The 123,845-nt window shown below is 44.1% G+C and overlaps 3 protein-coding genes across 5 annotated transcripts; all 3 read left to right on the top strand.

The window, feature by feature from the left end:
• Window positions 1-10,656: 10,656 nt before the first annotated feature.
• LOC139000298 (zinc finger protein 30 homolog) lies at window positions 10,657-27,765 on the top strand. Its single transcript, XM_070402538.1, has 7 exons — window positions 10,657-10,666; window positions 11,745-11,812; window positions 16,125-16,211; window positions 16,326-16,452; window positions 23,804-23,877; window positions 25,329-26,337; window positions 27,428-27,765. Exons 1-7 carry the CDS (start codon window positions 10,657-10,659, stop codon window positions 27,763-27,765), a joined length of 1,713 nt encoding a protein of 570 aa, XP_070258639.1.
• A 19,526-nt stretch (window positions 27,766-47,291) lies between these two features.
• On the top strand, window positions 47,292-62,024 carry LOC138999851 (zinc finger protein 420-like). Of its 2 annotated transcripts, none has more exons than XM_070402063.1 (5): window positions 47,292-47,383; window positions 50,050-50,197; window positions 54,315-54,441; window positions 59,095-59,168; window positions 60,172-62,024. In XM_070402063.1, the coding sequence occupies exons 2-5, from the start codon at window positions 50,183-50,185 to the stop codon at window positions 61,936-61,938; spliced, it is 1,983 nt and encodes a 660-aa protein (XP_070258164.1). In that variant the 5' UTR covers window positions 47,292-47,383; window positions 50,050-50,182; the 3' UTR covers window positions 61,939-62,024. The 2 variants fall into 2 exon arrangements, with proteins under 2 accessions (XP_070258164.1, XP_070258165.1); XM_070402064.1 differs by having other exon boundaries at window positions 54,315-54,483; window positions 60,172-60,185.
• Window positions 62,025-74,625: 12,601 nt separating this feature from the next.
• On the top strand, window positions 74,626-104,556 carry LOC138999855 (zinc finger protein 665-like). Of its 2 annotated transcripts, none has more exons than XM_070402070.1 (4): window positions 74,626-74,857; window positions 75,465-75,591; window positions 96,858-96,931; window positions 104,219-104,556. In XM_070402070.1, exons 1-4 carry the CDS (start codon window positions 74,843-74,845, stop codon window positions 104,309-104,311), a joined length of 309 nt encoding a protein of 102 aa, XP_070258171.1. In that variant the 5' UTR covers window positions 74,626-74,842; the 3' UTR covers window positions 104,312-104,556. The 2 variants fall into 2 exon arrangements, with proteins under 2 accessions (XP_070258171.1, XP_070258170.1); XM_070402069.1 differs by lacking the exon at window positions 104,219-104,556 and adding an exon at window positions 98,222-99,860.
• The last annotated feature ends 19,289 nt before the right edge of the window (window positions 104,557-123,845 follow it).

Below are 123,845 nucleotides of genomic sequence, written 5' to 3'. Positions count from 1 at the left end.
CTGGAGAAGCCTTATAAATGTAATGAATGTGCCAAAGCACTTACCACGTCCTCATCTCTTAATTATCATCAGAGTGTTCACACTGGAGAGAGGCCTTATACATGTAGACAATGTGGCAAAGTCTTCACTGGGTGGAACCTTACCAGCCACCAGAGAATTCATACTGGAGGGAAGCCATGTAAATGTAATGAATGTGGCAAAGCCATTAGCCAGTCCTCATCCCTTTCTTGTCATCAGAGAGTTCACACTGGAGAGAAGCATTATGAATGTAGAGAATGCAGCAAATCCTTTGGCAGCTCCTCAGATCTTACAGAGCATCAGAGAGTTCATTCTGGAGAGAAGCCTTATAAATGTAGAAAATGTCTCAAAGCCATTTATCAGTGTTCCTGTGTTACTGTACTGCAGAGTGTTCATAATTGAGAGATGTTTTACAGATGTGAGGTGTGTGGTAAGTCCTTCACCAGCTGTGTGAGCTTATTTAACATCTCAGAATTCATACTGGAAAGAAGCCTTAGGAATGTGAAAAATGTGAAAAGCCTTTAAAAGCCAATGTACTTGATCAACATCAGAACAAAAAGAGACCTTACAGATGTATAGAATGGGCTAGAGCATTAACCCATAGCTTAAAATTTACGTCAGAGATTTTATAGTGGAGGGAAGCCTTATATTGTAAAAAATGTGAGAAAGCTATTAGCCTTTGGTCAAATTTACTGAACATTTTAGGAATCATTCTGAAGTGAAACAGCAGTAATACAAAGTTTTAATCCAAAGAATTAACCATGGTTGAATCGTCATTGAAAATGATAAAATTGAGCCTTAAAAATTATGAGGCATACGTCAAAGTGTATATCCTTATTTGTATCTCATACAACATCTGGTAATTGCTACAGGATCGAAGTCCAGCAGATATAAAGAATGTGACAAAGCCTACTTAGTATGCAAACCTTACAGGACATCAGAATTCATACTGGCGAGAAACAATACAAATTTAAAAAGTGTCCTACAGACTTTAATCAGCATCTGTAGCTTATTCCTCACATTGGAATTCATTCTAGAGGGAAACCTTAAATGTGAAAAACGTGGGAGATCATATAGTGGGACCTACAGCCCCAGTCAATACCAGGGATTGTAATTGGATAGAAGTTCAATATTTATGATATAGGAGGAATAACTTTTATTTATTTATTTTTTAAAATATATTTTATTGATTTTTTTACAGAGTGGAAGGGTGAGGGATAGAGAGCTAGAAACATCAATGAGAGAGAAACATCGATCAGCTGCCTCCTGCACGCCACCCACTGGGGATATGCCCGCAACCCATGTACATGCCCTTGACCGGAATCGAACCTGGGACCCTTCAGTCCACAGGCTGACGCTCTATCCACTGAGCCAAACCAGTCAGGGGAGGAAGAACTATTAAAATATACATATAGTTTACAAAAATCCAAGGAATTTATGCCTTAAAATGACTTTACGATGTTAAAACTTTATCCAACTATGTAATTGCTTATGAATTTTAATGTATCACTGAATTCACACTAGATAGGTAGCCAAAATGCCTTTCGGTATTGCTCTACATTAGAATGTTTACTACAGTATACTCCAAACTTCAAATGTAGTTAGGTAATGTTTTCTATACTTGAATATATCAAAAGAATTAATGTTTCCATATGTACAGTTACTTAGAGTGTTATCTCATTTAAATTGAAAACGTATGAAGTATTTTCAAGAGAAATTTGATCCTACTCCCATCTCACTTGATGTTGCTCTATTTTATTCCTGGTGTGTTTGTGAAATCATGGAGTTGGTTGTTTCTGCCTTAAAGATCTGTGAGCTGGCTCTCGCTGGTTTGGCACAGTGGATAGAGCATTGGCCTGCAGACTGTAGGGTTTGATTCCAGTCAGGGGCACATGCCTGGGTTGTGAGCTTGATCTCCGGTAGGGGGCGTGCAGGAGGCAGCCAATCAGTGGTTTATCTCCTTTCCTCTTTGAAATCAATAAAAATATTTTTTTAAAAAGATCTGTGTGCCGTTGTATATTATATGGACTTTACTTATGTACACTTTCTTATATATTGGGTACATTGTAAGGCACACATTTTTTGATGTATTAGAGAATTATATTATTGATTGAATCTTTTAAAATAGTTCTGATGTTTTTAAATGATATTAAAGTTAATTCCCTCTCTGTGCCATCCTGTTGGGATGAAAATTTTATGAGGGCATTTCAATTTGTGGTTGTAACTTTTAGGTGAAGGAAAGTACACTTAGAGCTGTGCTGTTTGTCTAATAGGTTTTCCATAACTAACAGATATATTACAGTACCAGTAATGTGGTTGTACCAGTGATGTAGTACCAATAATGTAGCCAGGATGCAGAATTGGCATGAACTCTGCATGTGGAGAGAGGACACCTTTCCCAGGCTGCACTGCTAACTGATCTCAAAAAAATTAATTCTATTTCTTTCATGTCACATTTCATGTTCATTTATGTCTTTTTCACTTTATCTTCTTGGCTGCCGTTTATTTTGCAGTGCTAAAATCACAGCATGTAAAGCTCTTCCTGTCCCACTTCAGCCCCTCATTCCCATGTTGTTGGGAGCCATTATAAATCACATATACATCTCCAGCTTACAACAATAGGTTTCTGGCTCCTCCAAGCCAACTCCCAGTTTGGCCTGGAGTTAAAAGTTAACCTTGCGATTTAGCCTGGAGTTAAATAACATACCCTCACCCTAAGCACAAAGCAAGCTACATCTCCGCTGATAAGCTGCGACATTCCAAAGCCTGTTTCATCCTTAACGACTTCCTTTGCCCGCCCCCTCCTCTAGAAACAACATAAATACCAACCGCTGTAAAAATAAAACTGAGGCTTGATCAGAACTTTGTCTTGCCTCCATTTCTTCGCGTCTCCTATCCTCTCATTCCTTTGCAGGATTTGGTACGGTGTACCCACGAAGCATGCCCTGCAGGTCGGGGCATAACTGGCGCCCAAACGTGATCTCCGCTCTCCAATCCTCCTCAGGAACGTTCACTTTTTATGTCCGGCCGGACCCCCTTTGGCGCCACTGGGATCGCCCTGTGAGTCAGCCTGCTTTTTTCCTGGTCGCCGCTCTGCTTACCCACTCTGCGAGTCAGACCTGTTGCTTTGGTAAGTGAACGCATTCATTTTGGATAGGCATTCTCTTCCCTCATTGTCTCCCCCCTTGTCTCCTGCCTCTGGTCCACTTTGAGCACTCTCTTGTTGTTTCGGGGAAGAGTGAAAGGTACCCGATTTCGGCAGAGAGAACTCCGAATCACTTAGGCTTGTCCCTTGGTTTCGTTCCACGTGGTTGACTCCTTCCAAAAACCCTGCGTTCACCTTGTCTTAGTGGTCTTTCTGAGAAAATGGGGACTCCAGCTGAGACTCTGAAGTAAGTGTTTTTGCCTACTTTAAAGCTTAAACCGTCCACCCAAAATTAGAAGTAAACCAGTAAGAACTTGTGTCACTGTTACTCCGGGAAAACTCCTTGCCTACTTAAAAACGCAAGCCGTCCACCTTGTGAGCACTCATGGGGTGCCTGACTCCCGACTGGTGAATGCCTGAGGGTCCTAGCAGGTTACCTGCCTCACAAGGGTCCGAGTTGGCGGGTTATACCAACCGGCTGTTTACGTAGGAGGAGTGAGCTGCAAAAGCAGCTCCGAGGAAGGCACTTGACAACAAGTTTTGATCTGGGGAGCTCTGATCTAGGGGTCCGAGTTGGCGGATTATACCAACCGGTTGCTTACGTAGGAAAACACACCTGTGGCATAAACAGGACTGAAGTAGTCTCAGCAGAGAATTTCAACATCCAGACCTATGACACATGAACAGGGGCCTCTCCTTTGAGGTGACGGTTGGCATCTTCCTCGCTGGTTCGTCTCCTTGTCGACTCCTGGGCTGACCTGGTACGGGGTTTATACGTCCCGGAGGCTTACGTGGAAGAGGCTGAGACATGGGTCAGGCTTTGAGTTCTCATGACCTGTTTCTTAAAGGACTCAGGGAGTCCCTCAAGGCGCGAACATTTAGGGTTAAAAAGAAAGATTTAAAAGGCTTCTTACAGGACTCAGGGAGTCCCTCAAGGTACGAGGATTTAGGGTTAAAAAGATTCAAAAGGCTTCTTACAGGACTCAGGGAGTCCCTCAAGGTGCGAGGATTTAGGGCTAAAAGATTCAAAAGGCTTCTTGAAGGACTCGGAGTCCCTCAGAGCACGAAGATTTAGGGTTAAAAAGAAAGATTTAAAAGGCTTCTTTACTTTAGAACATCTTATGACAACCAAACTTTGGCTAAGATAACCTTGGGTGCTAGCCATGACTTTAGAAAGCGAAATAGGAAAAAATTTAAAAAGTCTTTTTCTATTAAGCATCACTTTGGGGAAAAATACGCCATCTGAGTCATTTGCTAAAACTTCCCCCAAAATAGGATATGTAGGGGAAAGGAAAAAGGAACACATGGCGATCCTATATGGACGCCTCCTCCCCAGTATTCAAATTTAAAATCTCCTTCTCGTAATTAAAAAAGTTTTACAAAATTTAGAAAATGCGTCTGGGATTTCTGTTCACGTGTAAAGAGAAAAACTGGCTTGGAACTAAAAGCGCGCATCATCCGATTTTGGACATTTAGATAGAGTTTTGAGCTAAAAATCTCTTTACAAATGTACAGAATAAAACCCAAGACTGATTATTTCCTAAGAAAAATGGCATATTTGAGCCAGGGAAGAAATGCAGGCTGGTTCTAACAATAAGATTGGTATATTTCCATAATAAAGAGTGATTTTTGAAATGTTAATAAAGCCTGTTCCAAAGTTAATCTAAAAAGCCTCAAAGAAATTTAGTAAAATTGTCTGTTATAGAAAAGTTACCAAAATAACTGCCTTAAAATAATAATTTAGATTTGAATCGCAAGAATTATTGATCTAGTTTAATTATAAAAATTTAAGTAGCCCGGTAAAAAACCGGCCCTTTGTTAATTGAAAAGGCTGGCCAAAACATTTCTAATGAGAAAAGGGGCTAGTTGCTTCCCACATGTAGCAAATTCTTAAAGAATGTGGTCAATTTACTCTTCCAGGGAAAACAGCCCCCCCCTTCCTCCCCCAGGCCAATATTGAAACTTCCCACCCACTAGCAAGGGGCAGGAAGCAATGTATCTACAACCTTGTTTGTTGGCCTTCCCCAGAGGAAAAATTATGGTCGTTTTAAAATCAAAGGCTGGGGCCAGGCCTGCCTTGCCAGCCTCAAGTGTGGTTTTCCAAATCTGCTGTGAAATTTAAGACCTTGGAGTTTATACCTAGGTATCTTGAAGTGACATAATACTGAATTAAATAAGATCTAAGTGTACTTCGTACAAAATCTAAAGAACAGAATTAAATCTGTTGGTTGATTATGTCCTGCATTTTTTGAAGTTTATTCCTAAAAATGTCACTGATTGAGAAATGCCAAATATTTGACTTGCCAGCTAAAAAGTTCTAGTTAAATCAGATTGGGAAAAATTATAATTGTGGTAACTAAATGCCTAACGTAGAGAAATTTATTTTTAAAAAAATCTTGTGCTTTCTCTGAAATAATTAGAATTCAAAATATGTTACTCATTGATCTGATTAAAAAAGAGGATAAATTCTGTGATCCCAACAGAAATTTTATATACAAAGATCAGTTTTAATTTAATTGATCTCTTAATAATTATAAAAGGTATATAATCTTTAAATCATATATATACATATATATTTGATGGTCTTTCAAGTTGGATTTCAAAACTATAACCAAGGAATGACTTTGGGACGTATCATGGGCCCTGAAATGTTTTCATAGGTTTATTCTCTCTTCTTAAAGGTTTTTTAATAAAGCCAATTTAATATACTTGAAATCACATGGAAAGCTTTATCAAATATAAATTAATAAATATATTTTAGGTTTTTGCCTCTGAGAAAGGGCAAAACAAGTAATTTTGTTTAATATTTCTTAAAATACAGCAGTAGAATTTTAAGATGTAATTTGAAATAACAAAAGCTCCTCGCCACTGCATTTTAAATTAGGCTGGAGGTGGGGCAGCATTTGTCCCTTGTGAATCAAAAGTTTACTAAATACTAAATTTACTTGCTTCGCTTTGCCTTTTTAAAATAATCACTTGAAATATATAGCTTTGCGACAGTATTTGTTAAAATCTCAAAAGGCAACCATGTTTCTTACATTTGTTGCTTGTGTGAGAAAGAAAGCTGTCTGGAAGGAAATAAAAAGGTTTCCTTCAGATGCCTAACTAAAATTAAAAATCAATATATTGGGCCTCAAAAGCTAAATTAAATAATTTGTGTTTTGTCTCCTTAAACAAAGTTTATGTAAATTTACCCAAAAACTAATACCAGAAATTTAATTAAGGTCATTTACTGTCCATAACTTAGGACAAGTAAAGTTAAAAGAATAAATGCTATTTCAAACTGACTTAAAATTGGCAAATTGGGTTAAATGGATATTCAGGGGAACTTAGTTGTCACCTATTAAAAGATAAACTTTTACAATTTTTATATAAGACCTCCACCATTATACCAAAAAATACTACGCAGGAACCAATTCCTGGAGCTTTAACTGTTTTTACTGATGGGTCATCAAATGAGAAAGCTGCCTATCATACTATAAATTCTGACAGAGTCAGGGAAGCCCTAGTTCAGAACCAAATTGAAGAATTCATTAGAAACATGTATCCTCCCCTCCACTATCACCCTTTAGCCTTACCTAAATCACGAGGAGTAGATCTAGACACCCAAACCTCTGATATCTTAGAAGCCACACTCCGTGCTTTAAATGCCTCCAATCCATCCCTTGCAGAAAACTGTTGGCTATGCATGACCCTAGGTACACCTATGCCCCTTGTCATTCCAGATGACATCAGTAACATCACTTCTAATATGTTCAGGCTCTTTCGGGTACTATCAATGATCTCCAAGACCAAATTGACTCCCTAGCAGAAGTAGTTTTACAAAATAGAAGAGGATTAGATTTACTTACAGCAGAGCAGGGAGGAATATGTTTAGCCCTACAGGAACGCTGCTGTTTTTATGCCAACAAATCTGGAATCGTCTGAAGACAAGATAAGAAAACTCCAGGAAGACCTGGTGAAAAGGCGAAGAGAGCTGTTCGAAAACCCCCTTTGGAGTGGACTCAATGGCCTACTCCCCTACCTGCTTCCTGCACTTGGCCCCCTTGTCAGCTTACTGTTAATTTTAACCTTTGGTCCATGGGCTTTTAAGAAACTGACAAGTTTTGTCAAACAGCAAATTGATAGCATCCTAGCCAAACCCATTCAGGTTCACTACCACCGTTTAGCTACTATAGACCGAGAACGTGATTATAATGATTGCCAGGGCTCCCTCCCCACGGGGACAGCATAAAGCCAGAGGAATGCTTACCTACACTCTATATAGAGGTATGGTATGGGCACCGTCTGGGTGCAGGACAAAGCACTGCAAGGGAAGGTCAAAACAGAAAATCAAAATTTTCTCGACCGCCTCTGGATTTCTCTGTGAGCACACCTGGTTTGCGTAGAGGTTGGTATCCATACATATATAATTGTTGGCTCTGCCTCTCCTCCCCAAAAGATACCAAGAGCCACCAGAGGTGAGATCTGCTGATCTCATGGGAGGAACCAGGTCACTACTCCCCCAGTCGGTTAATGCCCACCCTTAACTAAATGGTAAGGGAGGAATTGTTGGGAGCCATTATAAATCACATATACATCTCCAGCTTACAACAATAGGTTTCTGGCTCCTCCAAGCCAATTCCCGGTTTGGCCTGGAGTTAAAAGTTAACCTTGCGATTTAGCCTGGAGTTAAATAACATACCCTCACCCTAAGCACAAAGCAAGCTACATCTCCGCTGATAAGCTGCGACATTCCAAAGCCTGTTTCATCCTTAACGACTTCCTTTGCCGGCCCCCTCCTCTAGAAACAACATAAATACCAACCGCTGTAAAAATAAAACTGAGGCTTGATCAGAACTTTGTCTTGCCTCCATTTCTTCGCGTCTCCTATCCTCTCATTCCTTTGCAGGATTTGGTGCGGTGTACCCACGAAGCGTGCCCTGCAGGTCGGGGCACCATGTAACTCAGTAGTTTACAGTTTTACTATGCAATTTTACTTACGTCAGAATTTGGCAAATATTTAGCTCTATATTCATAAAGTAGGTAGACAAGGGTATTCCTTTGTAGGTAATTGGGTCTCTTTCTCTTGCTGCTTTTAAGATTCTCTGTTTGTCTTTTGCTCTTGGCATTTTAATTATGATGTGTCTTGGTGTGGTCCTCTTTGGATTCCTTTTGTTTGGGGTTCTCTGCGCTTCTTGGACCTGTAAGTCCATTTCTTTCACCAGGTTCGGGAAATTTTCTGCATTATTTCTTCAAATAGGTTTTCAATATCTTGCTGTCTCTCATCATCTGGTACTCCTATAATTCTGATGTTGGTACCTTTGAAACTGTCCCAGAGGCTCCTTACACTATCTTCGTATTTTCGGATTCTTTTTTCATTTTGCTTTTCCGGTTGGGTGTTTTTTGCTTCTTCGCAATTCAAATCTTTGAGTTGATTCTTGCGCTCCTCTGGTCTGCTGTTGGGTGTCTGTATAATTTTCTTTATTTCAGTCAGTGAATGCTTAATTTCTAGTTGGTCCTTTGTCACAACATTGAGGGTCTCATTAGATTTCTTGAGGCTCTCATCAAGTTTATCGGCAGTTTCTAGCAAATTATTGAAAGCCCTCAAAAGTGTGTTTTTTTTTAGCTCTATATCCTCCATTTCTGTCATGTTTTTTTTCTCCGCATTTTTTATGCTTTCTTGGTGCACCCCCTTGTGGTCTTTGTGCGAAGTCTTGTTGTAGTTAAGCCTTAATTGTTGTCGGCAATAAAGGGGTGAATTGACCTCCAGGCTAACTGGCTATGAGAGTCAGCTGTGTCTGCAGTGGGAGAGCTTCTGTGATGAATCTCTAGGGCGGTGCTAATCTAGCCTTTGCCTGAGGCTATGCGGCAAATGCCTCTGTGCAGGGCTTAGGCGGGGCGGGTCCCCGGGGACCTACAGAGCTGGCAGAGCGAGCAGTTATGGCTGCTCGCAGTTCCGTCCCCAGCGGCTCTGCAACCGCTGCAAACCTGGGAGAGAAAGCTGCCTTCCCGCTTCTCCCGTTTGAGTCTGGGTCCCTAGAGACTCGCCCGGATCTGGAGCTCAGAGTCTGAAACTCCCTCCTGATTGAAACCACCAACCGCGCCCTCTGACGCCGGCCAGCTCCACGTGCACCTCCGCACCTTAGTATTTCACCTCCATACTGCGCCTCCTCTGAGTCTCAGTATGGATTTCTCTTTACTTCTAGTTGTAGAAACTCTCCTCAGCCACCTTCCTGTGGTTCTGGGTGATGTCTGCTCCGTCTTTTAGTTGTGTTTTTGAATTGGCTGTTCCAGACAGCAAACTCTGGCGTTAACCTATGCCGCCATCTTGGTTTTCCTTGCCTCAGTCTTTGATGATGGTGGTCGCGGCTCATCACAAGTGGGGCCGGGCTTGGTCTCCTGACCTCGGGTCGCTGAGAGGCTAGGGGGCCAATTGGGTTGAGCGGTCGGGTATTTCCCGTCGCTGGATAGTAAATAGTACCCCAGGGTCTGGCCCAGAGACATATAGCTTCAATCCCCATGTCTTTCCCCCTGTCCAGTCTTTAGCCCAATTGGCCACTGATTTGATAACAATGGGGTTGCTGTTTCCAACAGTACAGTTTCTTTCCAGGACCCCTGGCCACACCTGTCGGGTGAATCATATGTCCCTGTCCTGAAGCTTTGGGGGCCATTGGGCATAGGTTTCACAGCCCCACTGTCCACAATAATAATCCTCCTGGTCTCTGCACTTCAGAAAGGGAATCCTGGGCTGGCGGGGGCAGGCATATAGGGGAGTATGCCATAGTTGTTGCTCAGTCCCTCGGGTACCCCAGCCATAGAAGGTTGCGGCCCTGTGTGTAGCCATTCCCCCGGGGATCCCCAGCTGCGACCCGGCTGGGCCCAAATTCATGAGCCTGGGTCTGTCCTGGGGCAGGTTCCAATCTTCCCCGAAGAGGCTACACAGGTCAAACCGTTGAGTCGGTTCACCGGTGCCCGTTTCTCGGAACGTCCACATGACAGAGAGCAGCAGTAGATAAATCATGATGCAGGTACTAGTTTCACCTTCAGTGGGTCCTGGGTTAGTTTCACTTTCCACCTCCGGGGGCTGTCACCGCTGTCAGCTGCCTTCACTCGGGTGTGATGGATCCAGTGCCTCTTTCCTGCAACTTTGGTGGCAGTTGGAGTGCTCAGCACCACCTGGGAGGATCCATCCCATTTAGATTCCAGGCTGCCAGGGTTGTGACGCTTCACCCAAACGCAGACATGATATAAAAACGACAGAAACATGACATGAAAACAACAAAACATGATATGAAAAAAAAACATGATATAAAAACAACAGTGATGCAAACAATGACTGATAAAGTGATTAAACTTATTCTAATATCTCCCTGTACACCACATTAAGAGTGAAAACACTTTCAGAGTGCTTGGCTAATTTCCCTTGTGATGAAGTATTTAGAACTTTAACTGTAACGTCACATGCTCTTCAAACTCGAGAGAAAGCAACATATAACTGAGCATGTGCGAAAATGGTTTCAGGTAGGAATATGCCTACATTGTCTAGAATTTGTCCTTCTGATTTTTTAAAATATATATCTTATTGATTTTTTTACAGAGAGGAAGGGAGAAGGATAGAGAGTTAGTAACATCGATGAAAGAGAAACATCTATCAGCTGCCTCCTGCCCACCCCCTACTGGGAATGTGCCTGCAACCAAGGTACATGCCCTTGACCTGAATCGAACCTGGACCCTTCAGTCCACAGGCTGACGCACTATCCACTGAGCCAAACCGGTAGGGCTGTCTTTGTGATTTATTAATAGTCATCACAAATGTTGGCATCACGAGAAACTGTTGTCGAATCAATTTAAATGGGAGGCCAGTGTCAGATGGGGACTAATTCTTGGAATCGGAACGACCTCTTCCTCTGCAGATCTTGTTAATACTTCAGCTTCAATAATGTTAGTTCGTAACCTTTTGATAATAAATCTGTTACCATTACAAAGACCCCATTTACTACTGAGATTTCTCAATGGCATGATGATTGCACCCACTTTCAATTTTAATTTATGAAATGGCATTCCCGAAGGAGTAATACTATTAAGAAATTGGATGGGAAAATTTTCCTTTTCAGCATCATCTGTGGAATCAATGGAATTATCACTCAAATATGTGTGAAAGTCTACATCGAGTATATCCAAATTTTCTTCATTTAATTTTTGAACATGCTCATGTTTTGGACAAAGAATTGCACGTTTATTATCTATAGCAATGGTTCTCAACCTTAGCTGCACATTAGAATCACCTGGGAATCTTTTTAAAATCCTGATTTCTGGGCCTCATCCACCGGAAATTGTTTCTTTGTTATGGGGTGGGGCCATTACATTAGTAACATAGAAACAAAATTTCCAGAGGATGAGCTTAGGCAGGCTCTGGCTTAGGCTCGGCCCCGCCCCCATCGCGGAGTCGCTCAGATCAGGCTCTGGCCCCGCCCACCCCGCAGGAAGGCGCATGCGCACTTCCTTGCAGACGCGGAACCGGCCGTGGAGGGGAAGGTGGCGGTTCCCCCTGAGGAGGGTGTTTGTCTTTAAAGCTGACGCTCCCCGTCCCCCCCCGCAGGGAAGGCTGAGGGTGCTGCCGGCGCTGAAGTCCTTGTTGGGGTCCCCGCCCCGGAGCCTCTCTCAGCGGTGAGTCCGCGTCCGGGAGGCTGCGCGGTGCGGGCGCCACGTGCCTTTGGGAGGAAACGGCGGCCCCGGCCCGGGGTCTCTCCGCCTGTGGCTGTGGCCACCGCCTGCCGCGCGGTTTTCCCGCTGAAAACCGTTCCCGGGGCCGCCGGTGCTCCCAGCGGGGCTGAGAGTCTAGGTCAGGGGGTTCCCGCCCTTTGCCCCCCCCACCCCCCCGCCGCCGGGCGCTTTCCGCCCAAAGAGCCCGGATGGCTCCCGGCCTGGGGGTCTGCACCCCACCTCCTAGCCCACCGCAAAGGCTTGGGAAACCTGCACGTGTACAAGTTCCTGCTTCTCCCCCTCCTACTCCCCACAGGTCCCAGGGCTGCTGGGTTTGGTGTCTGGTACCCAGCGCCCCTGAAAACAGCTCTGGGGCAGCCTGGGAGGCCGAGGAGGGAACTAAAATGCCGGTCAGGGCCCCCAGGGCAGGCTTTGTTCAGGGGAGGTAAGGGGTGCTCTGTGGGGTTGGGGTTCAGCAGAGCAGCACATGTGCTCATTCCTGTAGGAGTTTGTGGAATGTTTGACACATGAAGACAAAAAAACACCTCAGTGCGGTCTCCCTGTAGGAGCTCATTGTTCCTGACTCTCTCCTGTGACACAGGACAGGAGGGGGTGTCCTTTTCCTCATTTCCAGGTCCTTCTGACTGAGTGTGAGGGGAGCTGACTGACAGGCTGTGGGGACGTCTCTGAAGGCACATTCTGTGACTCCTCAACATATTGTCTCCTGAGGAAACAACCCAGACCCCATCAGGACCAGGACCAAATGGCTGCTTCTCAGGTAAAAGATGTGTCCGGGGTCAGAGGCTCTGTTTGCTTTTCCTCTAACATTTGTTGATATATTTGTCTTTCCCTCGGGCCTGTGTCCCCTGTTGCACTGTGTCCTGTGACCTACAGCTAGCTCATTCTCAGTGCTGCTTTTCCCTCTACTTTGTCATCCCTAAACCCCCCTTCCTGTCCCCGCTCTCGCGTACCCAATTCTTTCTGGGTGAAGATCTTTACATCTTTCCAGGAGAATGTCTATGTAGGCCTTTTATTCTACCTTCCTTCATTATTTCTCATAATATCTGTATCACAGGCTTTTTATTTCTTTGTTTATAATTTTTTGTTTTATTTATTGATTTCAGAGAGGAAGGGAGAGGAAGAGATAGTTAGAAACATCAATGAGGAGAGAGATTCATTGATAGGCTGCCTCTTACATGTCCCCAACTGGGGATCAAGTCCGCCACCCTCCCATGTGCCCTTGACAGGAATCAAACCTGGGACTTTTCAGTTCACAGTTCGGCACTCTATCCCCTGAGCCATACCGGCTAGGGCTGCATTATAATTTTTTGATAACAGAAGCTTTGAAGTATGTTTTAAAATCAGGAAGCCTGAAGCCTTTAATTTCATACATTCTTTTCTTGATTGATTTGGTTACATGGAGTCCTGTGACATTCACATTAATTTTAGAAAGAGCTTTTCTATTTCCACCAATAGTGTCAGCAGTTTCTATATTTCCTTCACTTTTTAAATATATATTTTTGTTGATTTCAGAATGGCAAGGAGAGGGAGAGAGAGAGAGATACATCAATGAGCAGAGAGAATCATTGATCAGCTGCCTCTTCCACACCCCTCACTGGGGATCAATTCTGAAACCTGGAGTGTGGCCTGACCAGGAATGGAACCCCGCCCTCCTGGCTCAGAGGTCAACGCTCTTCCTCTGAGCCTCATTGGCCCGGCTATATTTCTCTCCTTTTTCCTAGAGCCTTCTCTGCCTTCATTTTATGCAGCCTCCACAAGGTCAGGAAGCATTCCCACCTTTAATTAATGACTCTCAACTACTCAAAACATCCTTTTTATGACAGATCCACCTGGGAAGGCATCCATGTCTAACATCCCTATTGGGATGGGGTCAGAGGCTCTTGTGTCCTGAAGAAGGGAAAGGTAGGTTTTAGGTTCAAGTGGCTGCAGCATCAGCTCATGATCAGGAGTAAGAAAATGCACATTTTACTCCTCAGAATAGCTCAGCAAGTTCTTAATGAAGAGTAAATAATAAATGGAAGAGACTTGCTCACTAGATTAGGGGGAAAGTTTTGGTACTCAAATATACTGTTTGCTTACAGAACATGAGAGGTACCTATGGGTTCACACTTGCAAGAATTAATGTTAATTTGTGATCATTTCCACATAATGATTTCTTTATTGAGGTATTTTTGGCAGTAATGTCACAGCAGTGGTGACCTGACTTCCCGTGTGCCTCAGTCACCTGATGCCCATTGTCTCAGGCTACCTGATGATCACGTGGCAGAGATGCTCCCTTCACTGTAGAGTTAATAGTCTCCCTTGCTCAGGAACAAGGGTGTAGTAGGGGTTTAATGAAAGATGTGCAAAGACCTCATTCACATCTGGAAATGTTCTTCTTCTTAGTTTGTGTTTGCTTTGGAAAATGAAGGACTTTTATTTCCTACGGATCATTGGCTTTTTCATGGGATCTTTTAAACAATCAGACCTTGAGTCTTTAATTTTCATTATATTCTATACCAGTGATGGGGAACCTATGACACCCGTGTCAAAGGTGACATGCAAAGGCATTTTTTTGGTTGATTTTTCTTTGTTAAATGGCATTTAAATATATAAAATAAATATCAAAAATATAAATCTTTGTTTTACTATGGTTGCAAATATCCAAAAATTTCTATATGTGACATGGCACCAGAGTTAAGTTAGGGTTTTTCAAAATGCTGACACGCCAAGCTCAAAAGGTTCGCCATCACTGTTCTATACTCACATGAGAGACATACCCTACATGATCACTTTTTGTATTTTCTAGAAAGTTTCAAAGAATGTTATTATTAATGCATGTTCAGTTTCATTAAATTTCTACAACATAACTTTCCACTAATGATACATAAAAATTTTGAAAGAAATGTACTAGTAAGAAAAATTAGTTCCCTCAGTCTGGCGTGGATCAGTGGTGGAGGGTTTGATTCCTGGTTTCGGGCAAGTAGGTCCTGGGTACATGTGGTAGGCAGGCAACCCATGCATCTCTGTCTCTTTCACATTGATGTGTGTGTGTGTGTCTCTCTTTCTCACTCTCACCTTTTCCCTTTTGTGCTTCTACCTCCCTGCCTCCTACTCTACGAAACTCATTGGAAAAAAACTCCGGAGGTGAGGATTTACAACCACACAAAGGAAATAATAAGTCTTAAATTGTTTTGTATCCTTATGTTTCTGTCCTTATTTTGCTTATAAAACAAAAAGGGGATCATACACAAATATATTCATGAGATTTACGGAATCACCTAACCATCTTGATTTCATACTTACAATATGTGTGTCTCTGTGCCTAAATTGTTAACATTATTTCGAGTATTTTTTTTCAAGTATATTTGTATGAATTTCAGAAAGTAAGGGAGAGTTAGAGAAAGATAGAAACATCAACGATGAGAGAGAATCATGGAACGGATGCCTCCTGCACACCCCACACCGGGGATCGAGCTGGCAATTTTGTTTTGTCGAACCAGTGACATCTTGGTAAATGGGTCTGCACTAAACCACTGGGCCACACCAGTTGGACCAGGCAGAGTAATCTTGTTCTAAGACTACTCATAGTAAATTTCCAACTAGGTGTATGGTTCTTATCTGTCCTATTCCATGAGATCTGAATTCCATTAACAAAACTTTTTAGTTCAAAGTTCTCTATGAATTATTTACTGTGTTTTCTTTTTCTGTGTATTCAGAAGTATGGCACATGATTTGGAAATATTGGCATCACAAGTAAAAAGTGAGCTTGGGACACGTTTGGAAACACAGGCCCCATCTCAGAACCTGGATCAGAATCTGTGTCTTTACAGGAGTTCATTTTGTTGTGGTTTGTTTCAACTTGAGAATTCCGTAAACTCCAACCCATCAATGCATTTCTATCTGAGAAATATACCCCACTGGCCCTGAATGATGCAAACGCAGCACTCAGAAATCCATATGCTTGTATCCACGCCTCAATTTAATTAATTTATTTTTTAATATATTTTTATTGATTTCAGAGAGGAAAGGGTGAGAGAGAGAAAGAGAGAGAGAGAGAGAGAGGACGAGAGAACAATGGTGAGAGAGAATTCGTGATCGGCTGCCTCCAATACACCCTCTACTTGGCATTGAGCCTGCAACCCAGGCTTTTGCCATTGGCAGGAATTGAACCTGGGACTCTTCAGTCTGCAGGCCCACCCTCTATCCACCTGAGCCCACTGAGCCAAACCAGCTATGGCCATGACTTAATTTTAAAGTTTATTTTCTTATATAGGAAAATCTGAATCCTGGATCTATGGACATGTGTCATCCTCATTTGTCAATGTTAGAACACATATCAGAGAATGTTCCTGGGGCAAAGGTATCTGATTCAGGATACTCCCCTAGGTCCAAGCCTCTTCTGACACTGTTTTCATGTTGGGTGACTTTGTGAACACTTCTGGAGATCTCTTGGTAAATGTTTCTTATCTTTCAGGGGCCGTTGACCTTCAGGGATGTGGCCATAGATTTCTCTCAGGAGGAGTGGGAATGCCTGGACCCAGATCAGCGGAAATTGTACCTGGATGTGATGTTGGAGAACTACAGCAACCTGGTGTCCGTGGGTAAGGATGACTTCCTTCCTGAGTTCCTACTCTACCCGCAGGTTTTTGTTTCACATCTCCATGGCCTTTTCTTTTCTGTGGTAGATTCTTGCTCTCAAGGAACACGTTGGTCCATAGCTGGTTTGGCCCAGTGGATAGAACACCGGCCTGCAGACTGAAAGGTTCCAGTGTCGATTCTGTCCAAGGGCAAATGCCAGAGTTGTCAGCTCCCTCCCCAGTATGGGGTGTGCAGGCGGCAACTGATCAATGATTCTCTCTCCTCATTAATGTTTCTGTCTCTCTCTCCTGTCTTCCTCTCTAAAAGGAATAAATATATATAGTTTTTTAAAAAGGAACAAATGGGGAATTCCTTGGTATAGAAAAGAAACACTTTTTGATGTATGTTAATTAGTAACTCAGTGTTTGCACACATTACATTTTGTCTACACTAATGAAGGTAATATCAGAAAGTCATATTTTAAAAATCATTTTCTAGAATATTCTATAGTCTACACTAGAGGCCTAGTCCACGGAATATGTGCATGAGAAGCATCCCTAGGCCTGGTCTCCGCTCTCCCCACCTCCTCCTCCCCTCCCTCTATTAGTGCCCCGCTGCTATCTCTGCTCTCCATCCTTCTTCTGGACCGGCCCCTGGTGGTCAGTGCACATCACAGGGAGTGATGGAACTCCTGCTCTCCGGGTCATAGTCCCGAGAGGACACTTTGTATATTAGCCATATATGTGCCTGTGTGTGTGTGTGTATATATATATATATATATATATGGAATCTAATAATAGACAAATAGGATAATTGCCCATACCTTCGCTATGAGTCCCATTCGCTAATCAGGTTGATATGCAAATTAGCCACCAACAAATATGGCGGTTGCTTTTCATATGGAGGCGTGAAGCAGATTAGCGAAGACTGAAGGCGTTATACATACATACATTCATACGTACGTACATACGTACTTACAGTGGGGCCTTGACTTACGAGTGTCCCGACTAACGAGTTTTTTGAGATACGAGCCGTCTCTCTGCTGATTTTTTGCTTTGAGTTGCGAGCTAAAATTTGGGTTACGAATCAGCTTTAAATACCCCTCCGCTACTTGGTGTAGCGAACATCACAGAGAACGCCACTGATTTGACATACGAGTAATTTGAGTTACGACCTCCGTCACGGAATGAATTAAACTCGTATGTCAAGGCACCAGTGTACATGCATAAACGTATACACACACACACACACACACACACACACACACACTAGTGTCCCCGTGCACGAAATTATATATATATATGTACTAGTGGCCCGGTGTCCCTCAGCCCGGCCTGCAACCTCTCTAATCTAGGACCCCTCAGACATCCCTCTCGCAATCTGGGACCGCTGGCTCCTATCTGCTCACCTGCCTGCATGCCTGATCGCCCCTAACTACTCAGCCTGCCATCCTGCTTGCCCCCATCTTTCCCCGCCTTTCCCCGCCGGCCTTCTCACCCCCAACTTCTTTCCTTGCCGGCCTAATCACCCCCAACTGCCCATGCCACTGACCTGCTTGCCCTCAACTGCCCCACCCACAGCCGGCCTAATGGCCCCCAACTGCTTGCCGGCTTGCCCCGAAGTGCCCCCCTGCTGGCCTGATCATCCCCAACTGCCCCGCTGCTGGCCTGATCGCCCCAAGTGTCCCGTCCCCCTGTCCCCGTTACCCGAAAGCCTGTTTGCCCCCAAATGCCTTTTGTGCACGGGGGGGGGGGGGGGAGGATTTCCCTCAGCCCGTCATGCAACGTCTCCAATCTGGGGCTCCTCAGGGGATGTCTGACTGCTCGCCCACAATTGGCCACCCTGTTGTTTCTTTAATATATTTTATTGATTTTTTTTACAGAGAAGAAGGGAGAGGGATAGAGAGTTAGAAACATCGATGAGAAAGAAACATCAATCAGCTGCCTTCTGCACACCCTCTACTGGGAATGTGCCCGCAACCAAGGTACATACCCTTGACCAGAATCAAAATCTGGGACCCTTGAGTCCACAGGCCGATGCTCTATCCACTTAGCCAAACCGGTTAGGGGAAGATCATGTTTATTTCAGCGAGGAAGGGAGAGTTAGAGAGATAGAAACTTCAGATGGGCATTAATTGATTTTTTTTTTTTTGTATGTTCCCTGACCAGAGGTCAAACCTACAACGTTGGCATATCGGTACTATCATCTAAGCAACTGGGCTACCTGGGCGGGCAGATTGGATTCTTTCATTTAGTTCTGTGTATCTAGGCTTCTATCATGTCTTTTTATGGCTTGATGTATTATATCTTTATACTAGTGAATAAGACTTCATTGTATGTCCTTCAGTGTATTTATCCATCCACCTGTTGAGACCTCTTCTTTGTCTCTAGCTTTTGTAGATTATGAATAAGCAGCCCCTTGTAGGCTTTTGAGTAGATAAAAAGGTTAACTCTTTGGTTCAATAGTAAGGAGCCTAATTACTGGATCCCATGGCAAGTGTATATTTAGTTTTATAAAAACCTCCAAACCATCTCCCCAAGGGCTGTAAGCATTTGGCATTTTCAGCAGCAGTGATTGGAGCTCCAGTTGCTCCACCATCAATCACAAAGGCAGTTGGTGGTGTCACTGTTCTGGATTCTGACCTGTATAATGGTGGTTTAGTGTTGCTTGCCTGTGCTGTGCTGTTTGTTCTCATTGTTTTAATGTGCATTTCCTTAGTGACGTAAGATGTGCAGGATCTTGTTACACTGATTTTCTATGTGTATATATCTTGTAGTGCTGTGCCTTAAAGGTATTTGGCCCTTTTCAGACATGTTGGTTCTTTTGTCAGTGTCGAGTTGAACGGTTTCTTTGTGTGTTTTGCATAACTATCCTGTACATGTTTACTTTTTTATTAATGTACTAATGGCCTGGCACAGATTCATGCACATTGAAAGGAAATTAATTAGAAGGGATATTTCAATATCGCCCTTGTCTATAATAGAAGTGTCTGAGATGAAAGAAAATGAGTAAAATGTATGTGAAAATAATATATAAATTGATTAAGTAAACAGTAACAACATGATATCAGAACCACAAACCCCTAATACAAAAACAACAAAACATTATGTAAAAAGAACAAAAACACGTTATTAAAACAACATTGAAACAAACATGGAATGATAAAGTCATTAACCTCATTCTAATATCTCCCTGTATACCACATTAAAGAGTGAATTACCACCAAACACCTAACAAGATGGCAGTCATTTAAGATTAAAAACACTCATTTAAGAATAAAAACACTTTGAGACTGCTTGACTAATTATCCTTGTGATGAAGTATTTACAACTTTAACATCACAGACTGTTTGAACTGCACAGAAAGCAACATAAAACTGACCATGTCCAGAAACGAATTCAGGTAGGAATATTCCTACTCTGTCTAGAGTTTGTCCTTGTGATTTATTAATAGCCATCACAAATGCTGGCATCACACGAAACTGTCTTCGAATTAATTTAAATGGGAGGCCAGTGTCAAATGGGGACAAATGTCACACATGCACGGGTGAACATTTATTTTTCAATTGCCAGTGTATGTCATATGAACTGGATGGTCATACGGATGTATGGTTTGTTACATATATGTATATATTAGAGGCCTGGTGCACAAAATTCATGTACGGATAGGGTCCCAAGGTCTGGCTGGCAATCAGGGCCAATCGGGCCTTCCGGCTACAGGCCAGGGCCTTCCTTTCCTGACTGCTAGGTACCGGCTAGGGTGTTCCTTCCCTGGCTGCTGGCTGGGGCCTTCCTTCCCCAGATGCCAGTTTCCAGCGGGGCCTTCATTCTGCTTTGCTTCATGGTGGTCAGCGCATGTCATAGTGAATGATCGAACTCCCGGTCTCCCGGTAGAATTCCTGAGGGGACGCTTTGCATCCTACCCTTTTAGATATATATAGATAGATAGATATTTGTTATTGATTTCAGGGATAAAGGGAGAGAGAGAGAGAGAGACATAGAAATATCAATGCTCAGAGAGAATCGTTGATCACCTGACATATGCCCACCCAGGAATCAAACCCTGACCTCCTGTTTCATAGGTCGACGCTCAACTGCTGAGCCATACCAGCCAGGCCATGTTTAGTTTTATAAATATATTTTCTCAGCCTGTTGCTTCTTGGTTGTTTTTTTTTTTTCTTTTGAGAATGCTGTATTTATTGTTGTTTTTTCTTTAATGTTTGAGTTGATACTTAGGGAGTTTCCATTTTAATACAATGGATTAAAATACAAACTTCGTTACATATTCGCCTTTCAAATATTTGAAGTGTGTAAAATTAATGTAGTTTTATATTTAGTAACATGGAAATTTTATATGCAGCCAGCTATTGTGTCATTTCTGGAATAAACACATAGTTAATCACGTCTTGAAGGAGATGAGTTGAGGTATAAATTTTGTCTCCTTACATGTCAAGTCAAATGAAGTCTTTTAATTTATTTTAAATGGTAGAGCATCATTATGAAAATAGTCTTTTTTTCCAGTTGGATATCGTCACTATTGCAAATCGTGCTGCAGTGCATACATGGGTGGGTATATCTTTGTGAATTCATGTTCTCTGTTTTAATCCCCAGAAAGGACAAACTCGAGACAGAGTAGGAATATTCCTACCTAAATTCGTTTCCGGACACGGTCAGTTATATGTTGCTTTCTGTGAGGTTCAAAGAGCTGTGTTACCTGGTACTTGTTTGTAAATGTTGGAAAACCCTCCGTGTTTGTTAGTGACTGCACCAAGCTATAATAGTAAAAGCATAAAATGCCAGTTAGGCTGGAGTCCTTCCAGATGAAGCCAGGGCTGTGAGAGAAGCCTGGGTCCTGGGTGCCTGCCAACTGCCAGAGGGAAGCCAGTGCCAGCAGCCAGGGAAAGGAAAGCCTACTCTTGCATGAATTTTGTGCACTGGGCCTCTAGTGTGTTTATAATCTTGCTAACAGTGCAATAATGTTCTCATTTCTCCACTGCATTAGTAATACTTGTTGTTTTTTGATTTAAGTATGATTGATATTTCATGGTATTGTCCACTTGCATTTCTTTCTCTTTTAAAATATTTTTTTAATGATGTTTTACAGAGAGGAAGGGAGAGGGATAGAGAGTTAGAAACATTGATCAGCTGCATCCTGCACACCTCCTACTGGGGATATGCCCACAACCAAGGTACATGCGTTTGACCGGAATCGAACCTGGGACCTTTCAGTCCACAGGCCGATGCTCTATCCACTGAGCCAAACCAGTTAGGGCTCCACTTGCATCTCTTGGTGATGAATGAGTAAAACGTCGTTTATTATGTGTATTGCGCATCTTTACGTCCTATTTGGGAAATGTGTATTCAGGTCCTCCACCCATTTTCAATCATATTGTTTGTCTTTTTGGTGTAAAGTTGTGTGAGTTCCTCATATATTTTGGATCTTTAGCTTTGGAGGATGTAGCTTTGCTGGGTTTTTGTTGTTATTTTGTGGTTTCTTTTGATATGTCAAATTATTCTTTTGTAGTCTCATTTCTTTATATTTTGGGTTCTTTATTATGCCTAGGAAGATATATGGAAACCCGTATTTTAAAGAGTGATGGTAAAGTTCATTGAGTATGCTTTCTTCCAGTGTTTCCATGGTTTCAGGTGTCATATTTTTGTTGTTAATCCTTGCTGAGTTCAGTTTGGTTCCCGTCCTATAAAGAGGGTGTAGTTTTAGTATTTTTGCATGTATCTGTTTCATTTTTGATTAACTACTTTAACAACTGAAGAATCGGTCTTTACCTATTGTGTGTTCTTGCCTTCTATCTTACAGATTAGTTAACCCTATAGCTTTGGACATTTTTAAAGTTGTGTTACTTTTTTTTACATGTTGATTTTTAAAAGGTGTTTATATATTCTGGATATTAACTACTTATCTGATAATATGCTTTGGGGATATTTTTTTCCATTTCACAGCTTGTATTTTTAACACACTGACCATTTGCTTTCATGTGAATAATACTTTTATACAGGGTATAATACTTTTTGACTATTTCATTTTGTTTACCTTTCATTTTGGTGTTAAAATAAAAAAATCAAATTTCATAAAAACTTTTCTACATGACTAGACAGATTGGCTCAGTGGATAGACTGTCGACCTGCGGACTGAATGTTCCTGGGTTCGATTCTGATCAAGGACACATGAGCAGGTTGCAGGCTCCCATCCCCAGTAGGGGCCATGCAGGAGGCAGACAACCAATGAATCTCTCTTAATGTTTCTATCTCTCTCTCTGTCCCTCTTCCTCTTTGACATCAATAAAAATATATTAAAAATAAACAAAAGCTTTTCTATAACTTTTCTTTTAATAGATTGAGTTGTTATTAGCTTTATGTTTCTATGTTTTATCCATTTTGGTTTAATATTTGTATATGGTGTTTAATAACAGTCCAACTTGACTTATTTTTTCCAAGTAGACATCTCGGTATGTCAACCCTATTCGTATATGTGAGAGTATCCTTTCTTTCTTTTGTGGTATAAGCATCATGTGGAAGACTGTTTTACCTCATGCATGGGAAGTTGTAAATGCACATTAGGCTTATATATATGTATAAGCTCCCATCCCCTGTGAGAATCGTCAGTCTCTTCCATTTCCATGCCCCTGATTCTATTACATTCACCAGTTTATTCTGTTTTTCAGATTTTTTATTCATTTGATTTTTAGATCACTTGTTGATAGATATGTATTTACTTTTTCATAATTTTTTCTTTACCTTTTTCTTCTTCTTTTTTTTTTTTTGTAAATATGTTTTTATTGATTTTTTACAGAGAGGAAGGGAGAGAGAGAGAGAGAGTTAGAAACATCGATCAGCTGCCTTCTGCACATCCCCCACTGGGGATGTGCCCGCAACCCAGGTACATGCCCTTGACCGGAATCGAACCTGGGACCTTTCAGTGCGCAGGCCGACGCTCTATCCACTGAGCCAAACCGGTTTCGGCTCATTGTCTCTTTATAGCAGCCACAACAGGGCACTCAATGTGTACTGCCATTCCATTCGCACTCTCTGTCATGCACAACAAACACATGTTCTTGAAGATGCTTCAAAAGAGCGAGATCATTGAACACGCACTTCCCTCATCTCTCTCTTCAGCAGAGAAACTTGGAATTGGAAGTGTTGTTATAGTTTGCCCTTGTGTGACAGAGTGTTTGAGCAGGTATCATGGGCAGATGTTAGCAACTCTTTGCCCCTGTTTGATGTGAGTTTTCTTCCTTGTACCTATCTTGAGCTTTCTTTGAATTCTTCACTGGCTCTTAGAGTACTCCAAAATGTCATTTGGTCAATACTTGCTGTGCACTTACCTGATTGTCAAAACTGAAAACTTGTTTTCTTTCAGCTGTACCATCTAAAGATAACCAAGCCTTTATGCTAAAGCCCAGAATACAGGATTTATCCCCTGAAATAATACTGGTAAGATATAAAAGGTGTCGCTTTGATAATGTACACTTAATGAAAGCCTTGGAATTTGAGGAACAGTGTGATGAGAATGGAGGATATTAATATAAACAGAACTAATCTGGAACAATTATCATAATAAATTTCTTGTTATCTAACCATGTCAGGTGTACTTTGGATTTGGGAAACCTCCCTTATTAAAGTCAGTGACATTGGCAGATAAGGGTGTTTCTGGACATGAAGGTTGAAAACAACTTTTTACTGTTACCCAATCTTGGAAAGGAAATCTAGAAAAACTAGTAACTCATGTAGCCTCTAGAATAAATAATCATTTGAATTGTTTTAAAGGGAGGATGGGATTAAACTTTCATTGAATCATTTCTAAGAGGTATAAATTTATAATATATCTATATAACGTGCTCAATTTGGCAATCTTTTATGATTTTTTTAATGAAAAATGTGTTTTTATTGATTTCAGAGTATAAGGAACAGGAAGAGAGAGAGGAAAATATCACTGATGAGAGAAAATAATTCATTGGCTGCCTCCTGTATCCCTCCCACTGGGTACTGATCCCCGAGCTGGGCCATGTGCCCATACTGGGAATGGAACCAGGATCTTCTTGTTTACACTTCAAAGCTCAACCACTGAGCCATGCTGGCTGGGCATTTGGCAATCTTTGCTACAAGGATTCATTCTTCTTTCTCTAATAATTAAGGTGTTGTGTTTATATTTTGTCTATCATCCTATATAATAACAGCCTAATATACTAAGTTTTTGGTGGTCCGGTCATCCGTTTAACCAATCAAAGGATAATATGCTAACGATAGGTTAAGGACACTCAATTGTTCGCTATGATATGCACTGATCACCAGGTGGTAGATGCTCCATCCGGTAGGTTAGCTTCCTGCTGGGGTCTGGTTGATCAGGACTGAGCAAGATGGGCCGTACAGGCCCTGGCGCCTACCCACAGTCCCTCTCTGGCTGGCCAAACTGTTGAATCCCTCCCTGCCCCCAGTCATGCACCTCTGGGGTCCCTCTTCCTGGCCTGCATCATCTCACAATCCGCCACCTGTCAGGGGATTTCAGAGAGTTGGTTTCAGCCCGATCCTGCAAAACATTAGAGCTGCCCCCTAGTGGTCAGTGCACTCCCACAGGCGTAGAATCGCTCAGCCAGAAGCTGGGCTCACAGCTGATGAGTGCACAGGCAGTGGCAGGAGCTTCTCCCACCTCTGAGTGGGCCTAAGCCAATAGCTGGACATCTCCCCAGGGCTCCCGGACTGCAAGAGGGTACAGGCTGGGCTGAAGGATACTCCCCTGAGTGCAAGATTTTTATACACCAGGCCTCCAGTTTTAATATATTAGGATTGCTTTAATGAGTATCACAAAATGGTTCTTATGGATCTAGTGTACATGTTTAATGTGATTATAACTCCCTAAAGATCTTTCTGTCTCCAATTATCACCAGAATACACAAAATGGAGATAGCAGTTATCAGTGGATTGAACATTGGAAGAAATCTAAGCAAGAGTCATATCTTAATCATCGGACAAGTGAGCTCACAGGGGACCAATGTAAAAGTGGAAATGTCTTTGACCAAATGTCTTTTCACAATATACGTCAGGTTATTCCTATTGTGGAAAACACACACAAACTCAGGGAAAATCGAAAAGGCTTTAGTCAGTCCTCAAGACATACTCAACAGCATAGAAATCATAGGGATGAAAAACCATATAACTGTTCACAATGTGGCAAAGCCTTTAGCCTACCCTCCACCCTTATTCTTCATCAGAGAATGCACACTGGAGAGAAACCTTATAAATGTAGAGAATGTGGCAAAGCATTCCGCCAAGCCTCATACATGAATCAACATCAGAAAGTTCATACTGGAGAGAAACCTTACAAATGTAGAGAATGTGGCAAAGCCTTTACTAAGTCCTCCAATGTTAATCGTCATCAGCGTACTCATACTGGAGAGAAGCCTTACAAATGCATGGAATGTGGCAAAGCATTCATTGAGTTTGCAAAACTTAAACAACATCAAACAGTTCACTCTGGAGAGAAGCCTTACAAATGCACAGAATGTGGCAAAGCATTCATTGAGTTCGCAAAACTTAAACAACATCAAACAGTTCATACTGGAGAGAAGCCTTATAAATGTACAGAATGTGACAAAGTCTTTAGGTATTCTTCAAGACTTAGAATTCATCAGAGAATTCACACTGGGGAGAAACCTTACAAATGTACAGAATGTGGCAAAGCCTTTGCTGACTCCTCATCCCTTCGTTATCATCAGAGAGTTCATACTGGAGAGAAGCCGTTCAGATGTAAAGAATGTGGCAAGGCATTCAGTTTCGCAGCATCCCTTAATTATCATCAGAGAGTTCATACTGGAGAGAAGCCTTATAAATGTAGAGAATGTGACAAAGTCTTCAGGCGCTCTTCATCCCTTAATCAGCATCACAGAGTGCATACTGGTGAGAAGCCTTTCAAATGTAAAGAATGTGGCAAGGCATTCAGTTTCGCATCATCCTTTAATTATCATCAGAGAGTTCATACTGGAGAAAAGCCTTATAAATGTAGAGAATGTGGCAAAGCCTTTAGGAAGTACTCACACTTTACTTCTCATCAGAGAGTTCATACTGGAGTAAAGCCTTATAAATGTAGAGAATGCGCCAAATCCTTTGGCACCTCCTCAGTCCTTACTAGGCATCAGAGAGTTCATTCTGGAGAGAAGCCTTATAAATGTAGAGAATGTGCCAAATCCTTTGGCACCTCCTCAGAGCTTACTAGGCATCAGACAGTTCATACTGGAGAGACGCCTTATAAATGCAGAGAACGTGGCAAAGCCTTTAGCCAGTCCTCACACATTACTTCTCATCAGAGAGTTCATACTGGAGAGACGCCTCATAAATGTAGAGAATGCGCCAAATCCTTTGGCTACTCCTCAGAGCTTACTAGGCATCAGAGAGTTCATACTGGAGAGAAGCCTTATAAATGCAGAGAATGTGGCAAAGCCTTCAGTCAGTCCTCAAACCTTATATATCACCAGAGAGTTCACACTGGAGAGAAGCCTTATAAATGTAGAGAATGTGGCAAAGCCTTCAGCCACTCTATATCCCTTAATCATCATCTGAGAGTTCATACTGGTGAGAAGCCTTTCAAATGTAAAGAATGTGGCAAGGCATTCAGTTTTGCAGCATCCCTTAATTATCATCAGAGAGTTCATACTGGAGAGAAGCCTTATAAATGTAGAGAATGCGCCCAATCCTTTGTCACCTCCTCACAGCTTACTAGGCATCAGAGAGTTCATTCTGGAGAGAAGCCTTATAAATGCAGAGAATGTGGCAAAGCCTTCAGTCAGTCCTCAGATCTTATATATCATCAGAGAGTTCTCCATGGAGAGAAGCCTTATAAATGTAGAGAATGTGGCAAGTCCTTTGGCTTCTCTTCAGACCTTACTATGCATGAGAGAGTTCATTCTGGGGAAGCCTTATAAATGTAATGAATGTGGCAAAGCCCTTACCAAGTCCTCATCTCTTAATTATCATCAGAGGGTTCACACAGGAGAGAAGCCTTATATGTGTAGAGAATGTGGAAAAGCCTTCACTGGGTCATCAAGCCTTACCAGCCACCAGAGAATTCATACTGGAGAGAAGCCGTGTAAATGTAATGAATGTGGCAAAGCCTTTAGCCAGTCCTCATCCTTTTCTTGTCATCAGAGAGTTCACACTGGAGAGAAGCCTTATGAATGTAGAGAGTGCAGCAAATCCTTTCGCAGCTCCTCAGATCTTACAAAGCATCGGAGATTTCATTCTGGAGAGAAGCCTTATAAATGTAGAAAAGGTAACAAAGCCATTTATCAGTGTTCCTGTGTTACTGTTCAGCAGAGTCTTCATAATTGAGACAAGTTTTACAGATGTGAGGAGTGTGGTCAGTCCTTGACCAGCTGTGAGAACTTACTGAACATCACAGAATTCGTACTTGGAAAGAAGCCTTATGAATGTAAAAAATGTGAAAAGCATTTAAAAGCCAATGTATTACTGTACTTGATCAACCTCAGAACATAAAGAGACCTTACAGATGAAGAGAATGGGCTAGAGCGTTTACCCATAGCTTAAAATTTACATCAGAGATTTCATAGTGGAGGAAAGCCTTCTTTTGTAAAAAATGTGAGAAAGCCATTAGCCTTTGGTCACATTTACTGAACATTTTAGGAATCATTCTGAAGAGAAACAGCAGTAATATAAAGTTTTCAGCCAAAGATTTAACCATGGTTGAATCGTCATTGAAAATGATAAAATTGAGCCTTAAAAATTATGAGGCTTACGTCAAAGTGTATATCCTTATTTGTATCTTATACAACATCTTGTAATTACTACTGGATCGAAGCCCAGCAGATATAAAGTATGTGACAAAGCTTACTTAGTATGCAAACCTTACACGACATCAGAATTCATACTGGGGAGAAACAATGCAAATTTAAACAGTGTCCTACAGTCTCTCATCAGCACCTATAGCTTATTCCTCACATTAGAATTCATTGTAGAGCAGGGGTGGGCAAACTTTTTGACTCGAGGGCCACAGTGGGTTCTTAAACTGGACTGGAGGGCCAGAATAAAAGCATGGATGGAGTGTTTTTGTGAACTAATATAAACTCAAAGTAAACATCATTACATAAAAGGGTATGGTCTTTTTTTTTTTTTTAGTTTTATTCATTTCAAACGGGCCAGATCCGGCCCGCGCGCAGTAGTTTGCCCATGGCTGTTCTAGAGGGAAACCTTAAATGTTAAGAACGTGGGAGATCATTTAGTGGGACCTACAGCCCCAGTCAATACCAGGGATTGTAATTGGATAGAAGTTCAATATTTATGATATAGGAGGAAGGACTTTTAAAATATATATGTAGTTTACAAAAATCCAAGGAATTTATGCCTTAAAATGACTTTAAGGTGTAAAAACTTTATCCAACTATGTAATTGCTTATGAATTTTAATGTATCACTGAATTCACACTAGATAGGTAGCCAAAATGCCTTTCAGTATTGCTCTACATCAGAATGTTAACTACAGTATACTCCAAACTTTAAATGTAGTTAGGTAATATTTTGTATACTTGAATGTATCAAAAGAATTAATGTTTCCATATGTACTATTGCTTAGAGTGTTATCTCATTTACATTGAAAACATATGAAGTATTTTCAAAATAAATTTGATTTTACTCCCATCTTACTTGATGTTGCTATATTTTATTCCTGGTGTGTGTGTGTGAAATCATGGAGTTGGTTGTTTCTGCCTTAAAGATCTGTGAGCTGGCCCTGGCTGGTTTGGCTCAGTGGATAGAGCCTTGGCCTGCAGACTGAAGACTCCCTGTGGGCAGCAATACAATGGTGAGCAGCTCAGCAGCAACAGAGCTGGCAGCAATACAATGGTGAGCGGGGCCTGAGCCCCGCCCGCCAGCCCAGACAGGGGCCATCAGAGAGAGAGGAAGAGAGAGAGAGGGAGTGACACAGAGGCGGAATTTGGCACTCCGCATCCCTCCCTGATCAACCACTGTGATTCAGGCTAGCGAGGGCTGCCTTCAGGCCATGGCTCCAGGTCCCTCATCCCCACCCCAGGCCCGAGAGCACAGTGCTGGGCAGAGGCACCCACTGGTTCCGGAATGCAGCTTACCGAGGGGCCAGCACGAGGTCGGGGAGGGGGGGCTGTGTTTACACCACCAAGTTCCCCACTTCTGCCCTGGCCCACATCCCTCCTTCCCCTCAGAGGCCCAGCTCCTGCCTACATGCTTGCTGGGCAGGTGCAACTGCACCGGAGAGTGAGCTATGGCAATCAGGATGGCCACTTCCTGGGATGAGATGGCCAGACCACGGGGATTCATGAGGGCAATGAGGCCCATGGGACATGCACAGCCCTCCGGCAGTGGGGGTGGCCAGCCAAGTCGAGTCTGGCTACAGTGGGGCCAGTGGGAGCCCGAGGCCACCCCAACCCCCACAGTTCCTGGGCAGACTATGGCTCAGTGAAGAGTGGTATCTCCATGCATGGTGCCCAGGGGCAGCTGTGAACTGCTGCAACCCCACCCCATGCTTCAGGGAGGGGGAGAAGGCTCACAGCCACCAGCACCCTAGGCTGTACCTCCTTGCCTGTGCCTCAGCCTGCCAGCTTTGCAGGGTCCAGAGAAGGTGAGCTGTTCCCTTCCCCCGTGGTAGAACAGGGAGGAGAACGCTGGGTGCAGGGAGGGGACCTCAGCTGGGATCCTCTTGGTGTGGGCCCAGGCAGGGGCTCATGCAGAAGTACCAGGGCACAGTTGCTTCGGTGTCTCGGTGAAGTTTGCAACTGACCCAAGGAGGAAACCCGAGAGGGGAAAGGCCCGGAGGCATGAATTGCCAGCACTGTAACCACTTGAAAACAGCTCCACTTGGAATGTGAGGTGGTTGTATGTTCAGCTGAGAAGTGAGGGGGCTGAACTCCACCATCGCTGGGCTCCTGTCAGTCCAAGGCCCAAGTGTCCACCACGACAAGGGGAGAAGAGAGCGAGGGGCCCGGAGGAAGGGAGGAAAATTGAAGAAAACCATGTCTAGACTTTCCCTACCCTCTCCTTTCTGCTGCCTACCAGAGCCCCAGGCCCGGCCATAGTTCTGTGTCCAACTTTGAGTCCCCTATTCTCCAACCGCAGAGGAAAGAAATAAGGAAGGAGTCTGTGCTGCCTTCAGAAAGTATCTATATACCTGATCGGCCAGTTGCCTTCCACAGAGGGAGGCCAGACTTCGGCTTAGGCCCGCTCCTCACAGGGACATCAGTAGGACATCCTGTGAGGGCTCCCAGACTGTTAGAGGGGGCAGGCTGGGCCTAGGGATGCCCCCCGAGTGCACAAATTTTTGTGCACCGGGCCACTAGTAGAATATATTAAAAAAAAATTGGGGTTATGAGCCAGATTCAAATACCCCACTGCTAGTTGGTGCAGCAAACATCACAGTGATTTGACATACGAGTAATTTGAGTTATGAGCTCCGTCACAGAACGAATTAAACTCATAAGTCAAGGCCCCACTGTATTTTCATTGCTGTTGTGGGAGGCAGCATGCACAGGTCTGTACCTTACGCTGCCATCTTGGTCTCCCTTAATGTAGTTTTATACTCAATAACACAGAAGTTATATGTGCAGCTATTGTGTCATTTCTGGAATAAACACATAGTCGTGTCTTGAAGGGGATAACTTGAAATAAAAATTTTGTTTTCTTACATGTCAAGTCAAATGAAGTCGTTTAATTTATTTTAAACTAGGGATGTGGTACACAAATTCATCCAGTGGTGGGGTCCCTTGGCCTAGCTGGTCTTCGCTGTATTGCGCAGTCCCGACCAGGGCCAAGCAGCTCGGGTGAGGGATCAGGGGAGTTTGGCTGTCTGCAGGAGATTGGCTGTGGGAGTGCACTGACTACCAGGGATCAGCTCCTGCATTGAGCATCTGTCCCCTGGTGGTCAGTGTGCGTCATAGCAACCGGTCAAGCTGTGGACCGGTCATAACGGCCACTTAGGCATTTATGTACATAGATTTTAGAGCATCATTATAAAAATTGTCTTTTGTTTTCCAGTCCGATATATTTGCGATTGCAAATAGTGCTGCAGTGTATGTATGTGTGGGTATATCTTTTTGAATTTGTGTTCTCTGTATAAATCCCCAGAAATGGAATTTGTGTGTTACCGTTTGCTTTTCACAGTAGGGTCATGGAATGTTTTTTTCAACGTAGTGATTTCTTCTTTAATTACAGCCAGCAATGTGTATATGTTTGTGTATATATAAATACATATATGTTTTATTTTCTTAATCCTCACCCAATTATATTTTTCCCATTGAGTTTTAGAGATAGTGGGAAGGAGGGGTTGGGTGGATTGAAAGAGAGAGAAAAATATCGATGGTGAGAGGACACATTGTTTGTTTGGTTTCCTCACATATAACAAATGGGGTTCGGATCCAGCCTGCAACCATTTGCTGGGTGGCCCATGCTTTAACCCCTGAGCACACTGCAGGGAGCAGCAGCAGTATTTTATGCTTGACAGCATACAAATCATGCACCTTCCTAGGAAGTAAACTGTTACTATTTCATTTTCTTTTTCTTTTTTTTTTTTAAATATATTTTTATTGATTTTTTACAGAGAGGAAGGGAGAGAAATAGAGAGTTAGAAACATCGAAGAGAGAGAAACATCGATCAGCTGCCTCCTGCACAGCTCCCACTGGGGATGTGCCCGCAACCCAAGTACACGCCCCTGACCAGAATCGAACCCGGGACCCTTCAGTCCGCAGGCCGACGCTCTATCCACTGAGCAAAACCGGTTTTGGCATATTTCATTTTCACTTATGTTGTTATTCATGTAAACTCATACTTAATTTATTCTTTTGTATTAATTTCTTTAATGTACAGAAACATAGCTGACTTCGTTGTTTGGTTTTGTATACCATGTTTGGAGAAATTAATTATATACATATATTATTAGAAATGTAGAATCTGTGATTTGCAATACAGAATTCTGTCACCTGTTAACGGGATCATTTTATTTATTTATTTGATATTTTTATTGTAACTATGTGAACTACTTAAAATATTTTATTTTCTAAAGTTCCACAAGAGAATTCAAAGTGATATGTGTGTTTTTATAGAACACCATACATTTTTATATTCTCTATATTTTCCCACATACAAGGAATCTTCATAAGTTCATATTTTAGTGTTCTTTTGACATTTTAAATTACCTCCAGAAGTATACTTCTTCAGGGTTATTTATAGGAAAGGTCTAATAATGAGAAGATCTGATAATGAGAAAGTTTTGGAGCCGGAAAAGTTTTGTCCTCTCCATTGTTGATGATCTGTTTTGTCATTATTGTTGTTGGATGGTTTTTGTTAATTTATCAGTTCCATTTTTTATTTCATGCCCTTTTTTATCCCCAATATTATCCTTCTTAGAAACCCCCTAATGATCTTAGAGCAGCTGTTTTTTCCAATAGAAGTTAGTTTTTTTACATGCTTTTAAAATAGTATTCTGGAATTCATGACATATTCATTGTTTTTTATTTGTTCTCACATTTATATTCATTCTACTTAGACTTCATTGAGCTATTTGCATTTGTATGTCTCTTTCTCCAATTGTCAGAATCTGAAACGATTAATTTTTTATATAAGCTATCTTCTCCTTTTCACTCTCCTGTCTTTATGGGATCCTTTTGGAGGTTGATTTGTTAGTATCTTAGGAGTTCCTTAAATTCTCTTCTTATTTCCACGTTTGTTGGCTTTTTTTTTTATTATTGTTTTATTAAATTTTTATTGTTCAGATTACATTTGTTCCTCTTCCCCCACCCCATAACTCCCCTCCTTCCAGTTCCCGCCCCACCCTCCGCCCTCACTCCCCACCCACTGTCCTCATCCATAGGTGCACGATTTTTGTCCAGTCTCTTCCCGAATCTCCCATTCCCCTTTCCCCCCCAAGAATAGTCAGTCTATTCCCTTTCTATGTCCCTGATTCATTATAATCACCAGTTCATTCTGTACATCAGATTATTTATTCACTTGATTCTTAGATTCACTTGTTGATAGATGCATGTTTGTTGTTCACAATTTGTGTCTTTACCTTTTTCTTCTTCCTCTTCTTAAAGGATACCTTTCAGTATTTCGTGTAATAATGGTTTAGTGGTGATGAACTCCTTTAGCTTTTCCTTGTCTGTGAAGCTCTTTATCTGACCTTCAATTCTGAATGATAGCTTTGCTGGATAAAGTCATCTTGGTTGTAGGTTCTTGGTATTCAGCACTTTGAATATTTCTTGCCATTCCCTTCTGGCCTGCAAAGTTTCTGTTGAGAAATCAGCTGACAGTCCTATGGGTATTCCCTTGTAGGTAATTGAGTCTCTTTCTCTTGCTGCTTTTAAGATTCTCTCTTTGTCTTTTGCTCTTGGCATTTTAATTATGATGTGTCTTGGTGTGGTCCTCTTTGGATTCCTTTTGTTTGGGGTTCTCTGCGCTTCTTGAACCTGTAAGTCCATTTCTTTCACCAGGTGGGGGAAGTTCTCTGCCATTATTTCTTCAAATAGGTTTTCAATATCTTGCTGTCTCTCATCTTCTGGCACTCCTATTATTCTGATGTTGGTACGCTTGTAGCTGTCCCAGAACCTCCTTACACTATCTTCACACTTTTGGATTCTTTTTTCATTTTGCTTTTCCAGTTGGGTGTTTTTTGCTTCTTCGGTTTGATTCTTGTGCTCCTCTGGTCTGCTATTGGGTATAATATTCTTTATTTCAGTCCGTGTATGCTTACTTTCTAATTTCTTTATCGTAGCATCGAGGGTCTCATTAGTTTTCGTGAGGCTCTGCTCAAGTTTATAGCAAGCCCTCAAAATTGCGATTTTTAGCTCCATATCCTCCATTTCTGTCATGTTTTTTTGTCTCCGCATCTTTTATGCTTTCTTGGTGCACCCCCTTGTGGTCTTTGTGCGCAGTCTTGTTCTAGCCAAGCCTTAATTGTTGTAGTTAACACTAGAGGGATTTGACCACCAGGGCGACTGGCTGTAGGAATCAGCTGTGTGGAAAACTTCAGTCCTCTGGGGAGGCGCTAGTCCAGCCTTTGCCTGAGGCGATCGGCAAATGGCTGTGCGCAGGGTTTGGGCGGGGCGGGCTCAACAGGGCGGGGGGAGGGAGCAGCTATGGCCACTCTCAGTCCGTCTCCAGGGGCTCTGCCTCTCTGTCCCCCCAACCGCTGCAAACCTCGGAGGGACCGTAGCCAGACAGTCCCGCTTCTCCCGTTTGAGTCAGGGTCCCTAGAGACTCGCCCGGATCTGTAGCCCAGAGTCTGAGACTCACTCCTGATTGAAAACGACAACTGCACCCTCAGCCACCAGCCCGCTTTGCGCGCGCACCGCCGCACCACCGTACCTTTAAATTTTCCACACTGCGCCGCCTCTAAGCCTCGTAATGCTGTTGTTTTTCCTTCTAGTTGAAGAGTCTCTCCTCAGCCAGCCTTCCTGTGGTTCTGGTTGATGTCCATTCCGTCTTTTAGTTGTATTTTTGAAGTGGTTTTTCGAGGCAGCAAACTCCGGTGTTTACCTATGCCGCCATCTTGGTTTCTCCCTTGTTGGCTTTTCTTGATCAAAATTTTAATGATTTATGTACAAATTCTTTGATTATTTAATTTAATTTTTTAAATACATCTTTATTGATTTCAGAGAGGATGTGAGAGGGAGAGAGAGATAGAAACATCAATGAAGAGAGAGAATCATCAATTGGCTGCCTCTTGCATGATCAGGATCGAGCCTTCAACCCAGGCCTGTGCCCTGACATGGAACCAAACCATGACCATCTAGTTCATAGATCGAAGCTCAACCACTGAGCCACTGCTGCCAGGCATATTCTGTGTAATATTTTGGTGATATTATATAGTTGTCTTTTTTCCTTTTTCTTTTGGGCTTTAAGCCATTTGGTTCCTTTCTTTTTCAGGTAATTAATATGTTTCCATTAATGTAGTGCCCCTTTGGTTTCTTGTACTTTCTGTTTCTGATGGTACACTTTTTCTGTTTTTTGAATGACGTGATATCTTTTGTTGTGACTCCAGAATTGGAAAGTAGCAGGCTTTTGATCATGGTTTCTGTAGGAGGAAACAAATAATAACTACCTGTGGAACAAATTCTTTCGGTCAACACTGCTTTCAGGATCTGTATTCTTGGCTACGTTGTCTGTTTAAACTCCTAGTTGAAATGTTCTCTGTTTCTTTCTCAGACAGTTTTTCAGTGTTCATGTACATCTTCAGTCCTGCAGTCTTTGCGGTGCTTGAACACTTTCTCATTGTTTCTTTGCAGCAGCCACTACAGGGCAGTCACCATGTACTGCCATTGTGTTCTCACTCTGTGTCATGCACAACAGACACATGTTCTTCAAGGTGCTTCAAAACAGGGAGATCATTGAACATGTACATCTCTCATGTTTTTCTCTCTCTCTCCAGCGAAGAAACTTGGAATTGGGAGTGTTTGTATAATATTGCCATTGTGTTCCAAGGTGTTTGAGCAGGTATCATTGGTAAATGTAAGCAACTATTTGTTCCTCTTTGATGTGAGTTTTCTTCATTGTACCTGTCTTGAGCTTTGTTTGAATTCTTCACTTGCTCTTGTAGTACTCCAAAATGTCATTCGGTCAATACTTGCTGGTAAGTTCAAAGTGCACTCACCTGATTGTCGAAACCTAAATATTTGTTTTCTTTCAGCTCTATCATCTAAAGGTAACTAACTATGCCTTTATGCCAAAGCCCGGAATAGAAGATTTATTCTCTGAAATAATACTGGTAAGATATAAAAGGTATTGCTTTGACAATGTATACTTAATGAAAGCCTTTTAATTTGAAAATAAAAAATGTGATTCTATTCCCATATCTCTTGATGCTGCTATGTTTTATACGTGGTGTATGTGTGAGTGAGATCTTGGAGTTGATTGTTTCTGTCTTAAAGATCAAAGATCTGTGAGCTGTTGTGTATTATATGGACTTCACTTGTGTACACTTCCCCATGAAATAATGGATACATTGTAAGATGCACTATTTTATTCTATTAGAGAATATTACTATTGAATAAATCTTTTTCTTTCTTTTTTTTTTTTTAAGGAAGAGCTTCACAAACTCAAGTGTGCTTTGGCAACACTAACCTTCTCTGTATCGTTCCAATTTTAGTATATGTGCTGCCGAAGTGAACACCGAATAAATCTTTTTTAAAAAAATATATTTTATTGATTTTTTACAGAGAGGAAGGGAGAGAGATAGAGAGCTAGAAACATCGATGAGAGAGAAACATCGATCAGCTGCCTCCTGCACATCTCCTACTGGGGATGTGCCCGCAACCAAGGTACATGCCCATTCACCGGAATCGAACCTGGGACCTTTCAGTCCGCAGGCCGACGCTCTATCCACTGAGCCTAACTGGTTTCGGCTGAATAAATCTTTTAAAGTAATTTCGAGTTTTGTAAATGATGCCATCAAAGTCACTTTTTTTCCTGTGACAATGGGTTTAGCTGAAAACTTTTTGAGGGCATGTCCATTTGTGGTTTTCACATTTAGCTGACTGGAACTATATTCAGGACAGTGCTGTCTGTGTAATAGATTTTCCATAATTGAGAGGAATATTGCAGTAGCAGTGACATTGTTGTACCCAGGATGCAGAATTGTCATGAACTCTGCAGAGGGAGAGAGGACACGTTCCCAGACTGAAGTGCTGGCTGAACTCAGAAAAATAATTATATCTTTCTTTTTCCATTTCCTGTTCCTCTCTGGTTTTTCACTTTGTCTTCTAGGCTGCCATTCTTTTTGCAGTGCTATGACCACAGCATGTAAAGCTCTTCCTGTCCCACATCAGCCATTCAAACCTCTGTAACTTCCACCCAGCACTTTGGAATTTATAATGCCATGACTGACATCAGAATTTGGGGAATATTTTGCTTTATGAGCCCCAATCTGGGCTCAAACTCGCAATCCTGGCACATTGAAAGGGCACTCCAACTAGCAAAGTTACTCCTTGGCCAGGACAACATTAATGAATCTTTTTGTTGTTGTGAATGCTCACCTGAGGCTATTTTTCCATTGAATTTTAGAGAAAGTGAAAGGAAAGGGACAGACACAGAGAGAAACATCAGTGTGAGAGAGACACCTTGATTGGTAGCCTCCTGCACAGGCTAGGGGTCCAGCCTGAAAGGTAGGTACGTCCCCTTTACCGGAAGCAAAGCCAGGACTTTCAGCCCATGAGCCAATGATATATCTGCTGAGTGACACCGCCTAAGGCCAGAATTAATGATTCTTAAGTTAAAAATATATCCCAATAACATCTTCAGTGTATATATTTGACAGGTTTGTTATCCATACATGACAGATCATTGAGAAAGAGAAAAGAAAACAAAAAATAGGGGATTTGGCGGGGAAGGGGGCAACAAAATAGGTTATAATTGTAAGAGGTAATATTTCTGGCCCAGCTTGTGTTACTTAGTTGATGAGCATTGACCTTAGAACCAAGAAGTAGGGTTGGATTCCTCTTCAGGGCTCATGCTGGGATTCCCCTTAAATCCCCAATAGGGGGCATACAGGAGTCAGTCTTTCTCCCTTCCTCTGAAATCAATACAATATTGTAAAAAATAAATGTAGGTCTGAGAAACAGCAGCTGTGTGTGAAGCCTCCCCCCACCAGCCAGAGGAGCCACCACAGCGGTGAACAGCACCCACCACAGGAGCTTCTGCCAACTGAGGAGCAGCTGCTACCGCAACTGCTTGGGGAGCAACCACAGCCCGAGGAGCCACTGCCATCCAGGGAACAGCCACTGAACAACTCAACATCTAGATATGTTGGTGAGATCAAACATGGGCAGACAAAGAAATCGCCAAAGGAAAGAAAAGGAGGGCTCGCCAGAAAAGCAGCTAAGCGATACAGAGGCATGCAACATGACAGAAAAAGAATTCAGAATAAGGGTTCTAGAGTCCATAAACCGGATGGTGGGGAAAATCAACAACTTACGTAAGACCCAAGAAGAAATGATGAGCGATATAGCTGCAATAAAAAATACCATTGAAAGTATCAACAGTAGACTAAAAAAAGCAGAGGACCGAATTAGTGAATTAGAAGACAAGGGAGCGAACACACCTAAACTGTACTGCAATTGGAGAAAAAAATTAAAAGACAGGAGGAGAGCCTAAGGGAGCTTTGGGACAACATGAAACGAAACAACATACGAATAATAGGGGTGCCAAAACAACAGAAAGAGGAACAAGGATTCGAAAACCTATTTGAAGAAATAATATCTGAGAACTTCCCTGAGGTGGGGAAGAAAAAAGTCACACATGCCCAGAGAGTCCCAAACAAGGTGAACCCGAAAAGACCCACACCAAGACACATCATAATTACCATGGCAAATGTTCAAGACAAAGAGAGAATCTTACAGGCTGCAAGAGAGAGACAGAAAGTTACATACAAGGGATCTCCCATCAGATTATCAAATGATTTCTCAACAGAAACACATCAGGCCAGAAAAGAATGGACGGCAATTTACAAAGTGATGCAAAGCAAAGGACTGAATCCAAGAATACTCTATCAAGCAAGGCTATCATTCAAAATTGAAGGGGAAATAAGAAGCTTCACAGACAAAAAAAGGGTAAGGGAGTTTATCACCACCAAGCCGGCAATGCAAGAAATGCTAAAGGGACTGGTGTAAAAAGAAGAAATAAAAAGCTAAGAAAGAAAACAGGCACAAATATTAGAAATGGCTACAAACAAGTACGTCTTAATAATAACTTTAAACATAAACGGACTAAATGCTCCAATCAAAAGACATTGTGTGCCTAAATGAATCAAAAAACATGACCCATATATTTGCTGTCTTCAAGAGACCCACCTCAGAATAAGGGACTCACACAGATTGAGAGTGAAGGGATGGAAAAATATCTTTCAGGCAAATGGAAATGAATAAAAAGCTGGAGTAGCAATACTTATATCTGACAAAGTAGACCTCAAAGTGAATGCCATAACAAGAGATAATTTTGTAGCATCTTCTTTTAGTTCTCTAATTAGGGTTTCTCAATGCTCCTGCCACATCTGGAGCAGAGGCCTTCCAGGGGAAGAGGCGGTGTCTAGGAGGAAACCGGAGCCCCTGTTGACCCCTGGTGACCAGGTTTCGAATGCTGGGGATCCAAAGGCAGCCTGACTTGGGCTGTTATGGATATGCTGGTTGAAGATGGTGTCTGCATTCCTGCAGTAAGAGGAAGTGCATGGCCTTGAGGTAGCACTGTCCAAGTTTTCTCTTGTAGTAGAATTTCTCTTGCTGAGCAATAGTCTATTCATCTGTTTCTCCAGAAGTTCGGTGCTAAGCTCTGCTAGCCTCTCCTTCATCCTGTGAAAATCAGTTAGTTTATTTTCCAATAACTTTTTGCGTTCCATTTCTTCTTGGCAGAGTCGCACATATTTTTCCTATTCTCTTTTGATACCATCTTGAGAAATTTGCACTTTGGAGATTTCTGATTCCAGCTCTTTATTTCTGGCTTCCAAAGGACTTCTTATTGAAGCCTGATAATTTATCATCTGTGCTGACATTTCTTGAGATGCTCTTTGTATCTGTAAAAAGGAATTGATTTGTTCTCCGGTGTCTGCTACATCCCGTCTTGCTCTTTCATCAGTCTTCTTTTTCTACTTGTCTGCTTCACAGATTTCTATCCTATTCGTTTCCATATATGTTCTGAGTCTTACTGTTTGTTATTCCCACTTCTGTGCTGCATTCTTTGTTCTTCACATTCCTTTAGAAGTGCTTCCATTGCTAAATGCTGATGAGGTGTCTTTTCTTTAAGCAGACGTATAGATTTTGAAGATGAAGGTTGTACTTTTGCTATAAGAACATCATTAACCGCGGGTTCAACTGCCTGGGGAGACTCTTCATCTTCTCCTAGGATTCCTTTCCAGAAGGAAGTTGCTCTTAAACGCCAAATCATATTTCCCACAGTTCAGTCTCAATGGGATAACCGTTGTGATGGAGTAAAACGGCCGCCTCTCCTCCCTTCTCCCCGCAGAACGCTGGCAGCAGGGCACATGCACTGCAACGGACTGGGCTGAAGTGTGCATGCCCGGTAATGGGCTTAGTCCCCATTGGGCTTGCACAGTCACTTGGGCCATGCAGTGAGGCTTGTCATTTTCTTTTCTTTTTTTATTTCTTAACTCTTTCTTGACTTTGGCAAATTAAAATAGAATAAGTTAACAAGTATTTTTTTCAAAAAAATGTTTTGTTCAAAAATACTGTCAAAAATTCCTAAAAAGCTTTCAGTACTGAATATAACTATTAGCACAGTGTCAAAAATGTTGAAGAGGGAAACAAAATAAAAATGTGTGGTCCTGCAACCTGGCCTTCCTGTGCCATCACCAGGGACACCTGGGAGACAAAGAGGAGGAGGAGGCAAGGCTCCAGGGAGGCCACACACAGACCCCCCCCCCAATGTTTTTTATTGACACAATTTGTCCTGAGATGAGGCAGAGATATACACTTCAAAGGGTCAGTGTTTCCTACAGAGTCCGTTGTCAGAATGGGGGAATTACCCTACGGCTGTTCAGGTGTTTGGCCAGTAAGAGGCAATAACATATAGATTAAGATGCCCTGGGCTGTCTGGCAGCCACGAATCAATTTAATGTATCCTATTCAGGTTTGGGGAAATGCCCTCAGCCATTCCCAGTTGCAGCCCTACTGTCATGCTGGAATTGGTCTCCAGCAATACTCCAAAATTCAAATGTAGTTAGGTAATATTTGTATACTTGAATATATCAAAAGAATTGATGTTTCCATATGTACCATTAACTTAGACTATTCTTTATATTGAAATCATTTGAAGTCTTCTGACAAGAAAATATGAATGTGATTTTTATTCCCATATTACTTGATGTTGCTATGTTTTATGCCTGGTGTGTATGTGAGTGAAATCATCAGGTTGATTGTTCCTGTCTTAAAGATCTGTGACCTGTGGTATATTATATGGACTTTCCTTGTGTACACTTTTTCATGGAATAACGTATACATTGTAAGAGGCAGTATTTTCTTCTATTAGAAAATTGTGCTAGTGAATAAGTCTTTAAAAAAAATTTTTTTAATGCTCACTGAGTATATTTTTTCCAGATTAAGGAGGAAACTGGTCTAGCAAGACGTGTCAGACCCTAAAAACGGTGAACAATGCATTGCCCTGGGTGGGGGGAGAGGTTGTTATCGCTGGCCCTAGGACAAATCATCGATACCTGGGGACCTTCCTGTAAGCCCACAAAAAGGGGCAGAACCATATCTGCAAGACAGTGACCCCAGAAGGTTATATAAAAGCCGAAGCTTCTGCCTGTTACTTCACTCTGATTTGGAAATTATTTCCAGAGTCCACTAGTGTTAATAAATGGGGTCCCTCCCTTTCTCTAGGAAGCGTGCTTAGTATTTCTTTGCTCGTCTGTAACAAGATCAGGTTGAGGAGCCTGCAATCTAGTTATATGCCTTTGACCGGAATTGAACCCAGGACCCTTTAGCCTGCAGGCCGATGCTCTATCCATTGAGCCAAACCAGCTAGGGCTGCATCAATCTTTTAAAATAGTTCTTGAGTTTTGTAAATAATGTCATCAAAGTTAGTTCCTTTTCTGTACCAATATGTTCAGCTGAAAACTTTTTGAGGGCATGCCAATGTGTGGTTTTGATGTCTAGGTGACCAGAACTACACTGAGGACAGTGCAGTCAGTGTAATCGATTTTCCATAATTAAGAGGAATAGTGAAAGACCCACCTGCACTTTTGCAGCCTAACCCAACAAACCGCATACTTCAACTCCTTGCACCCATGGGAGACACACTCAAGAACAGACCCAGGAGAACCAAGATGGCAGCGTAAGGTACAGACCTGTGCGTACTGCATCCCACAACAACAACGAAACTACCAACTATAGGACAAACAGCTATCATACGGAACCATGGGAAAGCTGGCCCAGTGGAAGTTCTACAACTGGAAGGAAAGAAAGAAGAGCATTGAGACTGAGTAAGATGTATAGAGACACCAAGTACAGAGCCCAACCCAACAAACTGCAGATTTCAACTCCTTGCATAGAAAGAAGAGCAGTGAGACTGAGTAGGATGTGCAGAGGCACCAAGTACAGAGCCCAACCCAGCAGGCTACAGATTTCAGCTCCTTGCATCGAGGAGGGACGCACTTGCGGGGGGTGGGCCGGAGTCGGGTTTGGGGCAGGCCGGGCCGGGCCCGCTGGGCCAGGGATATGGAACTGCTGTACCAGCAGGCGCACAAGGACATCCACCGGTTCCAGTCTCGCGTTTGACGCTGGGGGATGGCAGACGGGCTGTCGGTGCACTTGGTGGAGGGCGAAGTCCGAGCAAGCATGCTGGATATTCAGCCACCAGGAACGCCTGGAGATTTTGTCTGGTTGGGAGCCGCCCAGCAGGAAACAGAGTAGCAAACTTCGTGTTGCCCAGTGAGGTCGGACGGCCCCAATGAGGTTGAAACAGCCCCAGTGAGGTTGGGACGGCCAGGATGAGGCTGAAACCGCCCCAGTGACGTCAGAACGGCCTCGGTGATGTTGGGATGGCCCCAGTGAGGCCGCAACGGCCCTGGTGAGGTAGGGATAGCACCGATGTGGTTAAAACGGCCCCGGTGAGGCCGGGACGGCCCCAGTGAAGTTGGGACTGCCCTGGTGGGGTTGAAACAGATAATGGGGACCAGTATAGACTGATGAACAGGGGTAGATGCAGAGGCAGAGCAGCATTGAATAGACTGTCAAACTACAGTGGGAAGGCTGGGGAGGGTTTGGGGGGGGGCGTTAAGAGTTCAACCGAAGGATTTATATGCATGCATATAAGAATAACTAATGGAGCCGGAACCAGTTTGGCTCAGTGGATGGAGCGTCGGCCTGCGGACTGGAGGGTCCCGGGTTCAATTCCGGTCAAGGGGCATGTGCCTGGGTTGCGGGCACATCCCCAGTGGGGGATGTGCGGGAGGCAGCTGGTCGATGTTTCTCTCTCATCGATGTTTCTGGCTCTCTATCGCTCTCCCTTCCTCTCTGTAAAAAATCAATAAAATATATTTAAAAAAAAAAAAAAAGAATAACCAATAGACACAAGACACTAGGTGTAGGGGAGGCCGGGGGAATGTCAAGGGGGGGCGGAGGAAGGAGACATATGTAATACTCTTTATAATACTTTAAGAAATAAAAATTATAAAAAAAAATAATACTCAGTGGATATTTCGTCGGCCTACGGACCGAAAGGTCCTGGGTTCGATTCCGGTCAAGGGCATGTACTTGGGTTGTGGGCACATCCCCAATTGGAGATGTGCAGGAGGCACCTGATCAATGTTTCTCTCTCATCGATGTTTCTTTTTTCTTTTTTTTTTTTTTTTTAAATATATTTTATTGATTTTTTACAGAGAGGAAGGGAGAGAGATAGAGAGTTAGAAACATCGATCAGCTGCCTCCTGCACATCTCCCACTGGGGATGTGCCCGCAACCCAGGTACATGCCCTTGACCGGAATCGAACCCGGGACCCCTCAGTCCGCAGGCCAATGCTCTATCCACCGAGCCAAACCGGTTTCGGCTCTCATCGATGTTTCTAACTCTCTATCCCTCTCCCTTCCTCTCTGTAAAAAAATCAATAAAATTTATTTTTAAAAAATAGTAATAATAATAAAATCAATAGGCCTGTACTCAGGCTAACCAAAGAAAAGAGAAAGAACACAAATTACTAAAATCAGAAATGAGAGCAGGGTAATCATGACAGATACCATGCAAATTAAGAGGATAATAAAAGAATAGTATGAATAACACTATGGACACAAGTTTGATAATCCAGATTAAATGGACAAATGCCATTTGAAATCTACCGTAGGACTGAGGCAGTAGTGGTGACAGAAGTGGAAGCTGGCTCATTGGGCCTGACAGACCCAATTGTATTTTGCCCATTCACCTCATCATGGGGGGCGGTTCTAATCTTATGTGGGGGCTCTCTGATGCTTAGAAAAGAATGTGATGGTAACTGGCATCACCCTTATGTAGAGTTAAAGACTGGCCAGGGGGAAAAAAACCCACCCCTGAACAAATGCTCCTTCTAAATGCTCAACATACAATAAAATGCTCCTGCTAGTTTGAAAGAGGACTTGTGAATTGATTAGGAGTAATATTGAAGGAAGTTCTTTTGATTTAGATGTAATCCTAAAAAAAAAAAAAGAGGAATATTGCAATAGCAGTGACATTGTTGTACCCAGGATGCTGAATTGGCATGAACTCTGCAGGTGGAGAGAGGACACGTTTCCCAGGCTGCACTGCTGGCTGAACTCAGAAAAATTAATTCTATTTCTTTCATTTCTCATTTCCTGTTGCTTTCTTGTTTTTCACTTTGTCTTCTACGCTGCCATTCTTTTTGCAGTGCTATGCCCACAGCATATAAAGCTCTTTCTCTCCCACATCAGCCATTCAAGCCCCTGTAACTTTTTTTTTTTTTTTTAATATATTTTATTGATTTTTTACAGAGAGGAAGGGAGAGAGATAGAGAGTTAGAAACATCGATGAGAGAGAAACATCGATCAGCTGCCTCCTGCACATCTCCTACTGGGGATGTGCCCGCAACCCAGGTACATGCCCTTGACCGGAATCGAACCTGGGACCCTTCAGTCCGCAGGCCGAGGCTCTATCCACTGAGCCAAACCGGTTTCGGCCAATCCCCTGTAACTTCCACACAATAGTTGGGAATTCATAATGCAATGACTGACATACCACAATTTGGCATCTGTGTACTTTGTAATTGGAATGATTTTTCTTGTCTTCATTTTCATTGGAAAGAAACCTTAATAATTTCTCAGTGTTATCCCATGAACTTCTTTATTGGGATGAAATTAACTCATGTTAAACAGGTTTCATTCCCATTTTTTATATATTTTTATTTATTTAATATATTTCATTGATTTCACAGAGGAAGAAAGAGAGAAAGATAGAAACATCAATGATGAGAGAATCATTGATTGGCTGTCCTCCTGTACGTCCCCTACTGGGGCGGGGGAATCGAGCCTGCAAACCCAGGCATGTGCCCTTGGCCGGAATCGAACCTGGGACTCTTTAGTCTACAGATGGATGCTCTATCCACTGAGCCAAACAGGCTAGGGTTCTGTTCTCTCTTGAATGTAGCCTAATGTTCCTCATTTTTTCTAGAGGAAACCCAGAGACCATGGCAGCTTTGCAGTTGAAACCTTTTCTGTTTTTGGATGCAAAGTTATTTCGTATACTCACAGCCTGACCAGAGATTTCAACATTTTATTTTCATGGCACACGTGAACTAAATACTGAAATTCAGTGGTCCACCAAAATATATAATTTCTCAATCTGCTGAAAAAAAATGTCTGATTTTGATCCATACACACCACACAGCTATTACTGTGTTTGCTGTTGTCACTTATTTTATTTGATAATCTATGGGTAATGTAGTCTTTGTTATTGACTAAGCAGTCACTAATTGTTTTTAAAACAATTTTAAAGTTGTTTTAAAAATTCTTGCAGCACACCAGTTTGCCCGTGTGACACTCCTGATGAAAATTGCAGCTGGCCCTAAGGTTTGGCTGAGTGAATAAATAGAGCGTGAGCCTGCGGACTGAAGGGTCCCAGGTTTGATTCAGGTCAGGCATGTACCTTGGTTGCGGGCACATCCCCACTGGGGCGTGTGCAGGAGGCAGCTGATCGATGTTTCTCTCATTGATGTTTCTAACTCCCCCTTCCTCTCTGTAAAACATCAATAAAATATATTTTTAAAAAAGAAAAGAACATCGCAGCTGTAAACATAAAATCCATCTTGTCTAATGTGTCATTTAAGACCACTTTTTCCTTACTGATTTATATCTCTGGGAGATCTATTCATTGATGTCAATGGGAAGTTCAAGTCCCCTCCTATGATTGTATTAATTAACTTGAAAATACTGCCCTTTCCCTCCCCCTGCCTCACTGAGGATTTATGACCCAGGCAAATCAGAGGCAGAAAGTTTCTGGTTTCAAACCCAATCTGCCCGCTTTTCGAATTCCCTGTAACTTCACTGTAAGAATGTGCTCCCGGCTTGTGAAGATCCTGGGAAAGACCCCTCCCTGGGACACCTGCAGCTGAAGGGCAGACCAGCCATAGCTCTAAGCACAGCCTCTGGGAGCTGGGAAACTTCTGTGTGAATTCCAGGTTCCTCCTCCCTCTTTATGCTTTTGCCACAGCTGCCATTTACTCACTGGCACCCTAATAAAGGAACAGCCCCTCTATCTGGGGTGCCTTGTGCCATCAGAGGGCACCTGGCCCTTTCCTCCCTTTAAAGAAGTAAAATAAACGCCCTCCCTCTGCTCCTGTCTCTTCTCTCCCTTGTGAATCCTTTCGCAGCCGCCTCACCAGCCAAAACCTTAAGAATGACTTGGGAAACTCCCCGAGGAAGGGCTGTGCTGTGGACAGCGGTTCTCAATCTGTGGGTCGCGACCCCTTTGGCGGTCGATCCACCCTTTCACAGGGGTCGCCTAAGACCATCCTGCATATCAGATATTTATATTATGATTCATCTCAGTAGCAGCATTACAGTTATGAGGTAGCAACGAAAATAATTTTATGGTTCGGTCACAACACGAGGAAGAGTATTTAAAGGGCCAGAAGGTTGAGAACCACTGCTGTGGGACGAGGTACAGGGACCCGGGGCTGCCCCCTCGCTCCTGCCCCGCCCCCCCTCCCTCTGTCCCTGCACAGGCCTGGCCGCCGGGCTCGGCCCCGCCCCCATCGCGGAGCCGCTCAGCTCAGGCTCTGGCCCCGCCCACCCCGCAGGGAGGCGCATGCGCTGTTCCTTGCAGACGCGGAAGCGGCCGTGGAGGGGAAGGTGGCGGTTCCCCCTGAAGAGGGTGTTTGCCTTTAAAGCTGACGCTCCCCGCCCCCCTCCCCGCAGGGAAGGCTGAGGGCGCTGCCGGCGCTGAAGTCCTTGTTGGGGTCCCCGCCCCGGAGCCTCTCTCAGCGGTGAGTCCGCGTCCCGGGAGGCTGCGCGGTGCGGGCGCCACGTGCCTTTGGGAGGAAACGGAGGCCCCGGCCCGGGGTCTCTCCGCCTGTGGCTGTGGCCACCGCCTGCCGCGCGGTTTTCCCGCTGAAAACCGTTCCCGGGGCCGCCGGTCCTCCCCGCGGGGCTGAGAGTCTGGGTCAGGGGGTTCCCGCCCTTGGCGCCCCTCCCCCCGCCCGGCGCTTTCCGCCCAAAGAGCCCGGATGGCTCCCGGCCTGGGGGTACGCACCCCCCTCCTAGGCCCACCCCCATTTAATGAGGGGTCTGCCTGCCCGGGGAGCACAGTGTCCATGGGGGGCTCAGGGGGGAGGACGCGGTGTCCCCTGAAGAGGTGACCTGCCCGCAGGGAGGGGCTTTGTGGGCGCGGTGACTGCGGGGGGCGGGGGCCCAGGCTGGGGGGTCAGGAGAGGGAGTGAGAGACAGACACGTGGGCGGGAGACAGGGCAACGAGGGGTCCACAGAGAGGGGCCCATGGGGGTGTGGGGGGGACTGGACGGCGACGGTAGGAGTGAGGGGGTCACTCGGGAAAGTGGCCTGAGGAGGAAGGAAGCGGAGACACAGGGAGGAGGGGGAGCCCAGAGAGAGGAAGGGGGGCTGAGAGGGAGCGGGTCCTGGGGAGCAGAAGTGGGGGCCGCACAGGAGGAGGCACTTGAGACAGAGACACGGGTTCAGAGGAGAAGAGTTGGGGAGCGAGTGCAGGACAGAAACGGGGCTCAGGGATGAGGGAGCAGAGGGAGCAGCCCTGAGTCAGCAGCTGTGGGAGCGGGACAGACGGGAACAGGCAGCAGAGGGGCCGCGGGCGTGGGGAGGGGAAGACGCAGACGTGTGTGGAGATGGAGCCTCAGAGACCGGGGGAAAGAGCCCCTGAAGGGAAGGAGGTTTCAGGATTTTCATGGTCCAGGTGTAGGACAGACAGAGAGAAAGGGGGGCGGGGGGGAAGCAGAGGATGGGGGGACACAGGAAAGGACCACAGTGGAGAGAAAGGAAACGGAGACAGAGACAGATCCACAGGCAGAAATACATCGTAGTGGGAGGAGGGGAACCCTGATCTGGGTGAGGGGTGAGCTGATGGGATGTGGATGGTTAATTTTGATACATTGGCTTGTGGCTCTATATGTTTAATTTAACAACTATATTGTTTAAACAGATTTGAATGAGAATTACAAATCTCCAGTTCAGAAGGCTTGCAAATTGTATAATTATTTGCTTCCATTTGCAACCTTTATTCACACAGAGGGAGAGACTGGTTTGTTCCTGATGGGTTCCTTGTCATTTTCTGGGAAGGATGGCAAGAAGGAGGTGACCTGGGACAAGAACTGACTGAGTCTGCCCCCACATGATGCTTTATCAAGGAATATTAGACGCATCGATCTTTTTTTTAGATCCAGGAATTTGGTTTTTCTGTCTCTGATATTTAATTCATGTAAATGGTCATTAACTTCTCAAATCACCACTGGTGACATCTCACACTCACCTCTTATAATTGTTTTCTTAATATAATGTGGTCTCCACTTTTTTCAAGCTTTAAACCTAGAAATAATTACATTAAAAAGAAACAACCCTAATTGTTTTCGGTTTTCAGTATATCGTGTGTACTTCAGATTCTGAGCCCTGCATCCTTTCTACTGTCTATCATACCATCAGGCATTGGTTGGTACACGATCTTTACTTGGTAAGGATGTCTTTGATCTTTTTAAAAAAATATTTTTTTTTTATTGATTTCAGAGAAAGGAAGGGATAGGGAGAGAGATTGGAATCTCCATGATAAGAGAGAATCACTGATTACCTGCCTCCTGCACGCCCCCTCCTGGGGATGGAGCCCCAAACCCTTGCATGTGCCCTTGACCAGAATTGAACCTGAGACCCTTCACTCTGCAGGCAAACACTCTCTCCCTTGAGTTAAATGGGATAGAGCACAATGTCAATGATCTCAGCAGTCAGAAGCTAGTTCTGTGAGTTGGTCCAATGTTCAGCACCTCTTTCCTTCCCTTCATGCATTTTGTTGAATGAGTGTCTGTGAGCCACAAAGGAGCCGTTCCCCTAAGTCCCTCTTGTCCATTCTCTGAAAATATTGAAGGATGGACTGGGTTGAACTGGAACTTGGTTCCCACAGAGCCCATCTATTCATGGTGAAGTCATTTGATGAGCATATTTCAATAGCTATCTTTCCCCAAAGGCTTTAGCATGAAGATCTATTCTCCGTAATTTCCTGGGACAAGAGGAAGGAAATCTGCCTGGGAAACCTGCAGGTGTACAACTTCCTGCTTCACCCCGTCCCACTACCCAGCGGTCTCAGGGGTGCTGGGTCTGATGTCTGGTACCCAGCGCTATTGAAAACAGCTCTGGGGGAGCTTTACAGGCCCCAGGAGAGAACTAGTTAAAGATGCCCTGTCATGGGCCTTAGGGCAGACTTTTTCAGGGGAGGTAAGGGGTGGAGTGTTGGGTTTGGGGTTACAACTGGGCAGTATGTGCTTTCATTGCTGTAGGAGCGTATGGATATCTTTGGAAGGGCAGACACATGAAGACAGAATAAAACCCCTCACAGTGCGGTCTCCATGTAGGAGCTCATTGTTCCTCACTCTCTCCTGTGACAAAGGACAGGAGGGCATGGCCTTTTCCTAATTTTCAGGTCCTCCTGACTGTGAGTGTGAGCTGAGCTGATTAACAGGCTGTGCGATCTCCTTTGAAGGCACATTCTGTGACTCCTCAACATACTGTCACCTGAGGAAACAACCCAGACCCCCGATCAGGACCCGGACCAAATGGCTGCTTCTCAGGTAAAAGAATGGTCCTGTCTCAGAGGCTATGTTTGCCTTTCCTTGAATATTTGTTGATATATTTCTCTTTTTCTCCCTATGCCTGTGTCCCCTCTGCTGCCCTTGTTACAGAATGTCCTCTTACTCACAGCGGGCTGACTCTGTGCTTCTTCTCCCTCTGCTCAGTCATCCCTAAACCCCCCTTTCTGTGCCTGCACTCGCTCCCCCAATTTATCTCCTCTGAACCAGTCTCCCTGTCTGAAGTGCCTACCCCTTTGTTGCCTGCACTTGGGTTCACCAGGACCCATCTCTCTTTCAGCCCCCCTTCATCTCTCTGGGCTCCGTCCTCTCCATATTTCTCTACTTCTGGTGTTTTTGCCTTTCTTGGTTGTTTTCCTTTCCTTATTTCTTTCCTTTTTTCTTATGATAGCCAGTGAAAGCAGCTTCTATATTTCCTTCTCTCTTTTTTTTTTCTCAATTTTTAAAAAAAATATATTTTATTGGTTTTTTACAGCGAGAAGGAGAGAGGGCTAGAGAGTTAGAAACATCGATGAGAGAGATCGATCAGCTGCCTCCTACACACCCCCCACTGGGGATGTGCCCGCAACCAAGGTACATGTCCTTGGCCGGAATCAAACCTGGGACCTTTGAGTCCACAGGCCGACGCTTTATCCACTGAGCCAAACCGGTTAGGGCTCCCTCTCTCTTTTTTTAATATGTTTTTATTGATTTCAGAATTGGAAGGAAAGGGGGGGGAGGGGGAGAGGGAGAGAGAGAGAGAGAGAGAGAGACATCAGTGAGCAGAGTGAATCTTTGATTAGTTGCCTCCTGCACATCCTCCACTGGGGATCCAGTCTGAAACCTGGAGTGTGTCCTGACCAGGAATGCAACCTTGCCCTCCTGGTTCATAGGTCAACACTCTACTTCTGAACCACTCTGGCCGGGATATACTTCTCTTCTTTTTCCCAGAGCCTTCTCTGCCTTCATTTTTTGCAGCCTCCACAAGGTCAGGAAGCATTCCCACCTTTAATGAATGACTCTCAACTATTCAGAACATCCCTTTTATGAGAGATCCACCTGGGAAGGCATCCATGTCTAACATCCCTATTGGGATTTGAGATGGGGTCAGAGGCTCTTGTGTCTTGAAGAAGGGAAATGTAGGTTTTAGGTTCAAGTGGCTGCAGCATCAGCTTTTTATCAGGGGTAAGAAAATGCACATTTTACTGCTCACAATAGCTCACAAAGTTCTAAGAAGAGTAAATAAAAGAGAGTTGCTCACTAGATTAGTACGAAAGACTTGGTAGGTAAATGTACTATTAGCTTACAGAACATGAGAGGTACACATGCATTGACACATGCAAAAATTAATGTTTATTTTTTATTATTTCCTCATAATTATTTATTTATTGATAGATTTTTGCCAGTAATGTCAACAGTGGCGCCCTGCCCTTCCATGTGCCTCAGTCAACTGACGCCCATTGTCTCACTCTACCTCAGGGGTCCTCAAACTACGGCCCGTGGGCCACATGCGGCCCGCTGAAGACATTTATCTGGCCTGCGGAGTGTTTTTGCCACCGCTACCTGTCCTGCTTAGCAGCCGACTCGTTCCGGGCCCACAGTGCGCATGTGTGGAATGTCTGAGGGACAGGGAACTGGCCCCCTGTTTAAAAAGTTTGAGGACCTCTGCTCTACCTGATGTTCATGTGGCAGAGGTGTTGCACTCACCGTAGAGTTAATAGTCCCCGTTTCTCCGTAAGAAGGGTTCGTAGGGGTTTAATCAAAGTTGTGCAAAGACCATCACTTCACATCTGGAAATGTCCCTCTTAGTTTGTGTTTCCTTTTGAAAATGAAGGACTTAATGTTTATTTCCTATAGATCATTGGCTTTTTCATGGGAGCTTTATATAATCAGGCCTTGATTCTTTAAATTTTCATTATATTTTATACTCATGTAACGGACATACTGTACATGATCACTTTTTGTATTTTCTAGAAAGTTTCCAAGAATGATATTATTAATGTGTGTTCAGTTACATTAAATTTCTACAACATAGCTCTGCACTGATGACACAAAAATTTTGAATGAAGTTTAGTAGTAAGAAAAATTAGTGCCGAAACCGGTTTGGCTCAGTGGATAGAGCGTCGGCCTGCCGACTGAGGGGTCCCAGGTTCGATTCCGGTCAAGGGCATGTACCTGGGTTGCGGGCACATCCCCGGTGGGAGATGTGCAGGAGGCGGCTGATCGATGTTTCTCTCTCATCGATGTTTCTCACTCTCTATCTCTCTCCCTTCCTCTCTAAAAAATCAATAAAATATATTTTAGAAAAAAAGAAAAATTAGTTCCCCCAGGCTGGTGTGGATCAGTGGTGGAGGGTTTGATTCCTTGTCCAGGGCAAGTAGGTCCTGGGTACCCGTGGTAGGCAGCCAATCCATGTAATGTATCTCTCTGTTTCTCTCACATTTCTCTCTCTCTATCTCTCTCTCTCTCTCTCTATCTCTCTCTCTCTCCCCCCACACACACCCTCTCTCCAACCTTCCTTCCTTCCTCCCCTCCCTGTCTTTCCCTTTCCTGGCTCTACCTCCCTGCCTTCCACTTTTGAAAAGTCAATGCTAAAAATCTCCTCAGGTGAGGATTTACAACCACAAAAAGGAAATAATAAGTATAACTTGTTTTGAATCCTTATGTTTCTCTCCTTATTGTGTTTATAAAACACAAAGGGGAACATACACAAATAGATTAATGAGATTTACAGAATCACTAAAGCATCTTGATTTCATAGTTGTGAAATGTATGTCTCTATGCTTAAATGGTTAACATGATTTCAGCTATTTTTTCTTTTCTTTTTTTTTTTTTTCAAGAACATTTTTATGGATTTCAGATAAGAAGAGAGAGTTAGAAACATTAGTGATGAGAGACAATTATTGATCTGCCTCCTGAACACCCCACACTGGCATTGAGTCCAGACCGGGAATCAAATCTGACCTCTTGGTTCATGGGTCAGCACTGAACCGCTGGACCAGGCAGAATAATCTTATTCTAAGATTACTCATGTGAAATTTTCCACTAAGATTATGGTTCATATGTGTTCTATTTCATGACAACTGTAAATTCCATTAACTACCGTTTTAGTTCTAAGTTTGGTATGAATTTTTTCTTCTGTTTTCTTTTTTGGGGTATTCAGAAGTATGGCACCTGATACGGAAACATTGACATCGAAGTAAAAAGTGAGCTTGTTACACATGTGGAAACACAGGCCCCATCTGAGAATCTGGATCAGAATCTGTGTCTTCATAGAAGTTCATTTCATAGTGGTTGCTTTACACTTGAGAAGAAGTCGATATACTTCCAACCCACCATCACATTTACAGCTGAGAAATATGCACCACTGACCCTGAACGATGCAAACAAGCACTCAAAAATCCATATGCCTGTGTCCATGCCATAATTTAATTTTTTAAATATATATTTTTTTATTTCAGAGAGGATGGGAGAGAGAGATAGAGAGAAACATCAATGCTGAGAGAGAATCATTGATCAGCTGCTTCCTGTACACCCCCTACTGGGGATCCAGCACGAAACCAAGGCATGTGTCCTTGACTGGAATTGAACCTGCAACTCTTCAGTCTGCAGGCCGACACTCTATCCCAGCCGTGGGAAAACTACGGCCTGCGGGCCGGATCCAGCCCATTTGAAATGAATAAAACTAAAAAAAAAGAAAAAGACCGTACCCTTTTATGTAATGATGTTTACTTTGAATTTACATTAGTTCACACAAACACTCCATCCACGCTTTTGTTCTGGCCCTCCGGTCCAGTTTAAGAACCCATTGTGGCCCTCGAGTCAAAAAGCTTGCCCACCCCTGCTCTATCCACTGAGCCAAACCAGCTAGGCCTATGTCTTAATTTTAAAGTTTATTTTCTTATAATGAAAAATCTGTACTGTGGATCTGTGTACATGTGTCATCCTCATTTGTCAGTGTCAGAAAACACATCAGAGAATGTTACTGATCAAAGTGATCTTATTGGGTGATTCAGGATACTCCCCTAGTACCCAACCTCTTCTCCTAACACTGTTTTCATGTTGTGTGACATTATGAACTCTTCTGGTGACCTCTTGGTAAATGTGTCTTTTCTTGCAGGGACCGTTGACCTTCAGGGATGTGGCCATAGATTTCTCTCAGGAGGAGTGGGAATGCCTGGACCCAGCTCAGCGAAAGTTGTACATGGATGTGATGTTGGAGAACTACAGCAACCTGGCTTCCCTGGGTGAGGTTGACTTGCTTCCGGAGTTCCTACTCCATCCCTAAGGTTTTATTTCCTTTATTATATTAACATCTCTGAGTGGCTTCTGCTTTCTATGGTAGATTTTTGCTCTCCAGGAAGAGATTGGGCCCTAGCTGGTTTGGCTCAGCGGATAGGCTCAGTTGCCTGCAGACTGAATAGTCCCAGGTTAGAGTCAGGTCCAGGGCCAATGCCCAGATTGTGCAGGAGGCTACAGATCAGTGATTCTCTCATCCTTGATGTTTCTTTCTCTCCCTCTCCCTTCCTCTCTGAAAGCAAGAAAAATATGTTTTTTAAAAGGAACAAATTGGGGATTTTCTTATGTAGAAAAGAAAGGCTTTGTTATATGAATTAGGAACTCAATATTTGTACACTTTACATGACTACATGGAAGTCCTATCAGAAAAAAATGCTTTCGAATATCATTTTGTAAAATGTTTTAATATTCTGTCATGTCTTCTGGTCAGAGGACAAACTGGATTTGAAATGGGAAAGCTTCTATCAAAATTCACACTCTATTTCTTTTATCTTTTGATTTTTTAAAATTTTGTTGAATTCAGAGAAGAAAGGAGAATTAGAGAGATAGAAACTTCAGCTGGGCATTAATTGATTTATTTGTATGTGCCCTGCCCAGAGATCAAACTGTAGCTGGACAAGTGGAATGAAGTTAACTAAAAGAGGACATTTTGCCAAGAAAGGACGGGAGCCTTCAAGCAGGCCACGTCAGAACAAAGTCTTGCAAGTAAGACTTACTGTTCAGAGGCAGAACTTTTCCTTGAGGTGATAAATAGTCCATAAGGGCATGGAAAGTTCAAGGGAGGGCGCACTGCTGCAGGTGGAAAGGGTCTTTGTATAACATAGGAAATTAATAGTGTAATGTATAACTTAGCTCAGATGATCTCATAAGCATGCTTGTTAATCATTGTTACTTGCTGTACTCCATTGTTATTTGCTGTACTCCCTGAATAAAAGCCATGAGGGCTTTGGGGGCTTTTGCTACTTGCCTGACTAGCAGTAGCCCTCTGCTTCTCTAAACTTAATCCTGCATGCCAAGCTCATCTCAGTGTCTCCGTTCACAAAGAACATCAACACAAACTTACAACTTTATTATATAGGTACAGTTCTCTTAGCAACTGGGCTACCTATGCAGGCAGATTGGATTCTTTCACTTACTTCTATGTATCTAGGTTTCTGTCATATCTTTTCATGGCTTGATGTATTATTTCTTTACAGTAGTGAATAAGACTTCATTGTATGTACTTCAGTATATTTATCCATTCACTTGTTGACGGACCTCTGCATTGCTTCCAATTTTTGTAAATCATGAATAAGCAGCCCCTTATAGGCTTTTGTGTAGATAAAAGGCTTAACTCTTTGGTTTAAGAGTAAGGAGCCCAATTACTGAGTGTGTATTCAGTTTTATAAAAACCTCCAGAGCATCTCTCCAAGAGGCTGTAGCATTTGGCATTTTCAGCAGCAGTGATTGGAGTTCCAGTTGTTCCACCATCACAAAGGCATTTGGTATGGTCAATGTTCTGGATTTTATGACCAGTTCAGTGGTGGTTTACTGTTGCTTGCCTGTGCTCTTTGTTACTTCTCATTGTTATAATGTGCATTTCCTTAGTGTCATAAGACGTGCAGGATCTTGTCACACTGATTTTTTTTGTGTGTATATTTTGTAGTGCTGTGCATTAAGATGTTTGGCCCTTTTCACGTTGGTTCTTTTGTCCATGTTGAGTTTGAAGTCTTCCTTGTGTGTTTAGCATAATTGTCCTGTACATGTTGACATTATATATATATATATATATATATATATATATATATATATATAATATATATATATATTATATATATATACATATATAAATATATATATATATATATTATATATATATATATATATATATATATATATATATATATTAATGTCAGAGAGAAAGAGAGAGGAAGAGGGAGATAGAAGCATCAATGATAAGAGAGAATCATTGATCAGCTGCCTCCTGCACACCCCCTACTTTGGATCGAGCCCACAACTTGATATTGTTCCCTGACCAGGAATTGAACTATGATTTTCTGGTTCATAGGTGGATGATCAACTCCTGGGCCATGCCAGCTGGGCCATGTTGACTGTAACAAAATATTTTCTCAGCCTGTGGCTGCTGCTTCTTTTTTTCTGTTGAGATTGCCATATTTATTGTTCTTGTTTTTTTTTTAATGTTTGAGTTGATACATTGGATCTTTCCGTTTTAATACAATGGATTGAAATACAAACTTGGTTATGTATTTGCCTTTCAAAAATGTGAGATGTATGAAATTAATGTAGCTTTATAAGTACCGCGCGCTAACCGGTTGCGCCACTGGAGCTCCATATAATGTAGCTTTATATTCAATAACATGGAAGTTATATTTGCAGCTATTGTGTCATTTCTGGAATAAACACATAGTGAGTCTTGTCTTGAAGGAGATGAGTTGAGATATAAATTTTGTCTCCTTACATGTCAAGTCAAATGAAGTCATTTAATTGATTTTAAACTAGGGGCCTGGTGCACAAAGTCATACAGGGGTGTGATCCCTTGCCCTGGCTGGCCATCGCTGTATCACCCAGTCCCAATCAGGGCCAATCGGCTCGGGGGAGGGGTCGCGGGAGGTTGGGTGGCTGTGGGAGTTTGGCTGTAGGAGCTCACTGACTGCGTTGTGTCTGCCCCTGGTGGTCAGTGTTTGTCATAGTGATAGGTCGAGCGGTCGACTGGTCATAATGGTCGCTTAGGCTTTTATATATATGTAGATGGTACAGCATCATTATAAAAATAGTCCTTTTTTTCCCAGTCCAATATCTTTACTGTTGCAAATAGTGCTGCAGTGGATATATGTGTGGGTATATCTTTTTGAATTTGTGTTCTCTGTATAAATCCCCAGAAATGGAATCATTGTGTTACCTGATACTTGTTTATAAATATTGGAAAATCCTCCATCATGTTTTGTTAGTGGCTGCACCAATGTGTTTATAATCCTGCTGAGAGTGCATGAATGTTCTTATTTCTCCATTTCATTGGTAATACTTGTTTTTTTTTGATTTATGGATGATTGGCATCCTGTTAGGTGTTTGGTGGTATTTCATGGTGGTGTCCATTTGCATTTCTCTGGTGATGAATGAGTTGAACATCATTTAATATGTCTATTGGGAATCTTTATATCCTGTTTGGGAAATGTCTATTCAGGTCCTCTGCCCATTATTCAATCATACTGACTTTTGGAACATCGATGATGAGAGAGAATCATCAATTGGCTGCCTCTTGCATGATCAGGATCGAGCCTTCACCCCAGGCCTGTGCCCTGACGTGGAACCAAACCATGACCATCTAGTTCAGCGATGGCGAACCTTTTGAGCTCGACGTGTCAGCATTTTGAAAAACCCTAACTTAACTCTGGTGCCATGTCACATATAGAAATTTTTTAATATTTGCAACCATAGTAAAACAAAGACTTATATTTTTGATGTTTATTTTATATATTTAAATGCCATATAACAAAGAGAAAGCAACTAAAAAAATGAGTGCGTGTCACGTCTGACACGCGTGTCAGAGGTTCGCCATCACTGATCTAGTTCATAGATAGAAGCTCAACCACTGAGCCAGTGCTGCCAGGGAAATTCTTTGATGTTTTAAGTTGAACATATATTTCACTAATGATTCTGTATTTTTTAATTCTGGTACTATATTTTTCAATTTCCCCTTTGGTGTGGTGTTTATAAAATACTTTCTCATTCTATTTTTACTTTGGTTTTGTAATATTTTGGTGACATTATTTAGTTGTCTTTTTTTTTTTTTTTTTTTTTACTTTTGGGCTTTAAGATATTTAGTTCCATTCTTTTTTCAGGTAATTAATATATTTCCATTAATGTAGTGCCAGTTTGATTACATTTATTTGTTTCCTTGATGGTACACTTTTTCTGTTTTTGGAATGACGTGATATCTTTTGTTGAGACTCCAGAATTATATAGTAACAGGCTTTTGATCCTGATTTCTGTAGGAGAAAACAAATGATAATCATCTGTGGAAGGAATTTTTTCGGTCAACACTGTTTTCAGGATTTGTATTCTTGGTTCGGTCGTCTTATTAATTTACAAGTTGAAATGCTCTCTGTTTCTTTCTCAGACCCACGGTATCTTTTTAGGCTTCATATAGATCTTCAGTACCACAGTCTTTGTGGTACTTGAACACTTTCTCATTATTTCTTTGTAGCAGCCACTACAGGGTACTCACCGTGTACTGCCATTCTGTTCTCACTCTGTGTCATGCACAACAGACACATGTTCTTCAAGGTGCTTCAAAACAGGGAGATCATTGAACACGCACTTTCCTCATCTCTCTTTCCCTCCAGAGAAGAAACTGGGAATTGGCAGTGTTTTTATAATATTGCCATTGTGTTCCAAGGTGTTTGAGCAGGTATCATTGGTAAATGTAGGCAATTCTTTGTTCCTCTTTGATGTGAGTTTTCTTCATTGTACCTGTCTTGAGCTTTGTTTGAATTCTTCACTTGCTCTTGTAGTACTCCAAAATGTCATTCGGTCAATACTTGCTGGTAAGTTCAAAGTGCACTCACCTGATTGTCAAAACCTAAATATTTGTTTTCTTTCAGCTCTTTCATGTAAAGATAACCATGCCTTTATGCCAAAGCCCGGAATACAAGATTTATTCTCTGAAATAATACTGGTAAGTTATAAAAGGCATTGCTTTGACAATGAATACTTATAATGAAAGCCTTTGAATTTGAGGAAGAGTGTGTTGATAACAGAAGATATTAATATACAAAGAACTAATCTGAAATAGTCCGATATAATAAAAGCATAATCTAAGTGTCCGACCAATCCATCAACCATTTTTTTAAAATATATTTTATTGATTTTTTTACAGAGAGGAAAGGAGAGAGATAGAGAGAGTTAGAAACATCGATCTGCCGCCTCCTGCACATCTCCTACTGGGGATGTGCCTGCAGCCCAGGTACATGCCCTTGACCGGAATCGAACCTGGGACCTTTCAGTCCGCAGGCTGACGCTCTATCCACTGAGCCATACCGGTTTCAGCCCATCGACCATTTGGTCGACCCTTCAGCCAGTCGCTCTGACACACACTAACCACCAGGGGCAGATGCTCCAACCAGTAGATTAGCTTGCTACTGTGGTCGGGCTGTACTGGGTGAGAAGGCTAAACACGCCCTTGAGAAACACACTGATCTACCAATGGTACCTCCCTGGCTGCGGTCCTTCCCTGTCTGTCTAGCCCTCCAGTCCATGGGACCCCACCCTTGCATGATATCATGCACCGGGCCTCTAGTTATTATAATTAAATTCTTGTTACCTAACGAGGTCACGTGTATTAAGGCATTTTAAAGTCAGTTACTTTGGGAGATCTGTGTGTTTATGCACATGAGGGTCGAAAACAACTTTTTACTGTTAGGCATTTTGGAAAGAAAATCTAAGACATGCTGACTTGGCATTTTGGCAGCCTTTTAAAAAGGATTCATCCTTCTTCCTCTGACAATGTTTTGTACTTATTTTTTTTTTTTTTTTGTCTATAATTTTAATATATTAGGAAAGCTTTTTTTATACAACTATCTTGGTTTACTACCTAACAAAATGGTATTATGGAACAAGTGTACGTGTTTAATGAAATTATAACTGTGGCTAACGGCCTTTCTATCTCACATTATCACCAGAGTACACACAATGGAGATAGCAGTTATCAATGGATTGAACAATGGAAAAAGTTTAAACAAGAATCATATATTAATCATCGGACAGGGGAACCTGCAGAGGACCATTATAAAAGCGAAAGAGTCTTTGACCGAATGTCCAATCACAATATATGTCAGGTTATTCCTATCGCGGAGAAGACACGAAAAGAGAGTAAATGTGTCAGGTCTTTTCAGCAGTCTTCAAATTACACTGAACAAGAGAATATTCATGCTAGAGAGGAGGCTTACAAATGGAATCCATGTGGGAGAGTCTTCAGTCAAATATTCAGTCTAAATAAAATGAAAAAAATTCATAATGGAGAAAAACCTTATAAATGTAAAGATTCTGGTAAAAGATCAAATTGGCCTTCAGGTTGTATGCTAAATCAGAAAATTCATACTGGAGAGAAGCCTTACAAATGTAAAGCATGTGACAAAGCCTTTAAATGTCATTCATCTCTTATTGTACATAAGGAAAGAATTCATGCTAATGCAAAATTTTACAAACTCAGGGAAAATGGAACAGGTTTTAGTCAATCCTCAAGACATAATCAACATCATAGAAATCATAGAGAAGAAATGACTTACAAATGTTCAGAATGTGGGAAAGCCTTTAGTTGGCCCTCAAACCTTATTACTCATCAGAGAGTTCATACTGGACAGAAGCCTTATAAATGTAGCAAATATGGCAAAGCCTTTATCAATTCCTTTTACCTTAGTCGTCAGGAGGTTCATTCTGGAGAGAAGTCTTATAAATGTAGAGAATGTGGCAAAGCCTTTAGCCGGTCCTCACACCTTATTTATCATCAGAGAGTTCATTCTGGAGAGAAGCCTTATAAATGTAAAGTATGTGGCAAAGCCTTTCGCTGGCCCTCAAACCTTATTGGGCATCAGAGAGTTCATACTGGCGAGAAGCCTTACAAATGTAGAGAATGTGGCAATGTCTTTAGCCAGTCCTCCTCCCTTAATCTACATCAGAGAGTTCATACTGGAGAGAAGCCTTATAAATGTAGAGAATGTGGCAAAGCTTTTAGCCGGTCCTCCTCCCATAATCTACATCAAAGAGTTCATACTGGAGAGAAGCCTTATAAATGTAGAGAATGTGGCAAAACCTTCAGTGAGTCCTCAAAACTTACTCGTCATCATAAAATTCATAGTGCAGATAAGATTTATAAATGTAGCGCATGTGGCAAAGCCTTTAGCCTGTTCTCACACTTTACTTATCATCAGAGAGTTCATTCTGGAGAGAAGCCTTTTAAATGTAGAGAATGTAGCAAAGCCTTTAGTCGGTTCTCACACCTTACTTACCATCAGAGAGTTCATTCTGGAGAGAAGCCTTATAAATGTAAAGTGTGTGGCAAAAGCTTTAGCTACTCCTCATATCTTAATCGTCATCAGCGTATTCATACTGGAGAGAAGCCTTATAAATGTAGAGAATGTGGCAAAGCCTTTAGCCAGTACTCATCACATACTAATCACCAGAAAATTCACACTGGAGAGAAACCTTATAAATGTAGAGAATGTGGCAAAGCCTTTAGCCACTTGTCAACCCTTACTAATCATCAGAAAGTTCACACTGGAGAGAAACCTTATAAATGTAGAGAATGTGGGAAAGCCTTTAGCAGGTCTTCAAATCTTATTGTACATCACAGAATTCATACAGGAGAAAAGCCATATAAATGTAGAGAATGTGGCAAATCCTTTGTCACCTCCTCAGGCCTTACTAGGCATCAGAGAGTTCACACTTGAGAAGCCTTATAAATGTAGAGGATATAACGGCCTTCATCAGCGTTCCTGCCTTAATGCACAGCAGAATTCATACTTGAGAGAAGAGTTACAGATGTGAGGAGTGTCGTAAGTCCTTTACCAGCTATGAGGACTTACTGAACATCACAGAATGGATACTGGCAAGAAGGCTTACAAATGTGAAAAACATAGAAAAGCCTTTAAAAGGCATTCATGTCTTGCTGTACCTGAGAGACCTCATACTAAAGACAGTCCTTACAAATGAAGAGTTTGGCTGCAGACTTTACACATAGCTCACCATTTACCGAACATCCGAGATTTTAGAGTGAGGAAAGCCTTACACTAGAAAATTAAGAAAGCCTTTAACCTGTGGTCTACCCTACTCAACATTTCAGGAATCGTTCTAAAGAGCAACAGCATTAACGAAGTTTTCATCTAAGGATTTAAGCTTCAATGGTTGAAGCTACATTAAGAATGATAAAATGAGGTCTTACAAATTATCAGGCATATGTCAAAATGTATATCCTGATTTGTATCTTATACAACATCTGATAATTATTAGTGGATCGAAGCCGAGCAGACATAAAGAATATGACAAAGCTTACTCCGTATGCAAACCTTACCTGACATGAGAATTCATACTAGGGAGAAAGAATTCAAGTGCAAACATTGTCCTGAAGTCTTTAATTAGCATCCGTAGCTTATTCCTCACATGGGGATTTATTCTAGGGGAAAACCTTAAAATTGAATAATGTGGGAAATCATATAGTTGGACCTACAGCCCCAGTCTTATCAGGGATTATAATTGGGTAGAAATTGTACATTCATGATATAGGAGGAAGGACTTTTGTTTAAAATATACAGTTTATATATGTTCATAGCAGGACAATTCACCATAGCTAAGATTTGGAAACAGCCTAAGTGCCCATCAGTAGAGGAGTGGATTAAAAAACAGTGGAATACTACACTGCAGTAAAAAAGAAGGAATTCTTACCATTTGCTGCAGCATGGATGGATCTGGAGAGCATTGTGCTAAGTGAAATAAGCCAGTTACAGAGAGACAAATATCACATGATCTCACTCATTTATGGAATATAATGAACAACATAAGCTAATTAACAAAAACAGATCCAGAGATAGAGAAGCATCGATTAGACTGTCAAACCCCAGAGAGAAGGTAGGGAAGGGTGGGGGTAAGGGGGAAAGATCAACCAAAGGACTTGTATGCATGCATATAAGCCTAACTAATGGACACAGACAACAGGGGGGTGAGGGCATGAGTTGGGGAGGTCGGGGTGGTTATGGTGGGATAAGGACACATATATAATACCGTAATAAAAAATTAATTAAAAAATATATATAGTTTATAAAACTCCAAGGAATTTATGCCTTAAGATGTAAAAACTTTATCCAAGTATGTAATTGATTATGAATTTTAAAGTATCACTAAATTGGCTACTAGATAGGTAGCCAAAATGCCTTTCAGATATTGCTCTAAACTAAAATGTTTATTATACAGTGTACTCCAAACTTTAAATGTAGTTAGATAATGTTTGTATACTTGAATATATCAAAAGAATTGATGTTTCCAGATGTACAATTACTTAGGATGTTATCTCATTTATTTTGAAGTCTTTTGAGAAGGAAATATTAATGTGATTCTACTCCCATATCACTTGATGCTGCTGTTTTATTCTTGGTGTATGTGTGAAATCATGGGGTTAATTGTTTCTGTCCTAAAGATCTGTGAGCTGTTGTACATTCTATGGACTTCATTTGTGTACACTTTCCCATGGAATATTGGGTACATTGTAAGGCGCACTATTTTCTTCTATTAGAGAATAATCCTTGAATAATCTTTTAAAATAGTTCTCGAGTTTTGTAAATGATGTTGTCAAAGGCAGAGAAGGGCTCAGCCACCCCAGAGTTATGTGCAATGATGAATTTTGGTTGATTTAAGCTTTGGGTGTTTTATTCCACAAGAAAGACTAGTTGTAAGAGAAAAGAGTTCCTGAGATTGAGGTGCTCAGTAATAAAAACCTAACACGTGTGACATGGCCTTGGGTCTGGCTACTGGATAGAGGCTGGAAGGAGACTCTTAGTGGAGGCTGCAAGTGAAGGAAGTAGGATGGAAGTCTGGAAGGATGGGAAATCGTGTTGTTTGTTGTTTTTTGTTTTGTTTTGGGAAATCATGTTTTGATCTAGTGAAGAAGGTCACAAACCTTTTGCCAATGGCACATGAAGCAGAAGAACCACCTGGGCAACTCATAGACTCAAGAAATACTCTAGAGGGAGAACCAAGATGGCAGTGAAGGGAGTGGACCTGTGTGTACTGCTCTCTCACAGCATCATTGAAACAACCAACTATGAGGCAAACAGCCACCACTCAGAACCATGGGGAAGTTGACCCAGTGGGAGATCTACAACTGGAAGAAAAGAAAGAAGCGCAGTGAGACTGAGAGGGAGCTACAGAAGCGCCAAAAACAGAGGAATGCAGTCACGCCAGACGGGCTGCAAGTGGATTCGCGGTTTTTTTTCAATCGGAAGCAGTTATGAACCCTCGAATCCTCTGGGCTTGCTCGGGGCGGGTCTCTGAGACCCCAGATCCCACAGGGAGAGGCGGCCTCGGCCTTGCAGCGGTCGGAAAGCGAGGGAAGCTCTGACGCGCCGCTACTGGCCGGCACTGAGGGACGGGCACTGAGGGACGCGATGTCCTGGTGTCCCTGGGAGGCGAGGGGCACAGAGACGCCGCCATGGCTATTTCCTCCTCGCTGGCGACTCCCTGAGACCCCGCCCTACTCAATTTACATCCCCATACGGGCTGTGCCAGAGGCACAAGAGGGAATGACTGTGCTTTTACAAACTCTCAAATCCACTGAACTGGTTCGGGCGGGTCTCTGAGGCCCCAGGCTGCACTGGGAGAGACAGCACGGCCTTCCAGCCATCAGAAAGCGAGGGAGGCTCTGGCGCATGGCTGCTCGCTGGCACTGGGGGACGCAAAGTCCCGGTGTCCCGGATAGGCTAGGGGCCGCTGAGACTCCGCCCCTGCGACTCCCTGAGACCCCACCCTACTCAATTTACATTCCCATCTGGGCTGTGCTGGAGACACAAGAGGAAACGCCCATGCTTCTGCAAACTCTCAAACCCACTGAACTGGTTCAGTCGGGATCATGAGGCACCACCTGTGCTTTTGCAGCCTAATCCAACAAATTGCAGACTTCAACTGCTCAGACCGATGGGAGACACACTCAAGAAGGAGACCCAGGAGAACCAAGATAGCGGCATAAGGAAGAGACCTGTGCGTGCTGCCTCACACAACAACATCGAAACTACCAACTGTAGGACAAACAGCTATCATACGGAACCATGGGAAAGTTGGCCCAGTGGAACCTCTACAACTGGAAGGAAAGAAAGAACATTGAGACCGAGTAGGATGTGCAGAGACACCAAGTACAGAGCCCAACCCAACAAACTACAGATTTCAACTCCTCGCATAGAAAGAAGAGCCTTGAGACTGAGTAGGATGTGCAGAGGCACCAAGTACAGAGCCCAACCCAGCAGGCTGCAGATTTCAGCTCCGCGCATCCGGGAGGGACGCAATTGCGGGGCAGAATCGGGTTCGGGGCAGGCCGGGGCTGGGCCCGGCTTGGCCGGCATTGTGGAACCGCTGTACCAGCAGGCGCACAAACATGCCCACCGGTTCCAGTCTCGTGTGGGGCGCTGGTGGACGGCAGACGGGCAGTCTGTGCACTTGGTGGAGGGCATGGTCCGAGCAGGAGTGCTGCATGTTCAGCCACCAGGAACACCTGGAGATTTTGTCTGGCGGGGAGCCACCCGGCAGGGGACAGAGAGCCAAACTTCGTGGTTCCCCGGTGAGGCTGAAACGGCCCTGGTGTGGTCGGGACAGCCCTGGTGAGGTTGAATCGGCCCCAGTGAGGTCGGGACGGCCCCGGTGAGGTCGGGACGGCCCCGGTGAGGTTGAATCGGCCCTGGTGAGGTTGGGATGCCCTCGGTGAGGTTGAATCGGCCCCAGTGAGGTTGAAGTGTCCCCGGTGAGGTTGAAACGGCACCCATGAGGTTGAATCGGCCCCGGAGAGGTCGGGACTTCCCCGGTGAGGTTGAAATGGCCCCGATGAGGTCTGGACGGCCCCTGTGCGACTGAAACTGCCCCGGTGAGGTAGGGACGGCCCCGGTGAGACTGAAACGACCCCGGTGAGGTCGGGACAGCTCCAGTGAGGTTGAAGCGGCGCTGGTGACATCGAGACGGCCCCGGTGAGTTTGAATCGGCGCTGGTGAGGTCGGGATGGCCCCGGTGAGGCTGAAATGGCCCCGGTGAGGTCGGGACAGCCCCGGTGAGGTTGGGACGGCCCTGGTGAGGTTGAAAGGGTCCCGGTGAGGTCGGGACGGCTCAGGTGAGGTTGAAATGGCCCCGGTGAGGTTGGGACGGGCCCGTTGAGGTCGGGACGGCCCTGGTGAGGTTGAATTGGCCCCGGTGAGGTTGAAGTGTCCCCGATGAGGTCGAGACGGCCCCGGAGAGGTTGAATCGGCCCTGGTGAGGTTGAATGGCGTGAGGTCGAGACGGCCCCGGAGAGGTTGAATCGGCCCTGGTGAGGTTGAAACGGCCCCGGTGAGGTTGGGACGGGCCCGTTGAGGTCAGGACGGCCCTGGTGAGGTTGAATCAGCCCTGGAGAGGTTGAATCGGCCCCAGATAGGTCGGGACTTCCCCGGTGAGGTTGAAATGGCCCCGGTGAGGTCGGGACGGCCCCTGTGCGACTGAAACTGCCCCGGTGAGGTAGTGACGGCCCCGGTGAGACTGAAACGACCCCGGTGAGGTCGGGACGGCCCCAGCGAGGTTGAGTCGGCCCCGGTGAGTTTGAATTGGCGCTGGTGAGGTCGGGACGGCCCCGGTGAGGCTGAAATGGCCCCGGTGAGGTAGGGATGGCCTCGGTGAGGTCGGGACCGCCCTAGTGAGGTTGAAACGGCCCCGGTGAGGTCGGGACGGCCCAGGTGAAGTTGAAACGGCCCAGGTGAGGTTGGGACGGGCCCATTGAGGTCGGGACGGACCTGGTGAGTTTGAATCGGCCCTGGTGAGGTTGAAGTGTCCCCGGTGAGGTCGAGACGGCCCCGGAGAGGTTGAATCGGCCCTGGTGAGGTTGAACGGCCCTGGTGAGGTTGGGACAGCCCCGGTGAGGTTGAAATGGCCTGGTGAGGTTGAAACGGCCCCAGTGAGGTTGGGACAGCTCTGGTGAGGCCAAAACGGCCCCGGTGTGGCTGAGACGGACCCGATGAGGTCGAGACGGCCCCAGTGAGGCTGATACGGCCTCGGTGAGGTTGAAACATCCATGGTGAGGTTGAAACGGCCCCGGTTAGGCCAAAACAGCCCCGGTTAGGCCAAAACGGCCCCGGTGAGGTCAGGACGGCCCTGGTGAGGTTGGGATGGCCCCGGTGAGGCTGCCACAGATCCAGTGAGGTTGAAACGGCCTCAGTGAGGTCGGGACGGCCCCGGTGTGGTTGGGACGGACCTGGTGAGGCCGAAACAGCTCCAGTGAGGTTGGAATGGCCCCGAAGAGGTTGATACTGCACTGGTGAGGTCAGGATGGCCCCAGTGAGGTTGGGACGGCCCCAATGAGGTTAAAACGGCCCCGGTGGTGTTGAAACGGCCCCAGTGAGGCCGTGACAGCCCCGGTGAGGCCAAAACGGCCCCAGTGAGGCCTAGACGGCCCCAGTGAGTTTGGGACGGCCCCTGTGAGGTCGGGACAGACCCGGTGAGGTCGGGACGGCCCCAGTGAGGTTGGGATGGCCCCGGTGAGGCTGAAACGGCCCTGGTGAGGTCGGGATAACTCCGGTGAGGATGGGATGGCCCTGGTGAGGTCGGACGGACCCAGTGAGGCCGAAATGGCCCCAGTGAGTTAGGGATAGCCCCAATGAGGTCGGGATGGCCCCGGTGAGGTCGGGATGGCCCCAGAGAGGTTGGGACAGCCCTGGTGAGGTTGAAACAGATAATGGGGACCAGTATAGACTGATGAACAGGGGTAGATGCAGAGGCAGAGCAGCATTGAATAGACTGTCAAACTACAGTGGGAAGCCTAGGGAGGGTGTTTTGGGGGGGGGGTTAAGAGATCAACCGAAGGACTTATATGCATGCATATAAGAATAACCAATGGAGCCGAAACTGGTTTGGCTCAGTGGATAGAGCGTCGGCCTGCGGACTGAAAGGTCCCAGGTTCGATTCCGGTCAAGGGCATGTACCTGGGTTGCAGGCACATCCCCAGTGGGAGATGTGCAGGAGGCAGCTGATCGATGTTTCTCTCTCATTGATGTTGCTAACTCTCTCTCTCTCTCTCCCTTCCTCTCTGTAGAAAATCAATAAAATATATTAAAAAAAAAAAAAAAAAGAATAACCAATGGACACAAGACACTAGGTGTAGGGGAGGCCGGGGGAATGTCAAAGGGGGGGAGGGGAAGGAGACATATGTAATACTCTTTATAATACTTCAAGAAATAAAAATTATAAAAACAAATAAAAAAGAAAATCAATAAGCCTCTACTCAGGCTAACCAAACAAAAGAGAAAGAACACAAATTACTAAAATCAGAAATGAGAGCAGGGTAATCATGACAGATACCATGCAAATTAAGAGGATAATAAAAGAATGGTATGAATAACACTATGGACACAAGTTTGATAATCCAGATTAAATGGACAAATGCCATTTGAAATCTACCATAGGACTGAGGCAGTAGTGGTGACAGAAGTGGAAGCTGGCTCATTGGGCCTGACAGACCCAATTGTACTTTGCCCATTCACCTCATCATGGGGGGTGGGTCTAATCTTATGTGGGGGCTCTCTGATGTTTAGAAAAAAATGTGATGGTAACTGGCATCACCCTTATGTAGAGTTAAAGACTAGCCAGGGGAAAAAAAACAGATGCTCCTTCTACATGCTCAACATACAATAAAATGCTTTTGCTACTTTGAAAGAGGACTTGTGAATTGATTAGGAGTAATATTGAAGGAAGTTCTTTTGATTTAGATGTAATCCTAAAAAAAAAAAAAAAACAAACAAACAAAAAAAAACGGGAATATTGCAATAGCAGTGACATTGTTGTGCCCAGGATGCTGAATTGGCATGAACTCTGCAGGTGGAGAGAGGACACGTTTCCCAGGCTGCACTGCTGGCTGAACTCAGAAAAATTAATTCTATTTCTTTCATTTCTCATTTCCTGTTGCTCTCTTGTTTTTCACTTTGTCTTCTACGCTGCCATTCTTTTTGCAGTGCTATGCCCACAGCATATAAAGCTCTTTCTCTCCCACATCAGCCATTGAAGCCCCTGTAACTTCCACACAATAGTTGGGAATTCATAATGCAATGACTGACATACCACAATTTGGCATCTGTGTACTTTGTAATTGGAATGATTTTTCTTGTCTTCATTTTCATTGGAAAGAAACCTTAATAATTTCTCAGTGTTATCCCATGAACTTCTTTATTGGGATGAAATTAACTCATGTTAAACAGGTTTTATTCCCATTCTTTATATATATTTTTAGTTTTATTTATTTAATATACTTCATTGATTTCAGAGAGGAAGGGAGAGAGAAAGATAGAAACATCAATGATGAGAGAATCATTGATTGGCTGTCCTCCTGTACGTCCCCTACTGAGGCGGGGGAATTGAGCCTGCAAACCCAGGCATGTGCCCTTGGCCGTAATCGAACCTGGGACTCTTTAGTCTACAGATGGATGCTCTATCCACTGAGCCAAACAGGCTAGGGTTCTGTTCTCTCTTGAATGTAGTAGCCTAATGTTCCTCATTTTTTCTAGAGGAAACCCAGAGACCATGGCAGCTTTGCAGTAGAAACCTTTTCTGCTTTTGGATGCAAAGTTATTTCGTATACTCACAGCCTGACCAGAGATTTCAACATTTTATTTTCATGGCACACGTGAACTAAATACTGAAACTCAGTGGTCCACCAAAATATATAATTTGTCAATCTGCTAAAAAAAAAAGTCTGATTTTGATCCATACACACCATACAGCTATTACTGTGTTTGCTGTTGTCACTTATTTTATTTGATAATCTATGGGTAATGTAGTCTTTGTTCTTGACTAAGCAGTCACTAATTGTTTTTAAAACAATTTTAAAGTTGTTTTAAAAATTCTTGCAGCACACCAGTTTGCCCGTGTGACACTCCTGATGAAAATTGCAGCTGGCCCTAAGGTTTGGCTGAGTGAATAAATAGGGCGTGGGCCTGCAGACTGAAGGTTCCCAGGTTTGATTCAGGTCGGGCATGTACCTGGGTTGCGGGCACATCCCCACTGGGGTGTGTGCAGGAGGCAGCTGATTGATGTTTCTCTCATTGATGTTTCTAACTCTCCCTTCCTCTCTGTAAAACATCAATAAAATATATTTTCAAAAAAGAAAAGAACATCGCAGCTGTAAACATAAAATCCATCTTGTCTAATGTGTCATTTAAGACCACTTTTTCCTTACTGATTTATTTCTCTGGGAGATCTATTCATTGATGTCAATGGGAAGTCAAAGTCCCCTCCTATGATTGTATTAATTAACTTGAAAATACTGCCCTTTCCCTCCCCCTGCCTCACTGAGGATTTATGACCCAGGCAAATCAGAGGCAGAAAGTTTCTGGTTTCAAACCCAATCTGCCCACCTTTCGAATTCTCTGTGACTTCACTGTAAGAATGTGTTCCCGGCTTGTGAAGATCCTGGGAAAGACCCCTCCCTGGGACACCTGCAGCTGGAGGGCAGACCAGCCATAGCTCTAAGCACAGCCTCTGGGAGCTGGGAAACTTCTGTGTGAATTCCAGGTTCCTCCTCCCTATTTATGCTTTTGCCACAGCTGCCATTTACTCGCTAGCACCCTAGTAAAGGAACAGCCCCTCTATCTGGGGTGCCTTGTGCCATCAGAGGGCACCTGGCCCTTTCCTCCCTTTAAAGAAGTAAAATAAACGCCCTCCCTCTGCTTCTGTCTCTTCTCTTTCTTGTGAATCCTTTCGCAGCCGCCTCACCAGCCAAAACCTTAAGAATGGCTTGGGAATCTCCACCAGGAAGGGCTGTGCTGTGGACAGCGGTTCTCAATCTGTGGGTCACGACCCCTTTGGCGGTCGATCCACCCTTTCACAGGGGTCGCCTAGACCATCCTGCATATCAGATATTTACATTATGATTCATCTCAGTAGCAGCATTACAGTTATGAGGTAGCAACGAAAATAATTTTATGGTTGGGTCACAACACGAGGAAGAGTTGTTTTTTTCTTGTTTACATATTTTATTGATTTTTAACAGAGAGAAAGGGAGAGGGATACAGAGCCAAAAACATCAAGGAGTGAGAATCACCGACCAGCCGCCTCCTGCACACCTCCCACCGGGGATGTGCCCGCAACCAAGGTACATGCCCTTGCCGGAATCGAACCCGGGACCCTTCAGTCCGCAGGCCGACACTCTATCCACCGAACCAAACCGGTTTTGGCGAGGAAGAGTACTTAAAGGGCCAGAAGGTTGAGAACCCCTGCTGTGGGAAGAGGTACAGGGACCCGGGGCTGCCCCCTCGCTCCTGCCCCGCCCTCCCTCCCTCTGTCCCTGCACAGGCCTGGCCGCCGGGCTCGGCCCCGCCCCCATCGCGGAGTCGCTCAGCTCCGGCTCTGGCCCCGCCCACCCCGCAGGGAGGCGCATGCGCACTTCCTTGCAGACGCGGAAGCGGCCGTGGAAGGGAAGGTGGCGGTTCCCCCTGAGGAGGGTGTTTGTCTTTAAAGCTGACGCTCCCCGTCCCCCTCCCCGCAGGGAAGGCTGAGGGCGCTGCCGGCGCTGAAGTCCGTGTTGGGGTCCCCGCCCCGGAGCCTCTCTCAGCGGTGAGTCCGCGTCCCGGGAGGCTGCGCGGAGCGGCCGCCACGTTCCTTTGGGAGGAAACGGAGGCCCCGGCCCGGGGTCTCTCCGCCTGTGGCTGTGGCCACCGCCTGCCGCGCCGTTTTCCCCGCTGAAAACCGTTCCCGGGGCCGCCGGTGCTCCCCGCGGGGCTGAGAGTCTGGGTCAGGGGGTTCCCGCCCTTGGCGCCCCTCCCCCCGCCCGGCGCTTTCCGCCCAAAGAGCCCGGATGGCTCCCGGCCCGGGGGTCCGCACCCCCCTCTTAGGCCCACCCCCATTTAATAAGGGATCTGCCTGCCCGGGGAGCACAGTGTCCATGGGGGGCTCAGGGGGGAGGAGGCGGTGTCCCCTGAAGAGGCGACCTGCCCGCAGGGAGGGGCTTTGTGGGCGCGGTGACTGCGGGGGGCGGGGGCCCAGGCTGGGGGGTCAGGAGAGGGAGTGAGAGACAGACACGTGGGCGGGAGGAAGGGCAGCGAGGGGTCCACAGAGGGGCCCATAGGGGTGTGGGGGGGACTGGACAGGACGGTAGGAGGGAGGGGGTCACTCGGGAAAGTGGCCTGAGGAGGAAGGAAGTGGAGACACAGGGAGGAGGGGGAGCCCAGAGAGAGGAAGCGGGGCTGAGAGGGAGGGGGTCCTGGGGAGCAGAAGTGGGGCCCGCACAGGAGGAGGCACTTGAGACAGAGACACTGGTTCAGAGAAGAGTTGGGGAGCGAGTGCAGGACAGAAAGGGGGCCTCAGGGATGAGGGGGCAGAGGGAGCAGCCCTGAGCCAGCAGCTGTGGGAGCGGGACAGACGGGAACAGGCAGCAGAGGGGCCGTGGGCGTGGGGAGGGGAAGACGCAGACGTGTGTGGAGATGGAGCCTCAGAGACCAGGAGAAAGAGCCCCTGAAGGGAAGGAGGTTTCAGGAGTTTCATGGTCCAGGTGTAGGACAGACAGAAAAGGTGGGGGAAGCAGGGGAGAGTGGGGGACACAGGAAAGGACCACAGTGGAGAGAAAGGGAGCAGGAGACAGAGACAGATCCACAGACAGAAATACATGTAGTGGGAGGAGGGGAACCCTGATCTGGGTGAGGGGTGAGCTGATGGGATGTGGATGGTTAAATTTGATATATTGGCTTGTGGCTCTATATGCTTAATTTAATAACTAAATTGTTTAAACAGATTTGAATGAGAATTACAAATCTCCAGTTCATAAGGCTTGCAAGTTGTATAAATCTTAGCTTCCATTTGCAACCTGTATTCACACAGAGGGAGAGACTGATATGTTCCTGATGGGCCCCTTGTCGTTTTCTGGGAAGGATGGTAAGAAGGAGGTGACCTGGGACAAGAACTGACTGAGTCTGCCCCCACATGATGCTTTATCAAGGAATATTAGATGCATCGATCTTTTTTTCTGATTCATGTGTTTGCTTTTTCTATCTCTGATATTTAATTCATGGAACTGGTCATTAACTTCTAAAATCACCTTGGTGACATCTCACACTCACCTCTTATAATTTTTTTCTTAATATAAGTATTTTCCACCTTTTTCAAGCTTTAAACCTAGAAATAATTACAGTAAGCCCTAACTGTTTTGGCTCAGTTGATAGAGCATCGGCCTGCAGACTCGGGGCTCCCAGGTTCGATTCTGGTCAAGGGCATGTTCCTTGGTTGCAGGCACATACCCAGTGGGGAGTGTGCAGGAGGGAGCTGATCGATGTTTCTCTCTCATCGATGTTTCTTACTATCTCTCTCCCTTCCTCTCTGTAAAGAATCAATAACATATATTTTTTAAAAAAAAGAAATAATTACATTAAAAAGAAACAACCCTGTTTGTTTTTGGTTTTCAATATATTGTGTGTAGTTAAGATTCTGAGCTCTGCATCCTTTCTACGTCTGTCATACTTTGAGGCATCCATTGGCACTTAGTAACATGAGGCGATTTCAGTGTGCACTTGGTAAGGATGTCAGTGATCTTTTAAAAAAAATATGTATTTTTATTGATTTCAGAGAGAAGAAGGGATAGGGAGAGAGAGGTTGAAACCTCAATAAGAGAGAATCACTGATTACCTGCCTCCTGCACGCCCCCTCCTGGGGATGGAGCCCCAAACCCTTGCATGTGCCCTTGACCAGAATTGAACCTCAGACCCTTCACTCTGAAGGCCTACAATCTCGCCTTTGAGTGAAACCTGATAGAGCACAATGTCAATGATCTCAGCAGTCAGAAGCTAGTTCTGTGAGTTGGTCCAATGTTGAGCAGCTCTTTCCTTCCCTTCATGCATTTTGTTGAATTAGTGTCTGAGCCACAAAGGAGCTGTTTCCCTAAGTCCCTCTTGTCCATTCTCTGAAACTATTGAAACTAGTTACTGGATTGAACTGGAACTTCGTTCCCACAGAGCCCCTCTATTCATGGTGAAGTCATTTGCTGAGCATATTTCAATAGCTAACTTTCCCCAAAGGCTTTAGCATGAAGATCTATTCTCCATAATTTCCTGGGACAAGAGGAAGGAAATCTACCTGGGGAACCTGCAGGTGTACAACTTCCCGCTTCACCCCCTCCCGTACCCCAGCGGTCTCAGGGGTGCTGGGTCTGATGTCTGGTACCCAGCGCTACTGAAAACAGCTCTGGGGGAGCCTTGCAGGCCCCAGGAGAGAACTAGTTAAAGTGCCCTGTCATGGGCCCCAGTGCCGGTTTTTACAGGGGAGGTGAGGGGTGTTGTGTTGCGTTTGGGCGTGGAGCCGAGCAGTACATGCTCTCATTGCTGTAGGAGTTTGTGGAATTCTTTGGAAGGACAGATACATGAAGATGGAAAAAAAAACACCTCACAGAGTGGTCTCCATGTAGGAGCTCATTGTTCCTCACTCTCTCCTGTGACAAAGGACAAGAGGGGTGGCCTTTTCCTCATTTTCAGGTCCTTCTGACTGTGAGTGTGAGCTGTGCTGATTAAGAGGCTGTGCGATCTCCTTTGAAGGCACATTCTGTGACTCCTCAACATATTGTCACCTGAGGAAACAACCCAGACCCCCGATCAGGACCAGGATCAAATGGCTGCTTCTCAGGTAAAAGAATGGTCCTGTCTCAGAGGCTATGTTTCCTTTTCCTTGAACATCTGTTGATATATTTCTCGTTCCCTTCCCACGCCTGTGTCCCATCTGCCCCTGTTACACTCTGTCCTGTTACCCACAGCTGGATGACTCAGTGCTGCTTCTCCTTCTGCTCCATCATCCCTAAACCCCCTTTCTGTGCCTGCACGCGCTCTTCCCACTTCTTCTCTGAACCAGTCTCCCCTTCTTTTGCCCCCACTTCTGTTCACCAGAACCCCTCTTCCACTCAGCTCCCCTTCATCTCTCTAGGGCTCTTTCCTCTCCACATTTCTCTACTTCTGATGTTCTTGTTTTTCCAGGTCGTTTTTCTTATTTCTTTCCTTTTTTCTTATGATAGTCAGTGTCAGCAGTTTCTATATTTCCCTCTTTCTTTTTAAAAATATGTTTTATTGATTTCAGAATGGAAAGGAGAGGGAGAGACAGATAAAAACATCAGTGATCAGAGACTATCATTGATCAGCTGCCTCCTGCACACCACCCACTGGGGATCCAGTATGAAACCTGGAGTGTGACATTATGAACTGTTCTTGTGACCTCTTGGTAAATATCTCTTTTCTTTCAGGGACCGCTGACCTTCAGGGATGTGGCCATAGATTTCTCTCAGGAGGAGTGGGAATGCCTGGACCCAGCTCAGCGGAAATTGTACCTGGATGTGATGTTGGAGAACTATAGCAACCTGGTCTCCGTGGGTGAGGATGACTTCCTTCCTGAGTTCCTACTTCATCCACAGGGTTTCGTTTCCTTTATTATTTAACATCTCTGATGGGGCTTCTGCTTTCTATGGTAGATTCTTGCTTTCAAGGGACAAATTAGGCACTAGCTGATTTGGCTCATATGATAGATTACTAGCCTGCAGACTGAAAGGTCCCCGTTTAATTCTGGTCAAGGCCAATGCCTTGGGTTGTTGGCTCACTCCATTTTTATTTTTTAAGATTTAGTTGATTTCTGGGAGGAAGGGAGAGTGAGAGAGACATAAAAACTTCAGCTGGGCATTGACTGATTTTTGTGTGTGTGCCCTGACCATATGGGTGGGTATAACTTCTTGAATTCGTGTTCTCTGTATAAATCGTCAGATATGGAATCATTGTGTTACCTGGTACTTGTTTGTAAATATTGGAAAACCGTCCATTGTGTTTTGTTAGTGGCTGCACCAGTGTTTTTATAATCTTGCTGACAGTGTATGAATGTTCTCATTTTTCCACTTCATTGGTAATACTTGTTGTTTTTTGATTTATGGATGATTGGCATCCTGTTAGGTATTTGGTGGTATTTCATGGTGGTGTCCATTTGCATTTCTCTGATGATGAATGAGCTGAACATAATTTAATAAGTCTATTGCGCATTTTTATGTCCTGTTTGGGAAATGTATATTGAGGTCCCCTGCCCATGTTTTTTAATACGTTTTATTGAGTTTTTACAGAGATGAAGGGAGGGGGATAGTTAGAAACATTTATGGGAAACATCAATCAGCTGTCTCCTGCACACCTCCTACTGGGGATGTGCCCACAACCAAAGTATATGCCCTTGACTAGAATCGAACCTGAGACCTTTCAGTCTGCAGGCCAGCGCTCCATCCTGTGAGCCAAACCAGTTAGGGCCCCTGCCCATTTTTCTTTCTTTTTTTTTTTTTTTTTTAATGTATTTTATTGATTTTTTACAGAGAGAAAGGGAGGGAGATAGAGAGTCAGAAACATCGATGAGAGAGAAACATCGATCAGCCGCCTCCTGCACATCTCCTACTGGGGATGTGCCCGCAGCCCAGGTACATGCCCTTGACCGGAATTGAACCTGGAACCTTTCAGTCCGCAGGCCGACTCTCTATCCACTGAGCCAAACCGGTTTCGGCCCATTTTGCAATCATACTGTCTTGTTGATGTTAAGTTGGTGTGAGTGCCTTATATATATGGGGTCTTTAGTTTTTGAGGGTGTAACATTGCTGGGCTTTTGTTGCTGTTGTTACTTGGTGTTTTCTTTGGTATGCCAAACTTATTTTTCTGTAGTCTCATTTCCTTATTTTTTAGCTTCTTTGTTATGCCTAGGAAGATACATCCAAACCAGTATTTTTAAGAGTGATTTCAGGCAAGGTTCATTGACTCTGCTTTCTTCTGTGTTTTCATGGTGCAGATCTTCTATTTTATTTTATTTTATTTTTTTATTTTTATTTTTTATATATATTTTTATTGATTTTTTACAGAGAGGAAGGGAGAGAGATAGAGAGTTAGAAACATCGATGAGAGAGAAACATCCATCAGCTGCCTCCTGTACATCTCCCACTGGGGATGTGCCCGCAACCCAGGCACATGCCCTTGACCGGAATCGAACCCGGGACCCCTCAGTCCACAGGCCGACGCTCTATCCACTGAGCCAAACCGGTTTCGGGATTATTTTATTTTATTTTTTCAGATCTTCTATTTTAATTGTTAATTCATGCTGAGTTCATTTTGGTTCATGGCCTATGAACAGGGTCTAGTTTTAGTATTTTTCCATATATCTGTCCCAGTTTTCTCTCACTACTTGTTGAAGAATCTGTCTTTACCTATTGTGTATTCTTGCCTTATGCCTTATAGATTAGTTAACCATATTGCTTTGGACATTTTGAAAATTGTGTTACTTCTTTTTCATGTTGACTTGCAGAAGGTCTCTATATATTATAGATATTAAGTACTTATTAGATCATATGCTTTGCAGACAGTTTTTCTCATTTCACAGCTTGTATTTTGAATGCACTGAAAATTTGCTTTATTGTGAAGTCATTTTTTATATGGGATGTAATGCCTTTTTACTATTTTCTTTTGTTTTCCTTTCCATTTAGTGCTATAATAAAAAATTAAATATCATAAAAACTTTTCTCTATGACCTAGCCCTATTGGCTCAGTGGATAGAGCAGTGATTCCTATAGTGGGCAGTACTGCCCCCTGGTGGGTGCTGCAGCCATCCAGGGGGGCAGTGATGGCCACAGGTGCATTTGTTTTAACTTTTTTGTATTACCTTTCTATTCTGAGTTCAATAAATAGTTTCATAATTTCAAACTTCAATGTTTCTAATTGATGCCTTTCTTTACTATATTTTATGAAAAAGGTAGAAACATTAATACATATGTCTTTCTGTTTAATTGCTATTAAAATTTTTTAAAAATTAATTTCCAGGGGGTGCTGAGTAATATTTTTTCTGGAAAGGGGGCGGTAGGACAAATAAGTTTGGGAACCACTGGGATAGAGTGTCAACCTGTGGACTGAAGAGTCCTGGGTTCAATTCCAATCAAGGTTGCATGAGCAGGTTGCAGGCTCCTTCCCAGTAGGGGCCATGCAGGAGACAGCCAATCAATGAATCTCTTAATGTTTCTCTCTCTCTCTCTCTCTCTCTCTCCTCCCTTCCTCTCTGAAATCAATAAAAATGTATTTTAGTCATAACCGGTTTGGCTCAGTGGATAGAGCGTTGGCCTGTGGACTGAAGGGTCCCAGGTTCAATTCTGGTCAAGGGCACGTACTTTGGTTGCGGGCACATCCCCAGTAGGAGGTGTGCAGGAGGCAACTGATCGATGTTTCTCTCTCATCGATGATTCTAACTCTCTATTCCTCTCCCTTCCTCTCTGTAAGAAATCAATAAAATATATTTTTCAAAAATGTATTTTAAAACAAAAACAAAAACTTTTCTATAACTCCTCTTTTAATAGATTGAACTTTATTAGCTTTATGTTTCAATTATTCATTTACGTTTAATATTTGTGTATGGTGTTTAATAACAGTCCAGCTTCACTCATTCCTTTACACGTAGACATCTATGTATCTCAATACTGTTTGTATATGTGAGAATATCCTTTACTTCTTTGGTGGTATTGTTATATTGTAAATCAGCGATCTAGACAGAAGATGCCTTAATCAATTAGTGAGCGAAATTTTGGAGCCTTCATTACACTAGCGGTGTCAGAGGAGTAGCCTCCCGAATATGAGCAAAAACGTGGAGGAAAGTTTCCCTTTTTATATCTTTCCAGCCCTTTGTTTCCCAAATATGGGTTTTTCCTCACCTTCTGTAGGCTTTACAAAGAGCTCTACGTAAGTTATTTTTTCAAGCAGCTTGTAACCTTGAGCACAGTACATTTCAGAAAACTAACACACACATGGCAGAAGCGGCAACAGAGCAGCTTGCAAGGTCATATAGTTGAACTTATTTTCCCTATTACTCAAGCAAGCAAGCGTTTACAGAAGCCAAAATAGTGCAGTTAAAATTTCAAATAGCAGTTTTTACAGAATAGAGATATGGTAGCAAGATGGAGTGCCTATGTGTTATTACCCACTGGTTTTATGTTCATGAGTACATCATTGACTCTTGTGGGTCATTGTTGGGAAGGGGCTTGATAATATTAATTCTTTGTTGAATGAAGTTAGTAAACCAGTTTATAAGATAGGGGCCCAGAATGAGGGCAAGGAGTAATAACGTTAAAAGTTCTATAGCGCCGGAAAGGAGTTTAGTTGGCCAAGGGGACCAACTGATGTGTCTGTGGTTAGGAGTATACCTCCCCAGTCGGGTTCAGTAAGGATTTCCCTAGTGATACTATTCCTGAGTTCCCAAATCCACCTTTGAGATGGCTTATGGGGATTGTTAACCCGTTTAGCTAGAAAATTATTTTTTCCTTTTGCTAGTCCTATAAAGAGAATTGTAAGCAGAACACACGTGAAAGTTTTATCTTTAGAGTGTCCAAAGAGGCCTGGACTCTCTATTTTGCCTGTGCTGCTTTAAGCCAGGTGTGATGAAGCCACGTTGGGATCCCGTCGACCTTGACTGCCCTGAGGGTGGTCAGGATGACAGTGGTAAGGCCCTTTCCCGGTAGGAGTCAGTTCTTGGGTGGTAAATTTCTTTACCTAAACTGAGTCACCAGGTTGGAAGGGATGGACCGGATCAGAAGTTTGTACAGGCAGAGCATCTCGGACATGCTTCTGAACTGCTTTCTGGGTGGACTGTAAAGCCTGTAAGGACTTGAGTAAAGATTGGTTATGGATTTCAGCTTTTCTTTCTTTCCGAAGTCTTAGGAGTATTGGAGGGGGTCTCCCAAACATAATTTCATATGGGGAGAACCCCACTTGGTATGGGGTGCACCTTGCCCTGAGTAGGGCAAAGAGAAGGTGGCTCAGTTTTCACCGGTTTCTGAGGTAAATTTGGTGAGGACCTCTTTTAAGGTCCTATTCATGTGCACTACCTGCCAAGAGCTTTGGGGCCAGTAGGCCCCATGTAGTTTCCAATTAATATTTAATGTCTTTGCTATGTATTGTGAAATTTTGGCTATGAAAGCGGGTCTATGGTCCGATCCTAAAGTTACAGGTAAGCCAAGCCAAACCTGGGGACTATTTTCAAGAGTAACTTTTGAGTTATAATGGTGGTAGTTTCTGTCCTAGTCGGGTAAGCTTCAACCTATCCTGAGAAGGTGTTTATGAAAACTAGGAGATATTTTTTTTTTTTCTTTTCTTTTTTTTTTTTTTTAAATCTTTATTGTTCAGATTATTACATTTGTTCCTCTTTTTCCCCCCCATAACTCCCCTCCTTCCAGCTCCCACCCCACCCTCCACCCTCACTCCCCACCCACTGAGTTCATCCATAGGTGCATGAGTTTTGTCCAGTCACTTCCCGCATCTCCCACACCCCTTTTCCCCCAAGAATAGTCAGTCCATTCCCTTTCTATGTCCCTGATTCATTATAGTCACCAGTTCATTCTGTACATCAGGTTATTTATTCACTTGATTCTTAGATTCATTTGTTGATAGATGCATATTTGTTGTTCATAATTTGTATCTTTACCTTTTTCTTCTTCTTCCTCTTCTTAAAGGATACCTTTCAGCATTTCATATAATACTGGTTTGGCGGTGATGAACTCCTTTAGTTTTTCCTTATCTGTGAAGCTCTTTATCTGACCTTCAATTCTGAATGATAGCTTTGCTGGATAAAGTAATCTTGGTTGTAGGTTCTTGGTATTCAGCACTTTGAATATTTCTTGCCATTCCCTTCTGGCCTGCAAAGTTTCTGTTGAGAAATCAGCTGACAGTCGTATGGGTATTCCCTTGTAGGTAATTGAGCCTCTTTCTCTTGCTGCTTTTAAGATTCTCTCTTTGTCTTTTGCTCTTGGCATTTTAATGATGATGTGTCTTGGTGTGGTCCTCTTTGGATTCCTTTTGTTTGGGGTTCTCTGCGCTTCTTGGACCTGTAAGTCCATTTCTTTCTCCAGGTGGGGGAAGTTTTCTGCCATTATTTCTTGAAATAGGTTTTCAATATCTTGCTGTCTCTCATCTTCTGGCACTCCAATGACTCTGATATTAGTCCGCTTAAAGCTGTCCCAGAGGCTCCTTACACTATCTTCACACTTTCGGATTCTTTTTTCATTTTGCTTTTCCAATTGGGTGTTTTTTGTCGAATCTTTGGTTTGATTCTTGTGCTCCTCTGGTGTGCTATTGGGTATAATATTCTTTATTTCAGTCCGTGTATGCTTACTTTCTAATTTCTTTATCGTAGCATCGAGGGTCTCATTAGTTTTCGTGAGGCTCTGCACAAATTTATGGCAAGCCCTCAAAATTGCGATTCTTAGCTCCATCTCCTCCATTTCTGTCATGTTTTTTTGTCTCCGCATCTTTTATGCTTTCTTGGTGCACCCCCTTGTGGTCTCTGTGCGCAGTCTTGTTCTAGCCAAGCCTTAATTGTTGTAGTTAACACTAGAGGGATTTGACCACCAGGCCGACTGGCTGTGGAAATCAGCTGTGGGAAAACTTCAGTCCTCAGGGGAGGCGCTAGTCCAGCCCTTGCCTGAGGCGGTCGGCAAATGGCTGTGCGCAGGGTTTGGGCGGGGCGGGCTCAACAGGGCGGGGGGGAGGGAGCAGCTATGGCCGCTCTCAGTCCGTCCCCAGGGGCTCTGCCTCTCTGTCCCAGCAATCGCTGCAAACCTTGGAGGGGCCGTAGCCAGACAGTCCCGCTTCTCCCGTTTGAGTCTGGGTCCCTAGAGACTCGCCCGGATCTGTAGCCCAGAGTCTGAGACTCACTCCTGATTGAAAACGACAATCGCGCCCTCAGCCGCCAGCCCGCTTTGCGCGCGCACCCTCACCACCGCACCGCCGTACCTTTAAATTTTCCACACTGCGCCTCCGCTGAGCGTCGGAATGCTGTTGTTTTTGCTTCTAGTTGAAGAGACTCTCCTCAGCCAGCCTTCCCGTGGTTCTGGTTGATGTCCGCTCTGACTTTTAGTTGTATTTTTGAAGTGGTTGTCCACGGCGGCAGTCTCCGGTGTTTACCTATGCCGCCATCTTCGATCAAGTCGAAAACTAGGAGATATTTATACCCTGCCAGAGTGGGCCTGACTTCTGTGCAGTCTATTTCCCAGTGTTCCCCCGGGGGCTTTCCCCGAGCTCGGATTCCCGTTGGGGGTTTCTTACCCTGTTTGGCATTCACTTGAGTGCAAGTGATGCATCGGGACACAATGCTGTCTATTATAGTATTGAGGCTGGGTATATAGTATCTATCCCTTAAAACTTCAGTAAGCTTCGTATGGCCTAGGTGGGTGGACTGGTGTAACTGATTAACTATTGTCTGTCCTAGAGCCTCAGGAACCAAAGGTCGGCTGTCCGGTAAAGTCTACTATCCTTCCAGGCTCCTGAAGGCCTGCCTCTGTATGGCTAGTTTCTCCTCCTTCTCCGTATAGGCTGGTGAGGTGGGTAGGTCAGGGTTTGGAAGAGTCACTAGAATCTGTAAAGTTCCCACTGGTTTTAGGGCAGCCTCCCGGTCCGCTTCGTCCACAGCCTGGTTCCCTCTTGCTTCTATGGGGTCCCCTTTCCGGTGCTCCTTACAGTGAACTAATGCTACCACCTTGGGTAGCCAGATGCCTTCTAGTAGAGCTAAAATCTCTTCCTTATATTTTATGTCCTTCCCGGCTGAAGTTCAAAGTCCCCTTTCCTTGTAAATAGCACTGTGTATATGAGCCATTGCAAATGGGTACCCGCTATCAATATAAATCGTTACTGAATTTTCTTTTGGCCACCAGAGAGCCTGAATAGGCCAATTAACTTGGCCTTCTGTGTCGCCGTCCCTCGAGTGAGTGCCTGAGACCAGAGGGTTTGGTCTAAAGCAGCGTTTCTCAACCTGTGTTCCGACCCCTTTGGGGGTCAAACGACCCTTTCACAGGGTCGCCTAAGACCATCGGAAAACACATACGTAATTACATATTGTTTTTGTGCTTAATCACTATGCTTTTAATTATGTTCAATTTGTAACAATGAAAACACTTCCTGCATATCAGATATTTACATGACGATTCATAACAGTAGCAAAATTACAGAGATGAAGTAGCAACGACAATAATTTTATGGTTGGGGGTCCCCACAACATGAGGAACTGTATTAAAACATGAGGAACTGTATTAAAGGGTCACGGCGTTAGGAAGATTGAGAACCACTGGTCTAAAGTAACCACCACCCGCATTCCTGATTCCTTCCTGGACAAAACTGTTCCTGTCCGTGAACAATACCTCGTCCGGCTATGCCAGTGGGGTGTCATTGAGGTCTGGGCAGGCTGCCTGTACCAGGTCGATGACCTCTGAACAGTCATGTAGAGGTTCTTCAGGGTCATCGTCCGGGAGTAGGCTGGTAAGGTTGATGGCAAGAATCTTGTGGAACCTGCCGAAACCGGTTTGGCTTGGTGGATAGAGCGTCGGCCTGTGGACTGAAGGGTCCCAGGTTTGATTCCGGTCAAGGGCATGTACCTGGGTTGCGGGCACATCCCCAGTAGGAGGTGTGCAGGAGGCAGCTGATTGATGTTTCTCTCTCATCGATGTTTCTAACTCTCTATCCCTCTCCCCTCCTCTCTGTAAAAAGTCAATAAAATATATTAAAAAAAAAAAAAAAAAAAAAAAAAAAAAAGAATCTTGTGGAACCTGATGCAGGGTGGTCGAGTAGAAGAGCCTGAAACTGGGTGACTCGAGCGTTTGCTATCCAGTGCTCCGGCGTGCTCCAGAATAAGCCGCAACCGCATGTGGAGTGGTTAGGATCAGTTCCTGCCCTAGGGTTAACTTGTCTGCTTCTTTAACAAGTATAGCTGTGGCTGCTACTGGTCTTTTCCAAGGCCCAAGACTTTGGGTGAGGACCCCTTTCGCTATGCCCCTTGTCTCACATACGTAGAGGTGGAAGGGCTTAGTTACATCTGGCAGTGCTAAAGCAGGAGCTGATGTTAGGGCAGTTTTTAATGTTTCAAAGGCTTGCTGCTCTGTCTTAGACTACTCCAATGGTTGAGTTGCCCCTGTGCTGGAGTATAAAGGCTTAGCGATCTCTGCAAACCCTGGGATCTGTAGGCGGCAGTATCCAACTGTTCCTAGGAACTCGCGTCACTGTCTCTTAATCTTGGGGGTGGGGATTCGTAGGATTGCCTCAACCCGACTGAGAGAAAGAGTCCGCTTGCCTTGACAGATGTTGTACCCCTGCTATGTAACTTTGGGGGTGCGGAGTTGGGCCTTCTTGGCCGATACTCTGTGTCCCAGAGTTTGTAATGTGTTCAGGATACTTTCAGTGGCCATTTTACACTCAACTTCAGTGTTTGTAGGAAGGAGGATGTCATCTACATATTGTAGTAAGGTACACTCGGGATTTGTATGCTGAAAGGTGAGCAGATCTGAGCTTAAGGCTTTATCAAATAAGTTGGGGGAGTTCTTGAACCCTTGTGGTAGGTCTAGGTTAATTGTCCAGAAAATCCTGCCTCAGGGTCTGTCCATTCAAATGCAAAAATGGGTTGGCTTGCCAGGAGCTAGAGGGATGCTAAAGAAGGCGTCCTCTAGGTCTAAGACAGTTGTCCCAAATAGCTTCTATTTCTTATATATTTAAGGCCCGTCACCTATGTCCAGGTGTAGGGGGTTCCCATATAGGTGCTGCTCCTAAGCGGGACATGCACAAGTGGTCTGGACCATCCGCTTGAGGCTTGTGCCAATACCTTCTGGTAGGACACTTTCACAGAGACAGCACCGAGATCTGAGCCGAGCCGGAGAAATTACACACAGACAAACAGGTTAGATGCAAGCACGCAGGGGGTTTATTTACCAGTTTCTGATGGGTCTCAGACGCTGGGAAGGATCCAACCGGCAATACTTGCTGATACACACAAAGGGGTAGACGGCGCCGTTGGCTGCTGGCTCTTTCGTCGATCGACAGTTAATTGGGCAGAGTTTCATGCTGGGAACCGAGACATGAGCACACACAGGTCCTCACGCTCTGGCGACAAAAGAGCTGTGCGTTGCTGGGTCCATCAGACTGGTTATATAACCCTCTGTAGACGTGTTCTTCGTTGCAGCGGCTGCCATGTGTGGATTTACCCTGGGTCTGTTAATCTATGGGTGTGTACAGGCTTTGGGCATTCCCATCAGATAGGTTGTTTACCAGTACTAGTTGGGTTACCAGGGTGCATTCTTGGGTCTCACACAGTATTCCTATATCTAACATTAGGTACTATAATAATTACTATAACAGTCCACACAGGGTTACATGCTTTAAGTCTTACATTCTAAGGTCCTAACGTTAAGTACCATAATGATTACTATAACAACAGTGTAAAATTTACGCTCCAGCGGGGAGGAGGCTCAGGAGAGTGTAAGGGTTAGGGACTGTCAGGTGTATGGTCTCAACTCACTTGCTGACTTCCCTTAGGTCCTGCACTTAGGCCGGTAGTCTTTTGTCCCTGGTTTTAGGACTGGGGGTAAGGGGGCCTTCCAGGGTGACTGGCAAGGAATAAGAATACCTGCTTCTCATAGTCTGTGAATGTGTGTAACAATACCCCGCTTAGCCTCTAGGCTCCTAGGGTATTGTCTTACCCGAGCTGATGTTGGGGTAGCCATTAGCTGAACTACGGCTGGGGTTTGGTGACTTGCCAGTCCTGGAGGGTTGCTCTCTGCCCATACAGTGGGGAAAAGCTGCTGAAGTCTTTTCAGGTATGCAGAGGGCTCACTGGTGGGTAAAGTTTCTGGAGGCAGTTCTTCCTGTAAAAGATACTCATCTGACAGAGGGCAGGTGAGTAGGATTCTGGTAGGAAAAGAACCTTGGGCTGGAGGGTCCACAGTAAGGTGGGCCTCGTCCTCTTCGAACGAGATGGTGGCTTGTAGCTTTTGTAGGAGATCTCTTCCTAATAAGGGGTAGGGATAATCTAGCATGACTAGGAATGAATGGGTTACAGTCCTTTTCCCAAGATCTGTCTTTTTTTGAAGTCCATGGGCAGAGAGTTGACTTTCCTGTGGCCCACTGAATGCAAGTTTTCTTGGTCGTTACTGGTCCTAGTAGGGGTCCTCAAACTATGGCCCGCGGGCCACATGCAAATACAAATATTGTATTTGTACCCGTTCTGTTTTTTTACTTCAAAATAAGATATGTGCAGTGGCATAGGAATTTGTTCATAGTTTTTTTTTATGAGAATGTCTATGTAGGCCCTTTTTAAAAAATTAATTAAATCTTTATTTTCAGATTATTACATTTGTTCCTCTTTTTTCTGCCCATATCTCCCCTCCACCCAGTTCCCACCCCACCCTCCTCCCTCACTCCCCTTCCACTGTCCTCTTCCATAGGTACACGATTTTTGCCCAGTCTCTTTCCCCATCCCCCTCACCCCTTTCCCCCCCAAGAATAGCCAGTCCATTCCCTTTCTATGCCCCTGATTCTATTATAATCACCAGTTCATTCTGTTAATCAGATTATTCACTTGATTTTCAGATTTACTTGTTGATGTGTATTTGTTGTTCATAATTTGTATCTTTACCTTTTTCTTCTTCCTCTTCTTAAAGGATACCTTTCAGCATTTCATATAATACTGGTTTGGTGGTGATGAACTCCTTTAGCTTTTTCTTATCTGTGAAGCTCTTTATCTGACCTTCAATTCTGAATGATAGCTTTGCTGGGTAAAGTAATCTAGGTTGTAGGTTCTTGGTATTCATCACTTTGAATATTTCTTGCCACCCCCTTCTGGCCTGCAAAGTTTCTGTTGAGAAATCAGCTGACAGTCATATGTGTACTCCCTTGTAGGTAACTGACAGTCTTTCTCTTGCTGCTTTTAAGATTCTCTCTTTGTCTTTTGCTCTTGGCATTTTAATTGTGATGTGTCTTGGTGTGGTCCTCTTTGGATTCCTTTTGATTGGGGTTCTCTGTGCTTCCTGGACTTGTAAGTCTATTTCGTTCACCAGGTAGGGGAAGTTTTCTGTCATTATTTCTTCAAATAGGTTTTCAATATCTTGCTCTCTCTTCTTCTGGCACTCCTATAATTTGGATGGTGGTACGCTTGAAGCTGTCCCAGAGGCTCCTTATGCTATCTTTGTATTTTTGGATTCTTTTTTCATTTTGCTTTTCTGGTTGGGTGTTTTTTGCTTCTTCGTATGTCAAATCATTGACTTGATTCTTGCGATCCTCTGGTCTGCTGTTGGGAGTCTGTATAATATTCTTTATTTCAGTCAGTGTATGCTTAATTTCTAGTTGGTCCTTTATCACAACATCAATGGTCTCATTAGATTTCTTGTAGATCTCATTAAGTTTATCAGCAGTTTCTAGAAATTCTTGAAAAACCTTAAAAGTGTGATTTTAAACTCTATATCCAGTAGTTTGCTTTCCTCCAATTCTGTCATTTGTGTCCTTTTTCTTTGTCTCCGCATTTTTTATGCTTCCCTGTGTTGATAAAGTAGTTTTATGTGCTGAGTGTCCTCTAAGGCCCAGTGGTTCAGCCTCCCCAATTACCTGAGGAGGACACTCTTGGTGCACCCCCTTGTGGTCTTTGTGCACAGTCTTGTTGTAGTTAAGCCTTGATTGTTGTAGTTATCATTGGGAGGAATTGACCTCCAGGCCAATTGGCTGTGAGAATCAGCTGTGTCTGCAGTGGGAGAACTTCTCTGCTTTAGACGCCCCTCTGGGGCAAGACTTGCTTCAGTGGGGCTTTGGTGCTCACTGAGTCTGCCTCCTGTGTGTGTCCTTATGATTCCACAGAGTTGCAAACTGGATGGTCCCACTCTGATCTCTGGGTTTCCTGGCTCCTCGATCTCTAGGGAGGTGCTAATCTAGCCTTTACCTGAGGCTATCCAGCAAAAGCTTCCCTGCAGGGCTTGGGTGGGGCGGGTCCCACGGGATCAACAGGGTGGGGCTAGCAGTTATTGCTGCTCTCAGTCCTGCCTGCAAGCCCCTTGGAGAGAAAGCTGCCCTCGAGTTCCGACCGATGCCAGACAGTCCTGCTTCTCCCGTATGGGTCTGGGTCATAGAGACTCGCCCAGAACTGGAGCTCAGAGCCTGCGACTCCCTCCGGATTGAAAACGGCAACCTCCCCCTCAGCCGCCACCCTCTCCGCATGCACCTCTGCACCTTAGTATTTTACTTCCGTACTGCGCCTCCACTGAGTCTCAGTATGCTTTTCTCTTTTCTTGTAGTTGTAGAATTTCCACCCAGCCAGCCTTCCTGTGTTTCTGGATGATGTCCGTTCCGTCTTTTAGTTGTATTTTTGAAGTGATTGTTCGAGGCAACAAACTCCGGTGTTTACCTATGCCGCCATCTTGGTTTCTCCTATGTAGACCTTTTATTCTATTTTGCTTCATTATTTCTTGTAATGTCTATCACAGGTTTTTTATTTCTTTGTTTTTTTACAATTTGTTGTTTTTTTATTGATTTCAGAGAGGAAGGGAGAGGGAGAGATATTTAGAAATATCAATGAGGAGAGAGAATCACTGATAGGCTGCCTCTTACATGTCCCCAACTGGGGATTAAATCTGCAACCCAGTCAATGAAGGAAAAATACCACATGATCTCACTCATTCATGGATAATAGAGACCATTATAAACTGTTGAACAATAATAGATACAGAGGCAGAGCTGCCTCACACAGATTGTCAAACTGCAGCGGGAAGGCCGGGGAGGGTTGGGGGGCAGGAGGGAGGGGGGTAAGAGATCAACCAAAGTACTTGTATGCATGCATATGAGCATAACCAATGGAGATAAGACACTGGAGGGTAGGGGAAGCCAGGGGATTGTCAAGGGCCGGGGGGGGGGGGGGGGGGGGGGGGGGCGTTGGAAAGACACATATGTAATACCCTTTGTAATACTTTAAGCAATAAAAAAAAAAAAAAAGAAAGAGCTTTTCTATTTCCACCAGAAGTGTCATTGGGATGTTGATAGGGATTGCTTTGAATCTCTAGATCGCTTTGGGTACTAATGACAGCTGATACTGTTAGCATTACAAAGTAGGATCATGGAATGTGTTTTCCAACTTACTGATTTATTCTTTGATTACAGCCGTCAATGTGTGTGTATATGTTTTCTTTTGTTAAACCTCACATAATTCTTTTTTTCCTTGAGTTTTAAGGAGAGTGGGAGGGAGAGAGGGGTAGAAACAGATATAGAGAATAAAATAACAATGTGAGAGAGACACATAGTTTGTTTCACTTTTTACATGTCCCAAACGGGGTTGAAATCGAACCTGCAACCATTTGGTGGAGGGCAGGGCCCCATGCTTAACTACTGAGACACACTGCAGGGGGCAGTCAGTAGTATTTTATACTTTACAGCATAGAAGTCATGCATGCACCTTCTTAGGAAGTAAACTTAATATTTTCTTTTCCATTATGCTGGTAATCTTGTAAATACATATTTAATTTGTTATTCTGTATTAATTTCTGTTCCTGTACAGGGACACAGCTAACTTCATTGGTTGGTGTTATATACCATGTTTTGAGAAATGAGTTATATATATCTATATAAATATGTATATATCTTTTTAGAAACGTGGAGTCTGTGATTTCCAATACAGAATTCCGTCACCTCTTAGCAGAGTGTATTTTTTTATTTTTTATTTTTTTAAAATATATTTTATTGATTTTTCACACAGAGGAAGGGAGAGAGATAGAGAGTCAGAAACATCGATCAGCTGCCACCTGCACACCTCCCACTGGGGATGTGCCCACAACCAGGGTACATGCCCTTGACCAGAATCGAACCTGGGACCCATCAGTCCGCAGGCCGACGCTCTATCCACCGAGCCAAACTGGCTTCGGCTAGCAGAGTTTATTTTATTTATTTTCGATTTTTTGTGGTCACCGTGGAACAACTTAAAATACCTTTTTTAAAAATAATATATTTTATTACCCTAACCAGTTTGGCTCAGTGGATAGAGTGTTGGCCTGTGGACTCAAGGGACCCAGGTTCGATTCCAGTCAAGAGCATGTACCTTAGTTGTGGGCACAACCCTGGTGGGGACTGTGCAGGAGGCAGCTGATCGATGTATCTCTGTCATCGATGTTTCTGACTCTTTTTTTTTTTTTTATTAAATCTTTATTGTTCAGATTACATTTGTTCCTCTCCCCCCCCCCCCCATAACTCCCCTCCTCCCAGTTCCCCGCCCCACCCTCCGCCCTCACTCCCCACCCACTGTCCTCATCCATAGGTGCACAATTTTTGTCCAGTCTCTTCCCACATCTCCCATTCCCCTTTCCCCCGCAAGAATAGTCTGTCCATTCCCTTTCTATGTCCCTGATTCATTATAATCACCAATTCATTCTGTACATCAGATTATTTATTCACTTGATTCTTAGATTCACTTGTTGATAGATGCATGTTTGTTGTTCACAATTTGTATCTTTACCTTTTTCTTCTTCCTCTTCTTAAAGGATACCTTTCAGCATTTCGTATAATACTGGTTTAGTGGTGATGAACTCCTTTAGCTTTTCCTTATCTGTGAAGCTCTTTATCTGACCTTCAATTCTGAATAATAGCTTTGCTGGATAAAGTCATCTTGGTTGTAGGTTCTTGGTATTCATCACTTTGAATATTTCTTGCCATTCCCTTCTGGCCTACAAAGTTTCTGTTGAGAAATCAGCTGACAGTCGTATGGGTATTCCCTTGTAGGTAATTGAGTCTCTTTCTCTTGCTGCTTTTAAGATTCTCTCTTTGTCTTTTGCTCTTGGCATTTTAATTATGATGTGTCTTGGTGTGGTCCTCTTTGGATTCCTTTTGTTTGGGGTTCTCTGCGCTTCTTGGACCTGTAAGTCCATTTCTTTCATCAGGTGGGGGAAGTTTTCTGCCATTATTTCTTCAAATAGGTTTTCAATATCTTGCTGTTTCTCATCTTCTGGCACCCCAATAATTCTGATATTAGTGTGCTTGGAGCTGTCCCACAGGCTCCTTACACTATCTTTGTATTTTCGGATTCTTTTTTCATTTTGCTTTTCCGGTTGGGTGTTTTTTGCTTCTTTGAATTTCACATCTTTGTCTTGATTCTTGCACTCCTCTGGTCTGCTATTGGGTATAATATTCTTTATTTCAGTCCGTGTATGCTTAATTTCTAGTTTCTTTATCGTAGCATCGAGGGTCTCATTATCCCTCTCCCTTCCTCTCTATGAAAAAAATCAATAAAATAAAAAAATGTATATATATAACATATATATATATATATTATTGATTTTTTATAATATAATCTTAAATCTTAAAATATATTGTAATCTTATCTTACAATATATTTTAAATCTTAAAATATCTTAATTTATAACAATGTGCCGAAACCGCTTTGCTCAGTGGATAGAGCGTCCGCCTGCGGACTGAAAGGTCCCAGGTTCGATTCCAGTCAAGGGCATGTACCTTGGTTGCGGGCACATCCCCAGTAGGAGGTGTGCAGGAGGCAGCTGATCGATGTTTCTCTCTCATCGATGTTTCTAACTCTGTATCTCTCTCTCTCTTCCTCTCTGTAAAAAATCAATAAAATATATTTTTTAAAAAATTATAACAATGCCGAAACCGGTTTGGCTCAGTGGATAGAGCGTCGGCCTGCGGACTGAGGGGTCCCAGGTTCGATTCCGGTCAGGGGCATGTACCTGGGTTGCGGGCACGTCCCCAGTGGGAGATGTGCAGGAGGCAGCTGGTCGATGTTTCTCTCACATCGATGTTTCTAACTCTCTGTCTCTCTCCCTTCCTCTCTGTAAAAAATCAATAAAATATATATTTAAAAAAAAAAAATTATAACAATGTACCTTAATCCATAGTGTCAATTTCATACAAAATCTCTGCTGGTTGCCATTTCTACCCATGAACCCACGTAAGTTGATATGACATTATCTTTAATGTTGTTTGTCTAATAGAAGCGATTTAAGATTTTATTCCTTTTATTTATTTTTTATTTTTTAAAAATGCTTTTTAAAAAATATATTGATTGACCGCCTCCTGTACACCCCATGTTCGGAAGGAGCCCACAATATAGGCATGTGCCATGTCCAGAAATCAACCTGGGTCCTCTTGGTTCATAGATAAACGCTTAACTACTGAGCCACTCAGGTCGGACAGTTCCTTTTATTTTCTGAAGTTCCAGCAGAAATCAAAGTGATATGTGTTTCTTTAATAGAACACCACAAATTTTCATATTTCTGTACATTTTCACATACATGGCATCTTTATATGTTCATATGTTAGTGTTGTGTATAATTTTAAAATTACCTCCAGAAGTATATTTCTAAAAGACTTGTTATAGGGCAGGTCTAATAATGAGATGGTCTAATAATGAGAAAGTTTTGGAGCTGGAAACATTTTTTCCTCTCCATTGTTTACCATCTGTTCTCTCAATATTCTTTTTTAAAAATATATATTTTTTATTGTTTTTTTACGGAGAGGAAGGGAGAGAGATAGAGAGCCAGAAACATCGATGAGAGAGAAACATCGATCAGCTGCCTCCTGCACAGCTCCCACTGGGGATGTTCCTCAACCAAGGTACATGCCCTTGACCGGAATCGAAACTGGGACCCTTCAGTGGCTCTATCCACTAAGCCAAACTGGTTAGGGCTCAATATTCTTGTTGGATGGTTTATGTTCATTTATAAGTTCCAAGTTTTATATCATGCTCTTCCCCGCCCCCCCCCCCCCCCCCGCAATATTTTTTGGCTTAGAAACCCCCTAATGATCTTAGAGAAGCTGTCTTTTCCAAGAGGAATTATTTTTTATATGTTTTTAGATAGTATTCTGGGATCCTTAATATTTTCATTGTTTTTTATTTGTTCTCATGTTTATATTCATTCCACGTAGAATTCACTGAGCTGCTTGCATTTCTATGTCGCTTTCTCTAATTGTCAGGATCTTAATTAATTTTTTATATAAGCTACCTTCTCCTTTTTACTATTCTGTCTCTATGGGGTCCCCTCGGTGGTCTATTTCTTAGTATCTTAGGAGTTCCTTAAATTCTCTTCACATTTCCACGTGTTTGTTTGCTTCTCTGAGTCAAAATGTTAGTGAATTAAAATTTTAATGATTTATGTACAAATTCTTTGATTATTTGATTACTATTTTTTTTTCAAATTTAATAAAATTATTTTATTGCATTATCAAAGACATTCTTTTTTTTTCCCATTTTTTTGAATTAGATCTTTATTGTTTAGATTATTACATTTGTTCCTCTTTTTCCTCCCATAACTCCCCTCCTCCCAGTTCCCACCCCACCCTCCGCCCTCACTCCCCTCCCACTGTCCTCATCCATAGGTGCACGATTTTTGTCCAGTCTCTTCCTGCATCTCCTTCACCCCTTCCCCCCCCCCCCCCCCCGCAAGAATAGTCAATACATTCCCTTTCTATGTCCCTGATTCTATTATAATCATCAGTTCATTCTGTACATCAGATTATTTATTCACTTGATTCTTAGATTCACTTGTTGATAGATGCATGTTTGTTGTTCATAATTTGTATCTTTACCTTTTTCTTCTTCTTCCTCTTCTTAAAGGATACCTTTCAGCATTTCGTATAATACTGGTTTGGTGGTGATGAACTCCTTTAGCTTTTCCTTATCTGTGAAGCTCTTTATCTGACCTTCAATTCTGAATGATAGCTTTGCTGGATAAAGTCATCTTGGTTGTAGGTTCTTGCTATTCATCACTTTGAATATTTCTTGCCATTCCCTTCTGGCCCGCAAAGTTTCTGTTGAGAAATCAGCTGACAGTCGTATGGGTATTCCCTTGTAGGTAACTGAGTTTCTTTCTCTTGCTGCTTTTAAGATTCTCTCTTTGTCTTTTGCTCTTGGTATTTTAATTATGATGTGTCTTGGTGTGGTCCTCTTGGGATTCCTTTTGTTTGGGGTTCTCTGCTCTTCCTGGACCTGTAAGTCTATTTCTTTCACCAGGTGGGGGAAGTTTTCTGCCATTATTTCTTCAAATAGGTTTTCAATATCTTGCTGTCTCTCATCTTCTGGCACCCCTATAATTCTGATGTTGGTATGCTTGAAGCTGTCCCAGAGGCTCCTTACACTATCTTTAAGCCTTGATTGCTGTCAGCAAATTCTTTGATTATTTAATTACTATTTTTAAAATGTATCTTTATTGATTTCAGAGAGGAAAGGAAAGGGAGAGAGAGAGAGAGAAACATCAGTGAAGAGAGAGAATCATCGATCGGCTGCCTTCCTGTATGATTGGGGATCGAGCCTTCAAGTCAGGCCTGTGCCCTCATGTGGAACCAAACCGTGACCTCCTCGCTCATAGATTGAAGCTCAACTGCTGAGCCACCACTGCCAGGCAAATTCTTTGATGTTCTGAGTTCATCACGTCTTTCATTCATGATTCTAGTGTATTTTTTTTTTTAAATATATTTTATTGATTTTTTACAGAGAGGAAGGGAGAGGGATAGAGAGTTAGAAACATCGATGAGAGAGAAACATCGACCAGCTGCCTCCTGCACATCTCCTACTGGGGATGTGCCCGCAACCAATGTACATGCCCTTGACCGGAATCGAACCCGGGACCCTTCAGTCCGCAAGCCGACGCTCTATCCACTGAGCCAAACCGGTTTCGGCTCTAGTGTATTTTTTAATTCAGGTATTATGTATTTCAATTTCTCCTTTTGGTGTGGTATTTATACACTATTTTCTCATCATATATATACTAGAGGCCCGATGCACAAAAATTTGTGCACTCGGGGGGCGGGGGGGGTGGGGGGTCCCCCAGCCTGGCCTGTGCCCTCTCGCAGTCTGGGACCCCTCGGGAGATAACGACCTGCTGGCTTAGGCCTGCTCCCGGGTGGCAGAGGGCAGGCCCAATCCCTAAGTGCAGCCCCTGTCACACATAGAGCAAGGCCCATGGAGGGGGGTTGGGGCGCCATCCTCTATCACCCACAGAGCAGGGCCAATCAGGGGGATGGGGTGCCACCGCTGTCACACTCGGGGCAGGGCCGATGGAGAGGTTATGGCTCTACCCTGTCACAGAGCAAGGCCTGTGTGTGTGTGTGGGGGGGTGGGGTTTGGGCGCCATACCCTGTCACACACACAGCAAGGCCCGTGGGGGTTGGAGGGGGTTGGGGCGCCTCACCCTGTCACACACAGCGCAGGGCCGATCAGGGGATTGGTGAGCTCCCCCCTATCAGGCACAGGCACAGAGCAGGGCCCGTGGGGCGGGGGGGGGGGGGGGTTGGGCACCGCACCCTGTCAAACACAGAGCCCCAGGGCAATCTGGGGATTGGGGAGCTCCCCCCATCAGGCACAGAATAGGGCTGATCAGGGGGTTGGGGCGCCTTTCCCTGTCACAAACAGAGCAGGGCGGATAGGGAGGTTGTGGCCCCTCCCCGTCACACATAGAGCTGCAGGGCGATCAGTGTTTTGGGCGCTGCCCCCTGTCAGGCTGATCCCGGTGCCGGGAGGCATATTACCCTTTTACTATATAGAATAGAGGCCTGGTGCACAGGTGGGGGCTGGCTGGTTTGCCCTGAAGGGTGTCCTGGATCAGGGCGGGGGTCCCCACTGGGGTGCCTGGCCAGTCTGGGTGAGGGGCTGAGGGCTGTTTTCCGGGTGGCGAGTGACTGGAGCTCCCAACCGCTCCTTTTTTTTCCTTTTTTTTTTTTTTTATTCTGGGCCAGCTTTAGCTCTGAGGCCTCGCTGCTGAAAACATTGATACAAAGTTTCGGTCCGGCTGGGTTTCAGTCAGGCTGGTTTCTGGGGTTTGTTTACCTTCTTATTTGCAACATAGTACATAGTTGCTTAGAGTTGCAACTGAGAGGCTGGCAAGTGAGGTGGGGAATGTTGGAGTCCGCAGCAAGCAAGCCTCATGCTCCCTTCAGTGCCTGGCTGCCGGCCGCCATCTTGGCTGACAGTTACTTTGCATATACTCACTGATTAGCCAATGAAAAGGGTAGCGGTCGTACACTAATTACCATGTTTCTCTTTTATTAGTGTAGATTTTTTTTATTACATACTATTTTGTTGATTTTTCTATTCTTTTTGAGGTAATTAATATATTTCCATTAATGTAGTGCCAGTTTGGTTACATTTATTTTGATTTTTGGATGGTACACTTTTTCTGTTTTTTTTTCTTTTCTTTTCATGACTGATATCTTTTGTTGAGATTCCTCAATTGTAAAGTAGCAGGCTTTTGAACATGCTTTCTATAAGAGAAAACTACCAGCCATCTGTGGAACATATTCTACTTTCAGTCAATACTGTTTTCAAGACCTCTGTTCTTGGTTCGGCTGTTTAATTTCCCAGTTGGAAATGTTGTCTGTTTCTTTCTCAGACCCACTGTATCTGTCATGCCTGATATACATCTTGAGTATCACAGTCTTTGTGGTGCTCGAACAATTTCTCATTTGTAGCTGCCACTATAGGGCACTCACCTTGTACCTCCATTCTATTCGCACTCTGTATCATGCACAACAGCCACTTGTTATTCAAGATGCTTCAAAACATGGAGATCATTGAACACGCACTCCCCTCATCTCTCCCCAGCAAAGAAACTGTGAATTGGGAGTGTTTTTATAATATTGCCATTGTGCTTTAGGGGGTTGGAGCAGGAATGATCCGCAAATGTAAGCAACACCTTGCCCCTCTTTGATGTTTGTTTTCCTCATTGTACCTATCTTGAGCTTTCCTTGAATCGTTCACTGGCTCTTGGAATATTCAAAAATGTCGTTTGGTCAATACTTGCTGGTAACTTCAAAGTGCACTCACCTAATTGTCAAACTGAAAATTTGTTTTCTTTCAGCTATGTCATCTGAAGATGACCAGGCCTTTATGCCAAATATCGGAATACAAGATTTATTCTCTGAAATGATATTGGTAAGATATGAAAGGTGTCAATTTGATGATCTATACTTAATGAAAGTCTTGGTATTTGAGGAAGAAAGTGACAAGAACAGAAGTTATTAATATAAACAGAACTAATCTGTAACAGTTATAATAAAATTGTTGTTACCTAAAGAGGTCAAGTATATTATGCATTTGGGAAACTTTCCATTTTAAAGTCAGTTCCATTGGCAGATCAGTGTGTTTCTGCACGTGAATATTCAAAACTCCTTTTAATGTGATGCAGTGTAGGAATTCACATAGTCTGCAGTGTAAATAATCATTTGAATTTTGTAAGATGTAGGGTGAGCTTAAACTTTCATGGAATCATTTCTTAAATGTAGAGATTTCTAACGTACCTATAAAATTTAAATATGCTCAATTGGGCAATCATTCTTATTATTATTATCACTTTTAAATATATTTTCATTGAATTCAAAGAGGAAGGGAGAGGGAGAGAGATGGTAACATCAATGATGAGTATCATTGATTGCATGCCTCCTACATGCCCCTCAAGAAGGATGGCGTCCGTAACCTGAGCCTATGCCCTTGACTGGAATCAAACCCAGGTTCCTTCAGTCTACTTGCCAAAGCTCTATCCACTGAGCCAATTCAGCTAGTGCTTTCATTATTATTTTTATTCATTATATTTTTTTTAATTCAGCGAGGCAGGGAGATGAAGAGAGAGAGGCAAACATCAGTGATGAGAGAGAATCATTGACTGGCTGCCTCCTGCATTCCTCACACTGGAGACTGATTGTGAGCCTGGGGCTTGTGCCCTGATGGGGCATGGAACCGTCCTTCTGGTTCAAACTTCGAGACTCAGCCATTGAACCATGCTTGCTGGCCAATTTGGCAATCTTTTTTGTTGTTGTAAATTTATTTTATTGATTTTTTTACAGAGAGAAAGGGAGAGGGATAGAGAGTTAGAAACATCGATGAGAGGGAAACATCAATCAGCTGCCTATTGCACACTCCCTACTGAGGTTGTGCCCACAATTAAGGTACATGCTCTTGACCGGAATTGAACCTGGGACCCTACAGTCCGCAGGCCGACACTCTATCCACTGTGCCAAACTGGTTAGGGCTGGCAATCTTTTAAAAAAGGATTCATTCATTCTTTTGTATTTAATTTTGTGTATTATTTTAATAAATTAGGAGAGCTTTTGTTGTACAACCATCTTGGTTTAGTGAGTATCATGAAATGATTCTTATGGAACAGTGTACATGTTTAATGAAATTAAAACTGTCAGTAAAAGCCTATCTATCTCTCATTACTACCAGAGTACACATAATGGAGACAGAAGTTATCAATGGAATGAACATTGGAAAAATTTTAAGCGAGAGTCATATCTTAATCATTGGAGAAGCGAACTTGCAGAGGACCATTATGAAAGTGGAAGAGTCTGTGACCCAAGGTCCAATCACAAAATACATGAGGTTATTCCTATTGTGGAGAAGACACACAAAGGAAGTCAATTTGTCCTGTCTTTTTATCAGTCATCAAATTACACTGAAGAAGAGAATATTCATACTAGGAAGGAAGCTTACAAATGGAATCATTGCGGTATAATCTCTAGTCAAATAGTCAATACAAATATAGTGGAAAAAATCCATAGTGGAAAAAAACCTTATAAATGTAAAGATTCTGGTAAAACATCTAATTGTCCTTCAGGTTGTATTTTACATCAGAAAATTCATACTGGACTGAAGCCTTACAATTGTAAAGCATGTGGTAAAGCCTTTAGATGTCATTCATCTCTTATTGTCCATAAGGGAAGAATTCATACTATTGCAAAATTTTACAAACTCAGAGAAAATGGAAAAGCCGTTAGTCAGTCCTCAGGACATACTCAACATCACAGAAATCACATGGGAGAAAAGTTTTATAAATGTTCAGAATGTGACAAAACTTTTAGCTGGCCCTCAAGACTTAGTATTCATCAGAGAGTTCATAGTGGAGAGAGGCCGTATAAATGTAGAGAATGTGGCAAAGCCTTCACTGCTTTATCAACCCTTACTAACCATCAGAGAGTTCACACAGGAGAGAAGCCGTATAAATGTAGAGAATGTGGCAAAGCCTTTGGACAGTTCTCACACCTTACTACTCATCAGAGAGTTCATAGTGGAGAGAAGCCTTATAATTGTGGAGAATGTGGCAAAGCCTTTAGCGATCCCTCCGTTTTTAATAGACATCAGAGAGTTCATACAGGAGAGAAGCCTTATAAATGTAGAGAATGTGGCAAAGCCTTTGGACGGTTCTCATACCTTACTACTCATGAGAGAGTTCATACTGGAGAGAAGCCTTACAAATGTAGAGAATGTGGCAAAGCCTTTGGACAGTTCTCAAACCTTACTTCTCATCAGAAAGTTCATACTGGAGAGAAGCCTTATAATTGTGGAGAATGTAGCAAAGCCTTTAGACATTCCTCTACTCTTAATAGACATCAGAGAATTCATACAGGAGAGAAGCGTTATAAATGTAGAGAATGTGGCAAAGCCTTCACTGATTTATCAACCCTTACTAACCATCAGAGAGTTCACACAGGAGAGAAGCCTTATAAATGTAGAGAATGTGGTAAAGCCTTTAGATGGTCCTCACATCTTAATACACATCAGAGAGTTCATACTGAAGAGAAGCCTTATAAATGTAGAGAATGTGGCAAAGCCTTTAGACGGCGCTCACACCTTACTACGCATCAGAGAGTTCACAGTGAAGAGAAGCCTTACAAATGTAGACAATGTGGCAAAGCCTTTAGACAGATCTCACACCTTACTACGCATCAGAGAGTTCACAGTGAAGAGAAGCCTTAGAAATGTAGAGAATATGGCAAAGCCTTTGGATGGTTCTCAAACCTTACTATTCATCAGAGAGTTCATATTGGAGAGCAGCCTTATAATTGTGGAGAATCTGGCAAAGCCTTTAAGCGATTCCTCCGCTCTTAATAGACATCAGAGAGTTCATACTGGAGAGAACCCTTATAAATGTAGAGAATGTGGCAAAGCCTTCAGCGAGTCTGCATCCCTTAATCAACATCAGATAGTTCTTACTGGTGATAAGTCTTTCAAATGTAGAGAATGTGACAAAGGATTCAGTTTGGCTTTATCCCTTAGTCACCATCAGAGAATTCATACTGGAGAAAAGCCTTATAAATGTGATGAATGTGGCAAAGCCTTTACCCATTACTCATCCCTTAATCGTCATCACAGTATTCATACTGGAGAGAAGCCTTATAAATGTACAGAATGTGGCAAAGCCTTTAGACGGTTCTCACACCTCACTACACATCAGAGAATTCATACTGGCGAGAAGCCTTATAAGTGTAATGAATGTGGCAAAGGCGGTTGTGATATCTCATACTTTGCTAAGCATCAGAGAATTCATACTGGACAGAAGCCTTATAAATGTAATGAATGTGGCAAAGCTTTTACCTATTACTCATCCCTTAAGCGTCTTCAGAGAATTCATACTGGCGAGAAGACTTACATATGCAGAGACTGTGGAAAATCCTTTGGCACCTCTTCTTCCCTTACTTCTCATCAGAGATCACACTGGAGAGAAGCCTCATAAATGTAAAGAATGTGGCAAATCTTTTGGAAGCTCCTCAGAACTTACTAAGCATCAGAGAGTTCACAGTGGAGAGAAGCCTATACATGTAGACAATGTGGCAAATCCTTCAATACCTCATCAAAACTGACTGACCACCAGAGAGTTCATACTGGAGAGAAGCCTTATAAATGTAACGAATGTGGCAAAGCCTTTAGCCAGTCCTCATCCTTCAATTTTCATCAGAGAGCTCACCAAAGAGTGTAGCCTTATAAATGTTGAGAATGTAACAGCATTTTCTCAGGGTTCCTGCCTTATTGTACAGCAGAGATCATACTTGATAGAAGTCTTACAGATGTGTGGAGTGTTATAAGTCCTTGACCAGCTGTGAGAACTTACTGAACATCACAGAATGGATACTGGGACAAAGCCTTATGAATGTGAAAAACGTAGACCAAAGCTTTAAAAGGCATTCATCTCTTATTGTACCTGAGAGACTTTATACTAAAGAAAGTCATTACAAATGTATACTTTGGGCTGCAGCCTTTACCCACTGCTAAAAATTTACTGAACATCAGAGATTTTACAATGGTGGAAAGCCTTATACTATTGAAAATGTGTGAAAGCCTTTAACCTGTGGTCTAACCTACTCAACATTTTAGGAATCATTCTACAGAAACACAGCAGTAATTTAAGTTTTCATTTAAGGATCTAGGCTTCGCCGAGGCCGGTTTGGCTCAGTGGATAGGGCGTCGGCCTGTGGACTGAAGGGTTCCGAGTTCGATTCCAGTCAAGGGCATGTACCTAGGTTGCGGACACATCCCCGGTGGGAGATGTGCAGGAGGCAGCTGATCGATGTTTCTCTCTCATTGATGTTTCTAACCTTCTATCTCTCTCCCTTTCTCTCTGTAAAAAATCAATAAAATATATTTTTTAAAAAAAAGGATCTAGGCTTCAATGGTTGAAGCTACATTGAGAATGATAAAACAAGGCTTTACAAATTATCAGGCATATCTCAAAATGTATATCCTCATTTATATCTCATACAACATATCATTATTACTGGATTGAAGTCCAGCAGATATAAAGAATGTGACAAAGCTTACTCACTGTGCAAACCTTACCTGACATGAGAATTCATACTGGGGAGAAACAATACAAATTTAAACAGTGTCCTAAAGTCTTTCATCAGCATCTGTAGCTTATTCCTCACATTGGTATTTATTCTAGAGGGAATCCTTAAAACTAAAGAATGTGGGAAATCATATAGTTGGACCTACAGCCCCAGTCTTATCAGGGATTGCAATTGGGTAGAAATTCTACATTCATGATATAAGAGGAAGGACTTTTGTTTAAAATGTACAGTTTATAAAACTCCAAGTAACTAATGCCTTAACAGATTTTAAAGATATAAAAATGTTATCCAAGTATGTAATTGATTATGAATTTTAAAGCATCAATGAATTCACACTGGATAGGTAGCCAAAATGCCTTTCAGAAATTGCTCTAAATTAGTACACCCAGTGTATTTTAAACTTTAAATGTAGTTAGTAAATATTGGTATATTTGAATATATGAAAGGAATTGATGTTTCCATATGTAGTTACTTAGAGTGTTATTTATATTGAAATCATTTGAAGTATTTTGAAAAGGAAATATTGTGATTCTGTTCCCATATCACTTGGTGCTGCTGTGTTTTATTCCTGGTGTATGTGTGAAATTATGGGGTTGATTGTTTCTGCCTTAAAGATCTGTGAGCTGTTGTATACTATATGGACTTTACTTGTGTACTTTCCCATGGAATATTGTGTACATGGTAAGGGACACTATTTTTTTCTATTAGAGAATAATCCTATTGAATAAATCTTTTAAAATAGTTCTCGAGTTTTGTAAATTATGTCTTCAAAGTTACTTCCTTTTCTGTGCCACTGTGTTGAGCTGAAAACTTTTTGAGAGCATGTCAATTTGTGGTTGTGACATTTATGTGGCCAGACTTACCTTCAGGACAGTGCTGTCTGTGTAATAGATTTTCTATAATTAAGAAGTAAATTGCAATACCAGTGACGTTGTTGTACCCAGGATGCAGAATCAGCATGAACTCTGAACGTGGAGAGAGGACACCTTTCTCAGGCTGCATTGCTAACTGAACTCAGAAAAATTAATTCTATTTCTTTCATTTCTCATTCCCAGTTCCTCTGGTTTTTCACTTTGTCTTCTAAGCTGCCATTCCTTTGGCAGTGGTGGAACTACAGCATGTAAAGCTTCCTGTCCCTCATGAGCCTTTCAAGTCTCTGTATCTTCCACTCAGTAGTTTGGAATTTACAATGCAGTGACTGACATCAGAATGTGGCGAATATTTTGCTTTATATTCATGAAGTAGGTAGCCCACGTTTGGGGTTCTCATGCTGACACCTATAGTTTTTAATATGAATATGAACGTTTGGAATACCACAATTGGCATCTGTGTACTTTGTAATTGGAATGATTTTTCTTGTCCTGATTTTCATTGGAAACCTTAAGAATTTCTCATTGTTGTCTCGTTAACTTTTTTTTAAAAATATATTTTATTGATTTTTTACAGAGAGGAAGGGAGAGAGATAGAGAGTTAGAAACATCTATGAGAGAGAAACATCGATCAGCTGCCTCCTGCACACCTCCTACAGGGGATGTGCCCACAACCCAGGTACATGCCTTGACCGGAATCGAACCTGGGACCTTTCAGTCCGCAGGCTGATGCTCTATCCACTGAGCCAAACCAGTTTTGGCCTGTTAACTTCTTTATTGGGGTAATTTACCCATGTTATACTGGTTTTATTCTCACTTTTTTAAATATGTTTTTTTAATTATTTTAGAGAGAAAGGGAGAGGGAGCGAGATAGAAATATAAATGATGAGAGAATCTATTCTCTCTAGAATGTAGCCTAATGTTTGTCATTCTTTCTAGAGGAACCACAGATACCATGGATGCTTTGCAGTTCAAACCTTTTGTTATTTTGAATGCAAAGTTTTTTTTTTATATTCATAGCCTGACCAGAGGTATGTCCATTGGCTTTATCTGTCCCTAGAGTTTTTGAAGCCATCACTATACATTCCAGGGATAGCAGGTAAGCAGAGATTGAAATGAAAGCTGCACAGTTATTGTCCAGGGCTGAATTTACAAGGTGGTAAACATCAGTTCCATTTGTGAGTATAAACAAGTCATCTTTTCAAAGAACAGTTTAGACAGCTGCCATTTTGTAAAGCGTGACTTGGCAGCCGCCAGCTGGCCACGTGGCTTGCAGCTCCCCTGGGCGCTGCCATCTTGAAACAGCAATGGCCAACCTCTCCCTTTGAATTAGCCAGTCGCAAAAGACTGCCTGAGCTCCAATCAAGAGCAAAGGACAGGTCACCGGCGTCAAGGATTATACAGCTGAGCACACCACCTGTTTGGTTTGCATCTGCTTCCAGACCATGTGTGTGCACCTTCTATGTAGAAGTAAAGATGTTTGCCTTGCTGCCTGGCTCCCGAGTATGTTTTGTGTTCTTCCAGGGCCCCTGAATTTGGGGGCTCACCTTATTTCTAACTATGCATGTGCCCACCTAAAGGACCAAGTCATTGCAGAAACAAGATGTTCAATATTCTTCTACTATACTTTCTGACATACCCATGGAGCATTCGTAAGGATATGTATGTGATGATATTTTATGACTAAGATTCATCTGAACCAGGGGCTTTATGAATTTGTTCCGTTACAGGACATACTAATTGTACCAGTTAATGCGGATTTTGTAATCAAAGAAAACACGATAATTTCAAGAGAAACATCAGAAGTGCTTTACTCAAGGTAATGTCCATTGTGAGCTACTCATTTTCCCCATCTTTCAGGGAATTTGGGGATACCATACCAATAGAACTTTCCTTGTTTTGAGGCAAACCATTCAGAGACTCAATTTTCCACTTTGTACGTTTTGAAGTGCTGCTCAGAAAGTGCATGTGCCATCTATCAGAACAAGTGGTAATCTGAAAGAGCAAGGTCTAGTTCAGGGGTGGGCAACCCCTGGCACGTGTGCCAAATATGGCATGCCAGTAACTTTTGCTGGCTTGTGAAACCCTCTCTTATAATCTTCCCTTTACAATTTTTTTGAACATTTGAATGACTTAAATGTTAAATTACAAGGAACTGACAAGACACTTGATGTTATGTTTGGTTACATAAAGGCTTTTGAAAAGAAACTGCAAGTCTTTAAGAGGGATGGGGATGGTGAGCGATTTAGTTATTTCCCAAACCTCAAGAGGCACATCAAAGACCTCCCAAAAGATGACAGAACAGACTGTCAAAGCCTTCAAAAGCTGTTTTTAACCCTTTTCGGTCCAACATGGAGGCTGACTCGCCAGACCAGGTGCTAGGAGCAGGTCCAACATCGAGCTGAGGTCTAGCTCAGCTATGTTGAGTCTTGATCTCTGTGGGGAATGAGGAAGGGAGTAGGAAAGCCTGTTGGTGTCAGTATGAAATTGCCCATCTACCAAGGGAGAGTTATGTGTTTCACCTTCTAGTTGTTCATCCTCACACAGACCATTGCAATTTGTTGTTTAATTAAAGTGCTCACATGAATTCCAATTGCACTCATGTTCCTGGGTTCAAGCCCCTCCCCACCTCCAGCCCTTCCCTGAGATCCCAGTTCCTACAGGGTTGCTTCAACCTCACTATCAACATCTGCACGCATGGCCCAAGGGAAGGTTGGGGCAAATTAGCTCCTGACATAACCCTTTGCAACTGTTATTTTCCAAAACACCTGGAAATCTTTCTGAATGCTTTTATAATATTCTAGAGGCCCGGTGCACCAAAAATTTGTGCACTCGGGGGGGGGGGGGGGGGGGTCCCCCAGCCCGGCCTGTGCCCTCTCACAATCTGGGACCTCTCGGGAGATAACGACCTGCTGGCTTAGGCCTGCTCCCGGGTGGCAGAGGGCAGGCCCAATCCCTAAGTGCAGCCCCTGGACAGGCTCAGAGCAGGGCTGATTGGGGAGTTGGGGCACCGCCCTGTCATGCACAGAGCAGGGCCGATCAGGGGGTTGGGGCGCTGCCCCCTGTCACTCACAGAGCAGGGCCGATCAGAGGGTTGAGGAGCTCCCCTCTGTCACTCACAGAGTAGGGCCGATAGGGGAACTGGGGCACCGCCCCGTCACACACAGAGCAGGGCGGATCAAGGGGCTGGGGCGCTACACCCTGTCACACTCAGGGCAGGGCCAATGGGGAGGTTATGGCTCTACCCTGTCACACTGATCCCGGTGCTGGGAGCCTCGCTGCTCTGCTGATCCCGGTGCCGGAAGGCATATTACCCTTTTACTATATAGGATAGAGGCCTGGTGCACAGGTGGGAGCCGGCTGGTTTGCCCTGAAGGGTGTCCTAGATCAGGGTGGAGGTCCCCACTGGGGTGCCTGGCCAGGCTGGCTGAGGGGCTGAGGGCTGTTTTCCCGCTGGCAGTTGACTAAAAAGCTCCCAACTGCTCCTTGTTTTCTTTTTTTTTTTTTTTATTCTGGCCAGCTTTACCTCTGAGGCCTCGCTGCTGAAAACATGGATACAATGTTGCGGTCCGGGGCTGACTGAAAGCGGTTTTGTTTAGTTTCTTATTTGCAACATAGTAATAGTTGCTTAGAGTTGCAGTTGAGAGGCCGGCAAGTGAAGCGGGGAATGTTGGAGTCTGCAGTCCCTGGAGGAAGCAAGCCTCCCTGTTCGCTTCAGTGCATGGCTGCTGGCCGCCATCTTGGCTGACAGTTAATTTGCATAAGGATACGCTGATTAGCCAATGTGAAGGGTAGCGGTCGTATGCCAATTACCATGTTTCTCTTTTATTAGTGTAGACTAGAGGCCCTGTGCACAATTCGTACTCAGGTGGGGTCCGTGGCCTGGCGGTGATCGGGACTGATCAGGGCCATCTTGCCCAGTCAGGGGGAGGGACTGCAGGAGGCTGGCTGTGGGAACACACTGACCGCCAGGGGGCAGATTCTGCATTGAGTGTCTGGCCCATGGTGGTCAGTTCACATCATGGTGACTGTTCCTTAGGTCAACCAGTCATAATGGTCACTTAGGCTTTTATATATATAGATTTGAAGCAAAATTTGTGAGTCACTGACTTCCAAACTTTACCATTGGGAATGGAGAGGGATGTTGACAAGCAGACATCACTGTCAGAGGGTGTTTCATTCCATTTTAAATTTTAAGGAGGAAATCCACAGGAATGTGTGAAATTTGGAGATCACTTTTTTAACAGATCATTTCTGGAGGTTGTATTTGTTCCTGTGGATTGAATACTCTCTCACAGAGAAGGTTCCTGTTTGATGCAGGGAGGGCTTCATCAGGGTTTCTGTCAGGGCATTCCCCTCCGTTCCATTGATGTATGGATCTGTTTTAAAACAGGATCACACCCACTTGGTTACTCTTGCTTTGTAAAATGTTTTCCAGGGTAAAATGAATCTTCTAACTTTTCTATATTTAAAGTGTTTCGGCTGTCTCACATCTCCTTGGCTGTCTGCAGCCAGCATTGCCTTGGAAATTTGATAGGTAATCTATTTATTCTGTAGAACACAGAATATTAAGGAATGTCTCAATTTATTTGTACCTGCTTTCTTTAGCATTGTGTCATTTCAGTGTAGAAGCCTTTCACTGTCTTTGTAGAATGGGTTGGTCTTTAGGTATTCGTCTCTTAGTTATATGTGGTGTGTTTTCTGGCTTTGGGTGGCAATACTGAGGATTGATATTTGATTGGCCTAAAGTGATTTAATACTTATATAGGTTAAACATAATCCTCTGGTGTGATTACTGTAAATTACAGGTTTCTACACAGGTCATGTCTTGAAAGTAAATAAAGTTTGAAAAAACTCTAGGGAATATCTATATTCATGAAAATACTGTAAAATAATCAAAATTAATAAATGGTGATGAGACTAAATAAAGTGATAACAGTTATTATTGTTATAACTTTTTTTTAATATATTTTATTGATTTTTTACAGAGAGGAAGGGAGAGAGACAGAGAGTCAGAAACATCGATGAGAGAGAAACATTGATCAGCTGCCTCCTGCACATTTCCCACTGGGGATGTGCCCGCAACCCAGGTACATGCCCTTGACCGGAATCGAACCTGGGACCTTTCAGTCCGCAGGCCGACGCTCTATCCACTGAGCCAAACCGGTTTTGGCTGTTATAACTTTTAAATATTGATTTTTAAATTATTTTGTATCCCAAATATAAGGAATACTAACAGGAGACATTGTACATTATGGTCAATAGCCCATTATCTAGATTATAGATAGGGACTACTAAATTAAAGGCATTCATTTCAAAATTCACTCTCAGAACTCACACAATTGAAAGACTACAACTTACAAACAGAAAATTTTTATCCCTTGAAAAAATACCAGATAATATCTCCTCCACTGTGTTAGATGGGATCTTATATCATCAGGGGCCTAACCATGAATGGATCTAGGTCTGTCTCTGACACCCGATTCACCTGCTTCTCTAACTCAAGCTGCCTCTCCCTTCAGATGGGGAGACAGGGAGGGGCTGAGAGAGCAGGCTGCCCTCCCCCTCCCCCTCCTCACTGAGGGTTTAAGGATCCAGGCAAATCGGAGGCAGAAAGTTGCTGATTTCAAACAAAATCTGCCCGCCTTTTGAGTTCTCTGTAACTTCACTGTAAGAATGTGTTCCCGGCTTGTGAAAATCCTGGGAAAGTCCCTTCCCTGGGACACCTGCCGCTGAAGGGCAGACCAGCCAGTAGCTCTAAGCACAGCCTCTGGGAGCTGGGAAACTTCTGTGTGAATTCCAGGTTCCTCCTCCCCTCTTAATGCTTTTGCCACAGCTGCCATTCACTCGCTAGCACCCTAATAAAGGAACAGCCCCTCTATCTGGGGTGCCTTGTGCCATCAGAGGGCACCTGGCCCTTTCCTCCCTTTAAAGAAGTAAAAGAAAAGCCCTCTCTCTGCTCCTGTCTCTTCTCTCCCTTGTGAATCCTTTCGCAGCCGCGTCACCAGCCAAAACCCTGACAATGACGTGGGAAACTCCCCCAGGAAGGGCAGTCCCTGTGGGAGGAGGTGCGGGGACCCGGGGCTGCCCCCTCGCTCCTGCCCCGCCCTCCCTCCCTCTGTCCCTGCACAGGCCTGGCCGCCGGGCTCGGCCCCGCCCCCATCGCGGAGCCGCTCAGCTCAGGCTCTGGCCCCGCCCACCCCGCAGGGAGGCGCATGCGCAGTTCCTTGCAGACGCGGAAGCGGCCGTGGAGGGGAAGGTGGCGGTTCCCCCTGAGGAGGGTGTTTGTCTTTAAAGCTGACGCTCCCGTCCCCCACCCCGCAGGGAAGGCTGAGGGCGCTGCCGGCGCTGAAGTCCTTGTTGGGGTCCCCGCCCCGGAGCCTCTCTCAGCGGTGAGTCCGCGTCCCGGGAGGCTGCGCGGTGCGGGCGCCACGTGCCTTTGGGAGGAAACGGAGGCCCCGGCCCGGGGTCTCTCCGCCTGTGGCTGTGGCCACCGCCTGCCGCGCGGTTTTCCCGCTGAAAACCGTTCCCGGGGCCGCCGGTCCTCCCCGCGGGGCTGAGAGTCTGGGTCAGGGGGTTCCCGCCCTTTGCGCCCCTCCCCCCGCCCGGCGCTTCCCGCCCCAAGAGCCCGGATGGCTCCCGGCCTGGGGGTCTGCACCCCCCTCCTAGGCCCAACCCCATTTAATAAGGGGTCTGCCTGCCCCGGGGAGCACAGTGTCCATGGGGGGCTCAGGGGGAGGACGCGGTGTCCCCTGAAGAGGCGACCTGCCCGCGGGGAGGGGCTTTGTGGGCGCGGTGACTGCGGGGGGCGGGGGCCCAGGCTGGGGGGTCAGGAGAGGGAGTGAGAGACAGACACGTGGGCGGGAGGAAGGGCAGCGAGGGGTCCACAGAGAGGGGCCCATAGGGGGTGTGGGGGGGACTGGACGGCGACGGTAGGAGTGAGGGGGTCACTCGGGAAAGTGGCCTGAGGAGGAAGGAAGTGGAGACACAGGGAGGAGGGGGAGCCCAGAGAGAGGAAGGGGGGCTGAGAGGGAGCGGGTCCTGGGGAGCAGAAGTGGGGGCCGCACAGGAGGAGGCACTTCAGACAGAGGCACTGGTTCAGAGGAGAAGAGTTGGGGATCGAGTGCAGGACAGAAACGGGGCTCAGGGATGAGGGAGCAGAGGGAGCAGCCCTGAGTCAGCAGCTGTGGGAGCGGGACAGACGGGAACAGGCAGCAGAGGGGCCGCGGGCGTGGGGAGGGGAAGACGCAGACGTGTGTGGAGATGGAGCCTCAGAGACCAGGAGAAAGAGCCCCTGAAGGGAAGGAGGTTTCAGGAGTTTCATGGTCCAGGTGTAGGACAGACAGAGAGAAAAGGGGAGAAAGAGCAGGAGGGGGGGGGGGGGGGTGGACACAGGAAAGGACCACAGTGGAGAGAAAGGGAGCAGGAGACAGAGACAGATCCACAGACAGAAATACATGTAGTGGGAGGAGGGGAACCCTGATCTGGGTGAAGGGTGAGCTGATGGGGTGTGGATGGTTAAGTTGTGATATATCTGTTTGTGGCTGTGTGCGTGTGTGTTTCTGTTGATATCTGATAGGCAAGGAGAGGGAGAGAGATAGAAACATCAATGACTAGAGACAATCATTGATCAGCTGCCTCCTGTACGCCCTTCACTGGGGATCAAACCTGCAACCTGACCATACACCTTGACTAGGAATCTAACTGTGACCTCCTGGTTCACAGGTCCAAGCTCAACCACTGAGTCTTGCCGCCTAGGTTTTTTCCCAGTCCCCGCATACTCCCTTCCTCCTGAGAATTTTCAGTCCACTCCCTTTCCATGCTCTGATTCTATTCTAATCACTAGTTTATTATGTTTGTCAGATTTTTTATTCACTTGATTTTTAGATCACTTGTTGATAGATATGTATTTGTTGTCACTTTCTTGTTCATAATTTTTATCTTTACCATTTTGTTCTTCCTCTTCTTAAAGAATACCCTTCAGCATTTCATATTATACTGGTTTGGCGGTGCTGAAATTCTTTAGCTTTTCCTTATCTGTGAAGCTCTTTATCTTACCTTTAATTCTGAATGATAGCTTTGCTGGGTAGATTAATCTTGATTGTACTTTCTTGTTTTTCATCATTTTGAATATTTCTTGCCACTCCCTTGTGGCCTGCATAGTTTCCTGTTGAGAAATCAGCTGACAGACATATGAGAACTCCCTTGTAGGTAACTTTTTTTTCTCTTACTGCTTTTAAGATTTTCTCTTTGTCTTTTGCCCTTGGCATTTTAAAATATATTTTATTGATTTTTTACAGAGAGGAAAGGAGAGGGCGAGTTAGAAACATCAGTGAGAGAGAAGCATCGATCAGCTGCCTCCTGCACACTCCCTACTGGGAATGTGCCCCCAACCAAGGTACATGCCCTTGACCAGAATTGAACCCGGGACCCTTGAGTCTATAGGCCGACGCTCTATCCACTGAGCCAAACTGGTTTCAGATGCTCTTGGCATTTTAATTACGATGTGTCTTGGTGTGGTCCTCTTTGGATTCCTTTTGTTTGGGGTTCTCTGCCCTTCCTGGACTTGTAAGTCTATTTCTTTCACCAGGTAGGGGAAGTTTTCTGTCATTATTTCGTCAAATAGGTTTTCAATATCTTCCTCTCTCTCTAATGGCACCCCTATAATTCGGATGTTGGTACACTTATATTCATATTTTTGTATTCTTTTTTCCTTTTTTTCAGGTTGGGTGTTTTTTGCTTCTTCGTATTTCAAATCTTTGCTTGATTTTTGGGATACACTAGTCGGATCTCTGTATATTATTCTTTATTTCAGTCAGTGTATACTTAATTTCCAATTGTTGCTTTTCATATCCTTGAGTGTCTCACTATATTTCTCGGAGGTTTCTAGAGGATTCTTTTTTTTTTTTTTTTTTAAATATATTTTATTGATTTTTTTACAGAGAAGAAGGGAGAGGGATAGAGAGTTAGAAACATCGATGAGAGAGAAACATCGATCAGCTGCCTCCCGCACACCCGCTACTGGGGATGTGCCCGCAACCCAGGTACATGCCCTTGACCGGAATCGAACCCGGGACCCTTCAGTCCGCAGGCCGGCGCTCTATCCACTGAGCCAAACCGGTTAGGGCATCGGAGGTTTCTAGAGGATTCTTGAGTAACCTTATAACTGTGGTTTTGAACTCTGTATCTAGCAGTTTGCTTTCCTCCATTTCTTTTACTTATGAACTGTTTCTTTGTCTCCACGTTTTGGCTGCTTCCGGGTGTTGATAGAGTGGCTTTGTGTGCTAGGTATCCTATAGGGCCCAGTGGCTCAGCCTCCCCAATTACCTGAGGTGGACATTCTTGTTGCTTCCCTTTGTGGGTTGTATGCACAGTCTTGTTGTAGTTAATCCTTGATTGTTGTTGGTATCACTGGGAAGAATTGACCTCCAGGCCAAGTGGCTGTAAGGACCAGCTGTGCCTTTAATGGGAGAACTGCTGTGCTGGAGAACCCCTTATGTGGCAGGACTTCCTTCATTGGCACTTTGCCGCTCACTGAGTCTGACCCCTGAGTGTGTTTCTTATGGATCGGAGGAGTTGTTATCTAGATGGTCTCACTCTGACCACTGGGTACAATGGCTCTTGGATCTCCAGGGAGGTGCAAAGTCAGCCACCAAGCAGGAGCTATAGAGAGATCTGCAGATTCCTCTTCTTTGTTTGGGGTTTGGAGGTGCCCAGATGAGGCGCAGCTGTGATGCAATTGCAGTCTGTTGACTAGCCTTAGGCCTTCTTTTGGAAGGTCTGGGGTTCCCTGACCCAGCTGCAGTTTGACAGGTTTTTAGGCAGAGAAAGGCCAGGCCATTCCTATGCAAAAGCCTCTGCACACAGCTTGGGTGGGATTGCAAATTGTGTGGGTGTGATCTTGGAATCACGGAGCAGAGCAAACCACAATGGCTGCCAGTCAGTTCTGCCCTGGAGTGGTCCCTTGGTCTCTGTGTCCCATGGCTCTATGCAGGAACAATGATCCCTGCAAGCACTCAGAGAAAGCTGCCCTCACGTTCTGGCCCAATGCCAGACAGTCCAGTTTCTCTCCATATGAGTCTGGGACCCCAGATTCTCTCATGGACCTGGAGTTCAAAGCAGCTGGGAGCTTGTATCTCCTTCCCGATTGAAAAAGACAACAGCGTACCCAGCTGCCAGCCCCTTTTGCGCATGCCTCTGTACCTCCACACTTCCACACCTCTGCACCTCCTACTGGACTCAGTGCGCTTTTCTCTTTCCTTCTAGTTGTAGAATTTCCACTCAGCCAGCCTTCCCATGGTTCTGGATGATATTCGTTTTGTCTTTTAGTTGTAGTTGTAATGTGGTTGTGTGTGGCAGCAAGTTCAGGTGTTTACCTATGCCGCCATCTTGGTTGTCTCTAGGTTTATCTTTTATTTTTCTAAGTTTTTATTTATTGAATTTAATAGTTGGGTTGTTTTTGTTATACTGATTTGAACGAGACTTATAAATCTCCAGTTTATAAGGCTTGGGAATTTTATAACAATTTGCTTCCAATTTCAAACCTTATTCACTCAGAGGGTAGAAACTTGTCTGTTGGTCATGGGTCCCTTGTCATTTCCTGGGTTGGAAACGAGGAGGTGACCGACTTCTATCACTACCTGATGCTTTTTAAGGAATATTAGAAGCCTTACTTTTGTTACTGTGGTGTTTTGTGTGTGTGTGTCTGTGTGTGCGCATTTATTCCATGGATTTATTTTTTCTATGTCAATTTATTTTTTTAAACATCTTGAGATAAATCCTCTGGGTCTTCTCAGATTCCTTGAGGAGCTTTAAGAAATACCCTCATGTGTGCTTTCCCCCATGGAGGTGGACAGCTGCTCTGGGTGGGGCATCATTGGTTACTGAGAGTCTCCAGGTTATTGGAAGGTGAGGACAGGGATAGCAAGAGGGATGCAGGATACCTTTGTGGGCATGGGGAGCAGGCTTTTTTCAGGGGAATAAGGGGGTGCTCTGTTTGGTTTGGGGCATCAGGACAGTAGGTCACCTCATTTTCGTAGGATTTCATGGAAGTCTTTGGGAGGAGAGACACATGAATACACACTCAAAAACTCACAGTGTGGTCTCCATTTAGGAGCTCATTGTTCCTGACTCTCTCCTGTGACCAAGGACAGGAGGGGTGGCCTTTTCCTCATTTCCAGGTCCTTCTGACTGTGAGTGTGAGGTGAGCTGATTAACAGGCTGTGCTGACATCTTTGAAGGCACATTCTGTGACTCCTCAACATATTGTCACCTGAGAAAACACCCCAGACCCTGATCAGGACCAGGACCAAATGGCTGCTTCTCAGGTAAAAGATGTGTCCTGTGTCACAGGCTATGTTTGCTTTTTCTCTAACATCTGGTGATTTATTTCTCTACTGCTGATGTTCTTGCCTTTGCAGATTGTTTTTCATTCCTTATTTCATTCCTTTTTTCATCATAGTCAATGTCAGCAGTTTCTATATTTCTCTTTTCTTTTGTATTTTCTTTTTTCCCTCTCTTCAAAATATATTTTTATTGGTTTCAGAATGGAAAGGAGAGGGAGAGAAAGACGGAGACATGAATAAGGAGAGAGAATCATTGATTAGCTGCCTCCTGCACCCCCCCACTGGGGATTGAGTCTGAAATCTGGAGTGTGCCCTGACCAGGAATGGATCCCTGCCCTCCTGGTTCCGAGGTCAGCCTTCTAACTTTCAGACACACTGGCCGGGCTATAATTCCCTCCTTTGCCTCAGAGCCTTCTCTGCCTTCATTTCATGCAGCCTCCCCAGGTCAGGAATCATTCCCACCTTTAATTAACGACTTTCAACTACTCAGAACATCCCTTTTGTGACAGATCCACCTGGGAAGGCAGCCATGTCTAACATCCCTATTTGGATGGGGTCAACAGGCTGGGGTATCAGTGAAGAAGGCAAATGCAGGTTTTAGATTCCAGTGGCTGCAGTGTCAGTTCTAGATTATGGGTAAGAAGATGCACATTTTACTGCTCAGAAAGCTGAGAAAGTTCTGAAAGGAAGAGTAAATGGAAGAGACTTGCTCACTAGATTACTACGAAAGACTTGGTATTTAAAAGTACTATCTACAGTAATAAAAGAGAAACATGGTAATTAGCGTACGACCGCTACCCTTTTCATTGGCTAATCAGTGAGTATATGCAAATTAACTGTCAGCCAAGATGGTGGCCGGCAGGCAGGCAGCTGGAAGCAAGCATGAGGATTGCTTGCTGCAGTGACTGCGGACTCCAACGTTCCCCGCCTCACTTTCCGGCCTCTGAGCTACAACTCTAAGCAACTATGTACTATGTTGCAAATAAGAAGATAAACAAAACCCCGGAAACCGGCTTTCATTCAGCCGGGCTTTAGCAACATTGTATCGATGTTTTCAGCGGTGAGGCCTCAGAGCTAAAGCTGGCCCAGAATAAAAAAAAAAAAAAAGAAAACAAGGAGCGGTTGGAAGCTTCAGTCACTCGCTTCTGGAAAACAGCCCTCAGCCCCTCACCCAGACTGGCCAGGCACCCCAGTGGGGACCCCCACCCTGATCCAGGATACCCTTCAGGGCAAACCAGCCGGCCCCCACCCGTGCACCAGGCCTCTATCCTACATAGTAAAGGGGTAATATGCCTCCCAGCACCAGGATTAGCGGAGCAGCGAGGCTCCCGGCACCGGGATCAGCATGACAGGGGGCAGCGCCCAAACCCCCTGATCGCCCTGCGGCTCTGTGTGTGACAGGGGGCGGGGCCACAACCTCCCTATCCGCCCTGCTCTGTGCCTGATAGGGGGGAGCTCCCCAATCCCCTGATTGCCCTGCAGCTCTGTGTGTGACAGGGGGCAGGGCCACAACCCCCTGATCGGCCCTGTTCTGTGCCTGATAGAGGGGAGCTCCCCAATCCCCTGATTGCCCTGCAGCTCTGTGTTTGACAGGGTGCAGCGCACCAACCCCCTGATCGGCCCTGCTCTGTGTGTGACAAGGTGTGGCGCCCCAACCCCCCCCCCCCCCCCCCACGGGCCCTGCTCTGTGTGTGACAGGGTAGAGCCATAACCTCCCCATTGGCCCTGCCCTGAGTGTGACAGGGTGCAGCGCCCCAACCCCCTTATCCGCCCTGCTCTGTGTGTGACAGGGGGCGGTGCCCCAACTCCCCTATTGGCCCTACTCTGTGAGTGACAGGGGGGAGCTCCTCAACCCCCTGATCGGCCCTGCTCTGTGTGTGACAGGGTACAGAGCCCCAACACCCCTGATGGGCCCTGCTCTGTGCGTGACAGGGGGTGGCGCCGCAACCTCCCCATCGACCCTGCCTTGAGTGTGACAGGGGGTGGTGCCCCAGCCCCCTAATCGGCCCTACCCTGAGCGTGACTGAGGGTGGCATCGCAACCTCCCGATCCGCCCTGCTCTGTGCATGACGGGGCGGCGCCCCAACTCCCCAATCAGCCCTGCTCTGAGCCTGACCAGGGGCTGCACCTAGGGATTGGGCCTGCCCTCTGCCACCCAGAAGCAGGCCTAAACCAGCAGGTCGTTATCTCCCGAGGGGTCCCAGACTGTGAGAGGGCACAGGCCGGGGGACCCTGGGCCTCTAGTTAGCTTATAAAACATGAGAGTTACATGTGGATTGACACTTGCAAAAATTAATCTGTATTTGTGATCATTTTACCATAACTTTTTCTCTTTTTTTTTTGAATCATATATGAGCGTTTATTCCAGTAATGCTGTCAGTATGGGAGAGCAGCAGATCACCACAGAAATCTGCTCCGCATCCCACCGGAAGCCAGTTGCTTATATAGTAAAAGTACAAAGGAAAAGTAGGCAAAAGGGCAGTTTACAGATATGCAAAGGAACTAGGGGTCTTCAAAGGGCTTAGTGATATGCAAGGGTTGGGATTACATGGGGAAATAGCCAAAAGGAGAGCCAGATGGGCAGTTAACAGGTAAGCAGGCTGGAGGTCTGCAAAAAGGGCTGGGGATTTTCAAAGGGCTAGAAATTCTGGTTTTGGTAACAAATCTTTGTGAATCTTTCCATGATAATAGGCAGCTCTGAATGGGGAGGAAGGGCTGCATCTCCAAGTCAGCTCCAGCCAGGGTGTAGAATGTACCTTCATTAGCTTCCACACTCCCAAAGCTTCAAGGGCCCTTCCTTTATCTCTATAACTTGTTTCCTAATGAAACGGGAAATTTGGTTTGGAAATGTGTGGTGTTCTCCTGGGCAGGATGGTTCCCTGGCTATTGTCCGGTGGAGTCAAAGAATGAAACCAGGGTCAAAAGGTGGAAATTTATTGAGAAACAAGCACAGACTCCCACGTGGGGAGGGATAAAGATTCCCCCATAATTATTTCTTTATTGATGTATTTTTGGCAGGAATGTCAGCAGTGGTGACCTGACATTCCGAGTGTGTGCCTCAGTCACCTGATGCCCATTGTCTTCAAGGGCACAGGTGGCACAGGTGCTTCCCTCACTATACTGTTAATAGTCTCTCTTTCTCAGTAACAAGGGTGTAGAAGGGTTTTAATGAAAGTTGTGCAAAGACCATCACTTCACATATGAAAATGTCCCTCTTCTTAGTTTGTGTTTGCTTTGGGAAATCAAGGAGTTACTTTTATTTCCTAGTAGACGCCCGGTGCACGAAAGTCGTGCACGCGTAGTGTCCCTTGGCCTGGCAGGTTATCAGGGCTAATCGGGGCCTTCCTTACCTTGCCGCAGGCTGCTGTCTGGGGCCTTCTTTCCTCCCGTGCCGCCCCATTCAGCCCACATAGTGAGCAGTTGAACTCTCGGTCGGTCAAACTCCTATTCAGTTGAACTTCTGAGGGGGAAATGTGCATATCAGACTTTTATTATATAGGACTAAAGGCCTGGTGCATGAAAATCGTGCTCCAGGAGGTGGTGTCCCTCCGTCCCATCGGGGGTTGTCCACCTAACCAGCAGTCGGAAATCCCTCTCACAATCCGGGACCACTGGCTCCTACCACTCACCTGCCTGCCTGCCTGATTGCCCCTAACTGCCTCTGCCTGCCGGCCTGATCACCCCCAATTGCCCTCCCCTGCCGGCCTGATCGCCCCCTAACTGCTTGTTCATCCACGCCGGCCTGATCCCCCCTAATTGTTTGCTCCCCCACGCCGGCCTGATCTTCCCCTAACTGCTTGCTTCCCTGCCATCCTGATGGCCCCTAAGTCCTTGCTTCCCTGCCAGCCTGATTGCCCCTAACCACCTTTGCCTCGGCTCCCACCACCATGGCTTTGTCTGGAAGAAATTTCCATGTCCGGAAAATGTCTGGTCGATCCTGTCTAATTAGCATTATTACCCTTTTATTAGTATAGACTAGGGCCCAGTGCAGGAATTCATGCACCTTGAAAGGAACTATGGGCTGTGAGGCTGCAGTGGGCACAGAGGTGAGTCTTGGCCCACCCACCGCGCCCCCACTTGGCCCCTCACACCACTGCCCCCAGTCCCCTGTGTGCCAGGAGCCCCATTCCTGCTGCTGCCACTCCCATGCACTGATGCCGCCGGCCCAGGAGAACATCACACCTGCTGCCAGCGCAGAGCAACTGGGGCCAACGTCAACAGCGGTGGGAGCAGGGCCGTTGCCATCAGTGGGTGCAAGGGCAGCTGCTGCCCCAATTGCCCTTCAGGAGCAGGGGTAGGTGGAGAAGCCCCAGGGGCGATAAGGGCTGGGTGGGACCATGGTACGCAGGAGCAAAGAATTTTCAATAACCACCAGAGAATTAACCCGATGACAGTGACCAGCACCCTGCCTTGGTCTGGCTCACCCGTTCACCTGCTCCACCATCCCACCGTGGCCAATGCCCACCATGTTCTGCGCACGCCCCCTGGTGGTCAGCACCCATCATAGTGAGCGGTTGTTTGGTTGTTCCGCAGTTTGGTCTGTTTATATATTAGCCTTTTATTGTATAGGATAGTCCATTGGCTTTATCATTGAGCAACACCGGCTGGTCTGGACAGAATCATCTTGTTCTAAGATTACTCATAGTGAATTTTCAAAGAGGATTGTGGTTCCTATGTATCCTATTCCATGAGAACTGTAAGTTCCATTAATAACTTGAAAGTTCTGAATGAATTTTTTCCTCTGTTGTCTTCTGTGTATTCAGAAGAGTGGCACATGCACCAGAAACATTAACATCACAAGTAAAAAGTGAGCTTGTTATACATGTGGAAACACAGGCCCCATCTCAGAACAAGAATCAGAATCTGTATTTTTACAGAAGTTCATTTCCTTGTGGTCTGTTTTACACTTGAGAAGAAGTCCATATATTTCCAACCCAGCCTGCCATTTCCAGCTGAAAACCATACACACTGACCCCGAACGATGCAAATGCAGCACTCAAGAGATCCATATACCTGTGTCCATGCCTTAATTTTAAAGTTTAGCCGAGCCGGTTTGGCTCAGTGGATAGAGCGTCGGCCTGCGGACTCAAGGGTCCCGGGTTCGATTCCGGTCAGGGGCATGTGCCCTGGTTGCGGGCACGTCCCCGGTGGGGGGCGTGCGGGAGGCGGCTGATCGATCTCTCTCATCGATGTTTCTGGCTCTCTGTCCCTCTCCCTTCTTCTCTGTGGAAAATCAATAAAATATATTTAAAAAAAAAAAAATTTTAAAGTTTATTTTCCTGAAAAATAAAATCTGTACCATGGGTTTGTGGACATGTGACATCCTCATTTTTCAGTGTTTGAAATCACATCAGAGAATGTTACTGGGGCAAAGTGATCTATCTTTTTGGGCTTGATCTTTTTGGGCACATTATGAACTCTTCTAGTGGCCTCTTGGCAAATGTGTCTTTTCTTTCAGGGACCATTGACCTTCTGGGATGTGGCCATACATTTTTCTCCGGCGGAGTGGGAATGCCTGGACCCTGCTAAGCGGAAATTGTACCTGGATGTGATGTTGGAGAACTACAGCAACCTGGCCTCTGTGGGTGAGGGTGACTTCCTTCTTGAATTCCTACTCCACCTGCAGGGTTTTTTTCCTTTTTTATTTTAACATTTCTAGGGGGCTTCTGCTTTCTATGGTAGAGTCTTCCTCTCATGGAACAAATTATGGGTTCTTCGGTGTAGGAAAAAAAAGCCTTTTAATGTTTGTGAATTAGGAAGTCAGTGTTTGCACACTTTTACATGTTGTCTACAATAATTGACTTACTGATTTCAGGGCAAAGGGAGAGGGAGAGAGAGATAGAAACATCAGTTATCAGGGTGAATCATTGATCATTGATCATCCGTCACACACCGTCCTTGGGATTGAGCGCGCAACCCGGGATTGTTTCCTGATCAGGAATCAAACCATGGCTTCCTGGTTCATAGGTGAACGCTCAACTGCTGAGCCATGCCAGCTGGGCCATATTGACTTTTAGAAATATATGTTCTCTGCCTGTAGCTTCTCCTTTTTTGTTGTTGACGATGCCTTATTTATTGTTTTTTCTTTATCTTTCAGTTGATACATTGGGAGTTTTTATTTGAATACAATGGATTGAAATACAAACTTGGTTACGTATTTGCTTTTCAAAAATATGAGTTGTATAAAATTAATGTAGTATTTTTATTCCATAACATGGAAGTTATTTTTGCAGCTATTGTGTCATTTCTGGAATAAACATATAGTGAGTCACGTCTTGAAGGAGATGAGTTGAGATATAAATTTTGTGTCCTTACATGTCAAGTCAAATGAAGTCTTTTAATTTATTTTAAATGGTAGAGCATCATTATGAAAATAGTCTTTTTTTACAGTTGGATATCTTCACTATTGCAGATAGTGCTGCAATTGATATATGGGTGGGTATATCTTTGTGAATTCGTGTTCTCTGTATAAATTGCCAGAAATGGAATCACTGTGTTAACTGGTACTTGTTTGTAAATATTGGAAAATCCTCTATCGTGTTTTGATAGTGGCTACACCAGTGTGTTTATAATCTTGCTCACAGAGCATCAATGTTATCATTTCTCTACTTCATTGATAATACTTGTCATTTTTTGATTTATGGATGATTGGCATCCTGTTAGGTGTTTGGTAGTATTTCATGTTGGTGTCCATTTGCATTTCTCTGATGTTGGATGAGTTGAACATCATTTAATATGTCTATTGCACATCTTTATGTCCTGTTTCAGAGATGTCTATTCAGGTCCTCTGCCCAGTTTCCTTTTTTTTTTTAATGAAGAAAACGTTTATTTTCATTATAAGAATTACACAGACCATATACCGTACATACCAATGGAAGTTTAAAAAAAGTACATTATACATCTTCCGCAAATTCACAATACTAAAGATACTGCCTTTAAATATCCTATATAATAAAGTGCTAATATGCTAATTAGACCAGACAGCGGAATGTCCTTCCTGAACAACCAGTGGGCTGGGGGTGGGGCCGAGAAGCAGCCAGTGCTGGGAGAACCGAGGCAGCTGGGCCTGGGAAGGCCTACCCTTGCACAAATTTCGTGCATTGGGCCTCTACTGTATTATAAAAAATAAATAAATAAATAAAAATAATATGAAAATAATTGGTATCATTACAGAAGACTCTGGAACCCTCTGGCAGCTTCTGAAAACCATAGGGTAACCCATCTTGTGGACATTCTGATTTTGGGGGGTGGGGGTGGTGATCTGTAACTGCATTTTGTTGCAAGGAGCTCAGAACATCAATAGAAGAAAACAGGGTGGCCTACGTGGTAATAAAAACCTCTATTAAAGAAGAGTACAGCTGTGTGATGGGGGAACGGCTCTGCCCATTTTTCAATCGTATTGTTTGTCTTCTTGGTGTTAAGTTGTGTGAGTTCCATGTATATTTTCGATCTTTAGCTTTTGAGGATGTATAATTGCTGGGGTTTTTTTGTTGTTGTTGTTGTTGTTGTTGTTGCTATATTGTGGGCTTTTTTGGTATGCCAAACTTATTCTTTTATAGTATCATTTTTTTATTTTTTAGCTCTTTGTTATGCCTAGGAAGATATAGTCTAACCAGTATTTTTAAGAGTGATGGTAAAGTTCATTTACTGTGCTTTCTTCCAGTGTTTTCTTGGTTTCAAGTCTTATATTTTAGTTGTAGATCCATGCTGAGTTCATTTTGGTTCGTGGCCTATGAACGAGGTCTTATTCAGTATGTGCCCTTTAACGGGAATCACATCTGCAACCCTTAAGTGCACAGGATGATGCTCTGACCCTGCGCCACACTGGCCAGAGCCTACCATTCTCCTTTATTTACCTCTGTCTTAATGTGAAGATTAATCTTTCTGATAATACCAATTTTGAAATATTTTTTTAAATCTGGAAGCATGATGCCTTTAAGGTCATACTGTCTCTCCCATGTTTCTTTTGGTTCCCTGGTGTCCTGTGTCATTTCATATCAATTTCAGGATGAGATATGCTAATTTTGTGAAAAGTGTCATTGGGACGTGGATAGTGATGGCTTTGAATGTTTGTCAACCTTGAGTACTTGTGAGAGCTATACTGTTAGCATTCCAATTTAAGGTCATTGCATGTTTAGTTCATTTACTGAGGTCTTATTTAATGACAGCCAGCACTACTTTATACAGTAGATGTTGGGTTACATCAGAGATCCGTTTCTACGGCATGATGTAACGCGATTTTCGCCATAAGTCGGAACCCACCTACATAAGAACCTCCGTCACTCACATGCAGCACATACACAGCAGTATTGAAGTGAAATAGTAAAAAAATTTTAAAAGAAAGATAACAATTCCTGACCATTACTTGTGGTCAATAAATAATAAAAAACAGCCCTAGCTGGTTTGCTCAGTGGATAGAGCATCGGCCTGTGGACTGAAGGGTGCCTGGTTCGATTCCAGCCAAGGGCACATACCTGGGTTGCAGGCTCAATCCCCAGTAGGGGTCATGCTGGAGGCAGACGATCAATGATTCTCTGTCATCATTGATGTTTCTATCTCTCTCTCTCTCTCTCCCTTCCTCTCTCAAATCAACAAAAAATATATTTTTTTAAAAAAAGAGTTATCTCTCATTGAAATAGAAAAATACAGTAGAATCATGAATGAAAGACTCAACCAACTCAAAACATCAAATAATTTGCCTGGCAGCGGTGGTTCAGTGGTTGAGCTTCCACCTATGAACCAGGAGATCACGGGTTGCTTCCACGTAAGGCACAGGCATGGTAAGAGAGAATCACAGATTGGTTGCCCCCTGCATGCCGCCTACTGGAGATTGAGCCCACAGCCCGGGCATATGCCCTTGACTGGAAATGAACGCAGGGCCCTTCAGTCCGCAGACCGCTGCTCTATCCACTGACCCAAACCGTTTAGGACTCTTTTTTTCCCCCAAATATATTTTTATTGATTTCAGAGAGGAAGGGAGAGGAAGAGAGACCGAAACATCAATGATGAGAGAGAATGATTGATTGGTTGCCTCCTGTATGCCCCCTTCTGGGGATCTAGCCCACAACCCAGGCATGTGCCCTTGACCAGAATTGAGCCTGGGGTCCTTCAGTCTGCAGGCCAGCACTCTATCCACTGAATCAAACCACCTATGGCTCTACTGTATTTTTTTTTTTTTAATTTATTGATTTCAGAGAGGAAGATAGAGGGAGAGACAGATAGAAACATCAATGATGAGAGAAAATCATTGATTGGCTGCCTCCGGCACGCCCCCTGCTGGGGATAGATCCCGCAAACTGTGCATGTGCCCTTTGGCCAGAATCGAACCTGGGACCCTTTAGTTCGTAGGCTCTATCCACTGAGCCAAACTGACTAAGGCTCTACTGTATGTTTTAATTCTGGTATTATGTTTTTCAATTTCCCCTTTTGGTGTGGTGTTTATAAAGTACTTTCTCATTGTATTTTTACTTTGGTTATATAATATTTTGGTGATATTATATAATTGTCTTTTTTTTTTCCTACTTTTTGTCTTTTTTTTTTAAATATATTTTATTGATTTTTTACAGAGAGGAAGGGAGAGAGATAGAGAGTTAGAAACATCGATGAGAGAGAAACATCGACCAGCTGCCTCCTGCACATCCCCCACTGGGGATGTGCCCGCAACCCAGGTACATGCCCTTGACCGGAATCGAACCTGGGACCCTTCAGTCCGCAGGCCGACGCTCTATCCACTGAGCCAAACCGGCTTCGGCACTTTTTGTCTTTAAGATATTAATTTTCCATTCTTTTTGAGGTAATTAATATATTTCCATTAATGTGGTGCCAATTTGATTATATTTATTTTGTTCCCCTGATGGTACACTTTTTCTGTTTCTCTGCATAACTTAGTATCTTTTATTGAGATTCCGGAATTGTAAGCAAACAGGCTTTTGAACATGTTTTCTGTAGGAGGAAACAAATAATGACCATCTGTGGAACAAGTCCTACTTTTGGTCAACATTGTTTTCAGTAT

Source organism: Myotis yumanensis, unplaced genomic scaffold (assembly GCF_028538775.1).
Source record: "Myotis yumanensis isolate MYYU_CA2020_CCGP unplaced genomic scaffold, mMyoYum1.0.hap1 SCAF_23, whole genome shotgun sequence".
Lineage (NCBI taxonomy): Eukaryota > Metazoa > Chordata > Mammalia > Chiroptera > Vespertilionidae > Myotis > Myotis yumanensis.
Note: the sequence above shows the minus strand (reverse complement) of the source record. Positions and strands in the feature narration are given on the sequence as shown.

Coding starts and splice junctions, on each gene's coding strand:
- LOC138999855 (XM_070402069.1), top strand. Junction 75,592..96,857: donor TAGCAACCTGGTCTCCGTGG/GTGAGGATGACT, acceptor GTTTTCTTTCAG/CTATGTCATCTGAAGATGAC. Junction 96,932..98,221: donor TATTCTCTGAAATGATATTG/GTAAGATATGAA, acceptor CATTACTACCAG/AGTACACATAATGGAGACAG.
- LOC139000298 (XM_070402538.1), top strand. Junction 23,878..25,328: donor TATCCCCTGAAATAATACTG/GTAAGATATAAA, acceptor AATTATCACCAG/AATACACAAAATGGAGATAG. Junction 26,338..27,427: donor GCATCACAGAGTGCATACTG/GTGAGAAGCCTT, acceptor GGGTTCACACAG/GAGAGAAGCCTTATATGTGT.
- LOC138999851 (XM_070402063.1), top strand. Junction 54,442..59,094: donor CAGCAACCTGGCTTCCCTGG/GTGAGGTTGACT, acceptor GTTTTCTTTCAG/CTCTTTCATGTAAAGATAAC. Junction 59,169..60,171: donor TATTCTCTGAAATAATACTG/GTAAGTTATAAA, acceptor CATTATCACCAG/AGTACACACAATGGAGATAG.